The 138,055-nt window shown below is 42.2% G+C and overlaps 1 protein-coding gene across 2 annotated transcripts; it reads right to left on the bottom strand.

Moving 5' to 3' along the window:
- Positions 1-326: 326 nt before the first annotated feature.
- On the bottom strand, positions 327-94,954 carry PLOD2 (procollagen-lysine,2-oxoglutarate 5-dioxygenase 2). Of its 2 annotated transcripts, XM_006267195.4 has the most exons (20): positions 94,673-94,954; positions 70,553-70,644; positions 67,834-67,970; positions 57,238-57,401; positions 53,653-53,765; positions 50,249-50,312; positions 49,330-49,427; positions 46,713-46,814; positions 38,024-38,149; positions 35,036-35,157; positions 16,816-16,920; positions 14,842-14,967; positions 13,408-13,549; positions 11,666-11,728; positions 9,269-9,382; positions 8,740-8,805; positions 6,234-6,338; positions 5,633-5,779; positions 5,041-5,166; positions 327-1,601 (listed from the first exon to the last, which is right to left on the bottom strand). In XM_006267195.4, exons 1-20 carry the CDS (start codon positions 94,794-94,796, stop codon positions 1,446-1,448), a joined length of 2,292 nt encoding a protein of 763 aa, XP_006267257.1. In that variant the 5' UTR covers positions 94,797-94,954; the 3' UTR covers positions 327-1,445. The 2 variants fall into 2 exon arrangements, with proteins under 2 accessions (XP_006267257.1, XP_019347286.1); XM_019491741.2 differs by lacking the exon at positions 11,666-11,728.
- Positions 94,955-138,055: the final 43,101 nt, after the last annotated feature.

Raw genomic sequence — 138,055 nt, forward strand, 5'->3', positions numbered from 1 at the left:
AGGAGAAAGAATTGTTACTTACATCACTAAGTAACCTGCTTAGAAGTGTTACTGTAGTATATGGCATCCAAGTATATTACTGCTACAGCTCTCAAATATTGCCTATCTTGATCAAGACTTAAGCATTAACTAATGAGAGAAATAATTTAAATAGTAACAGAGGTGAACATACAGGGTATTAAAAGAAAACTTTGTGATCATGCACATCATGATGAACAATAATTCCTTTAAATGTATAAGTCATTAAATACAACACACTTTCTAGAAGTAGGCACTGAAAATAGCAACGTGCTAATTTTACTAAAATACACAAGAAAACTCTAGTATTAATTTAAAATTACCATTTATTTTTCACAAGGTCACATAGTTTTTAAAAACACTATTTTGGCACCTTAGACTTCATGGTTTAATGGTTGTTTCAAGTTTGTTTTTTTTTAAATTACAAACAGTAGATACAGTAGGAATATTTAAAACTGATTCCTTTATACATGGCAAGTCAAACCACTTAGGTTCATAAGAAGAGTCTTTTGCAACTTCATTTTCCTGATATAAAATTCAAGTAACTTTAAATAAGAATAGAAAATTGTGTTTACAAAACATCCTGATATTTCCTTACCAATGGTTTGAAAACAAGATTCTGCTTTCTAGTGTTGATCTGGTACATCTACAAAAATACCTCATTTCAATCGAAGGACACTTGGCGAAGAGAAGTAACATTTTAACTGGATGAGTTCTTTAAAAATTTTTTGCAATATTACATAGAAGTGCACACTTTTTATCTAAGTTATTCAGTCTGTTTCTTCATTTCTACAATGAATCCTTTTCAGCAATGCACATATTTATTTTCAGAGGAGATGCATTTTAGTACATTATATGAACAAACATTTTTAAAAGGTTTAACTGGGGGGTTTCATGAAGTAGCCACCAACATGAATAATTTTTAATTAAATGAAAAATTTTATTCACTTTTGCTGGGGACTGGGATTCACTTGATACTACTGCTACATGCTCTTCTACTGGTATCTTTAAAATATAAATACCAAACAAATTCAGCTGTTTCACTTTACTGAAGGAAAACCAGAAAAAATTTAGATATATAAAATCATCCAGTAATTTTTGCTGTAACCGAAAAATTGATTCATTTAAAAAAGTAGTTCCATTTTCCCTTCCTACCATGCTCCACAAGACAGCAAAAATGGAGAAATAAGCAGGATATTCTTACTTTGTGACTTAAGGCTCAGAAAAGACTTTTGGAAAATCTCCCAACAATTTTAAAGCTGTTTTTATTGTTCAATCTTCTAGTCCAATGTAAAGATGCTGTCTATAGGAAGCAATTTACATTTTCTTTTATCACGATTGCTATCTTCTTGGAGGAAAACTATAAATAAGTATTTGTGCCAAAGAATCAAACACTGGCTTTGAAATAGCAGAAAAAAATTTAAAAGTTAAGGATCAATGAAAGATACTGCAATGTATCTCGTTCCATTTAAAATGGGAAGTCCTTCATGTAAATGAGTAAGTCTTCCTGGATGCATGAAACTCCATCCTTTTCTGGGCGACTCAATGGAACAGTTGTACCTAAGGAATTTGCATCCACCTCCCTGTCACAAAAGTAAGAGATAAAAAGAGCTTAGTTCGGTTTATAACTGCATTTACAAACAGGGATTGTTATTTAAATATAAAGTGTTTATTAATAGATTATTAACAAAGGAAGTTCATTAGCTATTACTGATAAGGCTACTTAAGTGATGTTGTCTTTGGTGCTGTACCTGTGGCAGAAATGGTGAAGTCTAGTCCATTTTGCATTGACAACCAGCAGCTCCTTTAACTAGATGCAGTGGTGTATTTTTAAGTACACCACCTTTCAGAAACACTATTGCAAGTGTTATCACATTAGACTAGGGCAGTGGTGCTCAGTCTTTAGGCCTTGTGTTAACTCCTCTCGTTCCCATGCTCCCAGGATGCTGCCTCTATCCAGCCTGCGTGTGCCTGAATTGGCTCTACACTACCTCTTCCTGACCCTGTGCATCCCTATCGAGCCCCACATGCAGGGCAATGCTATCTGGCCCAAGGGGCTCCCATGGGTGTAGAAATTTGGCAGCTGAGGAGTGGCCATCACTCAACCACTGTCAAATTTCTGGAGCTGCATATCCTTGCAGGCCAGATGACAACTCCATGGGCAAGATCTGGCCCACAGACTGGGACTTGAGAACCCCTGCCCTAGGGGAACGGACAAACATTCATTGAGAACAATTTCAAAAGTGGGTATACGTGGAGGGAGAGGGGAAGGGGTGGGCAAACTGTTGCTCAGGAGCACAGGCCTGTAGGAAACCTATACCAACTTTAACTTTGCTTCACCCAAGGTTAGAGCTGAAGCAATATAGTTCAGGTAGTACTGAATCACATTTTAATTGCTTTCTCAAATCAGAGTTCTCAAACAGGAATAGCATTTTCTAAGTGAAGCAGGTTTCATAATCGTTTAACCATAAGCCTAGAGAAAGTATTGCATGCCTTAGTGCAGCGGTTCTCAACCTTGATAGACTTGAGTCCCCCTTCAGAAAACACCAGGTCTCAAGTTCTCTCTCTCATTTTTTCACTACAGAAAAAATAAGAGAGAGATTGTTCTCTTGCAAACAACTCAGAAAGACCTCAACAGATCAGAATGATCTCTGGGCATACCCAGACAATTGTAGATGTGCAGTGTGTGGCACCACAGACCTGTCTATGGCATGATACTTGGCACAAGAAGGTATTCCCCACACTGCTACTTTGCAGCATGGGGGCATTTTTTGACCCCAGGAGATCCCGGGACCCTTGAAAGGACCTCAAAGCACCCCAGAGCATCACAGCACAACAGTACCTATGAAGCAGCTGTTCCTATGAATCACTGCATTAGTGGGTAAAAATTAAACAAGCTGCTCTAACTAGAGTAAGTAATCCAAGGCCAGATTCTACTCCTAATTACCATATTCTCTTGCTTACAACATGTACCTTTCCTCAAAATTTGGAGGGGGAGGGGAGTGCTGTAATAGAAGAAATACAGTAACAGCAGTTGCTGTCACTTCAGCTTCTGCAGGGAAAAATGAAAGTATCGCTTTCAATATCAGTTTTGAATATTTGAAAAAGTTTATCTAAATGTAGAGATAAAATAAAATTTTTCATTTTGGATGGATACAAATATTTAATTCTGTCCAAAACAAAATGTTTAGTTTCATATTCAAGTTACTTATCCCTTTTTAAACCATCTTCCCACCATCCCTCTACCCTAGCACAGCCCCCCAAGGAAGGAGTACTGTCTGCTTACTAGGGTTGTGCAAAACAGCACCGTTTTGCTTCAACTTCTGTTTCAACAGAACAGTGTTTCATTTGGGTTCAAAAGCACTGTTCTGTTTCATTTCGTCAAAACTGTTTCAATGCTGTTTCAACATTTCGCCCGTAGGCTACAATGGGAAAGCATGAAACTGCCTATAACTTTGTCATTTCTAGCCTGATTCAGATGAAACTTGCAGGAAGGATAGCCCCTTCTGAGGGCCTAAAGCCTACCAAGTTTCAAGGAGATAGGTACAGAGGGTTCTGGAAAACTGTACCTCAAGGTGCTGACAAGCAAAACTGTCACTTGCCAGCAGCAGCAGCCTCCTGTGATTTGGCAGACAGATCCGGGGCCACACCCCCAGGAGGGCTGCATCAGACTCCTCCCAGGGGTGCAGCCCCCAATCTGCCTGCCGGATGACAGGAGGCTGCTGCTGCCTAGGACCGGTGCTGGGCGCAGCCTGCACCCAGCACCAGGAAGCTTGGTGCTGCTGCAGGTCCCAGGTGGCAGAAGCAGCCTCCTGTCATCTAACAGGCAGACTGGGGGCCTGCACTCCCAGGAGGAATCTGGCACAGGCCCCCTGGGCTGCCGGACTCCTCCCGGGGGTGTGGGCAGGCCCCCGATCTGCCTGCTGGATCACAGGAGACTGCTGCTCCTGACTGCAGCCAGCAGCATCACCAAGCTTTCCAGTGCTGGGTGTGGGCTGCACCCAGCGCCAGTCCCAGGCAGCAGGAGCAGCCTCCTGTGATCTGGCAGGCAGATCGAGGGCCCCCTGCACTCCTGGGAGGTGTCCGGCAGAGCCCTGCAGCCCTCCCCAGGGTGCGGGCCCCCAGTCTGCCTGCCAGATCACAGGAGGCTGCTCCTGCCACCTGGGACCAGCACAGAAACCAAGTAAGCCCAGCTTTGAAACTCAAAACCTTTTGAAATTTTTTAAATGTTTCGAGTGCCCTTGTTTCAAAGCCGTTTTGAAGGCATTTGTTTCATTTCGATTTCGCTGTTTTGAGCTCAAAACACATCAAAACAGCTTTGAAACAAAACACACAGGGAAATTTCACACAGCCTTACTGCTTACCTGCGAGGTGAGCAGTGTTACAGACTCATGGAGTGCAACAGTAACAGCACATAGTTGGAGGTGGGAAGGGAGGTACAGAGACTCCTGTGAGCCACAAAGTCCTGACAAGCGCTCCTTCAGGGTGCTGTGCTTCTGATCAGATACCGAAAACATTTCCCAGAGCTCTCCCAATTATACAATTGGACTAATAAAAAAAATAACTAAAAAAATCCTTGCCCCTCAGACATTTCCTGGAGAATCATAGCTACAACATTCCCATTATACTAAATTCAAAATGTCATTTTGAAATAAAGACCTAAAAAGAACTGTTTTGGAAAGGTCCAAATTGCTATTTCTGAAATCAATTATCTTACTTAAAATGCACTGAAATAAAACATCTCAGTATTTAATTTTCCCCTGCATTTTTTCAATCTAAATTTGCCAATGTCAACCCAATTTCAAATAGTTTCAGACCTTCCAATACATTATTTTTCAGCAAATTTACTAGTTACCCCTCCCCACCCCAAAAGCCCAGAAACTTCGCGTTTCAATCTGTGCTATCTTTTCTTCATTCACATGGTTCAAACTACATCTATTTGGACCCAACCATGGAAATGATTAAGGGAAAGATAAATCAAAATTAGCAATTTTTAGTTGAATGAATAAGTGCCAGACTTACTTGAAAATCTTCTCCCACTTTGTTTAGAGCAATGTTGATGGTAAATGTAGAGGAGTCATGATGAGGTCTAAGGGAACGTTGTCTGTCAGTAGTGTATTTTACAACAAAATTCAGCAGTGCACGTCCCTGAAACAAATGCATAGTAATCCAAAGGAATGTTAATTAGTGGGAGAATTTGTATTTTACATTCAAAAGCTTGACATTCAAAAGCTTTCATTAAGTCTATTAAGTCTAACCCAACCAGTTAATCTAATAAAAGACATCACACCCACAAAAAATCTTTGCCTTTTACATAATTCCCTGGATGATCATGGCTACAACATCACTTGGACACTACCCGTCATTAATATTCTCAAATAGAAACAGAAGCAATTACAACAATATTGCATTTCTCTGACTAATAAAAATGAGGCAATATAGCTCAAGTTTTGATAATTTTCAGTCAAGGTACAGATTTGATAGTCATCTTATATTATTTACATACAATTTTCTCTAGGTTTGAGAGAGAAAACATTAGGATTAATTAAAAATATATATTAATTGCAAATTATTTACTTGGAACCATTAATTAACATAATAATGACATGTTTACCTTGGTGTAATAGCCAGCAAAGACTTTTAGAGTTACTGGTGCAATAAACTCTCGAATGAAATGCAGCCATTCATTATCCAATCCTATTTGCCTCATGTGAATATCATCAGTTGGGACATTTTCATAACCTCCAGATATACGGCTATCCTGATGTAAAACCAACACAGTCCTTGAAATAGGAGAAGCAGTTTTCTGCTACATATATAATTCAAGTTATAATCTGTTTGAAAAAACTAGAGAACTATGGACGTAAAGATATGGGACTACTGTTCCTGAAGGTATAACTGAGATCACTTTAAACTAGCTAGCTCAGATACTGCTAGCAGTGTAGTATTAGCAGCACAGACCTTGGAGCAGACTGCAAGACCCACATGAGAAGTTTAGCACATACCCAAGCAGGTAACCCACACTGAGTTCTTCTAAGTTTAAAACTAGCTTGGCTACATCAATAAACAAATAATCGCAAAGTCAAAATATGCTCAGTGCTCAGTAGTGGCAGAGCAGGTATACTGTACATTCCAATCAAGGAGTTTTATTGAGAATACTAAAATTCACAAGGAACTGCTATTTGCCAGGTTTGCTCACAAAAGGCGAGGCTTACCTTATGTTTTCCTCCTGACCACTGTCCATAATGTTCCATTTCTTCTACCAGTTCATCACAGGCAGTTTCAGAAAATATGGGAAACCAAAAGACATCTGGGCATGGCTATAAAAAACACCCACCTCCTCATCAGTGAGAAGTCATTTGTTACTGTGATCATTTTTACTATTTTTAACTGTTAAACACAATAATGTGCTATACAGGTCACTAACGGAATGTCACTATTTACATACCAAGTCAGAATTCAGGCCTACTGAAGTAATGAAATAATTTTTTGACCCATAACTGCATTTTCATTGGAAGTAAAAACTAACTACTATGGAAAAACACAGTACCTCTTCAACTTACAAAATGTTAATTATTTTAGGTTTTGTAACATTCACAATTTTTCAACAGGTAACTGATCCCAACGTATCCCCTTGTAAAATATTTGTAGATTTTTTGTTACCATTACATTTGGCTTCTGCTAGGTTCCCTTTAAACTAAAATTTGAGAAAAGAAAAGAAATACTGAAAGTGAAAGTCAAAGTTTAAATAAATGCTGACAGATCAGAGATGGGACAGAATTCTATTATCCTTTGAGCTCCTAAATAGCACTTGCCCTGCACATAAATATGTCTTGCACAGCTTGTGCAGTGTAGATGTATAAATGTACATATCTTATTACATGCTTATTAAGCAACACACTGGCCAGGGAACTACCCAGAGGAAATGTGAGCCTCTCTAACTTCCCAGCACAGTGCTCCAACCACCCCACCACAGGTTACACATCCTATAAATCCCTTCTCCAGTGCTCCATTTGAAGCTGAGAACCTTCCCTTTATATTCAATAGTTATTGGATAGTGTGGATAGAGTACACAGGGGAAAGTTTGTCCCAGTGGGGTCAAGGATTGAGGTGAGAACCCAAGGGCTTCCAGAACAGCAACCATGACTCCCTCTTAAAAAAAACAAACAAACAGACAGACATACAATAAACCCCTAACAGCAGGAAACGCCCCACCACAATATGTGCAAGAATAAAATCTTACATTTTATGCTCACCATCCCTCAATTTAATGTTATCAGGAAGAGAGTACTAAATCTGACAAGCATGTGTTGTGCCATCTTTCAAAAATACATTTTAAAATGTATCTCCATTCTATACAATGATGTATTAGTTCTACAAATAAGCATTTCAACACTATTATATTCTCAGCAGCTCCTACAGAGTTCTTATCAATTTGAAACTACTGTCAACATCACTTGAAGACAAATAAGTTATGGTGAAAGTCTGTATAATAATATTCAAGGGTCAATAAACCTTATCTTCCTATGCTTATTTAAGACTTCCCATATCATTAGGATTGATTTTATTAGGGTCTCATAAATGTTTTAATTAGATCAATTCTGAAGTCTCCCAACTGGACCAAATATATTCCAATATGGTTTGGCAATCACAACCCTAGACTTCTCCTGCCAACCTATTTAAACATCTCATTTCTTCTTATAAATTGACCTCTTTATAAGTTCTCCTGCAGTTGGCAGGTAATGATTTTAGTAGGAATATATTTAGGTCAATGATTAGCAATTTTGAAAAACCTTCTCCACCCAAGTGGCACTGGCATATAAGGCGAAACTCTGAAAAAAGTCATTAAATAGAACTCCAGCTATCAGGTATATGCGGAGGCCTAATAAGGCCAGGTTCTACTCCACTTATTAGGTATGTAAACAGACTTATCACCCATGTGCGATTCTATTCCACACAACAAAAGGTGGGTTGGTCTTCTCCCCACTTTTTTCTTGCATCTCACTCAAGGGTCAGATGATCGTCTACAAAAGTAGATGAATTTATGGATTTTCAGCGGCTTGAACAAGGTGGAATAGAATTGTACTGAGGCACTTCAGTCAATTTAGATGCTCTATAGGTAAAAGGAAGAGAATCCATATAATGACCACCTCAACCTGTGGGATGAAAGGGGCTTTGTTGATATTAATGGAAGCTTTGCTGTAACATCAACAGGAAAAGGACTTCAGCCCTAGCATGAACTGAGTGATTAGTGTCAACTTGTCAGGCAATAGACTATTTAAGTTGCTGTAATGTGTGGTTATTCTGATCTCAAGTGCTGTGCACATCAGTTTTAATATTTATTTGGAAAACAGTACTTCCATCCATACTACGTCCCATAGCAATATTCTGGGGTATTGGCTCAGCAACAATTCAGGAGGGAGGAGAGCCTCCTTCCCAATGAGTCATAAGCACCGCGTTCTCTTGTATCTGGGTTTTCCTTTGACATTTCCCATCTAACTACTGAAAACCACAAGTCTTGCTAAGCTCAACTGTAAGGAATTTCACAATGCAATATCCAGTTTTGTATCCAGACCTCTAAATCTCCACAGCTCTATGATCATAGCTCTGTGGTATGGCTGTTAAAACAATTATTCTATGCCAATTTACTGTAACATCAAAGATGTTATATAAAACATCTGGGTTTTTGTGCATCTCATGCTAGTATTATTAGCAACCAACCTGTTCCACTATTTGGTCAGTGAAGATCTTTGAGTAATTTGGGTTTATATAGGTTTCCTTCCAGTCCTGAAAAGAATTATTTAAATAAATTAGAAGCTTGTTTTGGGGGTTTAGGTATTAGAAGCTTGTTTTGTACTTTTAAAAAAATTCAAACACAGCTGCATAGAAGCTGAAAAGTATGCTAATACATTATTTCCTTTAAATGTATTTTTGTATTCAGACCATAAATAAAATTACAGGTTTTCATGTATATCTTCAAATTAACTCTAGATCCTCCTTTTTAGGAAGCAAGGCTTTTCACAGCCACATTACCTATACACATACATTTCTTCTTTCAGATTTTCAGTTATATGCTTTGCATAATATATGGCATCACTGACCTGATGTTAAGGGTGGACACCAACAGATTTGTAGCACTTTGATATTATTCAATTATATGTTAAAAAAGTATATCTATATATACATAGTATATCGGTACATAGTGGTTTGTAAAAACCAATAATAGCTTCATATACAATGAAATGCATACCACAGGATTTTCAAAAATTTGCCAGAGATCATTGTTGTAGTGGGAGGTATTATAATTGGCTGTTGAAATAAGTCTTCCAAATTCATGTCTATTGGTAATGTACATAAAGATGCCCTATATCAAACAAAGAAAGTAATGTTAGCAATGTTTATGGTCCTACTATAGGTAAGAATAACATTTAGCTTCTAATTTTTTCTATTAAAAACACAATCTTTAGGTTCAAAATCTATTGTACACACCTGTTTATACATGTACATTTTGACCGTTTCTGATTTTAATACATTTAACCCTCAAAGGACTGATGTTGATCTCAGCCAGTATTATTAGTTCCTAGACATGTTTTATTGTAATCCACAATGACATGTTTAGAAATTTTTAAAATTTTCCACAAATATTTTCTAAATTTGCTAAAGAAAAATTAAATGACATTTATTTTCTAACCAATTAAACCAATACATTTATAATTGTGCAAAAACATGCAATTAGAAAAGGAAAACAAAAGGTAATAGTTTTTTTCTTCAGTAACCTAAGAGGACAATGTTAAGTAAGTGCACAGAACACTGGAAATACCTGTTTGTATACAAATAAAATGAAAGGATCTTTCTCGGGAAAATAGTGATGACAAAATCTGGGATTCTGATTTAAACAGTGAAATAAGTGAACTTTGAGAGAACAGATGAGGCAGTGCCAGGACACCTAATATTACAGTTCTGCATTGTTTCAGAGTATTAATTAATTCTTTGATGAACTGACCTGAAATAAAATACTTCTATCTGAACATAAAATGTGTGTTATGGATTGAGATAAGGACAGGCGACATCTGAGCACTTCAATAGGATAAGGGGGAAAAATTAAAATGTGCTGCTAAATTGCTTCATAAATAAAAGCTAAAAATATTAACGGAGCTTCCTGGAGTAAAATTAGCAGAAAATTTATTTTTTTACTATAAAGAAATTGGACTTTTCTATATTTTTTTTCCTGCTAAAGCATTCATTTTGTAAGCTTTTCTATATATTAGGTCTGCATAACAGCAAGTCCTTCTCACTTGTTTTCTCACATTTAGTATCTTAATATTCAGGTCTGAAAAAACTGTTAAACTGCCAGCAAGCTAACAAATGAGTTCAACATGTGCTCATTTCTTGACCCTTATCAAGTAGCTGCAAAGGAGTGGGGGGGATGTGGGGGTTTCCGAAACAACTTGTTTCAATAATTCTCTATATAATAAAAATGCACCAGGCCCAAGTCACTATTATCTTCCACCATTTTTATTTTAGTACTACATCAGCATAGTCTAGAGAAACACAACAAATCAAGCTGTATGAAGGGGAGGGACACTTAAAAGTATTTTCAGGTTTCAGAGCTTTCTGTCTTACTTAAAATGGGAAAATGCATTTAAAACAGGTAGCGTGCATGGAGGACAATAAAGTTCTTTTAAAGGATGTTCACTGGTCACAGTGTCATACCACACCATGGTATTTCACTTCCTGAAACTTTGTTTGCCATTTCATTGCGACAGCCATTATTTGAAATACACTAGCTTAGACTCTTCAAAAGTGATTGCTGATTTTGGTTGAGTCAATTTTGGGTGTAGAATATGAGCCATTTATAAAGCAACCTGATTTTAAGAAGCACTAAAAACAGGAACAGATGTCACCTGACATGTCACTTGTGCTGCCATAAAAGGTTTTCATGGAAGTACAAATAGCAGGCTAATACACATCACTACCCTTTGTTGTGCCACACCCAAGGAAAATTAATGGTGAAAATGGTGCAATAGACTCTGCCTCCTTATTGAATCAGACACCTATTAGCTCTGTGGCAGTTATTAGCTCTGCCTGAGTTGCTCCTACTCTCCAGCCACCTTGGGTGGCTGTTCTGGTGGCTCTCTGACCCCCAGAGCACCTTCCCACTTTCCCCAATTACAGAAAGGCAAATCTCCCAGGGAATCTCAGCGTGCCTCTCTAAGTGGCGATCGTGAGGTTCTCCTCTCAGCCGGACCCACTCCCCTGCCACCTCATGGGACAGGTCTGGTTGAACAGGGAAAGTAGGTAGATCACATCACTCCTTGTTCTGCACCATCAAGGACAGGACAAATTGTGATGTGTGTTTCAATCAGTGAAGTGGATCAGGTGGATCAGGCATGTTGTGACATACCACTGCACAGCTCATCTGCTTCCTTTGGTGATATCTATTTCTAGCCCTAAGAGAACTCACTCTGGAAAGCTATCTTGAGTTAGACACCCAAAGTCATCAGCCATTTTTGAAAATTTGAACTTTAATATTGAAGAGAATGATAAAGCAATGTGATAGTAAGATAAGTGGACAGAGGAGAAAGATGTTCCTCTGGTAGAATAGTACTGTATGTAAGAACAATTAATAAAATAAATAAAGCAACACCTTTGGGGGTCTGAGCATATGGAATGTTTCCGAAGAAGGGGAGTCTTTTTCCCTTTGTAAAGTCTAAAATGAAGGAGAAGTATCACATCAGTTGACCATTGTATGGTCTCTTTCTCTTGGTCAGATTATGTATTAGGTTTCCTATTTAAATTAAATAAATAGCAGCCTTTTTTGATCTAAAGCTGATATTCTGAAAAAGCCTTTGTGGACAACATGCAACACCAAGCAAAGCTCATCATATATATGTTAAAGCTGTATTCACCAGCCTCTTCATTTAGCTGCTGCAATACAAAAACAAGCACATACCACACCATCCTATAGCACAGGCTGAGAAAGAGAAAGAGAGAAGGCAATTCTGCAACAAGCCACGGAGTCAGATTAGTTCAAAACACAAGCATGTCAGAAGCATAGTTTACAATAATGGGCACTGAAAGGGCTGAAAACAAAAGAACGTTGATTGGCCCATTCTAAAGACCCAAGACAAACAAAATCATGCCTTACTGTAGAGGGAATAAAAAATGAATACTTGCCAACTTTTCTTGTTCAATTCAGCAAATTATTTTTCAATGCTATAATGTCTGGAAATAGCTCTGGTTTAGCTCTTACTTGTTTCTGCTCTGAAACTAGTGTAAATATCAGTACAAATATGGATTTTACATATTTATACCCTTGTAATGCATATAAATCTTCTTATATCACCGAAAACATAGCACGGAAAACAGCACATAGCATAAATCTTAGTAAAATTTAATTTGTCTAGAGCAGTGATGCTCAAGGTTTTGGCCTCATGAGCTAGAGGATTGATGTGAGGCTGGTCCATGGTCCTGTTCAAGCCCTGCAAGCCAGGATCAGGCCCCAGAAGGCCTGATCCCCTTCCATCCCTGCTTGCCCAAGTTGGGCCCTGGAACCCAGCACCACCACCTCCCCCTACTCCCATGAGTACACCACTCTCCTACTCCTGGGATTGAGCCCTGGTGCTGCCCCCACCTAGCCCTACACACTGGGATTGAGCACCCAGATCCAGCGTTCAGGGCCCAGGGCCCAGGGCCCTCCACAGGTCCAAAAAATTTGGCCAAAGAAGGGGAGTAGTGGCACTGCTGCCACCAAATTTCCAGACCTGAGGAGAGCTCACAGGCCAGATGACATGGCACCAGAAGCCGGATCTGGCCTGCAGGCTGAGGGTTGATCACCCTGGTCTAGGGAGAATACACACATCATTTGTGTACTTCAATAAAACTACTGACATTCTGAAAATGACTTACAATTTTTGTATCTACAGCTTCAGTTGTCAAATTTAAAGTGTTTTTATTTAAATATGCAAACACAGTGTTTCCCCTAACTTTGTCAGATGTTCTAAATTGTGTGTATAAATGGTTATGTAGTTATATTAATCATATATTTATATGATATATATTAGTGTTGTATATAAATATATAAATTATAAATATAACAGGAGGGCTGATGAGTTATCTTTCATAATATACAACTGTGCCAACAAACATGATGATTTAATGTTTATATAACTATTAAGTATACTTAAATAAATATCATCGTGTGGCCCAGTGCACTATTCAATAATATGAAGGAATACACAATAAATCTGTTAACTCCACACAAAAATTGGCTAGTACTTTTAATAAGAAATATAACAATTAAAGCTTTAGTAAATCAAGTATTGCATGATGCACAAAAAAGCCTTCAAGAAATCCTTTTAAAAGCAAGCCATTACACACAGACCTTACCATTTCCCTGACATTCCTGCAGAGTGCCATATCAGGATCCAGCTTATCACGAACAAAATAATTTCTCTCTCTCATCTCTGACCTGAGAGTTTGTCCTTTAATTAAGTATATATTAGCCACATATGGAATATTCCATATCCCTCTGTAAAATAAGAAATCAAAGAAGATAATTTAAAGACAAGGAAAGCTGCAATTTTTATTTTATTTTTTTAAGGAAAAAAAAATAAAAATCAGTATTTTGTTTTTTATTGGCCAATCCAAACAAAATTCAAGGCAAGCACAGTGAAAAAGTTCCCAAGATATCTGAAGAACTACAGCTGGACTTGAAGGAACCACACCCTATATGAAGTCAGTAATTCAATTGTGATGAAGTATCATCATGAAGAAAACAAGGCCAAATTCTCTAACATGGGTTTTAGCTGTATAAACACTGTCTATTTTCAGAGCAGGTCAAGGCTATCAATCAAATTCCTTTATATTGTAATATTAGGCCAGAAGCATAAAACAGTGAAATATTTCATATTAGTTAAATTATCCTATTCTAGCTTCCTACAGCTGAATTAACCTCTTTACACTGATACCCATTGACTGCAGCTGGCATTTATGTAAACCAGGGCAACAGCAACAAATAGGTCTCTCTATAGTACAATATACTGCTTTGCAGATTTGCAGGTTTCCCAGATCCAGTTCTCTAAGAAGAAAAAAAGTTCACTCTATTCTCCTATCCATATAAAAATTCTTCAATTTGTACTTCATAGCAAATATTACAGAAGAAATAAACACCACTATACGTCTGATCTGGAAAAAAATAAATAGAACCAACAGAATAGACCACTTTTATCATAAAAGCCTTCTTGCACTGTCAGGTCAATATAAAAGGGTACTGGGACATATGGAGATTGGGTTCAAAATATTTTGAAGTATATAACTTTTGTGGTAAACTTAGTGTGTGTAAAATAAAAGTATTTCACAACTGCTCTGTCTTTAAGCCAAGATATGCATGTAAAAGGCACAATATATACTGAATAATGTAACAAAAAATGATTATTGTTCAAATCACCCATGAAACAAAATAATCCTCAGAAGAGATCCAAATGAAAATGACACTGAAATTGCTCTTTGTAGAAACTGACAATAACAAACAAACTACAAATCCTTCAGTTTCTGCTAATAGTATATTTTCCTACTCTGACCAGAAATAATCATATAAACAAACAGTACTAAGTCCCTCATATAAAATCCACTGTATGCCTTTCCATTTCAGACACCATTAAAAAAGTAGAAGAAAGTTATTTCATGTTACTGGAGAAACTCAATATAGCCAATTGTAACAGTTCAGTAATTATGTATTCACAGGGAAAATATAAATATTTATGGAGCAAGGAAAGTATATTAGGTATATCTGACTTTTGTGATTGACTTAAGATAACTCACACTCTATTTCCATGGACAATATCCACGTAATCTTCTGATCGAGCATAATAACCATCAGGGCTTAGTGCACCCCAAAAGTTGGACCATAACTTCCCATGACGAGTTACAAGTGGAGCAATGATCTTCCTGCAAAAAAGGAAAAAAGGGACACTTTGGCATTAAAACAGATGGAAGATGACATCTGAATTAAGTTGGCTGCATCCATATTGTTGGCTGTTGTCACTTTTCCTTTGTGAGACAATAACACTCTAAGGACCATCAAACTTCAAAGCAGCAGTTTTACAGTTGAGATGCAGGAGAAAAATCCCCTTAACTGTCAGTTTTGAAATCTTCGTCACCCAAGACCAAAACCAAAATAGAGGAATTAAACCACTTAGTCAATGTTCCCTATAAATCATCACGTTTTCAGTTTTTAGACAGAGGGAAAATAATGTCTACAGAAAGCACAAATGACTGTTCTCTAAATATGCCTACCTAAGATTTTTGTGAGGGGCTAGAAAAATGGTGAATTATGGGAATAATTTTAGATGGAAAAAACAACAGAATGGAAGTTTAGAAGAAAGTCAAGAAGGGAACTAAGGCTATATAGGAGAACAAATCACAGATTTTCTATTTAAATTCTGTCAACTAGTAACTCTGTTTTACAAAGGCTGGGTTTTTTTGCACTGCATAATCTATCACTCCTTTCATACAAGAACATTTTTGTACAACATTTGCAACTTTTAATAATTTGTTTATTTCAAATCTTAGTTCAATTAAAAGAAAGCAATTTTGCCACTTAAGTCATCTTTAGAATAGTTTGAGATTCATATTTGAAATCTGTCAATTGTACAAAGAAAATTGCGTATGTTCTTCTATGTAGGCTGTACTATATAATCTTAGCTCTTAAACTTTTTATAGATGATCCTTTTTAGAGTATTACCAAGCAGATATAGTTATGCCAAATGATATATAAACTTTATTATTCTCTGGCATTTTATATCAACAAGTATCTGCAGAAAAATTTTTAAATTATTATTGTTTTAATTTTTGAATCATACACTCAAGGGGGCTCCTACAAAAGGCTCTAGTAACCAATATTTAGATTGGATTTTCTTTCCTACAGATCTCAATGGGAAAAGGGATTTCTGTAAAGAGGATCCAGCAGAGGGCAACAAAAAGGGTGAGGGGGCTGGGAGGACATGATTTATGAGAAAAGACCGAGGGAACTCGGATTATATAGTCTTGAGAACCAGAGACTGAGAAGAGATTTAATAGCAGCCTTCAACTACGTGAAGGGAGGTTTGAAAGAGGATGGAGCTAAACTGTTCTTAGTGGTGGCAGATGACAGAACAAGGAGCAATGGTCTCAGGTTGTAGCAAGGGAAGTTTAGGTTAGATATGAGGAAGAATTTTCTCACTGGAGGGGTAGTAAAACACTGGAACAGGTTACCCAGAGAGGTGGTGCAAGCTCCATCCTTGGAGGTTTTTAAGACCCAGATAGACAAAGTTTTGGCTGGGATGATCTAGTTGGGAGTGGTCCTGCCTTGAGAAGGGGGTTGGACTAGATGCCCTCCTGAGGTCCCTTCTGACCCTCATTTTCTATGATTCTATTAGTCTAAAAGCAGAAGTCAAGATTAGTTTCACAGTTGAAAGTTATACCGTTGGCTTAGTGGTCTCCAGATAACATACTTTCACATGGGCTGAAGTGGGTACCAGAGCTCCATCCTATGTGAACAGCTACTCAGTTGGGAAGGTAAAGGCAGTAGACAGTTCACAAACATATTATCCACACCCTCCCTTCCTTGCCCACCCTGCCAAGCAGAGGAAAGTGCTGAGAACCTGTTGATGATATTCTGTTGAACAATTTTTTTTTTCCACCAATAACAATGCCAAAAAAAGGGGGGGGGAAGTATAAATAGAATTCTGGAGGGTCTTTTCTACTTAGGAAAATAATGAAAAGCTTTAATCTGGAACATAAGGAGATAAACTGTACCTGTTTTGCTCTACCAGTATTTTTAAAGTCTTCGGGTTCGTTAGCACAACATCTGCATCTATGCTGAAATAGTAGTCACATACTTTATCCTGGCGACAGAGGTCCCTAAAAAAGAGAAAGAGTAGCTGTTAATCTTTTGTAAATTCATCACAAGAAGAGTTTATTTGGGGACAGTAAGGGAGAGAAAACCAATCCACCCATATATATTTTTGCTTAATATTTCCAAAAGCTACTAAAATGAGCACAATAAAAATACCAGACCTGTTTAGTTTAAAGAAGTTTGAAGCACTAGAAAATAAGTAACTTTTTAATCTTTTGTTATAAATTAAATTTCTTAATGTGGCCAGTTCTAAAAACAAATATTTCCTCCACTAGGAAGTACAAAAGTTAATAATACCCAATTCAAGTAGACATAATTTGCCAATTTGAGTTCCTGAAATCATTACTTTTGGTTAAAATGTCAAGCAACTGCCAACTCTAACTTCACTATAAATTGAAAGTGCCCAACATCTGTGAAAAATTCAGGCTACTTTCATTTAGATATCAAAATGTGGGTTCTTAAGGTTAGGCATCCACTCTTCAAAATATTGGCTTCTCTGTTAATTAACATAAATTATTGTGGGTGAGTCTGCATGTACATGAGAATACATTTCACCCATGAACTTTGGCCATACAGAATTGGAATGGTAAATACCCTTACAGAAAGATGTTATTTGAAATAATGAATAGTACAAAAAAGGAAAAAAAATGGAACTTTAAATACAGATCCATTTAAACCAGCTAGTCATTTAAAGCAGGGGTGTCAAACTGATCTGGCCCTGCAGGCAGATGAACACCATGGGATGAGTCCACAGACTAGATGAATGGTGCAGGGTCAGTCCAGGGGGCTGGATTGGACCCATGGATCCCCATGCCCCCAAATCCAGCACCTGTGGTGTTTGCTCTGGTCAGCCTGGGATGGAAGGCACAAGTGGTGCCTGCTTTGACTGACCAGACCAGCTAAAGCAAGCACTGAATCAGGGGGTGGGGAGGGGGGGGGGGGGGGGGGGACGTGGGACACCTGTGGACCCTCCCTTCCCTGCCCTGCCCTGCCCAGCGCCTGGATCCAGTGCCTGCTCTGGCTGGTCTGGGACAGCACTCTCAGCAGTGCCTGTTCTGGAAACCATGCAACCTGTGGTACCCTACTAGGACAGGCCAGAGCAGACGCTATGTATGGCTCACATCCTGGACCAGCCACAGAAGGCAATGCAAGCACTGGATCAATCATATGGGGTACCCATGGAGCCCTGCCATCACATATCAGGTGCCTGCTTGGGCTGGTCCAAAATGGGTGCCACATGTAGTTCAGCCAGAGTAGCCGCTAGATTTAGCAGCAGGGGTAGAGGGAGGGGCATACCAATGCATCTTCCCTCTGTTGCCCACATGCCAGATCCAGTGTCTGTTCCAACTGGTCTGGGACAGTAACACATGCAGTACCTGTTCTGGGACCTGCATTGCATGCTGCAGCCCCTCTTCCCCAGAGCGGGTGCCACATGGCTTGCATTCTAGGCTGGCCAAGGAGCAGTCTTAAACTGGCCCTGCATGAGTGCTAGCTTGGGTCCTGGAGTAGGCACTGTGTGGGGATGGTCAGGCAACTGGTGTATATAGCAGCAAGTCAGGTCAACTCAAGACCCAGAGCCAGCATAGGGGGCCGTATCTTTGAGCCTGTGAGCTAAAAATATCAAAACAATCTTTAAAGTACATAGTAAAGTCTGAACTGGTGTGAATATAGAACAGTAGTCAAGGGAAAGTTAGTCACACAAGGTATAGCCAGTTGTAACAACTGTATTGCCATCAAATGATTCTGATACAAGATGCTATGAGGCAACTGTTACATATGCCTGATTCTGTAGCATGTGTGGGTAAAATATGGCCCACAAGCCAGAGCCAGCCCACCAAGGGATTTTGTCGGGTTTGCAGTGGGTCCTTTGGCCCTACCAGGCCCAAGGGACAGTCTGGGCAGTGGCATGTGTGGCCAGTCCTGCCACCCCTGGGTATGCAGTGGGGCTGTGAGCCAGACTCACTGCCCAGCAACCCTCACTGCAGTGGCTCCTTCCAGCTGCCACTGTGTCTCCACCACTACTGGACTTGCCCCCACTGGCCCATCTGCCACTGCCAGTCTCCACCACCACTGGACCTGGGCACCCTGACCCATCTGCCTCGCACCCACCACCAGGGCCTCCATGGGCCAGCCCAGGACCAACACAGGCAGGGCATGCAGCCAGGAGGATGGGATGGGGCCACAGGTGGGCAGGCAACAGTGGCTGGGAGTGGGATGCTGCTCCCCACCCATCCATGGCCCCATCCCATCCACCTGACTGCACACCCTGCCCATACAAGTCCTGGCTGGTCTCCATGGACACCCCAGGATCATGGGACCAGGACAGCATGGGGCCAGGGCCCAGGGCTAAGCCATGATCTGCTCCCTGCACACTCCTGCCTATGGAACCAGCATCCATTGCAGGGGTATGGGGAATGGATCACAGGTCTGCCCTGTGCTTTCATGGCCCCACAATCCAACCTGTGATCTCAGCCCTGGCCCCAGCTGCCCTGCTCTCAGATTCTGCTCCCTACCCGCCCACAGCTCAGTCCCATCCCATCCACTTAAGGAGTTTTAGTGAGTTGTTGCAGGGAGGTGGGGGGAGGGGTGCTGACATGTATGCTTCCTAGCAGCAGTTCCCTCTTCCCTTTTACAGATGCTACAAATGTAATTTGTGAGTTTGGACAACATACATCCCATCAGTTATGCTTCTGATTCCAGTAGGAAATTGTACTTTGTGCATTGTGGAAAAGTCAACTTGAATTTAAAAAACACATTACACATTATAGTACAATATATTTATAAGATGATAAATGCCACACAATTTTTATTTTTACTTAGAACTCACAGAACTAAATACATGAACACAGCTGAATAAAAAAAAACCCAGTAGAACAGTGGCAAATTAAACAAACACAGAAATTTGGTTCTCTTAGAGAAAGTAGGATATGTCATTCACCAAGGATGGATTGCTATATTAAGGCAATAACTGGCTAGGCTGAAGTACTGAAGAAAAGGACCTGAGGGGTTACATAAGCTGAACAGTGTGCTTTTATTGCAAAGCAGCCAGCAGCATACTGGGTTGTAGTAACAGGAGTGTTGCTTACAAAACAAAGGGAAATAATTCTTCCACTCTATTCATCACTGGTGCAGTCTTCCCTGATGTACTGTGGCCACTTTTGGGCCCTGCACTTCAAGAAGGATATGGATGTTTTCAAAAGAGTCCAGCACAGACCAGCAAAAATGATTAGGTGCCTCAGAGGCAAGATTTATAATGACAAGCTAAAAGAGTCAGGGTTATTTAGTCTGGAGAAGACTGAAGGGGATTTGTAAACATTTTCAAATCCAGAACAACAATTTTGAAGGGACAAGAAAGAACAGAAGCAGCAGCTGCTCAACTCTGGGAAATGGCCAGGGACAGGACAGCAAGTGCTGCAAAGAGGAAGCATGCAAATCAAAACACAAAGTGTTTCCAGTGTATGTATACAAAGATAACAAGATGAGCTAGAAGCCACAGCCTGTGAAAAGAACTATGACCCAACTGGCATTACAGAAACTTCATGGGACAGCTTATGACTGGAATGTCAAGATCAAGGGTTAAACTTGGGAGAAACAGTGGTGCATGCATTTGGGGTTTGGTTCAGGAGGAAGAGAGCAGAGCAGAATGCATTTGGGTGAAGATGAAAGGTGAAAGATACAGTACTGATCTAATGGTGGGGATTTATTATAGGCTACTAAGAGCAGGTGGATGAAGCATTCTTCAAGGTGACAAATATATCCAAAAGTCATGGGATGGTGTGCCTGATGGGAGACTTCAATTTTCTGGACATCAGCTGGAAGAATAATATAGCCAAACATATAATGTAGAGTCAATTCCTAACTTGTGTGGAAGACAACTTTCTGTTCCAGAAGGCTGATGAAACAACCAGGGGATCAATTATCTTGGATCCTGTCCTGTCCAATAGGGAAAAACTGGTGGAGGATGTGGAGGTGATGGGCAACTTGAAAGGAAGCAATCACAATATGACAATTCCAGATCCTGAGACAGAAAGAGCATGAGGTCCACAACACTAAGACACTAGAGCTAAATTTCCAGAAGGTGGATTTCACTTGAGACAAGGAGTTAATAGGCATATTGCCATGGGAAGACAGATTAAAGGAAGATGACACCCAGGATGGCTGTGAGCTTCTAAGAGGTACAGCATTGGAAGCCAAACAAGAAACTACTGAAATGATGAAAGTATAAGAAAAGCAAGAGACCAATGTAGCTGCACAAGAAGTTTCTAGGATGCCTTAAATGCAAAAAAAGAAACACACAGGCAATGAGAAAATGGCCCCACTAAGGAAGCTTAACAAAAAATAGCAAGAACCTGCAGGGACAAAATCAGAAAGGCAAGGAAAAAGAAAGAGCTGCACTTGGCACAGAAGGTTAAAGACAATAAGGCCAGGTCTACATGACTAGGGGCATGACTTTCCAGCAGCACAAATAGTAGTGGCACAATTTGTGCCACGGCGCATGGCCCTGGCCTGTGCGCTTTGCAGCAGGACACGTCCCGCTGCTCCATGTGCTGCGTGGTGGGGGAGTGGGGAGGAGAAGAGAGGTGCTGGCTGCAGTATAAGGTGCCACAGCAGGGACTAGCCACCTCCTGCATTGAGACACCTTGTGCCCCAGCCAGCCAGGGAACAGCACATGGAGATGGGGGGGGCAGGCAACCCTGGGCTGCCTGCCCCTCATCTCCATGCACCGTGGAGCCCCCACACTGAGTCACCCTGAGCCCAAGTTAGCCACTCCTTGGCTGGCTGAGGCACAGGGTACCCCAAGACAGGGTACCAGGCAGCCCTGGGCTGAATTACTTCCCTGTCTCCATGTGTCTCAGCATAGGAGCTCCACTGTGGAGAGCCCCCGCACAGAGACACATGGATCCCCTGCACTGAGATGCGCTGTGCCCTAGCCAGGCAGGGAGCAGCTGGCTGGGGTGCAGCGTGCCTCAGTTCAGAGGCTTCTCAGCACACAGAGGGGGCTGTCTGCTCCCCCGTCTCTGAGTATGTCCTGGTGCCTACCACTTTTGCATAGTTTGCACTGCTTTTTTCCAGGTTTTTTCTTTGCTACCAGGAAATTCTGGTAGTAAATTTTGCCCTGATGTTGCAAATTTTGCCCTGATGTTGCAAATTGCACATGGACATTCAATGTGCAACTCATGTGGTTCATGGCAATACAAAGAGGTTTGCAGTGCCAAAACCACATGTGCCTGCATGTCTGGATCCAACCTAAGACAGGATATTAATATGTTGGCCAGGAAAGAAAGACCAAGGAGGCTGTGGGTCCACTGTTAAGTTTTGGGAGAAGTCATGGGAGACGAGCAAGGTACCAAAGAAAGGGAAAAGGCCCAACATGGTGCCCCTCTTTAAAAAAGCCAAAAAAAAGGGGACCCTGGAAACTACAGACCACTTAGCCTCAACTCACTACCTAGGAAGTTACCCAGCAATCCATTTGAAAGCATTTGGAGGAGGAAAGGCTGAATGTAAAGTAACTAGCATGGATTTACTAAGAACAAAATAACATCAAAAAAGTTGATCCCCTTCTTTGACAAAGTAACTACTCGGGTGGATGAAGGGAATGCTGTGGATATAGTGTATCTGGACTTCAGTAACACTTCAGAAAGGCCCCAGCATAACCTTCTCAAACTGTTCAGGAAGGACAGGCAGGGGAGAAAAGGAGTTGCTTTTTATGTATGATTGCTCAGAGTTCCAGCCTGAAACTGGAGACAGGCCTGTTGAGAGTCTATGGGTTAGGGTCAGAGGGGAAAGCAACAACAGTGATGTAATGGTGGGTGTTTGATATAGATCACCAGACCAGGAAGATGAGGTGAATGAGGCTCTCTTTCTCCAAACAGCTAGCAGAAGCTTCTTGATCACAGGCCCTGGTTCTCATGGGGTACTTCAGTCACCCTAACATCTGCTGGGAGGGCAATACAGTGGTGTGCAGGCAATCCAGGAAGTTTTTGGAGAATGTTGGAGATAACTTCTTTACCCAAGTATGGGAGAGTACAACTAGAAGCCATGCTGCTCTTCATCTGCTGTTTACAAATAGGGAAGAAAAAGTGGGCAATGTAATAGTGGATGGCAACTTGGGCAGCAGTGACCACAAGACGATAGAGTTCAGGATCCTGGCAAAAGTAAGAAAGGAGAGCATCTGAGTATAGACCCTAGGACTTCAAAAAAGCAGACTCTGACTCCCTCAAGGAACTGACAGGCAGGATCCCCTGGGAGGCCAGTCTGAAGGGGAAAGGAGTCCAGGAGAGCTAGCTGTATTTTAAAAAAAGCCTTACGAAGGGTGCAGAAATGAACCATCCCAATGCATAAGACTAGCAAGTATGGCAGAAGACTAGCTCTTGGCTTAGCAAACCAGTGAGCTAAAACACAAAAAAGAAGCTTACAAGAAGTGGAAACTTGGACAAATGACTAGAGAGAAGCATAAGAGTATTGCTTGGGTATGGAAGGATGAAATCAGGAAGGCCAAAGTGCAACTGGAGTTGCAGCAAGCAAGGTACACGAAGGGTAACAAGAACAGTTTCTACAAGTATGTCAGCAACAAGAGAAAGATTAGGGAAAGCATGGGTCCTTTACTAAATAGGTGGGGCAACCTAGTGACAGGGGAAGGCTGAAATACTCAATGTCTTTTTTATCTCAGTATTCACAGGCAACGTCAGCTCCCAGACTATTGCACCTGGCAACACAGTTTGGAGAAAAGGCAAGCAGCCAAGAGCAGTGAAAGAACAGGTTAGGAACCATTTAGAAAAGCTGGATGTGAAGAAGTCCATGGGCCAGATGTAATACATCCTAGGGTACTAAAGGAGTTGGCTGATGGCAACCGGGGGAGGTTCTAGATGATTGGAAAAGAGCAAATATAGTGCCCATCTTCAAGAAAGAGAAGAAACAGGATCTGGTCAGACCAGTCAGCCTCACCTCAGTCCCCAGAAAAATCATGGAGCAGGTTCTCAAGTGCTCAGAAATAGATTCCTTGGAGAAGAAAAAGGTGATTAGGAACAGTCAACATGGATTCACCAGGGGCAAGTCATGGCTAACCAACCTGATTGCCCTCTACGACAAGATGACTTGCTCTGTGGATGCAGGGAGAACAGCGAATGCAATATACTTCGACTTTAGCAAGGCTTCTGGTACAGCCACCCACAATATTCCTGCAAGCATGCTAAGGTAGTTTAGGTTGGATGAATGGACTTTAAGGTGGACAGAAACCTGGCTGGACTGTCAGGCTCAAAGGGTAGTAATCAATGGCTTGATGTCTGGCTGGCAGCTGGTATCAAGTGGAGTGCCCCAGAAACTTGTCCTGGGACTAATTTTGTTCAATATCTTCATTAGTGAGAACAAAGACACAATAGGGTGCACTCTCAGCAAGTTTGTGAATGACACTAAGCTGAGGAGAATAGTAGATATGTTTAAGAGTAGGTCTAGGATTCAGAGAGATCTAAATAAATTGGAGGACTGGATGAAAAGAAAGCCTCAGGAGGTTCAACAAAGACAAGTGCAAAATCTTGCACTTAAGACAGAACAACCCCATGTACCACTACAGGCTGGGGACGTACTGGCTAAGCAGCAGCTCTGCAGAAAAGGACCTGGAGGTACAGTGGACCTGGAGTACTGTGTCCAGTTTTGGGCCCCTTACTGCAGGAAGCATGTGGACAAAATGGAGAGTCCAATACACTGAATACGAGTCAACAGTGTCCCCTTGTTACCAAGAAGGCAAACAGCATACTGGGCTACATTAGTAGGAGTACTGTCAGCAGAGTGAAGGAAGTGATTCTTTCACTCTGTTCAGCACTGTAGAGGCCACATCTGGAGTACTGTGTCCAGTTTCAGGCCCCTCACTACAGGAAGGATATGGACAAAATGGAGAGTCCAGCAGAGGGCAACAAAAGTGGTTAGGGGGCTAGGGCACATGAGTTATGAGAAGCTGAGGGAACTGATCTTATTTAATCTGGAAAAGAGATGGGGGAGAGGAGATTTTGTAATAGTCTTTATCTGAAGGATATTTTCAAAGACACTGGAACTAGACTGTCCTCAGTGGTAGCAGATAACAGGAAGGAGTAGTGGTCTCAAGTTACAACAAGGGAAGTTTAGCTTTGATATTAGGAAAAAGCTCTCATAGGAAAGTAGTAAAGCACTATAATAGGTTACCCAGTGGGTTGTAGAATCTCCATCCTTGGAGTTTTTTAAAAACCTAGCTAGACAAAGGCTTGGCTGGAATGATATAGTTGAGGTAGGTCCCGCTTTGACATGACCTCTTGAAGTCCCTTCCAACCCTAACTTTCTATGATTCTACAAACAAATTAGAAAAACTTGGGCTGAACAAAACTATTATAAGGTGGATAGGCAACTAAGTCAATAGCCACAAGCAAAGGGCAACTATAATATCCAGGTCAGAATGGCAGAAGGTTTCAAGTGAAGTCCCACAGGGGTCTGTCTTGGGCCCAGTGCTATTCAACATGTATATTAATGAACTGGATGCTAGCATAGAAAGCTTCCTAAGCAAGTTTGCAGGCAACATGAAACTGGGAAGGACCACAAACACTGGGGAACTGGAGTGCAATTCAGACAGATCTTGACAGATTAGAAAGCTAGATTGGAACTAGGAGGATGAAGTTCAAAATTGACATATACAAAGTGCTACACTTAGGAAGAATAATCAAGAACAGAGCTACAAGATGGGTGGAAGCACTTAAGAGAAGGATCTGAGTCTTGGTAGATCGCAGACTCCATTCGAGTCCGCAGTGTGATACAGCTGCATAAAAGGTGAATGTGATTTTGGGACTGATCAACAGAAGCATTAGATGCAAGACACAGAAGGTGATAGTGCCTCTTTACTCAGCACTGGTCAGGCCTCATCCACCATACACTCTGCAGTCTTGGGCTTCATATTTTAAAAAGGATTTGGAGAATTAAGAGAAGTTCCAGAAGCAGGCAACAAAAATGATAAAGAGGCCTGGTAGGCAAGTCACACAAGAAAAAGTTGAAGGAGCTAGGCATGTTCAGTTTATGGAAAAGGAGCTAGAGAAATTATGGAATCTCCATCCTTGGAAATTTTCAAGAGAAGACACTTGGCTGGGATCAATTAATCAGTGATGATCTTGGCCTGAGCAAGGGACTAGATTATATAACCTGGAGAGGTCCCTTCCAGCCCTACTGTCCTATGATCCTAAGCAGAAAAGTAATATTGTTGGTTGCAGCCATGCTGTTCTGTAGACATACGCAGGCAAGGTTCTTCGGACAGATGTGGTATCTTTTATTAGGCCAACTAAATAGTTGAAAACATTTTTTTTTTGCAAGCTTTTGGACTCAAACACCTTTCTTCAGGTATTGGTAGACTCTGCTACTGTTGTGTTCTCCAAGGTAGAAAAGAAGCTAAAGTATAACAAGTAGTCTGTGAAAATGCAAATGAATTGAAATTTGAAAGACAACGGGTAGAGACTGGAGGGCATTGGGGGGTGGTGGGGAGGGAGGGAAATGTGTGAAGGAATTGCAAGTGGTCAGCTTGAGGCAGGTAACCTGGTGTGTCAGATGTCAGGCAGAATGTAATGTGTCATAAATCCCATGTCTATATTAAGTCCATGATTTTTTATTTTGTATACTTGCCAGCATAGCTTATATTTATCATGCCAACTTTTTTGTTCCGGGAATAGATTCCATTTTAAATTACTCAATCTTTTCTTTCTATAAAAGGCCTTTGAACACTACATTTATCAACACTGAATTGATTTTGATTGATATCTGAGGATATTAGCAATAGATTTTTCAAAAAAGGCAACGCATCTCTGTCATATCAAAAGAGAATGGAATATGAATGTAACAGACTATACAGGTCAAAAGTGGAGATGACTGCTGATATTTCTTCCAATACAGAGTCACAAGGGGACCCATCAAATTTGCATTCAGTCTACTCAATTTAACACTCAAGTCAGCCAGTGATATATCTCATAAGATAAACAAAAAGGTACAAAAACCTTGATAAATTATCTTCTTGTGTTCAAATTAGTATCTCAAAATGCTTTGGTACACTGTAAGGGAATGTAGATTATACAGTCCTTTCCTTGGTACTGACTTATCCTAGTCCTTCAATGTCATCCAATTGTAATTTGAGCTGAACTGTTAAAGTACTGACTTAATATAAAAGATAATGCCACTGCAATGAGGAATTAATTAAAGAACATATTTAAGAACAAGATCATGCTTGACAACCCCAGGTCAAAACACAGGCTATTACTTAACTAGCACCTCTTTTGTTGCCAATTTTCCTTCATATGATCGTCCTGTGTTTATATCAGTACGTGAATGATGATTCTGTATTTCCAATAATTCCTTCCATACAAGTCCCTTAGCTGACACTAACAGACTTTATCTTGGTCCTTTGTTGCAACACAGCCAACAAAATAACTCTTTTTAGGATTCCTTTTCTATTAAACTGATCTGTCCAAAGCTTCATAACTCACATAAAAATTCATCTTGGATTTTATCATTATGATAGCACCACCCCCTAGATATTATATAGTGCTGATCATCAGCAAATCCCAAAGAACTTTTTTAAAAAGGGGACTGATATAATTCCACCCCCACACACGCATTTTACAGATAACAAAACTGAAGTAGGAAGGACTTGACCATATAGTCACCATGCAGGGCTGTGGCAGAGCTGAACATGGAATCTAGAGCTTCTAAGCCCTCACAATGAGTCGTATCCACTACACAAGCAACTCTACCGATTCTAAAAAGCTCTGCAAAATAGCACAATATTTTTAAAATAAAAAATTGAAAGAGAAATCAAATATAGACTGCTTTTAACAATATACTTTTGGAAAAAATCTAAAAATAAATCTAAAGCTATTCGTTTTGGAGAGAGAAAACTGGAAAATTACTGAACTCATTTAAAATTAAATGTTGCACTTAAACTTTTTCCATTGTTAGAAAATAAAGAGCATTCTTTAAGATCAGCTGAATGTGTTTAAGTATTAAGCCATTCTGGTTTTTTTTATTCACATGTTAATCGAGCCCCAAAGAAAAGTTTCCAACTTAACAGACACTCAGTGTTTTAATGATCTGTTTAAGAATATTATAACTTCAAACTTAGGAATTAAATTGTAATAAATTATTATAATATATTAAATGCTCTAACATTAACAAATAAAAGAAACACAGCAAATTCAGGATCATTCCCCCCCCTTCCTTTTTCTTCACATAATAGAATCAAAGACTGGATCACTGGGTTAGAGCTTTATTTTTAATTGTGATTTTTTCAGTTTCTGTGCATGTCATACCTTTTGGATGTGATTTTATATGGAGTATCGATTTCGTCTATGCATACACAAATACCACTAAATAGAATTCTCCAGAAAATACCCTAGTTTTGTATTATATATAACAGAGTTATAAAAATTCTCAATAGTAGTAAAGTGAACCTGGTTGCAATAATGAAATTAATGTTTCCTTTCTTGAGGCTTTCAATGTGGCCAAGTCTCTTTCCCTAGGAAATATAAAGAATCCTTAATAGGCTCCTGCTTTGGAATATTATACGAAGACATAATATCCTAGTTTACAGGAACATGAATATTCTAGGATGACATGACCAGGTCAGATATTCTTACAGCTACTCAAGTACAAACAAAGAATAAAAGTGACAAGTGCACTGCTTAACAGAGGTGTGAGGCACTTCTAACAATAAGTGCCTGTGCATTTTAGCTTAAGATTTCCCCTGCCTTGGCACATTCACAAATATATATTTTAGTAGCCTAGACATTTTAAAGAAAATTCTATTTTTAGTACATAAATTAAAAAAAAAATGTTTTAAAGCAATAATGGAAAGAGTGCTCAGTATGAAAAGACTAAATTGGCAGTGAAAAGTGTAAAATAAAATCTCCTGGTGGGATTGGGGTTAGATCACTTGACAGATACCCAGTTCATTGCTCTCCCTGTATAGCATCCACTTTTGCCACTATCGGAGACGAGATACTGGACTGAATGAGACCATTGGTCTGACTCAGTATGGCATTTTTATGTTCTTAAATACCTTTTTACAATAAATTTAGGGTTAAAGTATTATTTAACTCTGCTTATGAAAATACTGGCATAACTAAGAAAGGAAAAAAAAAAGGAATAGGGAAAATGTCACTACTTCTTATGTCTGAAACCTTCTGATGAGAAAGCTGAAGCTTGAAATACGCTGTCAGTGAGAACTAGCCTACCTTGTTGGAAAGAGACATATAATCTAGTCAGTTTCATCTAACAATAAACCGTTTTAAATGTCATGTCATTTTAAATTACATGATTGCCTCCAGTTTTGGGGGATGACTCATCACCTAGGTGGTCACTTCAAGTTTTATGTTCTTATGGCAGTAGGCATGATTCATATTTTAAATTGATCCAATCTTTCATTTTCTCTTTTTCATATTTTGGAAACAGAACTCAAGCCTGGAATCCATAACATTATACCCAGAGCAGAACACCCAATCTCCTCGGAATAAATATTGCGGTTCAACAAATACCTCAAAGAAAGGGTATCTACAGGCCTACCATAGTATTTACCTTTCTCCTGTTTGACACATCAAGGATGAAGAATCAGTACTAATAACTAGTTAATGCCAGTTAAACATATATCACACAGTTTAAAAAACTCCCACTCAGTTGGACCTGAAAGGAGCTCCTTCTTAAATTACTAGCATACATTTCCAACTATGGATGGTTGTTATCTAGAACTGTATTTTACAATTTCTGAATATCCCTAGAAATATATTTGAGTCACTCAGAATGGCCATACAAGCATTTATCCCCCCACCCCCTTCCCTGTAGAGCGAGGTATATCTAACCACACGACAGGATAAAGGGCTAATATTTATACATTGAAGCCTGGGATACAAAGCTATTGTAGCTGCTTTACTACTACATTCCAAAGCTTCTAATTATAGCTGAGTTAGGAAACCGAGTTCCTAACCACTGGAAAACAGTATCAGTCTCTCTGACACTAGCCCGATAAACATCTCATTGTAAAACAGCTTCAAAAGGAAAGATTGGAATACTCCCCAATTCATGTTCATTAAAACATGCATATTACTCCTAAAAATTTTGAGAATTCATTATTTTTAATGAACACTCATTCTTAAAAAGAATTGCAACAAGCTCCATTATTAAAGCATATGCAAATAATTAGAAAAAAGAGGGAAAATATCAGAAGACAAGCTGTGAGAGGAAATAATCCTACAATTAAGTAAAACATCTAAGATTATCTCCTGAATTTTTCATTTTGTCTCTAGTTTTTAATTTTAACAAAATCCATAATAGTTGGTAAATTTCTTATCATTAACATACAAGAGGGAATTCAGTCCAGTTCCCACTTAAATTATGGAAGAGGAAAATATAACTAAGAAATATCATGTTCCTTTGCAGATAAAGGGGGGGGGGGAGATATTTTGGAGGGGGGGCTGTTTGCTTGCTTGTTTTGGTTTTTGGGGGGTATTTTTGTATTGCTGTATTTTGATTTAAAATGAAAAACATAATTGAAGTTAAAAAATGTTCATGCATAGAAAAAAAATGCTCTGATATTAATACTATACAATCTTTCCTTCTTTTTGGTTTTTTTATTAATTCATCCCCCACCCCACCCCGTCTCTGCCTTTGAGACCCAAGCACCTTTTACCACAATATTTTTCATGCACTTTAAAGACAGGCAGAAGTTAAATTTACTACATAATGTTTTGGTGTAGACTTCGGGTAGTATTTTTTTTAAAAAGGGTTTATTTCTGAAAAAAGTATTTTGATATAGAAGTTAGCATGATCCATTGATATGGAATCCTGACGTGTACCTAACTAATATTTACATACCTAAAAATGAAATGGATTTTAATAGAAAGCAGGTTAACTAAAATATGTTCAAAACTAAGACACTGGGAACTGAAAATGTACATTAAATGGTCAGCATTTTTGAAACACTGATTGGCAGAATTTCTAAATTGGCTTGTAGTTCCAAAGACTGAAAGAATGCTGCACAACACTGACATAAACATGCCTACTGCATGTTTTGTTTCTGCTATTTTTAATTAGCTGGTGAATGCCTGATTTATAGTCAGATATAGCCGCCTAACACCCACTTAAATTCTTTACAATCACTAGCCTGGAAAGATAGTCCTAGAGGCTTTTGTGTGGTGCTCCATTTGCTGTTATGCTATGCTACTGTAAGCTTCATGAGACAGGGCAGATAGTTCTAAGCTTTTCAAATGAGATCTACTTAGAATTCAAATAGACTATTATAATTCAAGTAAACTATAATACAATAATAGCTTACTCCTGAAAACAGGACTTCCTTTTTACACTTGTATAATAAAAAAACAGGACTAGAAAGAACTAGCAGCAAAAGATCTTTTAGGTTTGCACATAAAGTAAAGCAGTACACAAATTTTCAATTATGGTATGTAACTATGGAGGAGAAAAGTACCTATTATGCATGTGTATGCGAACATTTTAACACATGCAAACATCAGAAAAGCCACACTCAACAACTGCATGGCATTCTGTTTACTTAATGAAGGAAAAATTCATGCCTTTTGTTGGAAGAAGGAATATATGAACTGGGAATCAAGTCTCAGCTTCTGAGGGTTACAGATATTTCCAAAAGAATTTTAGACTCAATCAAAAGACCTAAACTGAGGAGTAGGGATGATAGTATCTACTGGAAATCTTAAAAAAACATTTCAACACACACTATCAAACCTCATATCCTCACAAAGTGTGGCACTGTATCAACTTTTACTTTAAAATAAATTATTTACCTCTTCTGTAATTGCTGTTCTTCAAGATGTATTATACACACATATATCCCACTTGTAGCTGTGTGTGCACCCACATGCACCTGAGCAGTGCACTTTTAGAAACAGTCCCTGTAGGGGTGGGCATATGTGCCCTGCCTGTCTTCATGCCTCTAATATTCCCTTCACTCCCCTGTCCCTTCACTCCAGAATGCTTGCAGCATTGGTTTCTGGCAGAGAGAGAGAAAGAGGAGGAGGATAGGTTATGGAATTCATGTGTGCACAACAAATCTTACAAAAAAGTCATAGCAGAACTACGTAACTAGATAGAAATAACTATTTTATCTTATTTGCAAGATTATACACATACATATATTCCACTTGGGAGTGATCTGTGCATAGCACTGCTCTTGACACTGGAATTTCAAAGTTTACTTGAAAAGTGACTACAGCACATATTTTCTGAGTTCACAACAGATCTAGAGACCATTATCATAATATAAACACTAGGTAAAAACATGCGTGGATAATCTTGTTACTAATCTGAAAATATCTGTAGCTTGAATGTTTCCACAAAAATTTATAGACATTTGGTCATTAATGGACTTAGCTGTCAATTTGTCTGGAAGCAGCTGTATCACAACAGGACTTTATGCAAAAGGTAATCTGTATAAAAATCCAGTGCAATGAGACTAGCTAATCTTTCATTCTGCCAGCCAGCATAGGCCATGAACAACCTAAAAAATCCTCTGACGACCTTTGCTTTGTACATGTAATAGGCTCTATATATAGCCAACATACTTAATTTCTCTTCACCTTTCCTGTGCAAGATTGATATAGCTTAAGCCAGTGTTCAGATTCAGGTGAGGTCTTAGTGAAACACCTATCTTATCTTTGTGAAATATAGGTCTATCATTGGAGCTTGAAGCACTCTCCTCTTATTCTGGCAGAAGCTATAGTAATGAGGAATGCCGCTTGGCAAATCAGTTTTGCAAAGAACAGGTAACTATTGGTTCAAAAGCAGGTTCCATAAGCATCATGAGTACTTTGGTCCTATGAAGAAGCTGAATCTGGATTAAGAGAGAAATGGATGGTGACCCCTTTCAAAATAACCTTTCAACCATAGAATACAAGAAAACTGAGCAACCTGTGGATGAAAATTAAGATTTCTTCTGGTGAAGTGAAGTGAAGAGTCTGATTCCAAAATGCACAGAAGATCCAAGGCTCCTATACACAATGTATGTGTTGCCAGTAACGATAGCATTGAGGTGGTTGTTGCACCACAATTAGGAGGATTAACATATTAACAAAGGCAATTTCAGCCAATCCAGCTGATGCCACTCTCAGTGGTGTCAATGAGAGAGGATGGATTGTGCCAAATGGAATGGATGCTAATAGGAAGGTTTGATAAATTCAGAAGGTACAAGGGACTGTCAGCTGGAAGTCTACACTCATTTCAAGGCTGAAGAAATGTTAAGAATTTTTTTCAGGCACATGGTGACAGCTAGATGCCAAAGGATAACTTTGTGGACCTGAAAGTTAAGTGTCAAAAAGACTTAAAAGTGAAAGAGAATGATAACTCTTCTCAGAATAGTCTTTTTCCTGCCTGAGGTGAACAAAGGCCTTTGAGTAAGGTAGTGAAAGACCAGACTTTGCCTGTGTCCCAGGTGAAAGATAACACAGACTTTTCTGCAAGCAATTTCCTGTGTTTCTACAAGCATAATTCTACAAAGTCAACTGGAAACACTGAAAATAAATAAAAAAAATTCAATGTGTACACTTTGTACCAAAGCTACCTCTCAGACAAGCTCTGTACCTTTATGACTACTATATCTACTTGATTCTAAAATAAGTGGGGTTCCACCCACACCCCACCCACTGAACATGGGGGGGAAAAAAGCCCCTTATCTTAGGATCACACATGAGACAGCAGAGGGGCAAGCAACTATTGCAGCTCTGGCCCTGACCCAGGATTGGGGCCAGGGCTGTCTGATGCTGCCTGCCCCCTACACTGCCTCTGCCCTGTTACCTCTCACCCCAACAGCTTTGGGCCCTCATCTCCTTCCCCTGTCTCACCCCAACCCTGCTACTACGCAGCCTCTGGGTAGCCACTCTGCCTGCCTGCCTACTTCCCCTGCCTCACATTCTGCTTACTCTTGCTCCTGTGCCACAGGCTTTGTTTCCCATTGCTACTGGGCCAGGCTGGGGCTGGGACTGGAGCAAGCACATGCTCCATACCCCAGGCTGGAGTAAAGATGGAGTCTGTGGTGCTGAAGCAAGGGTAAATGAAGAGGAGTGGTGGCGAGACACAAATTTAAGATGCGCCCCCCCCCCCCAATAATTAGATTCTATGCATGGAAATGTAAATTTAGATTTTTTTCATGTTCAGAATCTATTTGGGGCAGTCATCTTGGATTTGGGTAAATACGGTAATTACAGAACAGACTTAATGTACAAGAGACAGATCAAAACTCAGCTTCCAAATTACAGCCACATATAAAATGTGGATGTTCACAATAAAACTGAACTGATTTGTAGAGGTCTGTTGTGCATGTCCACCTCAAGTTCTATTCTGAATTTGTTTATATTTCGATAAAAATAAAGAGCACAATTCAGGTTTAATGCATCTTTGAAAACAAGCTTGATAAATCCTTTTGTGCCAATTAAAATATATGACAAAATATTTTAATAATGAAATATTGTATATTGTATACACAATATTTTATATTGTATACATATTATAGTGTATAATTTATATTTTAATACATCTTGAGCTCGTGTGGCAACAGGGACATATTACTTTGTCAGATAAAGATTCAAATTTCTACATTTCTGATCCATTTGTATGTCTACTTTCAATCATATATTGTAGAAGAAAGTTTAACATGAATTTTATGTTGTACTAGTGTCTTTTTAAAAACCCACTTAAATTTATATTTTGGATAGATTTTTACTAATCACAGATGCTTTAGCAATATCTTCATGTTCCTGCCAGATATACCATATAAATAATTTACAACATCTGTTCTACTCCTACGTTATTATCCATTACTCTCTGTACTTTTTAAAATCCTTCCTCTGAAGTCCAAATGACACACCATTTAAGTTAAACAGAACCCAAAAACAAATGCTTTCACAAATGCACAACAGCTTATGCTACAAAAAAATTACTACATGCAAAGAATATCTATCATTAAAAAGTTCAAGATTTTATGTTTTGTGACATAACCCTCTCCATACACCCTCTCAGTGTCTAGCTGTATTCTAACGGAGATGTTCAGATTGAAATGACATTAGTATTTAACTTTTAAAAAGAGATATGGACATTAAAACTTACATCCCCATGTTCCTGGCTTCTGCTTCACTCAGATTTTCTTCAGGTCCAACAATTTTTATATTTCTGATAAGTTTCTTGGCTTTCTCCCAAAATTTCTTGATGTGCTTTTCATGATATACCTCCTATAATCATGTTAACATAACTGAAAATTAATGTAAAATACAAATTGTACTAACCCACATGTACTATAAAAACAAACAAACAAACAAACAATCTTAGACCTCCTTCTGCCCATTCTGCTTAGCCCATTCCACCCAGGCATATAGCTGGCCCGCTCTTGCAATCGACAGCCTTATGAGCCTCCAGAGGCAGCTCCTATTTATTTGGGGATGTACATCGTACCCCACTCTCTCAAAAGCCTTTCCCAGCTCCATTACATTAGGATTCATCTCAATCCTGACAGCTAAGAGGAAAGAGACACTATTGTGATCCAGCTGCTCTAAGGGGAGATGTCTACTGGGACCAATATAATTCAATGATAGCAGTATTGATCTCAGTATAAAGTAAACTGGGTCTTTTTTTGTTTGGGAAAGGTATGTGGTTGTTTCACCCCTTTTGCCCATTAGCTTAGCAGTCAAAAGATATTTGCTCAAGAAGAAGATCTGGCTTCTAGACCCACTTCACCATGAGTCTGATGAAACCACATCTTCTATGTCCATATGGCTAGGCTGACAAGGCTGAGCACATCTTACCTATTGATGCCAGGCCACTGACCTATCAAGACTGAAAGACTCATGGGCCAGAAAGAGAACATGGAGAGCTGCAATTTAATGTCCAAATGCAAACTATTCTGACAAGGAGTAATTAGAATACTGGCAAGTATCTGCAGCATATTTTCAATTATCAAAGTAAGCTCTTCTACTGAAATATTTAGAGAAACAAATCAACGTGGGGCAAAAATAGAATCCATATTATTCCCACAGTTCTGGCATTTTAGGATTCATAAACTTTCCACAATAAATGTGATGGATGCATATTTTGCAACCTGTGGTTTCCAGTCCTGTAATTTGATTAGCACAGATGAACCCTTATAGAGTCTCAATGAGAGCAGGGGGCTTCACATGGAAGCAGGGGTTTTTCCCAGACATTTCTGATTGCAGGATGAGAACTTAGAACTGTATCAATTGCACAGAAGAGTCAATATTTTGATCTTATGCTCAGACACTCATTCTTGGCCCAGAACTCTCTCCCTTTGGTCTTTAGCAATGCTTGTGTCCCAGCTGGAGAACGTGACTCTCTGACTACAGATGAAATCTCACCCAGCTTACATAGTAGTTAGGAAGTCTGAGCTGACCCAAGCCTCAGAGGCAGAGACATCTCCTGCGTACCCTGGCTGACAAGAAAGGGTGATTGTGGAAAGCACAGGATGGATATGCAGATGTTCACACATACACAAAAAATTACTCCACGTTGGTAAAACAGATTTCAGATATCTAGAAGTGTGCCAAATATTTGTAAATTCAACATTTGCTCCCACAAAAATGAAATTATATTAATTTCTCTTGATGTCTAGTTTCCTTAGCCTTAGCTCTCTTCAGAATGTACTTTTTGCTTTTTTTCATAAAAAAGAATGGATGACAAGTTTCCTGTGAGCATTTTAAAAGCTTTACTACTTTATAACCTATATATTTTTTATAATTCCCTCCCAAAAGTATGCTTTAACTTTGAGGGCCAAATTCTGCTTTCTTAGTCCCTCTGAGATCAACAGGATCCTAACACCCAATTAAGAGCAACAGAACTTTTATGTTTTTCCAGCAAGCCCTTTAACTCCCAATATTTTAAGCTTTGTGTACATCAATACATTATATTCATGTTTGATGCTACTGAAGTCAATAGTGCAGAAGTCTTTTCAGAATCAAGGTCTCTGATGCTAGAAAACAGCACTCTAAAAGTAAAAACCTACTTGGCTGCATTTCTCTCTCTCTTTCTGAAATATAGATGCAAGTTAAAGACTCTTTCACTCTGAGCACAGGCACCTCATGCAACAGACATGTTATGGTATTACAGCATGAGCTCCAACACTAATAAAATACCATTTAAAGTTCAGCATGCAGCTGGGGATCAACTATTATTTTACATCACCTTCTGCATTTCCAAGACGCATTCACTTTAACGTGCAATTTGTTTTGGGGAGAGAGAGAGAGAGAATTTCTAGGCACTTGAATTAAGGTTCCAGAAAGTACCTTTTGAATTTCACAACCTATTTTAGAATTTAAAAATTAAATTAAAAAATAAATTAAATAATTTAATTAAAACTGTTGCCCATTCAATTAAATTGGACTATTTTATATTTCCCCATTGCTCTTTACCATATAATAAAGTGTCTTGATTGTTTTTCCTCTGAAGAATATTTATATAAAGACATGAATATATCTTTTATTCACCTGCAATTTCTTAAAATTAAAAACTTCTCACAAAACTTTCTTAGTCCCTCTCAGATCAACAGGATCCTTTTCTTGCTATTTTCCAGTAGGTCTAATAAAAGGTACCATTTTGGAACCAAGAGTTCTAGTTTTTTGTATGTTTTTTTGTCTCAGACCAACATGGCTACCAAGTACACCCCTGAAACATGGAAGATGCCGAATTTCAGCCTATTTTGGATTTTAAACTTAATTGCAGAAAACAAGGAAGTTTTTTTTTTGCCTCCCTACCTACCATCTGATACCTTCAGGGAAGGAATTCTACCTGATCAACACATCAAAGAGCTACTCAACACAGCTCACAAAGACACTCTCATGGACCCAGAGGGACAGAATTCCATCTTCAGCTCCCTCTGTGCAAAAATGGAGTTTATTTCCGACCTATGGGGACTTTTTACTATCTTGTACCATCTACACTTTTCCCAGAGCCTGACGAAGGGACTTTAATTCCTGAAAGCTTGCAGAAAAGGACAATTTTCTTGCCATTTTCCAGTTGGTCTAATAAAAGGTATCATTTTGGAATCAAGAGTTCTAGTTTTTTGTATCACAAAACTTAGACACTACTTACGTTATTATGAATGAAGATGCTAAGCGGCTCCTTTGGATAATCCAGAGTCAACAGTCTGTCTAAAAATTTAGGTAGGAAAGGAGTTGGTTGTTCAATGAAAATGCCAATTGTTACCTTTGGATATTCCTAAAAGGAACAACATGTTGACACTAAATAATTCTAGTAATATTTGCTTTCTCTGAGATTATTACAGTACAAGCTCAGACATGCTTTAAATACACCTGAACTAGGCTATATATTAAAAAGAAGAACCCCAAACAGTTTACACATTATCTGATATTACTATACATACTATGATAGGCTCCTAATGAACCAAAAGCAGCTTTAAAATATACTTATTTTCTCTCCTACTTGCTCACATTTAAAAGTGTCACAGTAAGCTTTAAATTATTTATATTAAAGAAGTATCAGAGAAACAGTAATATCTAGAAAATATTTATAGTATTGAAAATTCACTGCATTAGGTAATCGTGCAAACATGTACAGGACATATTTAAGTGACTGCAGAAAAATATTGATTTAAAGATAAATACATATATGCTACAAAATATTTTGTCCAGCTATAACAAGTATTTGTTAATGGATAGAAAGCAGCCAAGGACTGCAGGGTAACAAAGAATTACTCCTCTACTTTCCTATTAATAGGCACATACACAGAAAACCATTGATAATTCAGGTGAAGTTGGCAAAAAGTGTTTACACTTCTTTGATAAAAGAAATGTATACTTGGACTTCTCACAAGCATCCAGCATGGCAGAGCTATTTTTGATCTGAAATATACACTAACAAAACTAAGCAAATTATTTATACACAATTTAACAATGGTCCTTTATTAGTGTAAAAATAATAATTTATTAATGAAAATGGAAGTAAGGAGAAGCATTAAAAACTGGTTTATTCTAGTCATATAACAAGTACATTTTTAATTTTTTCTTCTTTTGAAGTCATATGTTTTATAAAAATAATATCATTCCAGGTCTTTGTATACTTATGCAAACAGATCACCACCACTAAAATAAAACTAAATCACTCTTTTGTCCATAACAGGTTTTTTAGCTGAGATACAGAAATGCAAAGAAATTTACCAGTATCAAAAAATAATAATCAAGCAATGTCTTTTACCTCCAAACCAGACAGTAAAAATAAACAAAGTCTTAAAACTCACTGTAATGGACTTTAGACAGAAACCAAATATGAACATAAAAGGCTCTGACTTAGTTCTCTTCAAGCAGGTTACACCCACTTGTAGCATGTCTGGATAAGAGATCAGGACAAGTTGAAATTTCACAATGTCACTCTTTGTACAGGAACTCCAGAAACATACTGGCATGTTTTCCAGATAGGAAACATTAAGTATGTTCTTCATGCCCATGTTTACACAACCTGCCTACCATTCATGGCTTCATTTACCAATCTATTCAGTTTCATTTCAGTTTTAGTTTACATTCAAACATGGATCCTAAATATAAACAGTCAAAGAATGACAGTCATAACTTTTTAAAAAATGGAATCTCCTAACAGGAAATGTTCTATTGAGAAGTGTGTTCTGGTAACGCATAGTGTTGGTTACAAGTAATGAAGATTTCCTGGGAAAATAGTGTATGCTGCAAAAAAAGGCATTATTAATCCAAGCATTTATAAAAAGCACAGGCAAGCATATGAACTCTGCATATTTTGCAAATTCCAATGAATTCTCCCAGGGGGACTGAACCTTAAAGCAGCTTCCAATATGCTCCAAGAAGGAAGCAACAATTTCAAAACAAATCTACCCTTCATTGTAGGTAATATTTACCCAACAAACAATCAAGTGTTTGTGCAAATCAGAGGCAAAAATAAACACATCAAAAGATGTTATCACACCAACAGAACAGCAGAGATATACATACCAGTACAGTACAACTGGTTTGAGCCCAAATTGTGAGCTTTTATTTTCCCTTTATTTATTTTCCCTTTCCCTGTTTTTTACCCTGGTTTGAATGCCTACAGTAGTGGTCATGTCACAGTCAATCTCAACTGACTGGTCAATTGGGGAGGCTCTGAGAGCTATCTCGGTCTATCAGAGGCTCCATGATCGGGAATGGCAGGACACATGTGGCTGGGCTGAGCCATGCCCCCTGCCACCCAGGCAGCTTGTCTGTGGAGAGAGGGGGGTGGGGACAGGGGTGGTAGATCCTGGGGTGCCGTTTACTTACAAGAAGTGATATTCACCATAAAAAGGTTGGAGACCACTGGCCTACAGTCTGAAGAGTGTCTCAAACTCAGATCTCCAAACAAGTGCTCAAACAAGCTGTCATGAAAAACGTGGATGACACCACTTATCTCTACTGTCATGTTCTTGAGTGACAGTGATCATGAGTACCATGCTGAACTAGTATGAGCTAGGCATATGCTGAGGCCTCCAAACAGAACAAGCCCCTCCAGAGACTTAGGGTACATAAAAGCATTACATTTAGATCAACCCAACCAGGATTGGATCAGTTAAAATGCCCACTTGTGCAGGTGTTTGAAAGACTTAAATCCACCCAAAAAATGGTGCACCCAATTTAAGTTAGTTCACCTCAGAAGGTAAATTAACTTTGGAGTGATACAGGGTTAACCCAATCTACAAAGGGCTAACTGCATTTTGTAAATGGCTGTATCTGTTCATAGCAGTCCCAGGGCCAGGGAAGCACTGCCACTTGCCTCACCACAGCAATGGCTGTTCTTACCTCCTCCTACCACAAACCTGACCAGGTTTTGTTTTTTTTTTCCACCCTCCAACCATTCCAAGATGGGCAGGATCCTCACCCATGGATCCACTGACCCCCTCCATGGAATGACTGACCCTCTCCCAATCCCACCAGCCCCTCCCCCCATCCTGAGTTACTTACCTTGGACTCCCCATGAAACTCCTGGCAGTGGCAAACACCTGTCTGTGATACAGGTTGATGCTGGGTCAGTACCTGGTGCCACTTGAGGGTACGTGGAACCATTCAGGGCCCCTGGTCTAGGTTTAAAACCTGGACATGGGGCCCTGAATGCTTCCATGTACCCTCAAGTGGCACCAGGTACTGACCCAGCATCAACCTGTATCACAACAGAGCATAAACAGAAGTGTAATATCTGAGTGATCAAATTTGACTAACCACAATCATTAAAAGGAAGCATAGGCACCCAGATAACAGACTTCAGGCCAAAATGGATGCATCAATACATATAAGCCGGTCCATAGGTGATCACAGAAGTGGAGTTTAAAATCACATTTAGGTACCTACAGGACTAATTTGGATATAGCCCTCAGTTGCACTTTAAACAGAGGTTTCCAAGCCTAAATTTCAAGGTGGGCGAGTGGGGTTGATTCATCTTTGATACATCTTTAACACCTTGATACTCTGGGTTTTTTAGATCTGAAATTGATTCTTTTCTGTAAATCCATTAGCTAAAACCTTAGAAAAACATTAAGGCAAGCTTAGAATGATAAATTCTAGTTGGTAGAAACACTTAAGTCTCTTCTACTGACCTCATTTGTTTGCCTTTCCATTAGAAGTAAGTATGTTAAAATCTTCTCGTAGAGAAAAATACAAGGCAATGTCTCCACTGGATTTGCCAATAAAATAAGATGATGAAGCCAATGATTTCTTTCCACTCTAAAGGAAATGTCAGGACAAACTATGGTCATGCACTAGAACTACTTAAACTTGGTTGCCTTATTTAATTCAGAGTTTAAAAGATGACAGAGTGCCAAATTCACAGTAAAATACATGGACCTAAGTCAACCACAACACAAAGGTTTTTTATTTTATCGTTACCATTTTTGACAAGAGTGTTGACTTAAATTCTGGGTACTACAGGCTGTTTCTATGAGGGGGAAGATTTGGTGGTGGAGTCGTACATTTCTTTGATTCAATCTTGGTTATTTAAAGTACGTAGGGTAGAATGCACTTTACAGACTATGATGCATATAGAGCAAAAGTTTCTGTGAACTTTCTCTTTACATATGCACCTTATAAACTAACTAAATAATATATTTACCTTTCCTTCTGCCCAGCTTCAGACTGACATGGATAGCAACATCTTTTTATTCAGGGTGCAAACAAGTGTTCATCATACTCATTCTAAGTTTAGGCAGCTTACATTAAGACACCTAAACCTAGACGAGGAACAGCATGCAGAACTGTTTTCCACTGCTCAGAGCAGCATGTGCAGCCATACACTGTTGCCAGGAGCAGCATGGAGAGCACAAGGTAAGTAACTTGAGGTGGGGGGAAAAAGGCTGGGGGAATAAAAATAGCCCAATCAGGATCAGGGTGGGTGGGAACAGAACAGCCCTGGGGCTGGGACAAATGGCATGCAACTCAGCCTCAGGAGATCAAGTTAATCCCTTCCTAGATTAAGTTAACCCTTTTTTGATCTATGTTAGTGCACCTCCTCAAGTGCATCATTTTTTGGTTGAATTAAACTTTGCAAATGTCTACCTAAGTGGGCATTTAGATCGACCTAACTCTGCTTAGGTCAATCTAAATGTAACACTTGTACATACCCTCAAAAATACCAAGGGGCCTGTTTCCTTGAATACAGCAATAATCAAATAGAGATGGGTCTTAGCTTACAGTTCCAAGTCACTTTCCACTCACCCCAAAAGCCTTGTCTCTTAACTTTCCTCACTGTCATATTCCCAGGGCTCATTTACACTGTATCCTTGGCTATTCTCTGCCCCTGCTCCTCTGGTGTTTTTTACCTCTTCAACAAGCTCATATCTTCACAAAAATATTTATCAAAACCCCTCTGCCTGGATGTGCCTATTCCATAAGCTAACCATCTTCACTGGAGTTCAACAGTTTCATCCAGTCCATAGCATTGTTTTTTAAACAAAACATGCCTACTTGTCCAAATCTATGTCCAAATAAACCACTTGGGTTGGAATCAAAATCAGCTAAAATCCTGTCATCAACCTTCACTTGCTGAAGAGAAATATGAAAAAGCAGAATCCAGAGAGAAAGTCAATAAAAACACATGACTGAAAGTGACCTCATGGGCCACTGAGTTTGGTCCCCTGCATTCACAATCAGTGTCCAAACAGTGAAAAAAGAACTCTGATAGAGGCTGAGAATTTTTAAAGGTCTTGCTCTTCTCACTAAAGATTGCATGCTGAGTTTGGAACCATCCAGGTGAGAATAAAAAGCTTATTCAAAAGAATGAAATATGACTTCATTCTTAAGAGAAGGCACAAGTAAAACACTTCTATAAAGCTCCAAGCTTTCTTGCTACTCCTGCCAGCTGCAAAAGAAAGGTATAAAGTCCAAAATATTCATTAAGTATGGCATGCTCAGAACATACTCACTTCAGTGGTAGGCAGCTACCCAGTAGCAGAATCAGAACAGGTTATTTCTAATTACTGATTGTATTTGTTTAAACATCTAACTAGTCACCAACATGTTGATGAGAAATATATCCGTAACTTGCAAAGATATTAACTAAAAGTGTTATACTTTAAACAAAAACCACCCAACATGTAGAAGATTTAAAATTCCCCACAAAAATAGCTTTTACCCTGTATTCATGTTCATATTCTATACTAACTGGTCAACATAACCCTGCTGCTCTACACCTGTGCATCTACATTATGGGACACAGACCATGATTATACCTCCTTCCTCCCCTGACCCACTGCATAAGTCACCTACCATACACAGGTCAGAAATTCAAGTTCACCCCCACTCCACCATTACAAACTAGGAATTAAAACTATAGCAACTAATGATAACTAGATGACAAGAAATCAGATGGTTAAAATAACAGGCTGCATCTCTGTGCTATTAATCTCTGTCTAAAATGTATTCAGTATAGGTTGGAAAGCTGCATGTGGGTTATGTCATCCTGTGACCAAAAAACTCCTGAAAACTGTGACTCTCCCATAAGTAATATTTTCATCTCACAAATTTTCTGTTCTCATCCCACTGCCAGCAGAACCTTCACTGTAGAAAAAACACATGAAATATTTGAAATTTAGAAACCGTATGTCTTGCTGACATGTAGTACTGAAAGAGTCACAGTTTGGTAATGTTTGGCTTGTATAGAGATGCAGGTTGGCATTATCAGATTATTTTCTTTGGATTTAAATAAAATAACTGTTTCCAGACTGCAACATATCAGAAGGGACTATTTTCATATTAGTTCACAATGTGGATCCTCATAAAAGGATCCATCATGCACATTAAAGCTGCATCCACACGAGCGTGCATGTGTGTTGCACCGTCTCAAAAGAGTTGCCTTGAGAGACGCCACAGAAGGCACATGCACATGAGAGTGTTCCCTGCACTGCATATTTGCAGTATGGACTCTAAATTCTATACCAGGAAATCCCGATATCAAATCCACCCCCCAACCAGAAAAAAAACCATGCCAGAAAAATATGGTGTGGGGCACGCTTTTGGAGCATGACCAGAAACAGTTAGAGTCCAGGTCCTCCAAGATGACACTCTGGCAGCTAGCCAGAGCTTCTTTATGAAAGCTGCATCCCCCTGCTGCTCCAGCATGCTGTCTCAGTGTGCTACAGAAAAAAGTGGGGCATGGCTTCCAGCTGCAGCAGCGAGAGGGCCCTCAGGGCACTCACGGCCCTCAGCAGGCAAAGCCCCCGCAGCAGCACAGAGCACCAGCTGAGTCCCAAGAGTTTCACGTGTGTGGGGTTTGTGTGAGGGTTTGAGTGTGTGGGGGGGGCCTGTGGGGAGGTCTGTAGGAGCGGGTGTGTGGCTTGCTGTCACACGTCCCTCTCCCCCATGATGTACAGCCCCTGCTGCCAGCAGCAGCAGCACGTCCTCAGGGCGCTCATAGCCCACAGCAGGCAGAGTGCCCCCCCAGTGATACATGGCTCTGGGTCAAGTCCCCAGGGGCTTCATGTGGCAGCACAGAACTGGCCTGGCCCACTGGCACATGCTGGCATGGAGCCAGCTCAGTCTGGCTCAGAGGCACATGGGGCTCCTGATGCTGCAGGCAGGAGCTGCATGCCATCAGGCCAAGCCAACTCCATGCCTCCATGTGGGGCTTTCAGCACTCCACTCCATGGAGCCCACCTGGGCCAATGGCATGTGGAAAGGGAGTCATGCACCATCAAGCTAGGCAGGCTCTGTGCTGCCATGCGTGGCTTCCCACTGCAGTGCTGGAAGTCTCACATGGAAAGACAGCCAGCACGGCCTGATGGCATGTGGCTCCTGTCTGCAGTGCCAGAAGCCCCACGTGCTGGCATAGAGCCAGCTCAGTCTGGCCTGAAGGCACATGTCAGTGGGCTAGGCCAGCTCCATGCCACCATGTGCAGCCCTGGGACTCAGCTGAAGCCACGTGTCACTGGGGGCTCTGCCTGCCACAGGTCATGAGTGTCTTGAGGGCCTTCCACCTGCTGCTGCCTGACAGCGATGGCTGTGCACCATGGGGAAGGCGCATGTGGTAGGGGCCTGCCCTCCTGCTCCCCACACCCTCACAGGGAGGAAGGGGATGGGGGGAGGGGGAGGTGTGGGGGTGCTATAGGTAGAAGTAGCCTCCAGAACCAGGCTTAGAGCACCCCTGCCCCCTTAGAGTAGCCTGTGCAGGAAGAGGCCGCCCTGGAAGGGCAGTTACTTGCCCAGCCCAGTCCCTAAGCCCCAGTTGTGGGCTTCCCAGGAAGAGCGTGGGAATCGCTGGGGCCTGGGCACAGGTTCAGGGAACAGAACAGCAAGGTCTGGCACTGCTCAGAGCCACAAAGCTGCATGTAAGAAGTATTTCTGGTCCACTTCCGTGTTCACTGCTGAGCATGTGGAGGGCCCCTCTCACTCCTGTGGGACACTCCATGCGCCCCGGCATTATAACATTCAGAAGCAATGCTGGTACCTCAAGGTATGTAGAAAAAACATTTAAAAGCTGTGTCTGTCCGAATCGCCGATTCTCCAAATCAGCATTGAATCTTCATATTCGGATTCGACCGAATTGAATCAGGGACAGTGATCCAAATCAACGAATCAAATCACTGTACCTGATCCAGGCAGAATCTGAAGCCAAATCAAATAGGGCCCGCTCTGCACACCCCTATTATCTATTTGTTTCAGCAAACTGTTTTTGTTTGAGCCTCAGGTTTACTTTAAATTGTACAGACCAATAATGGTTCTTTTCAGGACCATGACAGCTGCAGAAAGTACCCCAAAATAAAGGCCTGCCAGTTTCTACATTACATTTTCTATATAGGGGGCCAATTTAGGATGGCACAGCAAACATTTGCTAGTGCTACCGGAAGTCAAGACTTCTCCCGTAGTGGAACTCCCCAGGTAACAAATTACATTTCATTTTCCAGCAAAGCCCGCTGCCTCCCCCTCTCACAAGTGTAACTGCTCAACTGCAGTTGCATTCTCTGGATATATATCTTTTTCTTCCAAATGCTATCTACAGATGCAAACCATGTAGGTCTAAACTCCATTAACTGATTAATATTTTGGGGTTTGTTTTTTTTTTTAATTTGGCTGTATGGTTCTTATAGCACTGGGAAGTATATGACAAATTTTAACAAATAGTAAAATATTAATATTTAGATTTTAGATTACTGATACAGGGAGGAAATCACAAATCTGTTTTCATAATTTCATGAAAATATCAACCAACACACTGGTTGGTCAATACATAACATTACATGGACATCAAAAAAAATAACGTATTATAAAGTGTTTGGATATACTTTCAAGATACTTACTTTTACAGTTGATAGGTCTAGTAAATTTAAGTCACAAACACTGCATCCAGTTTCACGTGTCCAAGCATTAGGGATATAATTCCCCAAGTAATTTAGGTAAATCTAGTAAACAAATGAACAATTCAAAGTAATTTAGATTAATTCCATATGAATGTAAAATCTGTGTCTGCATCTTTTAACAGCTTTAGAATTATTCCCCATATAATTTTCATGAATTGTATATATTTTTATTTATTTTCTTTCTCTTTTCTTTAACTTAAAACACAAAGACAGCTAGTAAAAGTATGTTTTGCTCTCATGCACATGATACAGAGAAAATCCCTTTAGCATCTCTCGTTCAGGACGCAAAATAGTACTGATAGATGTTATAAATGCACTGAGAAACTCCTATGATTGATCCCTCCCCCTCCTATCCTTTAACTGGATGCTTATCTTGCTGGGATCCTATGACCCCAGCTGACTTCATGCCCTTTGGGCAGGGGGCTGGACTCAATGATCTTCTGAGGTCCCTTCCAGCCCTAATGTCTATGAAATCTATGAAATCCCCCACTTCCCTTCCCCACACCCCCCAAAAAAAATCAGAACCAAATGAATATCCCTTCTGAATCCGAAAACCATGGCATTTGGGGGAAAACAAATATAGAGATATAGCTAAACTACATAGGAAAAAGAGTGAGAGGGACAAAGCTGAGAAGATGCAGATGTGCAATTTGAAAAATGGGCTAGACTGAAGCTTTCACATTTTGGACAGCTATCCTAGGACCCATAAGACAAACAGTGAAATATACTTCACAGCAGTATCTGGCTCCTTGACAGATTCTTGAGGCAGCTTTGGAACTGGCCCTGAACTAATTATGGAGTTGTTCTGCTGAAGGTCTGCCTGGGCTGCCATGTCCTGCTGGATGCCAAATGTGTACTTCTACAATATTGCATAGGATCTCATCCAAATTATCTTGGTGCCACTCTAATCAAAGTCAGGAAATACAGCATGTAATTCCTCAAGTAAAAAATAATTCCATTACAACTGCAATACACTAGCTTGCTGTCAATTTGTCCTAGTATGATCACCTTCTCTCTTCACCTTACATGGTAAAAAAAAAAAAATATTATATACTAAAATAAAATGCCTTAGTTGACTTTCAGATGCATAAAAAAAATCTACAGAAATGCATAAACAAACAAAACTTGTGCAGAGAGAACGTAATTAGTATAAGGAAAAAAAAATGTATATGGTTTACAGTATCACTATTATTTTGCTACCAACTTTTTGATAAAAATAATCTACCAGTGCTTAAACTGTTTGAATGCAGAAAAGTACACACACAAGAGAAGTTTCTTTCCAATTGGACATTTTTGGTGCTAGAACGTTGTCCAACTGGTGAATATTTAAAAGTCCTAAACTCCCCACAACAATGCACGTCTTTGTATAGTCCATTACAACAGAAAATGTACTGGCATAGCTTATAACAAATGATCTCTAAGATTTTTTGTATTTTATTTTCTTCAGTTGGCTTTTAGACAAAACCCAGGTGCTTTTGTTCTGTCACAGAAACAGGGTAAACTGATATATGACTATAAATAGGAATCATGTTTTGTTTAATATAAAAAACTATGTAGTTTAACCTAAGATATCTCTAAAAAAATCCCAACCATAAAATATGAAATATGAGGGAAAACAAAATCAATAGTGGTTGAGATTTTCAAAGGGATTTCATTTTATGTTGGGAACTACTCTCTTTAAGCTTGCATCATATAAAAATTCTAGCCATTTCCTTTGCACAAAGAGATATACGCTTGCTTTAGGATAGCAAATGAGAGCAAGAGAAAGGCCCTCTGGAGAAAGGCCCAAGCATCAGTGATTATGAGGGTGCAATAGCACTAAGTATCCCTGTAAAAACTATTTCGCAGAGTGATTTTGATGAAGCACATGGGTTCTATGCCCTCGTATGGAACTGGGGGATTAATTTTTCTGCTCAAAGTCTCCATTTAACATGATTATGATGAAATAATAAAATGGATATTTCTACTTAATGTTCAAGAATGATACTAATGTCCAATAAAAGTGTTAGCTTTCAGAATCCTGAGCTGCAATGAGTTTGCAGTAAGTGAGTAGTTGATCTAACTTGTTATCAATACAGGGTTCCTATACATGTGCAAGGAGGCTGCTCTGACTCTAGGCTGCTCGATTAATCGAGTTTGCTGGAGCGTGGTAATTACTGTACTCCATCAGACTCCAACATCATGTGCATCAATCAGCATCCCAGCTCTGAAAAATGGCAGCGGGGCACTTTAAACTGAAGCTCGTTCAATGGGCTTTAGTTCAAAGCGCCCTACTGCCATTTTGCAGCATGGGGATGGTGATACGTGTGACGCTCCAGACTAATTAAAGAATGCTCCCCCCTCCCGGAGCACATGTATAAATGCCCAGAGCGACATCAGAATAGTATGTTGAAGACTCAACAATACATGAGGAGTTTGCCATTTGACTTATTCCTTTTAATAGAGATGAGAACACCATTTCCTCGAAGACTAACTTCAAGCTTTCCCCCTCCACATCCACATTTGCCCTCTGACTTTATTTAAATTGGTCTTGACAGAAGAAGTGACTATTACTTACTTTAGATTGGCCATTTCCATGAATAGTGACTGGTAGTGTTTCATACATGGAATTTCTGGCTCTTACTCTTCCTTCCTCAAATTTCAGATGAACCTCGTCTAAAAAAAAAATCCAGTAGCAATTGGAATGAAAACAGTTATCTGTATGATGCCCAAGTTATAAAGCAATATGTCACAATTAAATATTTGAATTCCTTCCAGTACCTTGGTCCTACTGTTAATGTTATTTTAGCTTCCTAACGTTTTTTTTTTTTTTTTTTTAATAACCTTGGCTTCCATGCACTACATAGGTCAAGTAGATGAGTAAATAAGGCCCTTGACTTCAGAGTTTATGCTCTTCCTTCTTCACAGGTTAAAGAACATTTAGCTTAGAACATATGCTATTTCTTAACTTGAATTTTCCATTTACAGAGGAATGCAACTCAGTTGTTCCACAGTTGAAGGTCAAGGGTGGAGGTTGTAAGGAAGTTCACATGTACAAACAAAAAGGAAGACTTTCAATTAAAATTATGACTTGAAAATGAAAATTAATTAAAAATTACAGCTAGCACACTTCATTACACCTGGCTGTTAGCATGATTTCAAATGAACACATGATTCAAGTTACATAAGCACTTCTGTAACTAAGTTTATTGGTACATGTGAAAGAAGGATACAACTTCACATTCATCATTACATTTGAATTTAAATAATTTATTCTGGCAATAAAAGAAAAATCCACTGACATACATGTCAGACCTGCGAAGTACAGTAATCTTATTTAACCTATTATTCATGGAGCAGCCCCTTGAACACATATGCAAATTAGTTCTTTAAAGTAATGGGTGGACTACAACATTTACTAGAAAGCAGACAAAAAGAAACTTATGAAAGATCCATGCATAACATATTCCAATCAACATACATTATAATATACATACCAACAGCTCCATTTAAGGTCTGAAAAATTGTGCACTTGTGATCCAAAGTAATATTCATATGTTCCTAAAATTAAAAATACCAAAAGACACTATAATATTAAAGTTAGTGCAGTATGTGTTTCACTGTAATGTCCAACATTAACTGATTAGAGGCTACATGTTTTTATATTTAATCTACTTTTAGACAGAAAGTCCAAAATTATGTTTATTTCTCAGTGACTCATTTAAACTATAAGTTTCTTGGATATATTTTCTCTCCAAAGTATCCGAAAGATTCATCAGAAAATTATTCAGATTAATCTAGTATAACACCAATGGACTTGCCTTGTATTATGTAAACTCAGCAAATGGAGGTCATGACTTTCCAAAGGAATTGCAATTTGGCATTATAAATCAAAGAAATGTCTGGCAGTATTCTCTTGATAGAAAAAATAAAAAGTCCTAGTCAGACAACAACGTTTTAGTTTAAGAACATATGCACACTAATAGAGAGCCTGGGGCTTCCTGTTCCTTTAAGGCAGAAGCAGCCCAGCAAAGAGCACTGCAGGATAGGCAGGGTGCAGCAGCTGCTGCTTGCTGGGGCAACAGGGCAAATGAGGAAATTAGCAGGCATCTGACAGTAGCCTGCTGACTGGAAGTAGGCAGAGCCCTGGAAGGCTCTAAGCCTGGGGCTTGGGGCTGGCAAGCCAATCTAGCCCTGCCAGCTGCATAGTTAGGAGCTCCTGCCCAGGAGAGCTACCTAGGGATACCAGACTGTCTATTTGCTGCCTGCGGGAACACTGAGGCTCAGGGCACTCACAAGGAACCCAGGCTGGGAGATATTCCAGCACAAGGGGTGAGGGAAGGTTTGCCCTCTTAAAAGGGGCAGAGAGCTGCTTCCACTGTTGTTGTTTATGTTATAGCCCAGGGCTTATATTATGTTACATTTACACCAGTGATTTGGGTTGGGACAGTAAGGGGTGGTATATAGAGGTCCCACTGGTGCCTACAGGGCACACAATCACTCTGAGCCCTGCCAGGGGCAGACTCAATGCTTGAGCAACTGTTGCACCCAGAACAGGAAGACAGTGCAAGGCCAAAGAGCCAGGCACGGGCTAAGGGCCTGTCACCTGAGGAGGGGTGCAGCCAGGCAGAGCCCAGGGGCCTGGCAGACAGGGGCCAGGGCCCCAGTGACTGGAAGGGATGAAGTAGAGCTAGTGTCTCAAAGCCAGGTCTGATATAGTAGGCCCAGGCTAGAAAGCCTAGCTACATTAAAGGGGTGGAGGCAGAAGAGGCCAAAGCCCCAACAGAGGGAATAACATTATGGTAACACCTGCAAGGCTTGGGGTGTGCTGTAGGGGAGGTTTGGAGCTACACAATTAGCCCCTAAAGCTTTGAGTGCCCTGCTAGGGCACAGTCAGCCTGAGCAGCCCGGGACAAGAGCAGGCCCAGCAAGTGGCCAGTTAAACTGGGGCTCACTCAAAGGCTTGTGAGCAGCCTCCCTATTATATTATTACTAGTATTCCATGAAGATGTGGCAGGTGAGAAGGGGAGGAATGCAGCGGGGCACAGAGCAGAGTGGGGGGACTAGGGGAGGAGCAGGGCATGGTCGCAGAACCACCAGGGGGCATCACGGCTACCCCTGGGGCCCCAACGTGCTATGCACATGCACGATGAAATATTATTTCAATGCTTCTAAAATGTACAAACTAAAATTAAGTATCATGATATAATATAAAACAGTGGCTTTAATGCATGTTACAAGTGTAGTCTACTTTTTTTAAACATCAAAAAGTGGTGCTCAATCTCTATGGCCCTGTGGGCTGGATGACTGGTGCAACAACGGTCCACAGGCTGGATCCAGCATAGTGCTAGCATATCAGGTTGATCCAGAGACATGATGCAGCATACCAGCACCTTTTGCACCAGATCTGGGCATGGCACAACCTTGTGCCAACACATCTGGTATGCACAGCCATATCATCTAGACCACAAAACTCCTCTTAGGGTTGAAAATTTGGTGACAGGGAAGTGGTGGTAGTGTTAATTACTATGGTCATTTAACACTATCATTCCCCAGCTGACAAATTTCAGACTACATAGGGAGCCCTACAGGCTGGATGACATCTCTGTGGGCTGGATCCAGCTTGCAGGCAGGAGGCTGAGCACCTAATTAAAGCTGGCATATTCAGTAAGCAGTCCAAATTCTTCTTAAACTTTACTGGTGTTTCAAATCGGGAGGGGGGGAAGGAGGGCACCAATACTAGACGAATAAGATTACCGCTAAATTAAATTACCTTTAAATTATGTCATTGTAGTGCAATAATCACTTACTGGGGTATCAAATTAGATTTCTAAACTACAACTTCAATTCACTTCTGAAACCTGGAGAATGGCTTGACATTTAGGGTGAAAGAGTAGAAAGAAAACAGAACCCAGCTTCCCCCTGCCCCCCATTAATTAATTTTTTTTTTTTAAATTTGGGGTATAACAAAACTATTTTTGTAACTTTTAGCAGTCCTAAATGTTGAAAGAGAGCCTTCAAATAAAACAAATAATTTCTATCAAACGTAAAGAAAATATTTCAGGTGCAAGTCTTTTTTCTATTAATACTGAAGGAAAACAGTTTAAAGAAAAAGTGAATCCATTCATTTAGACGTTTAACTGAAATATATCAACCTTTTCTTTAAAAAAAAGTTTGTAATCTGGTGAAACAGACAAAGTTGTTAAATATTTGGCATTAACAACAACTCATTTTTAGGTGAAATCTTTAGGCCAAAACTTTTTTTCAGCAAACTACTGTTTTGGTAGCGTAGAGGTGATGTTGTTGTCATAATGGTCCAGGAAATATGCAAGAGGCAAGAATTCTTGTGGGTGACATCTTTTATTGGAGCAGCTGCATGGTTGAGATAGACATGGCCAACTTTCAGATATGACAGGCTTGAGGAGGGGTACTGTGATACCTGAACACTTGCCTACATCCATCCCTACCATGCAGTTGGTTCAATAAATGGTATCACCCACAAAACTTCTTGCCTCACCCAACTCTACTTGCATTTAATTATGGATTTAGGTATCTTGCTATAAGAATTTACGTTTCAAAATATTAGTTTAAGTAGGGTTACCATATTTCCAGTTTCAAAAAACCAGGCACCTGTCACACAGGGTAGGGGTGGGGGCAAGGATATGACTTGGGGGGGGGGGGGCAGTGATATGGCGGTGCCATGCCCCTGTCCATTCTGTTGTCCTTCACTCCCAAGCCACAGCTCCCAGCAGTGGAGCAGAACAAAAAAACAGAATGTTGTTTAAATTTAAAAAAAAACTGCCCAGACTGAGATTGGAGGGCTCAAAAAGAGGACATGTATGGGAAAACCCAGTAACCCTATTTTAAGTCCATTATAAAGAAAAAGCAAATCTCTACATACCCTTTGCTGTGGGTCAATATAGATTTTGGTATAAAAAAGCTGGTCATCATCATTATCCTGCAGATTCCATTTCTGTACAATGTGGTTCATATATGAGGCATAACCAATAAATCCTGCAGTATCACACAAGATAATTTGTTAAGTTGATAAAAAAACATAACTGCCAACTCCAACACGTTCATTTGGAACTGCACATGACAATTCTCTGCCAGTCAAGGAAAACAGAAGAAAGTCATCGTCATCTACCCAGAATTTTTTATGAAAATAAAATACTACATATATTCAAAATAGCTATTATCTGAAAGTTAATTTTCTTTATTATGACATTTAAAGGAAAATAAAGGACTGTGGGATTGGTGCAAGATGGCTAGAAGAATCCAGATAGTTCCAAGGTGGGAGATTACAACTGTTACAGAATCTAAGAAAGAAGACCATCTTCAAGGAAAAAACTTTTGGCAGATTCTCTTTACAAGCTAAATTGCTGAATTCTAACTCTGCATAACAGTACAAGGAATTCAACTGAATTCTAGTATATAGTAAGTTTACTCTAAAGACAAAAAAAGGCTGTGGGAAAGGAAATTAGCAGCAGCCCTGGCTCTGCACACAACGAAGCTCCACCCACTGACATCTCCAGGAGGAAACTTAACTGTATTGCAGGGTTGCTGCCACTATAGATTTTCTGGCAAAAATATTGTGGAAGAGGCTTCACCCTTACTGAGATGCAGCACATGGCACTGAAGGGTTTTTTTCCTGCCACTATCGCTTACGCTATCTCCCCTCTATTGCTACAATTGTAGTGTGAAGGAGTTTTGCCAGCAAAACTACATAGGTTAGGCAGGAAAAAGCTTTTCACAGTCCCAGCCAACAAATATTTGGAACGTAAAACAAGCCAAGAATGAGATACCGCAGAATTCATTCTGTAGTTTTCTATAACAACCCATATTTTCTCTCAAGTGCTTTAAATCAGCAGTGACATTAGAATGACCATTGTGTCATTGACTTCACTGAAACTTAACTCACATTTTTTCTAGAGCTATTTCCTCAGGCTGTTTGTAGACTCAGTGGACATTATGGCTAGGTACAGACATCAAAAAAGGCTGAGGTGGAATCGATCTAAGTTATGCGGTTTTCTGTAAGGGGCATAGTTAAGATAGGTAGTGAACAGGACACAAATTCACCCTTTGGTGGTGGCAGAAGGAGAAGAGGTGGAAATCTTTGACTGGGTTCCACCGTTTTTAAACCAGTCTGTGCGTGCCAAACTTTTGTTCAGTTAGGGGTAGAGACTGGTCTTGTGTGCCAAACTTCTATTCTGTTACAGGTATAGACCAGTTTCCGATCACTTGTACTGGTAAAAGTGTAGTGTCTGTACCTGGCCTATCTTCTTAGTTATACCTGGTTTACTTGTGTTAGATCATCTTCACAAACATAAGATCTAGAGACTGTCATTGTGTTTAAATGAAATCAGATGCTGGAACATAAAATAGTAGCCATTATGGAAAAGCTAGCAGGAAAGAATCAGATCCAGTCTGCATGTTTTTGAAAGCAAAGCTTTGGCTAAGCAAACATTTTAGTTTGCCAACACTGCTTTCCTAAACCAATTTAAACACACTATTTCTTCATATGTATTCATTAAAAAGAGAGCATACAGGGAGTGTTATTACAAAAAATGGTTGTGAACAAGTTTCCTCTAATGAAGATCTAGGCCCCAAAACATGAATTTAGGCTAGTAATACATCAAGTTAGTTGCCCAATTAATAATTATATCATGTGTACATGAGGTGCTGGGCTGCATATAGATAAACAACAAGAAATGGAACTCTTGCTTCCAACAATGATACCTATTATTAGACCAACTGAGAAATTGCAAAAATATATCTTTTTCTGCAAGCTCTTGGGCTCTTACACCCTTCGCCAGGCTCAGGGAAAAGTTCAAGACAGTAAAAATCCCCCATATATGTAGGAAATAAACTTCATTTTTGCACAGAGAAAACAGAAACTGGAAAACTGTTCCTCTGGGTCCATGAGAGTTTCTGTTATGAGGTATCATTTTGGAACCAAGAGTTCTAGACTTTTGCATTTCTTTTTGTCTCAGACCAACACAGCTACCACATACATCCCTGAAACATGGAAGATGCTGAATTTTAGCCAATTTTGAATTATAAATGTCATTAATGAACAACAAGAAAGATTTCTACACCTCCCTGCCTGCCATCTGACACCACCAGGGAAGAAATCCTGCTTGATCTACACAACAAAGAGCAAGCTCACAAAGAGACTCTCATGGACCCAGAGGGACAGTATTCCAGCTTCTGCTTGCTCTGTGCAAAAATGAAGTTTATTTCCTACACATGGAGACTTTTTTCTAGGGCAGTGTGAAGCTTCGGGTACCGATTCGATTCAGAGAAGATTCAGCCCAATTCAGTGGCCAAATCTCCAAATCCGATCTGAATTAGGAGACCAATTAAAAGGTCTGAATTGATTTGAAGCTCTCCAAATCTTCGATGATTTGGGCAGTTCCTGGTGGCTAAAGAAGGGAGCTGCAGCTGGACTCAGAGCTGGTAAGTAGAAGACAGAGAAGGAGGGGGCTGAAGGAGGGGGAAGGGGACCATGGGGGGACCCCTGCCAGTCCCCATCCCCCATCTGCTCCCCCAGCCCCCACGGCTGCCCTGCCCGCCCCAGCTCCTGGTGCTTTAAAAAAAAGCCCCACTCACCGGGTGCTGCAGGGCAGGGGGGCCATCCCCACTGCCCCACATGGGGAGCTCTGCCATGAGTCCTCTGACCCCCCTCCCCCCTTGCTCCCCCAGCCCCTTAAGGAAAAAAAGAATGAGAAAATCCCCGGGACTCACCACTCCTGCAGCCCCCTTGGGGCTTCTGGGGACTCGTGCAGAGCCTCCCACACAGCACGGTGAAGTCAGGATCGCCCCCTGCCCAGCAGGACAATGAGGGATTTGCAGGGGTTTGGTTTGGTTTGGGTTTTCTTAAAGGGCTGGATAGGGCAGCTGGGGGGGGGGGGGGGGGGGGGGGGGGGGCTAGGGGAAGCAGGAGTGGTCAGGGGGCTGGTGCAGAGCCTCCCCATGCAGCGTGGGGCAGTGGGGGGCAGCAGGGATCACCCCCCACACACATGCACACAGCAGCACTTAGTGAATCAGGACTCCCCCCCCCCCCCCCAAGCGCCGAGAGCTGGGTCTGTGTCATTCGGAGATTCAGCAGCAGCTGAATCTCTGAATCAGATTCGACCGGATCGATTCAGGACAGTGATTCGAAATCACCAAATCGAATCACTGTCCCCTGAATTGGCCAAATCCGAAGCAAATCCTAGCCACTTCGCACAGGCCTAATTTTTACTATCCTGGACCTTGCTTGAGCCTGATGAATGGCACATGAGCCCGAAAGTTGCAGAAAAAGATTTTTTTTTCAATTTCTCAGTTAGTCTAATAAAAGATACAATTTTAGAACCAAGAGTTCTAGGTTTTTACATTTCTTTTAGTCTCAGACAAACATGGCTACCACATACAGCCATATATGAATATATGAACAACAGTTACTTTGGTTAACCAGCAGTATTATCCAGCAGCCACCACTTACCTCCTGAATTAAGGAAACGTTTTCCACTCCGGACAAAGGGATACTTGTCTGCTAACCTTTTATCTGGCCAAATTAGTCCATCTGCAGCAAATACTACTTTATGGTTAGCTTGCTGGAATTTCTTGAGCAATTCTTCAGGGCCACCCGCAAATATAACATTATAGCTAAAAATAATGGAAAAGTACCCATTAGGTAGATCTATTTTTAAATGATTAAACCTTTTGCTTATTCTAAAGTCCTACACAGTCAAAGAAACCAGAGTGTTCTTAGTTCTGCCACAAATCTTTTTATTAAAGCACATTACTCCACAATTTAAAGCCATTTATAAAGCCTATATAGTATTTATTATCAATATTAGATAATCAGCACTTCATGTAAATACATACCTACCCTATTTGTTTACACACAATTTTCTGAATTTTTCATTTTTTCCTGCTATAAATTTTTCAGACTCCGTCCCTATCTAAAAAATTTTTTTAATTCCAAATATTTTAAACACAAGCAAAATTAAACAAACAAACACACACCCACTTTTCCCATTATGAAAAAAAAAAAAATCTCAATATACTTTTAAAAAAGGGTAACAATAGCTAAAACAGACTGAGGTCAAAAGTTGAATTTTGGCCTGAAATAACCAGAGTGGTAAATTCATTTCACTTCAAAGAGCAATTGGATTGGATTGATAATACAAACTGCATATGAAAAGTCACACAACCAATATGTTTCTTATCAAGAATATGAGTGCTTGTATACCCTACATTTCACATATTTTAACACTAACACAATGATGTGTTGTCTATAGCTAATGACTAGCATCCTTTGTGTGCACATAAAGTTCCCCTCTTATAAGTTGGTGAGCTTGAGTTCCTTAGTGAAAATTACAGAGGTTTGGGTTTGAAGTAATTGCATATAGAATTCACTATGAATAACGCTAAATAGTACAGTGTTATGACCTGTGGTAAGCCTGATCTTCTGAAGCCCTGTCATTTGGTATACAGCTATAGAAAATGACTGTGAATTCCATGCAACTGTGGATGTTCTCACTGCCCAAGCAAATGTCAAATCCTGGTCAGAACCACACAAAGCTGTAACTTGCTATCTTTTAACAGTGAATTTCACAGGATTTTTGGTTAAAAAATATATTAAACTTCTCGTTGTTAAGATTATATTTCAATTAAGGGATGTAAAAGGTTAAATGGCAATTATATTTATAACATTTACCGTTTACCTCTTGTCTTAGTGCTGTCTACTCTCAGGGAAGCAACTCCAGCAGGGGCTGCCTGGGAAGTGGTATGGATCTGAGTTGCAGCATCATACTGCTGTTGCAGCAAGGAGGTAACTAGTGGTTACCTGGGGAGCAGAGCTAGGCAAAGTTGCACAGCAGAGCTGGCAAGGCTTAAATAGGAGTGAGCACAGCAGCAGGGCTACTACTGGGTGCTGCAGAGGCAGGCTGCATGGAGCCAAGTGCCCCCCTTCCTTCCCCATAGCGTTTACAGGGATTCCTGCCCACTGGGACAGCCACACCATGGCCAGGCAGTACCCTCCAGCCCATGGGTGCCTAGAGCCCTGGGCAGCACCTCCCTCCTGCCCACCTATCCCCTGAGCTTTGGCAGCTGTCACTCAGCAAGGACCCAGGGCAGCTCTCCCAGCTCAGGGGAGCGTGGTGGATGGACAGGCTGCACAGGATCGTGCCTGAAGCATCCACCTGTGGGCAGAGCGCCCTCTGGTAGAAGCCACAGCACTGGGGCAATCCCTATCAGAAAAAAAATTAGATTCTTGCATCATAAATTACTCTAAGGATAAATTACTTACTATCACTAAAGGAATATGTATTTCCTCTAAAAGTAATATCCCGGATATACCCCTTTCTCCTGACATAGGTGTAGCTCCTTACTGCACTTACTTCTAACTGGAATAAGAATGCACATTAGGGCACAGAAGACAGGAAGTGAGGCATGACAGAGAATGGTGTATTTAAATTTACTCTCTATTTCCTAGGGCCCAGAGGGGAACCAAGTATGGGGGTGAGGCTTGAAGCAGGGAGTGGAAGAACTGGTTTCAGGACCATCAAGGAGAGGGACTCATGCAATCTATTTCAAAGCAAATGGGTTCGTGAAAACAAACTCTCTGTAAATTTGGCAGAAAGGTTTATGAAAAGGAAAAATCAGTCTTGGAGCCTCCCCTGCAAAAACTGTTTGCCTTTGGCCAGATAGCTTGAATCACAGCCAGCAACAAGATGGGCTGAAGGGGTAATGAGAAAAATTGAGACTGCTCAAAATGCTTTAAAGTTGGGCCATCGGTATTTTTCCACTTTGCTCAAGGGCTGAAACACCTGCTCCCTATAGCACTACTTCCCAAAACAAATTTACTGCCACAGCAACAACTTGATCAAACAGCACCTTTGGTCAGAACAGTAATATTGTACCAGCCATAGACTCTCCTTGCAGAGCAGATATATTCACTAGAACACAGAAGTTAAAAGAAGACACTGCACAAGTCTTTATGGCTTACAATGGTGCAGGCCAATATCTATCACATGTAACAAACAGTATAATATGCCTAACACTACCACCATCCCATCCAGGAGCTCCAGGGACTGATGCAACTTTTTCATGTTATGAAGGATTTTACCTGCAGCTTCACACTTGACCTAAGCTGGGACTATCCAGCTTTCAAGTGGCCAGGGGTCACACACCCCACAGACCACAAGAGGGCAAGCAACACTCTCTACCCCAAACTGCACACTCCAGATACCCACCCCTCACTGCTGCAATGCATGCCCATGGTCCCCCCACCATGTACTGGTGACCCTGCCCCAGTGCACTGCATGCTCACAACCACGGCCCCCCTGCCCTAAGCAACCATGCACCATGCCCTTCCTGCTCAACCACGGGCCTGTGACCCCCATCCCCATTACACTGTTCACTGTAGTGTATACCTGGGACCCCACCCCGCTACACATGGGGACCCCTCCTACACCATATGGCTGTAACCCCCCACCCCTGCTGTATCATATAACTGCCTAGGTTCATCCTCAGCTTCCAGCACTGCCCTACCCACTGTTGAGAGTCAGACAGCAGAAGCCAGAGGAGGAAGGGAGAGCACAGCAACTTCAGCAGGGAGGGGCAGGGGAGGAAGGGGCACAGAGCCCAGTATCCACAATTTAATTCCTAGCAGGCTGCCTGTAGGACAGCCCCAACCCAGATGAATGCAGAGATGAGGGATTAAGCAACCCACTGCCCTTCACACTCCCTCAAAGACAGAAGCATCATAGGTACTAGGCCTGCGTGAAGCAGCAAGTATTTGCTTCAGATTCGGCCGATTCAGAGGGACGGTGATTCAAATCACTGTCCCAGTTCAATTCAACCAATTTGGATCTGGAGATTCGGCCATAGACTATACGGGCCGCAGTCCTCCACAATGCTGGACACACCTAGTAAATCTGTTGCAGTGGGTGGAGGGAGGAGAAAAGGGGCATGTGGGTGGAGGGACAGATCAATGCCCCAAAAGTGACAGAGGGACTGAGGCTGGGACAAAATTGCCCAGCCAGGGCAGGGGAGCACGGGAATTGGGGAGGGCAGCTCCCACCACTGCGTGCCACCGCACGCCACCATTCCAGGAATTGCTCTTCTGGTGGCTCCTCCAGGAGAGCATGAGAGTGGGAATGTGCCCCCGGATCTGCACAGGGAGGACTGGGACAGGCTGCGCTCCAGATGGGCAGCAGAAGGCACTGGGAGTGGGGGCTATGCCCTCCCGCCACAAGCCCAGCCAGGGCAGGGAGGCACAGGATGGCGCTGTGTTGCCTCAAGCAAGTGCTGCATGGCAGCAGAAGCTGCGTCAGCCTACCCATGCTGCAGCTTGGCCCTGCCCCACCCCAGCTGGGTGAGCAGCAGCAGGGCATGGGGATGGGTGCATGCACCCAGATCAGGGTGGAGCCGACAGCAGGGCCTATGGGGAATTTTAGGGTGGCAGCTGCCCCCCCATAGCTTCCGCTCCACTACCCTCTGTGGGGCAGGTGGAGCCAGGGCTGCACTCTGGGCGGCAGCTGAGGCTAGCCAATCAGAGTGCAGCCCTGGATCGACCCACCTCATGAGCACAGTCTGGTGGCTGGTGGCTGAGGCTAGCCTCCTGGAGTGAAGCCCAGCCCAGCCCGCCCTGCACAGATCTGGTAGCATATGCCTGTTTCCATGCCCTCCTGGACCAGTGGCAAAAGCCCCTAGAGGAGCCACCAGAAAAGCAGCTCCTGGACTGATGGGTCGCAGCAGCATGCAGTGGTGGGAATGCCCCTCCCCAAGTCCTGCACCCACCCACCCCCTGCCCCGACCGGGCAGCTTATCCCAGCCCCAGCCCCAATCCCTCCCTCATTGTGGGGAGCATTGGTTTTTCCTCCCCTACAACCCTTCCATCCCTCCTCCACCTGCCACAACAGTTACCAGCTGGAAGCAGCTGCGTCCAGCGTCACTGAGGACTACTGCCTGTATAGTCTATGGCCGAATCTCCAAATCGATTTGAACCTTTTAAAAGGTCTCCTGATTCAATTCAGATTTGGAGATTCGGCTGCTGAATCAGGCCAAATCTCCTCTGAATTGAATCGGCTACAGAAGCTTCGCACAGCCCTAATTAGGTACCACAGCGCATGCTTCAAACTGAACATACCATATCCCAATATCCATATCCTCACTGCCAATGCCAGTCTTACTTGCTTCTGGACCACTGCTCCATGTTAGAATAAACAAAAGAGCTTTCAAAATCTCCCTTTCCATTGAACTCCAGCCTTTTCAGTTCAAACATATGGGCATTAATCAATTATTGCAGGCAACCTCAAGTTTATTTTTCACCACAGGCCATGCTTCCCTCCTATTCTGGAGAAGGCAAACCAGCCCAGTAATTCCACATTAAGGGAAAATTCCTTCCTGATTCCATGTAGGTGGTTAGCCATAGTTCAGATCAGCACAACACAGGAGCCAGGACAACCCTACAGGACTGAAATTTTCCTACAGGGTATACCATGGCTTTTGCTGAATTCTGGGTCCGAATCAGACTTCCAATTGGAAAGGCCAGAGGAAAGAAGGATGAATATAGCCAAAGACAAGACTCTTTTGCAAAGCTGGGGATGTTCCAAGATCTACACTTATTCTTTTCATAATCCCTTCTACCAAACAAAGACAAAACAGGCTCTGTTTCCCTAGGGTTCCTAAACAGAGAAGCTTCCTTCCTTTTGCACTTGTAAACCAGCAACAACTGTGGGTTCAGCTCTCCTGAGTTAACTGCATTGTTTCTAAAGGTTCCTCTACACGTGCAGATAAAGGGATCTAATGAGCAATGGGATCCAATGCACGATCCACCTAATCATGCCTCCTGCCATGCCATACAGGGGGAGCCCAGAATCATCATCTGGGGCACCCCCTCAACCAGTTCCCACAGCTGCAAGCCTTGCAACAGACCGGGCCTGCAGGGCTCATAGCAGGGGCAATCCAGGGAATGCTGCTGCCTCTACAAGCCTTAGCAGTTGTGGGGCTTACCATGGGGGCTGCGGGGCTCAGAGTGGGCAATGAGGAGAACAGTGTCACCACTGTGAGCATTGTGAGGTGGAGGGCTCGCAGCAGTGACAGTGTTCTCAAACCTCACAATTGCAAGCCCTGCAGCTGATGGGGTTCACAACAGCAGCTGCATTCCTGGCACTGCACCTGCTGTGAGCCCTGCAGCTGATGATGAGCCTCACAGAGCAAGGGGAGCATTTACCCCAATGTAACCCCTGCAGCTGACAAGGCTCACAGTGTGGGGCTGTGCCAGGAACACAGCCACCCCTGCAAGACTTGTCAGCCGCTGGGCTGGCAGCAAGTAGTGCAGCCCTGTGACTTTGAGGCCCTCAGCTGATGGGGCTCCCAGCCACAAGGAAGCACTTGGCCACATGATGAATTAATGCCATGATTAGAACAAGCTACAAAGTTATTACACATTTTTTGTCAAATAACTTTGTAGTTTTTGCTCATTTTGTCATGCCAGTTATTGGTTGAATGTGTAAGTGGGTAACAACTTAAAGCATGATGAAACAATCGTGCTTTACATACAACATGTAGAAAGGGCCTAAGCAAGACCAGAAACAGACATTACATTTGTGCCAGAAGAAAAGTTGTCAGGGAACTCGGTGGCGACCCCACAAAGGAAAGTTCCTTTCCCCTTCCTGCCAATCAGCCGATTGCTGAGGAGGGAGATGAGATGGGCAGCATTCTCCTCCAACAAGAACCATCCCAGAACAATCAGCTGATTGGCTCGGTTGTGGGGAGGGGGGGGTACATTCTCCTGCAAGAGCCTGAGGAGAGTTGTGACCAGGAAGGATAACACTCAGCCACTCTTCAGATGTCCCAGAGGAGTTGGAGCAGGTATTGGGCAGCTGCACCATTGGCAGCTACCCTCCCAAGGCTTCAGGAGATCTGCCAAATGTGTGGGAAAGCACTCCAGTCGTGCTCCTCTGAGTCCACCTAGATGAGTGTAGGAAGGAGGAAGGTGGCTGGGCTTTGATAGCAAGGCTTCCAGGGCTCAGGGAGCCTTGATACCATGGGAGAATGGTCCCCCACCACCTCACACTCCTGCCTCCACTTCCACCTGGAAGGCTGTATGGAGTGGGGACTATCATCCTGCAGAGGGAACCAGGAGGGTTCCCACTAGGGGAATATGGCCCTTCATCCTGCCAGACAGCTGATGGCATGGCCCCTCATCCTGCCAGGAGATGAAGCTCCCCCCCCGGGTTGTCTGTGGCAGCCATTGCTTTTCAGCAGCTACCAACTGCCAATTGATAGCACAGGCAGGTAAAGGAGAAGAAAGGACAAGGTGTCAACTAACAGCCTCCCCTAGAGGGTGGCCCAGGGAGCAGCCCTCTAGTGCCCCCTGGCTAGAAAGCTTGATAGTGTAGTTCTCCAGCCAAAGACCGCAACACACGTTGCTCCAGCTGACTGACCATTTTTCTAGTGGTAATAATATCACAGTTATTTTTACTGGTAGAAGAGAACCCCTGCCTTTGGCATAAGTTGCGACTACACCAGTGCTTTGGACACCTACACTTGTCCTACCTAGACAGTGGGTTTGTCTACACAAGACACTTTACAGTGAAGCAGACTACCCACTGCACAGTAAAATGTCACCATGTACATGTGTGCACGTTTACTACACACTAAATTAGTCTACTGTGCAGTAATACTCGTGTAAATTTTGACCAGGAGCAAATCCTGGTCAACCTAGGCAGCAGGGGGCTACAAGGGACAGAGAGCTCTCTGTCCCCAGTCCTGGTGTTGCTCAGCTCCCCACAGAAGCTGGGAGCCAATTACTGTTGGGACTGGGGAGCAATCTGCCCTGGGTCCCAGCATGGAGCTGCCAGCCCCTACATGTCCCCTGGGCCAGCTCCAGGGAACAGGCAAGGGGCTAGGAATTTAGCCATTGCCTGTCCCCCAGAGCAACTCCACACAGTGCAAAATTGGCTATTCCAGGGAGCAGGCAGGGGCTAAGAATCCAGCCAACACTCACTGCCTAGAGCAGCTAGCTCTATCCAAGCAGGGCAGCTGCCAGTGAGCCGCATACCTCCCTGGCCCAGCAGAAGGCTTGCCAGCAGCTACCTTACACCTGGGACAGTTCTCAGCAACCCCCTTGGCAGGCAGCTTGCTGGCAGCTGTGTGTCCTAATGGACACAGGGCCAGGAGAGCTCTGCCTGCTGCAAAGGCACCTCTCTCCTCGCCTCTGAACATCAGGTCCCCTCCTTATGTGTACAGGGCCAGAAGACAGCTGCCCCTGGCAGACTTCTCCTGGCCCCGTGCCCATTGGAACCTGCCTCGTGTTCTTTGTCACATCCTGGGCTAGAACCAAGGGGAGCCTGGAGTATTTGCAGTGACTATAATTGCTTATGTTGTTATTTTTCTTTTTATATAATAAAATATTTAACCATTAAGATAAAGTTAATTTTGTTATGATTTATTTTTATAATAATTTGATCAGTCATTATTAGTGTTTTGGAATTAACCATCTATTTTAAATTTCTTATTGCTTAGCATAAATATATTGGACATATTGGTCTCATGATTTTAGATATATTTGACCTATTGGTCTTGTGATTTTAGAACCTAAATTTAATATACAGAAAATGCTTATGCAAGGTTTATAGCATGCCTGGCGTACGTGGAAAGAGGTAATGAAAGAGTGAATGAAGTATGTATGTGACAACGTGAAGGAAGACTGTCCTCTTGCAGCAAGTGAAAATAGCCTTCTGTGGTTTAATGGTTAATGGCTGCAGTGACGTTGAGTCAGCAGTTAAGGATTACCAAATATTAAACCATGCTTCATCCTGATGGCTGAAGACTGCAAACAATTACCCCCTGAAGATTGCACACCACAAAGCCAGAAGATCGTGTCCTACCGATCCCAACCTGCCAACAGGACAAGAGGATGACCTTCATGTCTGACAGCTGAATCCATAGGCCTGTATGGACAGCTATCACTATAAAGAATGAATACAAAGACAAGGCTTTGGGTCTCTTCCACCTGCAAGAAGGAGTTTTGGGTGCGTCCAACAAGACCTGACTCCATAACTCTGGTCAGTTTGACCAGCTATCTGAGCAACTTTAGAACTTGGTAACACCTTAACCTTTGCAGGACTGTCTAGCTATCTGTGTGTGTGCTTGTCTCTTCTGAATCAATCAATCAATCAATCAATATGCATGGGAATGAGTGAAGCAAATAACCTTACTGTTCTTTATTCTTTTAATGTTGCATGTTTTATGTTCCAATAAATGCGGTGTTGTGCTTTATCTCCTGATAAAATTCCGGCTTGTTTTTAATTCACACTGTACGCCCTGTGCACACAACAAGAGGGACCTCTGGGGACTGCAGCAGCAGCAATTCTGTTGCTCGAAGCCTGGCCAGCAGCTGCAACGTGGCTCCAGGTGGCCTGGCTCTGCTTTTGAGTGGCATGCACAACCTGTGCGTGTGCTGCTCCGCTTTCTTTTTCCGCGGATTTTTTTGACCCCCTGGATAGAGGGGTCAAAAAAAAAAAAAAAACTCAGAAAAAGAAGCCAGAGCAGCACATGCAAGGGCAGCACTCCTTTTCAGCATGGAGAACATCTAAATGTGTGGTATGTGGCACCGCAGATGTGTTCACAGTGATACATACTGCATGACCACACTCGTGGAGCCCACGTAGACATGCTCCCAGGAAGACTTACTGCACAGTATTTTACTGCGCAGTACACCTATTGCAAATTAATAGCACAAGTACACTCTCCCAGTAGTATTTAAACCTGAACCTTGCAGAATTACCACCATAAGCCTTAACTATTTGAACTAAAGAACTAAGACACCTAGCTGGAAGCCACAGTTGCAGAACACAAAAATTTGCAATTCCTCAGTAGGGGCTCCATGTCCACACAAACCACTTTTTGAACCATTTCAGCTCATCTCTGCAGCCACATAAGGACTTGGCCTAGGTGGTTTCAATTGCATTCTATTCCATTGTGTTTTAGTAACAAATTCTATACACAGTGTTTTAGTAACAAAAAATACTGGGAGATTTCAGAAATCTGCCACCATAGGCTGGGACCGTGCTGAGAACACTTTGAAGGATGGGTTATCAACGGATGTGAGGAGGGATCTGTATTATTTGTCATTTCGGTCAGAAGCTTCAAGTAAGCCAGCACTTAGCCCTGCTGAAAGCTACCCTAATCCAGACAGAATTTAACATGTATGCAAATTGTGTTTGTATACATAATGATAAAAAAATATTCATTTGAAAAATAAATTATTTCAAAGAATTTCCAAAAATCTGAACTTGTTTGAAAAATACTGCACAGAAAGTTACAAGAGGAATAACTCAAACTAAAACGAGGCTGGCCAATTATTTTCCCAGCTTCAGTAAGTAAACCAGATCTCACTTTTTTTCAAGCTAATTGTCAGGAAAGTTAAGAATTATTTTTACTGAGATTATAAAAAATATACATTTGAAAAATTATACTGAGTATATCTGGCATTTCCAACCCAATGCAATACTCGTCAGTGTTAAAAAAATATCAAGGTATTTGCAACCTTGAGAGACTGGTATAGTCAATCTATTTAAGGAAACTAGATCATTCCCCTGAAGCAGTTATGCCAATCTTAAATCATTTATTTTGAAAACTCACTTGAGTTCTTGGCAATGATGGGAGGGGGAGAGTAAAAGAGTATGGCTTATGCACTTCCGCACACATATTTCTGGCTACGTGTGCCCTTTGAGTCACACTAATCTCTTACAAGGGCAACTCCTAGTACACAAGGCTCAAGGTTAGTAAAGAAGTTTAGAAGTCTGGCAGTGCTCAATAACATTGTTTTCATAGCATAGTAGAGCTATGGCCCACAGACAATTTTTACATCTGTAAATCTATTAAAAACGCATGTCTGCTCCAGAGACAGGCTAGTATTTTTATGAATGGAAAAAACAAGAAAGCAAACTTTCTCAAATAAAAACACAGAAGGGGAAAATATCAATCAGCATGTAACTATCAACATGTTACAATAACTATGTTTTATTAGCTACCTCTACAGAGTAAAGCATGAAAGCAACAAGCAGAACTTGCTTACCTTTCAACAAACATTATAACCATGTCTTCTTGATCAGCATAGCTTTCTATTCCTTCTTTCAGCAATCTTACTTTCTGGCCTCCTCCAATTGAGTAAGCTAACTCTCCCCCTTTCCACTCTTCACCTTTACCAAGTACCTAGAAATAGGAAGAGAGAACATTTTTACCTAAACATAAAAGTCAACAGGTATTTTTAATAGATTAGAAACATGTGTCAAGGCAAAGGCAAGAAACAGAAGTACAAGGCAAGGAACCAAGGCAAGAAACAAAGTAAAAGCCAACATTTCAAGCACCAAATCTACCATGTCTTAAACGATATTAAGCTCAATGACATCATTTCATAAATATGAAAAAAAATTTTGTAACCTCAAAGGAACCCAGCAATTACTTTTTACCATAGTTGGTTATTCACCTCTCTCACTTAAAAGAAAAAAGACAAGGAAGAAAAAATGTTGTTTATCAAATTCTTCTAATTAAAAAAATAACAATGTAACTTTTAAACACTACAGCACTTCGGAAAGAGGGACAAAAGTGCACAGGGAAGCTAGTGTTGAATTCTTTTTGATGTCTCAAACTACTTCCCCAAGTTAGAGAGAATAGACTCAGAAATCTGTGACTAGCTATGAAATTGGCTAAATAAAACCCCACCATTATCAAGTACTGTGGAAAATCACAACCACAACAAAACATCCAAATCTTTGTAATGCATAAAGTTTATTACAAAGCCATTATTTTCCATTAACTTCTCAGTTTCAGATGGATAATAAACTGTATAGTGACAATACCACCATCAACTAAAATGTATTGTCAGTAGAGGTCAGTTTCCAAGGATATTATTTTTTCTGTTGGGACAGGCTCACAAGGTGAGCATATCAAAACCTGATGACATTCAACATGGACCAATGCAGGGTGCTCCACTTCGGGAGAAAAAACATCATACTTAAAGGCTCGGCAATTCTACACTCACCAGCACCACGACCGAAAGAGACTTTGGGGGTCATGACTGACCACAAGATGAACATGAGCAACCAATACGATGCTGCAGCCGGCAAAGCAAATAAAACTCTGGCTTGCATTTACCAATGTGTCTGAAGCAAGACGCAAGAGGTTATCCTCCTGCTTTACTCAGCCTTGGTGAGGCTGCAACTGGAGTACTGCATCCAATTCTGGGCTCCACGTTTTAGAAAAGATGTGGAGAAGCTTCAGAGTCCAAAGAAGAGGTACATGCATGATTAGAGGTCAAGAGAAGTCAAGAGAACAGGCCTTATGAGGAGAGGCTGAGAGGCACAGGACTCTTTAGCCTGGAGAAGCAAAGGCTCAGGGGTGACTTGGTAGCAGCCTGTAAGTATATAAGGGGCGTGCATCAGAATCTGGAGAACATCTGTTCACCAGGGCACTCCAAGGGAAGATGAGGTCTAACAGTCAAAAACTGCTAGAAGACTGTTTTAGGCTGGACATAAGGAAAAACTTCTTTACTATCCAAATCTCCAGACTATGGACTAGACTTCCACCAGAAGTGGTGCAAGCACCTACTCTGGATATCATTAAGAAATACTTGGATGCTTATCTTGCTGGGGTGATCTGACCCCAGCTGACTTCCTGCCCCTTGGGCAGGGGGCTGGACCCAATGATCTCACCAGGTCTCTTCCAGCCCTAATATCTATGAAATCTATGAAAGATGATTCCCTCTCCACCTACTATTTCAAAATGAGATGGTATAAGGAAACAAGCTGTGCTGTTTAAACTTTCATATAAAGAAGAAACCTTCAGGCCAACAGTAACTGGTTAGGTTTTTTTTCCTTACAGTTTCAACTGTGTAATAAGTTAAGCATATGCAAAGCTTTACAGCAGCTTATAAGCTTTGAATCCCTTGGTTTTGCCCTGAAAAGACTGATTTATAAGAAAAATGATCAAAAGTGGTAGAATCTTATTTTGCCTGAGGTTTGCATGAAGAGGAAAACCTCTGTCATATGTGAAAAAAATAAAAATAAAGTGGACCAGCGAGAATGCTAGGAACATGAAAAGGATGGGGCAGAAGGTATTTATTGTCCACTCACCAGCCCTGCAACAATTCCCTGTGTAGCTAGATGCTTTATTGTGCTTTATGACTCCACATTAAGAATCTTCTTCCCCCCCTCCTTATCTTCACCCCTCCCAGCAGCTTAAGCTACAAGAGACCTGCCAGCATAACTCCATTAAGTAATGCTGAGGGAAGGATAAGAGGCTCAAACATCACTTTGCTAAGCAGCAACTAAGGTATAACATAACCTGCGTATGTCTGAAAAGTATAAATGCCAAGGGAGAATTGACAATGTTTACAATAAAAGGGTGAAACAAAAGATCCAAGATAAATAATAAATCTAGAACTAATGGAACTGAAATTGAGCTAGAAAAAATTTACAAACATCAAGGGGAAAAAAAAGGTCTTCCCAACAGTGAAATCTATGAACCTGTAGAATAATTTCAAAGGGCAGAGGAAGAAGTTTCATCATCTGGCACATCCAGAAGCAGACTAAATATAATGCTAGCAAATATACAATGGGAACAATTCCATACTGGCAAGGTTATGCACCAGATGACTGAATGGGTCTTTTCCACTGCTGAGAACTATAATTGTTTTACCTTATTGCAAATTAGTCATCACACATGGTTTTGATGTTAAAGCTTATATAGTACAACTATTTCCAATAGTCAGTACTAACAATAGAATATACCCTTACCTTCACAGTATAGTTGAAGTGCTGTGCAGTCTGCATGAACCGGTGAAATCCATCGGTTTCTTTAGTTGCTACAGTAAAAACTAACAGTTTATCTGAGGGGAGAAAGAGAGATTTTTTAATCCATAGCTTGACAAAAACATATACTTTATAACTTTCATAAATTACAATGAATGGAATCATTAACAGGTCTTGGGTGCTGCATGTGCCTGATTTAGAAAGAAAAACAGTAATGTCCTACTTCAGGATTATGGCTTCAAATGAAGAACTAAGGGAATCCAATGACAGAATAGAGATTCTGTGTTCCTCCAAAAATCCCAACCAAATAATAGGAAAACAAATAAAATATCTGATGGAAAGCAAATAGTCTCTGATAAAAGAAACAACCTAAGAGAATCCTGAGACAGGAAGGGATTCTTAAATAGAACAATACTTTACATTTTTGGTCTGAACTAATCCTATACCCATTACCACATGACGGCATGGCATCATATAATTTTGTCCCTATGTTAACAGTCCCTTAAGTGTTGTTTCAGTCCCTAAAAAAGTTAGTGGAAAATGTGGGTGTGTTGTCACCCTCCTTGTTTCAGCTTTCCTTGGAAAGTTAATTTTATGGTTAAGATAACATTTTACAAAAAATTGATCCATTAATGGATTTCCAGGGACATAAACAGGATGAATATAATAATATGGAACAGGATCTGGCACTTAAGAGCTTTTAGGTTAACATACTTTCAGGTTTAGAAATAAACTGCAGGAACTAAAGCCCAGTTGTTTGCTGTTGTGCTTGATTATCTTTGATAAAAAGCAATCGGCAAAACCGTCCACTCAGTGACAAGCAATTGCATAGTTTGCATGTTTATAGCATACCAACATATGCAACCAATTCTTTCGCCATACACTTCCTTTTGGCTGAGAAGTCATTACTTTGGTTGTGAACCCTGAGAAGCAAGCAAAGAAGCTTAAAATTGACCTGACAGCTCTTAACCACTAATATTTTCTACCTTCTGTTAAATAAGGTCTACATTCTGATGCTTTAAGAGTAGCTACTCATCAGGGATCTGGTTTTCTGTCTAAAACTCACAAATTCTCTGATAAAAATGCAAATTTACCTCAAAAAAACCCAAATCCACATTCCACAATTAAAATGAAACACTATTATATATAAACTGAACACAAACTTTTACGGACATATTTATAATTTTAAAGCAATTTGGAAGCCAACCAGTGCCTCGATCATCATAATTAAATAAAATCTAAATACCTATCTATTTTGGTATTTGATTTTGGGTGTGTTTTTTTGTTTTTTTTTTTAAATAATAGAAAATCAGAGCTCCCCCTGTTCCCTTGACTCATGAGGATACAGGTCAGGCTGCGGTTATCATTCCCTCCCCCTGGCCCCCAGCTGCTTTGTGGTGGTGAGCATTCCTGATACATCAATGCCCTGCCCCTGCCCCTCACTCCAAAGCCACAGCACCCCATATCCTATTGGTGCCCCTCACTCCCAAACCACAGCCCTCCATCCCCACCCCGCACTCCCAACCTGCAAGCCCCTAGCCCTGCTAGTGCCAGTCACCCCCAACCCATAGCTCACCCAGCCCTCAGCCCCCCACCCTGCCAGAGGGGAACCCCAGCTGCCAGGGCTATCTGACCAGGGCCAGGGCCCATAGCCCCCTCCCTACCCTAGCAGCACCAGAGCCCTGGCAACTGCACGTATCAGACAGCAGCTTCTGAAGCTGGAGCAGAGCTGAGCCCTCCCCAGAGCCAGAGCACAGCCCCCAGGGGCAGGGAAGGATTTAAGCTGTCCACTGTGAGGCTCCCTACCCTGCTGTCCTCCTCCCAGGGGGTCTGTGACATAGCAGGCAGGATCCCCATAGGAGGACAGAGAGGCTCAGTGCTGCCACTGCTGCCAGGAGCCCCATACCAGCTGCACCACCATGGTGAGGCACCCCCTGTCTGCCCAGCAGCAGCAACAGAGGCATGGAGTTCTGCCCCCCACCTCACCACTGCAGCTGGCACAGGGCTCTTGGCGGCAGTGGTGGCAGCACCAAGTCTCTCCTTCCTATCATGCCAGGTCCTGCCCACTGGGCCACAGAGGCTCTGGGATGAGGGTGGCAAGGCAGGGAACCCTGAACCCAAAACAGCCAGCCTGCATCAACCCCCACCCCACAAATATTTTTTAGGGGGGGGTCACATGCCCCCCATATCCCTCTCCCTGGAAATAAGTACAGTGGCAGGGAGCCAGCCCCCACTCCTCCCCCCCAGGCAAGCTGCCCAGGGCCCCCTCCTGCTCCCCAACCAGGTCCCATGGCTGTGCATTCCCACCCCAGCCCAGGGCCCCACCATAGCTGGGCAGTGCCCCCAGCCCCCAACTCTGCCCCCCCATCCTGCCTCCAACATCCCATATCCCCCACCCCAGACTTACCTGGAGGCAGCTGGGGGAGCTACTCTCTATGCTGGCTGGCTACATTGCTAGCCACAGAATCATAGAAGTAGGGTCGGAAGGGACCTTGTAGATCTTCAGGTCCAACCCCCTGCCTGGGCAGAAAGAAAACTGGGCTCAAATGACCCCAGCCAGGTAGGCATCGAGCCGCCTCTTAAAGACCCCCAGGGTAGGAGCCAGCACCACTTCCCTTGGAAGTTGGTTCCAGATCCTAGCCGCCCTGTGAAGTAGTTCCTACGGATGTCTAATCTAAACCCACTCTCCAACAACTTGTGGATGTTATTCCTTGTTATCCCGGGGGGCACTAGGGGAAACAAGGTCTCCCCCAAACCCTTCTGGTCCCCCCTAGTGAGTTTGTAGATGGTCACTCTCATGACCCAAGGGTCTGATTTTTTTTGTGTGAGCTTCGGCACCAAGAATTATCCCCGTGGGTTTACACCTTCATTGCACGGAGGAGTTCTGCTGAGCAGAGAACCCGCATGCAAAGGAGTGTTCCCGCCACTTTGCAGCTATCTTTGCAGGGTGCATTTCCCTTTGCAACACAGAAATGCACGGTGCAAAGATTTCCCGCTCGTTGTATGCAAATTCGTGCCCCGCAATTGGCTAGTGCTAAATTATTCACACGTGGCGGCTAGCGATTGGCCTGCTAGCCATATAAGAGGCTTGAGCAGTTTCCGCCCAAGCCGAAGAGGACTCCGCATCCATCTCGTGGGGACTCTGGGTGTGCACGGCAGGGTAATAGAAACCCTGTGTGTCGCTCAGAGGAGTTTGGCAGCCTGATCCACCACCCACCTCTTCCCATCTTCGAACGGAGCCTACTATAAGACGTAACGACGAGTTTAATGCACGCTTGTCCTGGACATCCGGAGTTTGTCTGCGTGGAGCCTAGCAAGCTCCACGTGATTGTTCGTGTTCTGTCTGCATGGAGCCTTGCAACCTCCACGTGTGTTCGTGTTTTCTGTTGTAACCGCAACTCAAGCAAGTTCTCAGTCTACACCACGACCATCTCGGTGTAAGTAAACAATCTTAAAATCAACCGTTACGTGTCTGTGCCTAATTCTAGCTCGGCGACTTCCCTCTCCCACCCGACCTGCCCGGGCTGCTGGCCACAGCCCGCGTGCAGAGCAACGAAAAGGGCCCGGGGTCCGACTCGGTCCGCACAGTCACCAGGTTCCCCCTCAGCCTTCTCTTGTGAAGGCTGAACAGGTTCAGGTCCCGCAGCGTCTCATTGTAGGGTCGGCCCTGCTGTCCCCAGATCCTGCGGGTGGCCCTCCTCTGGACCCTCTCAATGTTGTCCACATCCCTCTTGAAGTGGGGTGCCCAGAACTGGACACAGTACTCCAGCTGTGGCCTGACCAGTGTTGCGTAGAGGGGGGGTGTGCACCCCCCACATCCTGCTCTCCCAGGTCCCAAGCAGTCCCTTGCAGGCTGCAACTCTGTTCTCTGCATAATCAGTTCTCTGAATTGATCTGCCAGCCTGCAAGGGGAAACCCACCATTTCCCACGTTTTTCTCCTTTAAAAGAAAAAAATCCGCATTTTTCCACAGTGAATAGAGAACTCCAGATCCTGGCTAATCATGCAGGATTCTCACTGCACATTAACCTTCCATCCAGACTAATCTGACTTCCAGGGCATGTCTCAGTTCTCCAACCTGGTCTGTATTCAAGCATAGCCACTTTCTAAAACAAAGCCCTTGAGAGAAATGAAATTAAAATTAATTATTTTTAACGGACACTCTAGACTGTTGCACATGTTGCTTCACTTTCTCAAGAAATGGAACATATTCTTGTTCCACTTATTCTTGTCCCTTTACGCTTATTTACATCTATTTTAAACTATGGAGATTCATCTCAAAGTGTAATAAGTTTGTTTTTTAAATGAGAAATGGGTGGTAGGTCCAACATTAGTCAAGATTTCTGCTACTGCTACTGCACAATGTATTTGCTCTGGTTGCTTACCTAGCTAGTCCCTTCTACCCCACACATAGGTACATGTCAGTGATGGGAATAAATCAATGTCTTAAAACTCAAACATTTGGGAATTGCTTTGGCTAAAAGAATTCATAGAAATCTACTATACTCCAAATGGTAACATTTCATTGAGATTAGTAAACAAACAATAACTGACTAAACCAAAACTTCTGGAGGTCAGAAAAGACAGTTATTCCTCCCTCCCATGGGCCTTGTGTATCAGTATTTTCTGGCTCTGATCCATAACAATATCAAAATAGTACAAGAAAGGTAGCTGATACATTCCCAGCCAAATGGGAAGCACTTGAAGTAACAAGAAAGAATTTCAAGGTTTTTATCCCAATTGTTCATACTCATAAGGTATGTAAAAACACATATCCAAGCTTTAGAATGGAATTCTCTCATAGTTTTGTTCCTAGCATGTGTGAGTAGCCTTAGGTGGAACTTCCAGGAATTTAATAAAACTAGGCAATTGCCCGCCAACAAGGATGGGGGGGGGGGGGGGGGGGGGGGGGGGGAGCAGGCAGGGACAGAGCCCTGGGGCCAGGTCTCCCCTTCCCTCCTGCTGCTTGGGGTCCAGGCCCACTCCCCGCCGTAGTGGCAGGGGGAATGGAGGAGCAGACCCAGGCCTGATGCAAGGGGGGACCAGACCCAAGGGTGGGGAGAAGCCAGGCCGCAGCGGCAGGGGAAGGCAGGGGGAGCAGCGGGCCCGGGCCGACCCAGTGGGGGCAGGGCAACAGGAGGACAGGCTCAGGGCTGATGTGGGGGGGCGGGATGGGTGGAGGAGGAGTGGACCGAAGCCCTATGAAAAGAGAAGACTTGCTCCTCCCTTCCCCCTGAAGCTGCTGTGTTGGGCCAGGCCCGCTCCCCCTCCACTGCCTTGGCAGGATGGCTTTTCCCCCTGGCTCACGGGATGGGCCGGGCCCACTTCCCACCCCCACTGTGGCAGCAGACTGGCTTTCCCCCCCGCAGTGTTGGGCCTGGGCCCACTCCCCTCCCCCAGTGTTACCTGCAGGGAGCAGGGCGGGGAGGGGCAAAGCCAGCCCTGCTGGCCTCTCCCCCTGCCCTTTCATACCCTCTGTTGCCACCACGTGCAGTGTGCTGGCCTTGCCCCCCTGCTCCATCCCTTCTGTCCCCACCATCATGGCAGTGGGCTGCTTTCTGTTAGAATGCTTCTTTGCACTCTGATTGGCTATTTGTCAGCCAATCAGAGTTCAAATAAAGGCAGCCAGCCAGCCAGCCAGACATAGGCTTTTATAATATTAGAATAATGCACATGGCTTCCAAATGTATCGGTTAATCCCACAGTAGGATTCCTGTATGATGCATTCCCAGAAGCAATGACTTGCAATCAGACGCTAACTGTGTAGTAAGTGTTCAGGGTGACTAAAAATAGCTTGCCTTAAAGGTCATCCAGTCTAGAATATTTCTACAGGATTCACCAAGGAATGAAGAACACACACTCAGTTTATCCTGGACAATGGCTAAACAGAATGGAAGACAAAAAAGAAATATTTTCTTTGTGGAACAAGAATAAGTTATGCACTACTTTCTTTTTAACTGCTGCATTTTCAAGTTAGAGCACACTGGAAAGTGTGATCATACTTGACTGTATTATGAAGCCAACTTAAACCCTTATTGAAAATTTCCGATGTGAACTGTAAAGAATTGGCTATAATTGCAGAATTTGGTTTGGGGTAGACATATTTCATACCTACCCTTTCCTGTGAAACATCAGCCACAAGTATTTCCTAATCAGCACTAGACAAGTTGATGCAAGTGCCAAACCTTGGATGGATCAAATTAACTTTTACTCTTCCCCCTCCTATTTATATTTATATTTGACCTAGTGGCTCAGGAAAAAAAGTTCAAATGTATGTTTTGACAAGCAAAAGTTGCTAGAAGTGCTGGTTAGGGTTATTACTTCTTGTTTAGGAATGCTTAGAGATGATCCATAAGTATTTTGTGGCACAAGCAGTCTGCACAGTTTACCTCATCCAAAAAGTTTATACAGTTCTATAATATTCCAATATGTATACTAGTCTACACTCCCTTCCCATTCCCCAACCCCACACTTTCCTAAACTCATGAAGAATGGAAGAAAGCAAATGTGCCAAAAAGAATAATTTCAACTAGGGCTATGTAAAACGGAGACATGCAAGTAGCTATACAACACAGTTGATGCTGACCCTGGTCTACAAATGAACCTATAAAATGCATTTATAAGATGCTTAGTTTCACACCAAGCAGAGGCTATATTGATAAAGGTACTATTTACAATTAATATATATTTATATTTTAGTACATTTGCCCTTGTTGAGCACTTCTAAAAATAGTATAGTCAAGCAATTGTTAAATACTGCATATAACCAGTCATAGTAGGTTATAAATGGTTAGGTACATGAATATAAATGAATGCTTTACCAGAGCAGTAGTAATTATAGCTACCATACTTAGAATTTAAATCTCTTTATAGAATAGTTATTCCTTGTTTCATTTGTTTTGTGTTACTTAGGCATCTGTTTTAAAAGAGCAGACAGAATATGACATCATACTGTCTACAAGGCATCTGGAAAAGCATTGGAAAAATTATGCAGTTACATTAGCCGATACTCACAGGATATTAAGTACCTAAAGCAGCTCCCTTTTTATCCAGATCAAAAAAACTATTAGACAAAAATACTGATGTATTACATCTAACTTCATATGCCTTGTTCTGATCTCACTTGTGTTATTTTCCTTGATGTCAGTAAAGTGATTTTTTTTGCAAGTAAGAAGCATTGTCTAAAAATATTACTATATACATGCAGCATTCCCTACCAACTTGTCGTTAACATTTTTCACTTTGAAAGTTAGTTACATTTCTGAGCAATTTTAAAAATACTTTACTCCTTTGGGTTTAAAATATCATAACGGGTTTAAAATGTATATTAATCCTGCTACACAGCTAGCTTCCAACATCTTATCTGTATCTTAGATCAAAACATTCTATAAAGATATAGATAAGATAAATTTACCATTTAAAAGAAACTTGAATGAACTACAACCTAAGAATTTAGGAGGCAGCAAGTCCTTAAAAGGAATGGTTCCAATTTTTGTTATGTGGATATATGTAAGGAGCAATTTTGCTGAAGTTGAGAGAGTATAAAGTGAGATCAGAGCAAAGTCCAGTAAGTTTAATAAAGTTGCCTTTCAATTTCAGGATGTAAGAAGCGTGTGCGTTTGGGGGGGGGGGGCAAAAAGCATAGTGAAAGGGCCACAAGACAATGATCTCTGCCTAATTCCTAGCAGACCGCTTCAGATCAGCTACATCTCACTATTCTAAGCCAACAAATCAAGGGCTAAGTGCTCCGTTTAGCCTCTGATACCTAGTGATAATCCATGCAAATTCAGGGGTAGACTGGCAAAACCATACAAGGAATGCTTCTGCAGCCAACATAGCAACATGGGTCCAATACACATCCTCCTTTTGGAGCTGAGCACAGTTGCAAGGAAGCTGGGCTGTGCAGTCTTCTACAGAGGAACAGGGTTGGCCCTGCCACTCTGCTCCCTAGCTGGAGCACTATCAGTGCAGTGGCTGGCTGAGAAAGAGGGGAGAAGGGGAAACCTGCTCAGGACTGCAGCCAGGGTCTGCCTGGCAGGAGTGCAGCAGCCCCTGCCAGGCACCCCCCCCCCCCCCAACTCCTCGCTTGAGTGGCAGGGGTGTGGCCAGATGCTGGCCCCAGGTTAGCAAGCTGTGGCAATATGGGGGGAGGGAGAGATTAAACCCTCTCCCTCCCTGCCTTCACCTCAGGTTGTCAATCAGCTGGGGTCCCATACCTGTGGGAGAAGGGAAGGAGGGGGTTGAAACCCCTCTCCCTCCCTGGCCTTCACCTCAGTGTGCCAGCCAGGTGCCAGGGTCTGGCCATGCCCCCCTCCCCCACCACTCCAGCAAGTGGGGAAAAGCCCAGCAGAGGCTGCTTTCCCCTCTCCCCCTCCGGGGACACCTCAGCTGGGGACTGTGCAGGACAGGATTGGGGGTTTAAACCCCTCCCCAATCATACTCAGCAGCCTGCCAGGGCCTGGCCACACCCCCCACCCCCACCCCAGCTAAAGCAGGCAGGGGGAAAAGCTTGGAGGGCTTCTCTTCCAGCTTCCCTGCAGCCACTACCAAAGGGAAAAGAGGGCTTGCTTTAGTGCCCCCCAGCTTCCAGCCTGAGCCACTGCAGGCATGTGGCTGTATTTCCAGAATCAAAAGAGAAAATCTATGCACTTGCTTCTCAGTTCAATTTCCAGTTTAGTTTAGACTAACCTGCAAAGATTTAATCTATTCAGCCTTGGATTTTTTGAATGTCATACTTAGCTTCAGGGGGCAAGGGACCTGCATACTAGCACTGGGCAATCCTGTACTTTGGGAACATGCCTTTGTCAACACACACTACACTGACACTACCTTCACTTGTCAGACTGACAAGGATCAGGCCCAGTATTTACTCAGATTTAAGTACCATCTGAATTTATGTGAACAGAAAATATCCAATTTTATATTCCCTTGTGATATGGAGGCTGTGAAAAATAAAACTTCAACCCAAACTTTAATAAGTTACAATCAAGGGGTCATTCTGACAGTTACACTCACAAAGCAGACTTACTTTCAATAAAATAATTTACTCCTGAGACAATAAAATAATTTACTAAGGAAACATCTGAGAGTGTGTCAGCATTTGGCTGACAACCTCTCCAGTGACAAAAATATTTATTTTTAAAAAAATATTATCTTACTTTTTTTTTTGCAAATATGGAAGCACTTTGAAAATACTAGGCTGTGAAAGCTTTACCTTAGATATCTGTAATATATAAGATGTTAAATGAGTGTTTAGTAAATAAATAAATTCCCCTCCATCATTGCCCTTCATGCTGTTATAGTTAAGGGTCTAACACCATACCAGAATATTTACTTTCAAGGGTGAGAACTATAATTCAGACCATTCGTCTTCAATAATATGACCAACAAGTTCTAAGCCAGGAAATAAAACAATTCCTTCATGTTTCAGCAACAATGTCCTCCACCTCAGTGTTTTGGCAAACAAATATGACAACAAATGTCTTGAGCGATGTACTCTCTCAAACTCACATTTTTTTTTATTTATCCTGAATGAAAACACACATACTACTAGTCAATTGGTGCTACCGGGCACTTATATAATAGTTTTAGAGTGGTCAAACTTATAGTGGTCAAAATATTATTCACTTCCATGTGGGAGCCAAGGTTCAGTTCTTAAATCCAGATCTTGCAGACATTGGCACAGACACCCTAGAGTGATAGCATACTCTGCATGAAAAGAAAAGTATGTGATCCATATACCCTTCAAACAGTAAGAAACACAAAACATGTTCAATTATGGGAATACATACCTCCCAAAGAGTTCTGGTGACTGCATAAAACAATTTTAGGTTTCTGTTTGTGGATTACATCATTACCAGAACCTCTCAAAGGAATTACAGTACTATTGGTCTGTATCACCAGCCAGAGGGAACAAAAGTATGTAGGAAAGTATTCATTAAGAACGTCCAGTAAACATGTAAACTAGTACAGTGGAGGAGAGTGAATGGTTTAGAAATGTGCTTGATCAGGAAGAAGGGGCACAATCCTGAATATAAGCACTTGTTCACCCACCAACGTAGCAAAACTTGGCTGAATCCATCCTTCAGTCTTAAGGTTCTGAAGACAGGCCGAGACCAGGGAGATGGCTTTGGCTGCATGGCACCATTGTAAGAAAACAAAATATGTGAATACCAAGCCAGTAATGCACACTATCTAGTATAGTGGTTCTCAAACTTCTTAGACTCAGGGCACTACTCGTTAGACACAAAGGCACCCCTATGAAAATACCAGTTTTTAGCCATCTCTGTTGTGGTTTTTTGGACTATGGATAAATAATACAACAATTAGTCTATTGCAAAGAACTGAGAAAGAACACAACAGACAAAAAATGTTTTTGATATGATGGGTTCCTATTTGAAATTTCCTGGCTTATCTTGTGAATTACATGAAAGTGTTTGCACACCTACCACTGATAACGTTGTGCAGCACCCTGAGCCACTTTTAAAAGGATCTCATGGCACCAAAGCTAAGAATCACTCATTGGTGACGTGTAAAGGGTGCACCCCCGGTACATGTGCACCCCCTAAGATGGGTGGTGCAGCCTCTGAGATTGGCCACTGCTGCCGGCAGTCGTCACTCACCACCCCCATTCCCCTTCGCCACTGGTGGCGTCTGCAGATGGTTGCCAACTGGCGCTCACCCCCCCCCCCCCCCCCGCCTTGCCACCAACACTGCCGGCAGCATCTGCATGTGGTCAATGATTGCCAATCGGTGACCGCCACCCTCCCCACCTCACTGCCATGGCTGCTCGTGGGAGCTCCCTGCTTGGCCTGCCTCCATCACCCACATTGCTGCAGCTGCCTGCAGAAAGCTCCCTGCTCACCGCCACCTGTGAGTGGTTGCTGTCCCCCCAGCCTCAGGAGGCACACAACATTCTTGCATCCTAAATTAGTGATTCCATGAAAGAGGACCCAAGTGAAAATTTAAATTCTTGCGATGGGGAAGCAAGGTTTATCTAGCCATCAGCATTGTGTATTAGGCACAGTAACTGCTTGTGCTTCTCCTGCATTGGGGGAATGTGCAGACATAAAAATGTTTTTAATGTGAGTTTCCCTTTCTTTAGTTCTTAATTACTGTGGTTTTGAAAATTTGGATTGAATAAATCTCACTGACACCAGCAACTCATAATGACCTTTACTATTCCTGACAAACTTTTCCAAACCAAACTGCATAAAAATGAAGACAGCTGTTAACAGTTGTTTCTCAAAACAGACAATTGTTCCTCTTGTTCACTTCCCAAATGGATGTGCATTTCTATGGATAGAAATCAGCTATTATTTGAATTTAATAAGAATCTTGACTCCACTATTATCCTTTCTACTTCCAGTCTCCTAAATCCATAAAGGATGGAACAGAATAAGCCAGTAGCCAGCAATGAAAAGAAGAAAAGAATCACTCAAGCAATTTTTAATGCTGATCATCAGTATCAAGTGGCAATAAAGTAACTTGCAGAATTAAGAGCCTGCACTCACAATCTAATCTACTATGAACCTGAAAAGGAGGGGGCATAATAGTAGGCAGTTTTCCCAAATTTCTTCCACTGAACAGAGGCAATGCTTTTTGTACATAGAAAATTAGCTTATAAGACCTGAACAGTGCTCTCACTTCAGATATCCACACATCCAGCATCTTCTATTGACAGATGCCTTCCAGCATAACACCAGCTTTACATGTACAGAATACGCAGTTTTATTGTTGTTGCTTTTGTAAGTATGCCATCTCGGGCATATTGCAATAAGTATGAATGATAATAGCAAGTTCTGTTCATACCCTTAAATCCAATTCATCTGGCACAGAGAGGAAGAGTGATTTTTAGACTTTGAAACAACTCAGTGGAATTCAAAACTCAGATTTCCCAAAGCTTTATGATATGAATAATAAAGATTTGAGGAGAAGAACAATTAATAGCCTTTGGTGATCCTTTATGTACATATGACTAACCCTATGTAATGTGGATAACAGATGAATAATCTTTCTGGAACATACATTTTCCAGGATAAGATGCTCTACAGCATTTTCTGTACCAGGCAAAGTAATTAAAACCTACTGAATAGTACCTTTTGGAGGGAGAAGGGGTTTCCTCCTCATAAAACTACACACAGAAGAGCACTACTTACTCATTTGGGTATAGCTTCCAACTAATTAAAACATTTACAGACGATCTTTTAAGGAGCACCTAACAAGTAATATTTCCATCATAGTATAAAGGCATTTAAGAAAACCAATATCCCCCAAGGCCCATAACAATATTGTATGTTGCCATGGTTTCAAGAAAAGAAAGCTCAGCATGAGAAAGGGCACATGCCTGAATTAGCTTATTTTGGCTCTGCTAATGACAATTCTATTCTCTCTCCTTATATTGCACCACCAGACCACTGCAGTGTCATAAGGGGAGGTCAGAGCGGCTCTTCTGCTTTCTTTCTATTCCATCCTTATCCAGACATTATATTCCTATCTGTCTGGGAACTTACAACTCCTAAGAACAATCTGAAAGCCAGATTTCTAGTATAACATCACCTTACACTGCTTATCAATCATGCACTTAGCTTTGGCCTTTTGAAAGGAAAACCAAATCTGTTAATGCAAGAGCTGGAATGCTTTCATTTTAATTTTGCCAATATACTGACAAGTGAGTAACTTGTAACAGTTGTTAATCTGAATCTCAAAACTTAATTCAAACAAAGTTTAAAACAAGAACCAGATTCCCTGAAAAGATGTTAAGCATCTGGAAAAGGGCACAGTTTACCACATTTATAAACATAGCTATAAATTAGATCGGTGCAGATCAATTTATTCAATGTTATCCAGTGACAGACACAGATCACAAGCACACTCTATAATAAACCGAATCCTGAATATATATTTCTACCCCTCTCAGTTAATGAGGTATTCTATGAACCAATTTTATAAAGTAAAAAATAATGGCAAAGAAAATTTCTACTTAAATGAAGAGCTTGGCATACCTCATATTTCAGGTAGAAGAACAGAAGCATCTTCAAGTTTTTCCCAGGATTCTTGATAAACATAACTTGCCAAAACAGTATGCATTTATATGTTTATATATGTTTTTATATTTATATTCTTTTGCCTTAATGAAGCATTAAAGCTTTATATTATATATACACTGTATATAATGTTTTGGGACATAAAGCTTTATATTATATACACTGTATCAAAATGTTATACTTTCAAGACCTTGTTGTTCCAAAGCCTTCCCTAGCCCCATTATGTCCCAAGTGTATCATAACATTTTGAAGAATATAATATAAAGCTTTATATGTCCCAAAATGTTTAACCTGAAAGGCACAAGTTTGTATGCACACAGACTATCACTGCTTACACAAATTAGAATATGTTTAAAGCATTAAAGCTTTCTCTGTTATACTTTCAAGACCTTGTTGTTCCAAAGCCTTCCCTAGCCCCATTATGTCCCAAGTGTATCCAGGAGACACAGATAGTTTATAAATCACACTAATTTCAGCGAACAGTCTCTTGCAAGATTGGGCCCTAAGCTATTTAATCAGAACTGAGTGGGATATTTTAAAAATAAGTAAAAATAAATAAAAAAACAAACACTGAGAATGAAGAGGCAGAAGAACAAAAAGACTTCAAGCAGAATCATTAAAATAATAGAAGATCTAAAATTAAGTTATAGATTAAATTATATTCTTAAATAGTTAATAGGTAATTCTAAAATCCCAGGCTGTGTTAATACTAGAATAGAATAGTATTTCATAAGCAAATACGTACCTTTGTACCAGAAATACAGCCAGAGTCAACGCTCAGTTTAGTTTAAGGGCTAAATTTTCAGAAGAGAACACCACCACGTGTTGACTTCTTCTGAAAGTCTGGCCCATGTGTCTTTGTTTTTAATCTACGTAACTATCTTCATATTAATTACTCCTGTTTTACTTCATAATTGTGAGTAAACAAATTGTACTTCATCACTGTCAATAAACAAATTAATATGTTAAACAACACAGTATAGACTAGCATCTATATTGTTTTAAAACATTATAATTTAAAAAGTTGTTAATGCAACTCTGGACTATTACTTATTTATTTAAAATATTTGTATCCTGCTTTTCTGCTTGCATTAAGAACCCAAAGTGTTTTAGGCTTAACAATATATATTTTTTTAATTGCATACTAGATAAATAGTTAACTATTTCAATCCAGCAGAGTGAGCTTTGTCCTCTGGCCAATGGCAGAGGCCAGACTATACTTCCCTTTGGCTCTGAGGCCCCAAGGCTCCCTTTTGTTGCAGGAACTTGGTAGCTCAAGTGAAATAGCAGATTTGCAAAAAATGGAAAATTAAAATGTTGAGCTGCCAGATCTGGGGGAAAGAAGCAGCAGGATCCTTGCTTTCAAGGTCACTGTCACTAGATATGCGATCCACCATGAGTAGTTGTTGAAGGCAGGCAAGCTTTTTATCAAGCTTTGTAGACAAAATGTGAAAAAAAGATCAAGAAAAAGCAGATGAGACATTAGCTCGAGCTATATTTGCAAGTGGTACACCTCTTTCCATAACTGAAAATGAATACTGGAAGGAACATTACACACTAATTCACTATCATATAAGTTACCTTCACATTATCGCTTATTACATTCTCTTAAATAGAGACTATGACAGTTCAAACAATCATTATTCAAAGGATTGGTCAAGCAGAATCACCGACTCTGATGTCACATGGATCGACTGATATACAGTAAAAACTGTTATCCGGCATATCCCAGGAATGGGGGATGCCGGATAACAAAATATGCCGGTTAATTAAGAGGCCCAAACAGGCATCCTTGCCTGTTCAAGCAGCCACTTCCCGTGCTGTGTCCAGGGCGTTGCCACCCCTCCCGCAGGCCGCACGGGACATCGAGGTAGGCCCCATGCAGTCTGTTACGCCCCCAGGTCATGGGGGCTTGGCAGCACAGGCTGCTTTGCCCCGGGCCGTGGGGGCTCAGAGAAACCGGAAGTGCCACTGTGGGCACTTCCAGTTTCACTTTACCTTACAAGCCCGCATGCCAGTTAACAGAACATGCCGGCTTGTAAGGTGCCAGTTAACAGAACTTTTACTGTACAAGGAAATCCTTTATTGAACATTATGTTAGTAACACCTGAACAATATTCCTGAAAGCAATTGCTACCAAATCTTCTCATCATACAGGTGAATACATAGCCAAATTACTGAGTAAAGAGATTGAAAGTGCAGGCCTCTCCAGGGTACAAGCCCTTGTAACCAATAGCGCAAGTAACATGAAAGCTACATGGCAAATATTAAAGGAAAAGTATCCTCATTTAATAGTATCTGCCTGTCTTGCTCATAGGTTCAATCTTCTGGCAAAGGACATAGTAAGTGTGAATACAAAGAAGACAATATTGGCAAAATGCAAAATGATTGCAAAGGTACTCAACAATCATCTTGTTGGTAATCAGATTTTGAAGACATTACAGAAAGAGAAGCAGGGGAAGGAAAGTGCACTTTTATTGCCAGGAGAAACTAGTTGGGGCTCGGCTACAAAGTGTTTACATAGTTTGCTGCGCACAAAAAACTGTTTGCAGTGTCCTTCAATAGATGACACAGTATCCCAGATTATTCTCGTGAACATTCGGAAGCAGATTCTCGACAACAATGCATTCTGGATTCGAGTTCAAGGAACATTCAATTTGCTACTACCAGTTTCAGTGACTATCAAAAAACCTGAAGGAGATACACCAAGCCTTTCAAATATTCCAGAGATATTCAGACAACTAATTGAAAATCTAACTGAGCTTTTGCCTTCTTCACCTCTATCCAAAAAAAGTAGTAAAACAAATGTTTATTAAGAGATCTTAGTTTTGCTCTCATCCAGTTCATCTGGCAGCAAACCTTCTGGATCCTCAACACAGACGACAACATTTATCAGAAGATGAATTGTGTACTGCTCTCGATACAATTATGAAAGTAGCTAAGAATGTTGATGAAATAACCACGATGACAGACATTACTGAGTAGCATGCAAAAGAAAAACTTTGGAGCAAAGATATCATTTGGCAGGCAGAAGAGAATGCATCTCCTCTCACATGGCGGCAGGGATACCGTAACACCCGACTGCTGTCCAGGATTGCTCTAAGGACCCTAAGCAGTCCGCCAACAGCAGCTTCTTGTAAACAGAACTGGAAGGCTTTCAGCTCAATCAAGACAAAAATGAAGAATAGACCAACAAATGAATGCACTGCTAAGCTTGTTTCTATTTCTCAAAATCTCTTGCTTTTGGAGAATCAGTCAGAAGCACAATTAGTGAAGAAGATGCAGTGCAATGATAAGTTGCCCTTGCCCACAGACTCATTGGTAAAAACATCCCTTAGCAAAAGAGACTGTGGTGGTTCATGTAGTTCTGAATCAGATTTGCCTCAATCTGATTCTGAAATGGAACTAACAATTATTGCAAGTGATTCTACAGATAGTGACAGACAAACTGGAGGTGCCGCAATGGCCTCAGTGGAAAAGACTTAAACTCTGTTGAAGTAGATGAGTGGACAACCACAGCATATCATGCATAGTTCTTCAGGGGTGCTAAAATTAGTGTGTCTACAATTTTCAATGCCTTCATTTTTTTTCTTAAATTTAAACAAACAATGTAAGGGAAGTATATGCTATTGTACTAGCAGTCTCCCCATTTAATATATAATAATATATTTTGTTTCATTAGGTAAAGAAAAACCTGATTAGCCTTTGTGTTAATTTAGAGCTCTTATTACAACAAAAGTTTTAAATCTGTGTTACTGCAAGGGGTATCCACTAGCAGCTGGTGGACCAAGAAGTGAAATAAATCAGTTTTGCTCATGGTAACTATATGAATTCCAATATAAGAGTACTAATGAAAGCAGGGTTGCATTTTATTGTCTTAGTTTAGGAAATTGGTCAAAAACTGCTTAGTACTTCAGCATAAACATGTCCAGAGGTATACAATAAATTGCACAGAAATGCCTTATGGTTTAGGTGGACAAGGGGTAGAATAACCAATTATTTTCAATGCATCTTTTTTTTCCAACATTTGTTAGATTTAAACAACTAGTAGATGCAGCCAAAAGTGGATTCAGGATTCTACAAAGAAAGCTGCAGGAGCAGCGTCCAACACTGCAGAGGTGGCTGTATTGCTCACTCCCAAACTCCTCTCCCCTCTTACTGAGGATGGCAGGTGACAATACAGGAGCAGCAGTCAGGGATTTTAAGGTAAGGATTACCTGCCACCCTTCCCCTCACTGCTCAGAAGCACATTCCTACCCTTCCCCTTTCCTACCTGCCACCGCCAGTGTCCTAAGGAGAAGCTCTTGCCCTGCTCTAGCTGGGCTGCACAGGGGCTTGATTCAGCCCAGGACAAGCAACATTAAGGTTCCCCCTCCCTACCAGTCCACTCAGGTGTTCCATGCCAACCTGGAAGCAAGCACAAAGGGAGGGAACCTGCCTTCCTGCCACCATGTTGGGCTGAGCCCAGCCCTGGTACAGCCCAGCTGGAGCAGGGCAAGTGCTCGCCCTGCCCCAGGGACAGCGGAGAGAGGAGCAGGTAGGGGAGAAAGGAAGGAGAGGAAGAGGGAGGTTGTGCTTCAGAGCACAGAGAAAGCAGGGGGATACTTACCTTCTTCAGGGACAAAGTCCCCAGCTGCTGCTCCTGCCACGTGGTCAGAAAGTGGGGTACAGCACTTCACCCCCTCTGGATCTGCCCTTGGGAGTATTTAGGGTAATGCAAAACATTACTGAATTAGAACCGACACAGCCATGATATGAAGGGAATACAGAGATATTCATAGCACACTATCATTATTGGAATATAAACAAGGCAGATTATTTTGTGACGATTCAAATGTACAAGACTTGTTCTTTCTATAATATGGTTATCACTAACATGGTTTGGATGTTCAAATACTAGAGACCATAAAAGTTGAAGGTGAGAGAAAAAAAAAAAATCACATTTTGGGATAAATAACTTGTTTTAGGGGCGTTTGTCATATCAGTTCACCAAATTATAGAGTGAATACAGGTTTCATATAATATCCAAACTCCAGACAATCCTCTAAAAGTCACCATCTGTGACTATCACATCTGTACTTTTAAAATTACATTCCAATATTGAATAAAACTATGCTAATATCTAAAAATACTCCTATGCAGATAGTTTCAAGACATTCCTGCTACAGAAACGTGATTAAACAAGACAATTTTGTGCTGGAGAGAATTAAAGTCACTGGTTAAACAGAAACAGAAAACTGCTCTTTTTTAATCTGTTAAATTCCTTATCTCTTTGAAACATAATACTGGTTCATTTTTTATACACATGTAAAAAAATTCAAATAAAGTGTAAATTGTCTTTGAAATGCCCTTACTTATTCTTCATGTAAAATAATCAATTTGAGCACAAGTAAGGTAGACTTTTCAAAAAAATAACTAGAAGGGTTATTTTTTTTTGTGTGACATATAATCTAATGTAGTACCACCTATGATTACATATATTTTATAGCACTAGTCACGGCACAAATTGGTTTCTCAGTTTCAGGAATCTGGCTACTTTTTGTTTTTAAGCAAGCAATTAAATTTAGGAGTGGAAAAAACGAATTAAGACAATCCATTTCCAAATACATTAATGCAAAAAAATACCAGATATAAGAAATAATCATTTCAAACCCTGATCCTGAACTGTCTCAGAGAAGCCCCATCAGCTTCACATTAGCAGCATGTAAACTAAAGCACATGGGCATAGCAGTTTACTGAATCAAGACCTTGGTGCTAAATACCACAATTCTGGCACTTTCACATTCACGGAGTAGAACATTATTTCGTGACTAGTTCAGTTAACGTGCTTTACATTAATGTCTCTGGACCAAATTTTTGGCATTGTCCGATTCTGAACATGGCCTTAGATTGCAAATAACTATATTGATTATAATGACACTAGTTTTACCCTAAAATTGTGTGATGCAATGAAGTGACAAGGGGTCTAATCTGTTATATAGTTTATAATTTTCAGCTAACTGCATAAGCCACCCTCCACCCTCACTTTGCTATGCAAACTGTATGCTGTGAACACTTTGCAAGTGTCAAAAACATTGCGTAAAGCCTTTCAGTGGTAATTCAATGTTTACAGGGAAAGAGAGTAACAAGAAATACAAAAAAAGCAAAACCAATTTAGTTGCTCATGAAGCACAGCCTGAAAAAAAGTTCATTTATTTGCTGTTAATTTCCCTACCACCCTCACACACACTTCGCCACTGAAAATCCACTATAATCAGTTATTCTGCAGGTGTATATCTTGTTTAAAGGCCAAAGCCTGCAAACACTTGGGTAAATAAATCATTATAACATAGGAGAGGTGTCTGTATTGATTTTATTTACACTACGTATGTAAATAAATACTTGCTGGGCAGCCCTGTGCTTGAGATGTCAGAATGGCAAATTCAATTTCATGCTCTGCCAAATTGCCAGCACAACCTTGGGAATATTATTTAGCGGGTTTTTTTTCCCCCCTCAGTTTCTTGTCTGTGTAATGTGAATGATAGCACCTCTATACCTTGTGTGGGTGTTGGGAGAATAAATACACTCAAGATATTGAAGTGCTCAAATACTATAATAAATAGGCCCATATAAGCACCTAAGACAGATTTAATGCTGAATTTACTCATTGCCAGGCACAGAATTTCCTAGTGGGAATAGTCTCATAAAAGTCAATAGAAGAACTTGGGGTAGCACATATGTCTGGAAGTAAGCATCTGCAGGAACAAGTGCTAAACTTGTCAGTTTGTCCTTGCATTGGTGGGTTTGTCCCAGTTTTGGTGCAAGGAAAAGCAGATGCAACTTATGATTTCCCTGTGTCAGTTCAGACCACAGTGTATGCCAATGACTATCCTACTTTTAGCTGTTGCAATGACTCTTACAGGGCATTTCATACTTCAGAAATCACTGGGGTAGAACAACACTGTAGCAATGATCCCTCCCACCTTACTCTTCTGGTTTACTCACAATTTGCCTCCTATAATGATACCAGCAAGGAGGAAAGAGAAATTACACTCAATGGCATCTTTGCAACAATGTAGGAAAAGCATCCCTAGGGCAATACTAAATTAGGCCCCTTGTTTGCCTGTAAAGTATGCCATATGCCCCATATGGTATGAGAATAACAGTAAGAGTGGAATATGATTTAATAAAAGGTATGAGCTAATCTAAACTCTGTGAACAGTCTGTTCAATGATGAAATGAGCAAAGCACATTTAAAATTAAATTTTAATAATTAGCAGAGAAACCCTTACAGCCATTCACCTCATACGGGAAGGCTAAGACAGTAAACTGCATTCCACCCTCTAAATGCCAATCTGTGAAGACATTTGAGAAGGTCAAATCTTGCACAAAAAAAATATAAGGCCAGCCTTATATGTTAGTTCCCCTGAGGAGGTGCACTAACTTAGGCTGAGAACAGGTTAGCTCAATCTAGTGAATGTTTGCATACATTCAGAGCATGGCCCAAGAGCCTGGAAACCCCAGCCCTGAGGCTGTGCTCCACCTACCCCTACAACCCTGATCAGGCTCTTTGTAGCTCTCTAACCACCCTCAGCATTTACTCCCCGCCCCCACCACAGACCCACTAATTCTCCCTGCCTCCACCTCATCCCACAAACCTGCCTGTCCACCCTTAGTTACTTACACTAGGTCCCCATGCAGCTCCCAGCACCAACAGTTATCTGCACACATGGCTCCTGATCTACAATCACAGATCAAGTCTGTGTGATAGACTGGGTACAGCCAACATCTGCACATACCCTAAGAAATTCCAACCACAGTTCTAGAAAAACAACTAAAATTGATACTCCAGTCCAATTCTACTACTTTTTAAATCACATAAAATAGTACTTTTACCCTCTATCACTTTTAATATAATGGGATTAAGTCACAGAGGGCCAGATAATAAAGCCTTTACTCATTCTGGAGAGCAATTAAGTGATACCAGGAACTACTTGTGTGAGCAGCTGCCATGGTGCCTTAAGTTGAAAGGCAATTGGTGTCTCTTCCTAAGGAAATAGTTTACAAAGATTAGAGCCAACCTAGCTTTATTTTACCCCTTACATTCTCAGTTTAGTCAGCAAAACATGTATCGTTTACCAAATATGGTGAAACTAGAAAAATTACAATTTCTTCAACAACCACAAAGCTGGACAAGTTAGATACAAGTTTGAATCATATGAAATATTCTTAATTTCTCCAATTTGAACAATTAAGTAGTATTTTTCTATTATTTTAGTTTTAGGAGGTTAGGGAAGGGCAAATCTACTATAGTCAACCCTAGTGAGTGTTGCAATTTCAGTGGTAATTACTGTGCAGTTTCATCAGGAACCAGTCTTCCTTTTTGTAACCCATCACAAGCTTTTAGAATTCTATATTTAAGCGCCATTAACCTTTTCCAGTAAAACTATGTAGGCAGATTCAAAAATAAAGTATAGAATATTTTAGGAGCCATTCTTCCACATCCCTGCAACAAGTAATATTTAACATTAGCGACCTATGGTTTGAATATTTAATATGTTAATTGTATCCGTTATATATTATAAAAACACACATTCTACAAAGTACCAACAGTCTGGAAATTAAACCCAAGACTGATAAAGTGGAGGCAAAGCAAGGTCTACTCCATAAGCAGTACTACATCCTTAAAAGAGCTCAATGAAATGATCCAATCAAACTCAGGGATATCACTTAAATGGTTAAAGCTAGAGGCTCCTGCTAACACAGCCAGCAGTGTCTAGTGCCAAGAAACAGAAAGCAGTTTCCAAGTTGGCATAAGCAGCTATGATTCAATACATTATTAAATGCAAAATGCATTTAATGTATTTAAATATGTTTTTAATTTTTTTTCATATTAAGGATTAGTTAACATAAAGGGTGGGGAAAAGTCTAATGTAATACTAGATTATTTATTAAATTATAGTACTACTGGCTAATCTTGATAGCCTACTATAAAACCCAGCCCAAAACTCTTATTCAAAACACTCCGTTAAAATAATTAAGGTATTTGTAACTGTTTGAAAAGGAGTCTTTACACAACTAGTCTTTAGAACAGAATTAAATCCAAGGGTTTGCTATAAAAACCTCATTGACACTGTTCTGGCTACAACATAAATAGAAGCTCAAGAATTAAAAAAAACTATTGCAATTTTCCAGGTTTCTGTACAGAACAGTTAAAATGGTAACAAATGCACACACCTCTGCCACACTTCAAAACCCAGGCAGTAGTCTACTGCTTAAAGAAAGGGCAAGAACCAACTATGTGCAAAGAAGCTAAAGATGAGCAAGTTTCACCAGTCTAGAGAATCTGCTATACATCAGGGCAGATTTTATATTGTTAGCCAGGGTCCCAAAGGTACAACCTTGTCAAAGGAGGTGAGATTTACTAGCTCTATTCCTCAAAGAGAAGTTCCCTTTGGCAGGATCAGAGACACCTAAACCAGATATTAAAAATAAATGTATTACCTTGCTTGAGTGAGCCAAGACTTTAATCTAGCAGGGTAGGAGACTTTTCCCAAACACAATTCACTTAGAGATACAGATTAGTTCAAAAGCTAAAGCAAGTTGCATGTCACAACATTAAATCTCAAAATATATGGCCAGTTTGAAATACACAGACACATTTTGACACATGTTTGGGCACCTCTCTGTGAACTGGATTGATGCAGACATTCTTTTACTGTTGTTTAACACACTAAGGATTGAATTTCTTGCTGCCGTCCAGCTCCTTGGACTAACATATTACAGGATGCAAGAAGCAGAAAGCGAACAAGCCTGGGAGGGAAAAGGAGGGGTAGTCATGTCTCCAGTTCATTGCGCTATGAGAAAACTGCTAACAAGAAAATATTGGAATTAAGTTTAGGGAAGCAGAGAGTGCTTTTCTAGGGACTTGGGGGGGCGGGGGGGGGAGGGGGCAGAAAAGCTCATCAACACCTTGCATGGCTCTCAAGATATTCTTTTCTTAATTTAATTTCATTTATTTTTAAGGAAAATTTTTCATGTCTGAGGTCAGCCAAATCAGTTCCAAATCCTTTGAATAGTTCAAAACCCTTACATGGCCCTACAACTGGCAAGTATCCTCCACCCTAAACTTTTCAGCCTGGGGTTTCAGATGCCTGCCAAAAGGTTTGGAGGTAACTTATGTGCAGGCCCAAGCCCAGAGACTTGGGGTTCAGATGCCCCTGAGGTTTGCTTGCCCTCAGCTGTATGGCCGCAGGAGCAAGCTAGGGAGAAATCTCTCGTTTCCATAAAGTTGGCGTGTAGCCAAGATCCTCCCACTGGAAGGTGGCCAGTGGGAACCTAACTATGAGGCTCTCCTAGGGAGTCCTGTCAGCAAGCAGGCAAGGGTGCATGCGCCACTACAGTGCCATTTTTAACTGCACTGCTTTGGTCAGGGTATTTACCCTGCCAGGTAAGATATTCATGACTGAAAGAAAGAAAGATCACTTAATAGAAAAAGAGCAACTGGGGGGGGGGGGAGGTGAGGCAAGTTACTTTAGTCAGGGCATGTGTAGATTTCTGCAAGGCTGACGTTGCTGTTCACTAAATACATGGTGACCCGCCATCTACCCTAGCCCAACTTCATCTGTGAATGGTTCAAGTACGAATGTCAGGAGCTGCACCATGGGCTATTCTGTTGCCTCCCCGCCTTAAAGAAGCCTCCTTTGGGAGACTGAAGGACATCTGAATGGGGGGGGGGAGAGAGAGATAAGAAAGGAAGGGGGGAAGTTTCCCAGCACAGACGGGTGAGGAAGGGCAAGAGGGAGCCAAAGGGGAGGGCGCTAAGCGGGAGCTGGCGATGCCGCAGGGAACAGGCTCCTGCGCGCCCGGGCAGCGGGGCTCCCTGGCCCCAGCGGGGGCAGGAGGAGGAGAACAACCGGCTTCTTTCCCAGCGTCCTCGAAGCCCGCGCAGACCGGGGGGTGCCGGCACAAGGGGCTTTGCAGCCCGGCCCCGAGTGCATGCTCCCCGGCGGGTCCTTCTGCCCTTCCCGGAGGCCCGGCGCCGCGGGGGAAGAAGATCAGGGCGGGGAGTCGCGCCTCACCTGTGGGGATGGGCGGCGGCCCCGCCTCGGCCGAGAGCGGGCCCCAGCGCTGTGAGGCGCACGCCAGCACCAGCACCAGCAGCGGCAGCGCGGGGGGCCTCGCCTCGCTCCCCGGCCCCGCCATGCCCCGGGCTCCGCCGCGGGCCCCGGGCCAGCTCCTGTGTCCGCCCGGCGCCGCGCTCCCCGCGATGCCCAAAGAAGGGAGGAAAAGCAAAGGCGCTGCCGGGCGCTGCCAAGGGCAAGAGGCAAAGGGCAGCGCCGGGCTGCGCCGGGGCTTTATGCGCTCGGGCAGGGGCGGCGCAGCCCCCGGGAGGGGACGCGGCAGCCGCTCGCGCCGCCGCACCCCGGCTATTGGCTGCGGGGTGGAGGCGGGCGCCGGCCTCCGCCTCCCCGCGCCTCCCGCCACCGCCCGCCTGGGGCAACAGCGGGGGCGGCGAGCCGGCTGCGGGAAGGGGCGACGCACCCCGAGCCGGCTCTGGCGCATGGCGGGGCCGGGCCGGGCCGGGCCGGGCCGGGCCGGGCCGGGCTGGCAGGGTGGCGAGTGCCCATGCGGGCACCTGGGGGCCGCGGCTGGTGCAGCTGCCTTGGAAATGGGGGGCTGCTCCCGCCCTCGCTGCAGGGGCGTCCTGCCACGGCTTAGTGCTTCGACACGTCCAAGAACACAATGACACCAAATGGCTGCGTTGGCGTCCCTTGGCCCCACTGTCTTCCCCGAAACATAAGCACTGGTGTAAGCACCCACCCATCGCTTCTCCCGCTTCTTTCATTGAGGGAAGACAAAAGGGAGCCCCTGGGATGGCTTTCATTTTTGCAGCCTCAGCCCAGCTAAGGATGTCATCAAGAAGCACCAGCGATGTCAGCACTGTGTTGAGTTTGCCTCAGGTACCGATTTTGGCCCCGGCAAAGTAGTGCACAGCTGTCCTTGGTTCAAGGAAGAAAAACTGTGGTTTGCTCAGTCTGACACTTCCCTATGCAGTCAGATGAATTGCAGGACTACATTTTGTAATTTTAGGAAGGCCTGAGGAAATTCTGAACATTAATTCTCGCTCTCATTAAGTTTAAAGCACTTAAATGATAAATGCACTTTCATTTAAATAATGTTCGGCAAGTTAAGTCACATTTTTAACACAATTGGTGCAGAGAGGTAGAGGTGAAAATAAGAGAAGTTTATACACCTCTTTAGAAATGTTTTACAGTACATTTTTATCAATAGTTGGGGTGGAGGGGATTAAAAAAATACTGCCAAGGTAGTATTTGCTGTACATAAAGGTGTTAATAACCAGATGGCATGCTACTGAAAGTGTCTTATGCTTTGGCCTCTTAATAGTCTAGAAACAAGATCTAATGGCCAGATCCCCAAAAGTACTTAGTGTGGAATTTAGGTATCTAGGTCTAAAACTGAGACCCTGAATACCTTCTGCTGGTATTCAGGCATCTCCTAGTAGCAAAGGCACCTAACCTTTACAGAAGATTTACTTTTGGCCTTAAAGTTCCCTAGTCACCCATAGGTTCTGCTCATCTCTATTCCCAGAAAAAGCTCAGTCTTGATAGGGCTGAGCAGTGTGGCCCTTATCACAACCTAATTTGGATCCAGAAGCCAGGCTTCCTTTGTGTAAGTCCCCTGAGGAGCTCTATCTAGTAGGCATTCTGTGACTATATTTTGCAGACGCCAACAGGATTGATCTCTACCCAAAACCCGGTGGAAGCCACCAATTTCTTTTAAAATATAGCCAGAACAGGTGCTGGCTCCAGGAGGCTAGCTGTAACAGCACTTGCCTAGGAAATGGGAGACCTCAGGGGATTCAAATGGGCCTCTTGGGGGAGTTCTCTAAGCTTCCTCTCCACCTCTCCTACTGATGCTGTGCCATTGCCCAGGAAAGAATTCAAGAGTGGGCAAAAGTAAGCATGACTTTGTAGGCTACTTGCTTAGAGGGAGGAGGAGATCTGGGTTCCACTCGCTGATCTGAAGACGTTATGCATTTTACATTTAATAGTCATTGAATGAAATATGTAAACATGCCTTGGGGTAGGAATTAGATACAGTTTTTCAAAAGGGGTAAGTCAAGATGGAAAAATGCTTAGAATTGAAATAGGAAAACAATGGAGTATTTCAAAGAAGTCTTCAATCAACTGAACCCAACCTCAACCCTAGATTTCATTGAAACATGAACCAGAACAACCTGGCATTAACCGTGGTCCAACAGAGATGTCACAGGTACGGAAGCTGAAGAGAGGCAAGAAAACAGCAAGAGACAATCAAATCATGGCAGAAAAGAAAAAAAAGCACTTGATGCCACCATCCTAACAAAATGGGCAGGGCTGTTCAGTGAAGTTGGGAGGGAAAAATCCCTCTTGACCCATAGAAATATGGACAAAGATGTAGAGGCTCTCACCGACCAGACAACAGTGCTTCTCCATGGGTGCTACTGTGATTAGGCTGCACTCTCTACTGTTCCTTGGCATCGTCATAGACTGCATGATAATAAGAAAGCAGTCAAGTAACACAAGTACCAGCATATCTTGGGCATGTGACAGACCCTTGGAAAGTTACAAATGACCTGGCAAAAAAACAAAAGTCAGGGGTGCTCAGAATCCAATACCCTTGAAAACAAGACATCAAGCAGCAACTTCAAACTACAGGGGAAACATTTAAGAAAACTGAACAATATACCAACTTGAGCAAGTCCCTACTAGTCAATGGAGATCTCAAGAAGGAAATGACATCATAGCATACTAAACTCACCAGCATATGAAAATCAAAAAAAAAGTGCAGCACCCGAGTAAAACAGAATTTTGAACTAAAACATACCGTCAGTACTAACATACAGCTATGAAAGCTGGAGATCTCCTGAAAAAGGAAACAGGAATCCATTTAAATCAGAAGAAACCATGTGCTGTGGACATCTGCATGCGTGTACGCTGATTGGAGCATGAACTCTGGCTGCCAACATACAGACACTCATATGTAGGGGTCTGCCCAACTCAAGGAGGTGGCCAGCCAATTTCATGGGAAGGTTGCAGGGTCCGCCACTATTTTCAGGGGCTGATCACAGCAGGAACACGCCCCCCCCCCCCCCCGCCTTCCTCTTATTGGCCAAGAGGCCCTATTGGCCTTGTTCTTCACCACTGATTGGTGATGGATAGCCCTCACAACATGGCCCCACTCCCACTGCCGATTGGTGGAGAGGGGCAGGGCTGCATGACAGGCAGCTCTCTCATTCAATCAGCAGCAAGTGGCAGGGACAGCAGCTGTCTTGGGCTCCCCTTTGTGCCAGTAGCCCCCCTCCCTGCTGCCTCCCAGTGGGCTGCACAGCTGGGCTGTAGCACCATGAGGGCTGCTGGCTTCCTCTAGGGAGCCAGCATTTTATTTTCAGCAATTCCCCCTCCACTCCAAATTTCAGTGGCATTGCCCGATTTTGCAATTTCTGCAAATTCCGCAAGGTTGCAATTTCAGTAGGTCCCTACTCATATGCAGTCCTTGGGTAGTAATCAACTGACATGAAGAAGAGAGGGCACTCCTGGGAAATATTAAGAACTGCTAGTAGGCAGAGCAGCCTGTCTTCACACTAACGAGCAGATAAATGTAAATGCGAGCAAATGATACAGGAAGTAAAAAGTTTGTGTAGGAAGGTGTTACTACTAATGGCTAATGGATATGAGCCTCTGACATGCTATAGGGTTAACAGGTTGAGAAAGAAATATCTAAGCCCCGTGGTGTAAGTAAATACTAGCTTATATCTATAATAAAAATCATTATTAGGCACAGTCAGGCCAGATACAATCCTACATTATTTTTATTTATTTATTTTTTACTTAATATAATTTTTTCTCAGTTCTTTATCTAAGCTAATTTGATTTTAGGCTGTCCTTTGACAATTCACTATCAGGGTAGATTCCTGAGGGAGTTCAGTGGTGCAGCTTGCACCCTCCTTTTGGTTTGCAGCATACTTCAGAAGCCTCCAGGAACTTTTTAAAGTCCTTCAAACAGTTGAAAAATCCTTCCTTCCTTCCACTTGGTGCTCAGAGGCACAACCCCTCTCCCTCATTCTGCTTCTCTCATGCTTGCTGCTGCTTTTCCTACTCTACCAGGGCGAGGGAAGCTCCAGAACTGCTTCTTTCCACCCCAGCCAGGTTGCACAGGACCTGGGCTCAACTGGAGACAGGGACAGTGGCAACAGTATGGTGGTAGAGTACTTTCCCTCTCCCTACCCATTTCCTGGGAACAGACATGGGGATGGAGACCCCTGCCCATCCCTGATGATGCTGTTTGGGCCCATCTCCATGCAGCTAGAGTGAGTACAAGTGGCTCTAGCACTTCCTGCACCTGGTAGAGAGGGGAAAGCAGCAAAGGCAGATGAGGTGGTGTGGGGAAAAGGGGAGGGGAGGAAAGGGTATGAAGCCTGAGCATGAAGGAGAAGGGAGGGAGCATTTTAACTTGCTTTAGGGACTTTAAAAAGTTCCCAAATTTTCCCAGAGCACCTGCCTTGGAAGGGAGAGGGAAACAGGTAGAGGGAAAGAAGCTAGACTAGGGGCAAGGGGAAGCAGCAATCCTTGCAATATGGGTTGCTGCATCTCCACCCATTCTGGGAAATCTTAGATCTGCCCCTGTTCATCATTTACCAAAGGAAGTGAACTTCTAGTGAGAGGCAAAGAGAAACAAAACTTGAATTTACCTGTTACACTTGGTAAAGGAAATAAGCCAAATATTGACATCCTGAGATGCTTAGCTAAGACATAGAGGTAAGGAAAAATTTGGATGAGTGGTAGGAGGGGAAAACCTTGAATCTCCATTTCAAAGTTCCTGACTTCTACACAGACCACTCCAGGGTCAGGAGCAATATTTTATGCAGAGAGATAGGGCTTAGTACTGACAACTACAAAGTACTGAGACCCCAAAAAACTTCCTGACAGCATTGCTGATTGCTTCAAAGGTAAGGTCTCTCTGCCAAATTCATTACAGTCACTCCTCGACGTACAACATTTTGAGTTACAACATTTTGCACTTACAACGTTTATACATTAACACCCTGTTTCAACTTTATGACATCAATTTTGGCTTTACAGTGCTTGATCTGATGTGACACCACGCCAGCAAACAAGTTCGCTGCATTGCCCATTTCCCTGGAGAACATTTGTCCAAACTTCCTTGGACACTTTCTTTAAGAAAGCAGACAAGACTCCAGAAAAACATGCAGAGAAGACTCCAACCAAGAATCCTTCAAAAAGTCCAACCAAGAGCCTTTCAAAAAGTCCAGCAAAGTCACCTCAAAGTAGTCCTACCAAATCAATATGATTGCTATTCACAATATACATACATTCATGTAGCTATATTACTCATCTATAATTGATTGAGTACAAAATTCTGGGGTATTTTTGGTGAAAATAGGGTATCAGGCTTTGGTTCAGGAATCAACCCTCCATTTATAATATTTTTTCTTATGAGAAAATTGGTTCTGAGTTACAAAGTTTTGACTTAAGACATGGTTTTCAGGAACCAATAGTGTCATAAGACCAAGGACTGCCTGTATTCACTGGGAAATGGATACAGCACATCTGCTTCCATTACCACTGCTTTTAAGGACTAAGGGATACTTACTCATCAGTCCTCTGCTCAAGGACTAATGCTCGCTGAAATCCATGGGAATTGGACATTAATTTACCTCTGAGAATCAGGATGTAAAGGCCCTACAAATGAGACTTCTGAGCAGAGGATATAGTATCTTGAGGATATAGAGCAGAGCCAGGCAAAACATGGCCCATGGGCTGGATCTGGCCCACCAGGCCATTTCATTCAGTCCGCAGGTGGCTGCCCACCAACTGGTGGTTGGGCACCAGTGCTGGTCTAGCCCTTTTGGGCACCGGGCCCTTGGCCCCTGTATGGCCTCACACTCCTTGTTCCAGGCTCAACCTCCACTCCAGGCACAATCCTCACTTGGACCTTGAGCCTGCCCCTGGCAGGGCTTTAGGTAATTGCATGCCTCTTGGGCACTAATGGGACCTCTGTATACTGCCCCTACAGTCCCAACCCAAACCACAGGTATAACTTCAACATAATAAGCCCCTGGGCTATTACATAAACATAAAGAGTAAGCAGTCCTCTGCCCCTTTAAGAGGGAAAACCTTCCCTCACCCCTTGCGTTGGCATACCTCCCTGCAGGGCTTCTTGTGAACTCCCTGATCCTCACTTCCCAAAGGTGGCATAGCAGTCAGTCTAGCATCCCCAGGTAGCTCTCCTGGGCAGGATCTCCTTCCCCTGCAGTTTGCAGGGTTAGACTAGCTTGCCCACTCCCGGCCCTCCCCACTTCCAGTCAGCAAACTGCCTGGGCTGCCTGCAAGTGCCTGCTGATTGCCTAAATGCCCAATTGCCGTGATGACCTGCAGCTGCCTGCCCTACAGTACCCCATTGCTGGGCAGGCTCTCTGTTACAAGCTCCTGGAAGTGGCCAGAACCATGTGACACTGAGGGGCTCTGCCTGCATGGTCCATGAGTGCCTTGAGGGCCTGCTGTTTGCTACTGCTACTGCCCCTGGCAGCAGGGGCTGTGCATCATGGGGATGGCATGGGGAGCCCTTGATGGCTCACCAAACTCATTCAGTGGCCTCCCAGCTGAAATAATTGCCCACCCCTGATATAGAGGGTGTGGACAGAAGTAACTTTTGAAATGTTTCCAAGTGAAAACACATTTGGAAACATTTCAAAAGGAATCGTTCCATCTGGGAATCACAGTTTGGCCCCTGAAGCACTCCTTAGCTGGAACATTCCCAAATTATGAAGGCTGCATGCAGCCATAGCTTTGCAGCCCTGGGCATTAAAAGGAGTGGACGAGGCCTCTGAGATGTGGTTCTAACTATCCAGCCTCAATCTCCTCTACTTTTCCTCTCTTCCAGAAGGCAGAGGCAGAGGTAGAGAGGACTAGGGCTGAAGTGTCCAGCACTGGTAGCAGTGTGCCCCCAAGTGCTGGAGCAGCTGGGACCAGGGAGTTGGTTCTTCACTCAGCCGGCAGACTGTTCACCATGCTCCACCTCCCTCCTCTATGACAGAAGAAGAGAAAAGAGCAGAGCCCTCTGGGATTCCTGTCCCCATAAACACACATAACAAGAACTGAAAAGCTTCAAAATAATACTTAAATTTTAAGAGGTACTATTTTGGAGAACTCTGATGGCTTTAGGAACATTCCAAAGGGCATGTATTTTTGTACAGCTGGTTATTTGAAAAGTTTCAAAGCCATGTGATGTATTTCAATTGTTACTTTTGTCCACAGTAAACTGGGAGGAACAGGTTAAAAATAACTGCCTGGGTCAGTCCCAGAGGGATTTGACCTGTAGTTCCAGGGCAGAGGCGGGCCAAGTCCAGCCCATGGGCCAAATCAGATCCATGGTGGACTCCATTTCCAAGCACCCTCAGCCCACATCACTGCAGTGAGTTTCTGTAGAGACCCCAGGAGCAGCAGGGCCATGAACACACGGGCCAGGTTTTCCTTGGAGACTGGCCCCAGCAGTGCTGGCAGGGCACATACCTGGGTGGGGAGCTGCTCTGGGGCTGGGATCTTGCAGCAGGGACAGCATGGTCTGGAACTGGGAAAGAGTTGTGACGCATTGCCGCAGGGGCGTGCAGGCAGTGGATCATGGCTCAGCCCTGCCTCTAGACCATGCTGTTACCACTGCAAGATCCCAGCCCCAGAGCAGCTCCCCACCCAGCTGTGCACCCTGCCAGCACTGCTGGGGCTGATTTCCGTGGAAACCCTGGCCCTGCACTGTCATGGTGCCGCTACTACTGGGGACTCCATGGAAACTGGCCGCAGCAATGTGGGCAGGGGCTGCTGGGAAATAGAGTCCAGCCACCAGCTGCATCTACCATTTTGCCCACCCCTGTTCTAGGGAGTATAAGTACAGGTTTCCCTCGATTTGTGCTATACATGCGTTCCTGAAGAACGGCGCATAAATCAACTTTGCACAAAGCGAACCTACTTTACAGTGAAACAAATAGGGACAGATTCCCATGGCGGTGAGGGAGGCAGGGGGGAGTAAGGCTGGGACTAGGGAAGGGGCAGGGGAACAGGTGCCACTCCCGGGGCTGCACAAGGCAGCAAAGCAGAGGGAACAAAGCGGCATTCACCCCAGCTCCAGCTGCAGTGGTCCCAGGAGTGGCCAGTGCCAACTGCCTGCAGCCTCTGGGATGCATCTTGCTCTGCCTGTCCCCACTTATCTGTGCTCCTGGGCTGCACTGTGCCCTGATGAAGGCAGCTGGTGTTGGCTGCTCCTGGTTGGCTGCTCCTGGGGCTGCTTCAGCCAGGGCTGGGGTGAGTGCTGCACCCCACGCCATCCAGGACTCCACTTGTCTGAATTCACACCAGTCCATGCTGGTGGAGCCCTGAGAGCAGCCTACACCAGCTGCCTGCACCTTGGCACAGCACAGCCCAGGAGCCGGGGCTAGCCCAGGCATGGGGGGACAGGCAGGGAATGATGCAGTGGCTGCAGGCAGCTGGCACCGGCCGCTCCCGGCACCAGTGGGGCCACAGCCCTTTCCCTTCCCCCTGCAGACTTACCTGCTTGGGCAGGGGGGCATCTATGCTGATTGCATAAGAGCGACTTTACCTCACATATAATGAATTATGGGTCTAAATATGCTCATTGCATAAGAGCAAATTTGCATATAAAGAACGGGCATAAATTGAGGGAAACCTGTATAAGGATTCCATGACTAGCACTCATACCATTGAAGAAATGCACAGAAACTTACTATCAATTTTAATTAATCCTGTAACTGCACTGTATAATCCAAAAGTATTAGCACCAGGAATATTTCAAGAAAGGCTCTAAGAAAGACATCTACCAAGCCCTTCTCTATGCTGACTTCATGCTTGTAGCTCTGACACTTTGTTGACTCTTATCAGGCATTCATAGCTTTTAGTGAAAGCATCCCTCTTCTCAGTCACCCTCTCTCTTTTCTCTGTACTGTTGAGGGTCCTTTATACATCAGAATCACTACAGCACTGCTTCACAGGGGGTCAGAATGGGAAGGGGCAATGTACAGATGAAAGGGAGCAAAACGATGTGCATAATTGTCAATAGTAGTATTTGAAACTTTTGTCAGACATGCAAACAAAACACTGTTCCCATCCTTTTAATGCAGAATCACTGCAGGAGACAGAAGCTCTGTACTGGTAAATGTCTCCATTCTTCCTATTATGATTTTTCCACAGCTTTTGCTTACTATCCCAATGACTCTTATCCATCCATTCTTCATTTCCCTTCTTATGTGGCATATGTTTTTTAAAATAAAGTTGGAAGCTTCAATATTCCTAAAACTATCAGTGTGTTTTGTAGTTTAAAATATGCATAACAAGTGCACAGTGGAATGGAAACATGGATACATCACATTATAAACAAATATGTCTCTGTGAGCTGGAAGAGATAGATCACAGGCCTGTCATCACAACCAAGCAGAGGGTGGAGTAGGCCTTGGCATGAGGAGGAGGCCTCTTAAACTACAAAGTGTTCAGTCATGCTTTATAAGCAGTGGCCTGTGTTGGAAGCAGTAGGGAGTTCCAGAAAGAAACTGCTTTGCCATGTAAATCTGCAAGTGGCTGAGTTTAATTTGTTGCTTTTGATAAATTTATGAAACATCATCTGGGTGTTAAAGTCAAAGAGAAAATGTGAAGGACTATAAGTAAGATGACAAAGGTACTGATTTTTTGGACCGTAAATAAAGGAACAGCAACTCATTTTACTATCCTTCTTGTTATCCATATTTTACTTAAAAGAAAAAAAAAGTAGCCATATGCTACAGAACAAGCCAAAGGGAAAAATATATATTTTAAAAAGCTTTAAAATATTCTCTCTCAATCTCTTCTTTTTCCCGGTGTTTCTGGGATGAGCAAAGCTCTTCTTCTCAGCAATTAGTATACCTCTTCCCCTGAAGTCACCCTCACAATCCTTTCCTACAAAGAAGTTGAAAAGACTCGTTTATGAAAAAAACAGATAGTTTATTGCTGGTGCTGCTTCCCTCTCTTGTAGGAGAGGCTTCCTGTTCCCTGCAGCCATTGCTACACCACTCAGTCTTTGGGAGAGGAGATGAACTTTTATAAAGTTCTGTCTCAACATGTCTTGCCTAACCTGGGAGTACAACTGGCTGCCAGGGAGATACTTTTCTTACCCATCTTGCTAAAGGAATCCCATCTTGCTAAAGGAACTCTTCCTACTTTTTCAACTCTGATCAGTTCTGTTTCACTCTTAAACAGAATCAGAAGCCTGGGCTCCCTACTCAAATTAAATGACTACCTCAAAACTTCTTCTTTCAGCAAATTGCATCCCACGTGTTCATGTTTTCCCAAAGATCTTGGAATGGGATAGCACTGTCGCCAGCAGATTCCCTTGCTAACCTTGAAGGTCTAGAACAGTCCATTAAACAGTAGCAGACTGCAGAAGAGGAGGAAAATAATAGGATGAGTCTGTAGAAAGCACAAAGACAAAGTGGTGTTAACACTTCACCAACAGCAGAGCGCAAAGAACAGAAAAATAGCTCAGTGGCAAGCTACTTTAAGGCCAATACATCACAATGCACTATGAAGATTTGTCTAGCAGATGGCAAATTTGACATGTACAAAGGAAGTCAATAGGTCTGTTTAGTCTGGGAAAGGGTGAGTCATTCCTCATGCATCATCAGGCAGTAGCAATCATTAGAGTCTTTAAAGATAATAAACTCATTTTTCTCCTGTTCCATTCCCCTTATGCCCCTTACATTTTTTCTCCAGTTACGTCCAAAATGTTTTTCTTCCCTTTATATCATAAAAAGTAAAGGACACCAGTTTATGATATTACAGGCTGTCTCCAGTGCATTCAAAGCTTAAAATTACATTTGAATGTAGTTACTTCATAGATCTCACTTATTCTAAAAACGTTAACATTCAATACAGGTAAACCTTGCCATTCGCGAGGGATATGTTCTTGTATCCCTCGTGAATGGCAAAATCTGAGAATAAGGCACTGCGTTCATGAACGCAGTGCCCCTGGCGGCTGGGGTGGGGGGCATGGCTGCTCTGGTAGTGGCAGGAGCCTGGCATCGGCAAGCACAGAGCTCCTGAGGAGCTCTTTTAAGTGTATTTAAGAAGTGGGTTTGGCATTCGTAAATATTTGAAACCACAAATGCCGAGCCCACGAGTAACAAGGGTTTCCTGTATATATTTATTGTTGGATAGATGATTAAAACTACTTCTTTCCAGTTAACAAATCATTTCCCTTCTATGATTGTTCATAATAAAACATACACTATTTTTAAATTATAAATTGAATTATTGTACGTTAAGATTTACCTGGGGCAGGAGAATTTCAGTGGGCTCATCCACATGTGCACTGGACTACACAGTTGCAGACAGGATGCTTAAACAAGTACTAAATGACTGTGCAGTAACTGCCGTTACTCTGCAGTCCTGATGCCGTATGGGTTGTTTCCAACAGTACGGCTCAGGAACAATGAGCTACTGTGCAGTAGTGCTGGCATCACAGTTCGTGCCCACCAATGCTACATCGCTGTAGCTTGTTGCTATGGTGACTTAGTGTCTTGTGTAGACACAGCTATTAAGGCCTAAAATTTCTATCTTAGCCATTAGACTAAGCAAACAAAGTGGATAATTTGAAATAACAGGAAGTTAAAACATTGTGTTTCAGTCACAGGGAAAAGTAAATATTCTTCAAAAATATTTCATTCAGGCAGTTATTTTTAACCTGTTCCTCCACAAGCCCATGAAATGTATTATATGATCAGTGCTAAAAAAGAGAAAAATATATTTTGTGCAATAAAACTAGAAGTAGTGTAATGTGATTTTAAAAACGTATTTGACAGAAAACTGGCATTAGAAAGCAGAGTAAGATAGCAGGGATGTATAAATTGTTGAGCTTCTAACAAACACTTCTTAAATAACTAGTATTTCAGCCCTAATAGTAAAACATCTGCTAGACATCTCTTTTTAAAGCAGTCTCTTTAACAGTTCCTTTAATTGTACCCTTCCCCCTTGAAAACAGTTTTCCGTTAGTTGCCTCCCTTTAATTTGATCTTACCCTCAATCAGAAATTCTCCCTCAATTGCTGTCCTAGTATTGTTATTATAGACATGATCCTGCCAGGTGCCAAGCATCTTGGAGATCTGTCATAGAAATCAAGTTATACTGGCACCAAGAGAATTTGACTGTGCTTCATATCTGACAATATTTGGGTCTTAGTGTACCACATTTACAGTATCTGTCCAAACCACCTTATAATCATACTTTGTTTTTCAACTTTATTTATATTTTTATTTATAACTGGTAGTTATAACCAGTCTTTAGGAACTAAAAGATTAACAGTGTGAACAAGCAGTTCCAAGGTATAATCAGATATAGTCCCATAATTATTCAGGAGTAAATGAATGGCTTTGACATGACAAAGGGAAGTATTTTCCTTGACACCATTCTGGAGCCTGCATAATAAGTTATTGGTGGCTGTGAAAGGTAACATTCGGTTTTTCTGCTGCTTCTTTCCTTGATATCTATCACATAGCTTCTCCTGTCTCTAGACCTAGTCCTGCACCAGAGAAATCAAAGGGAGCTTTTCTGTTCACTTTAATGAGTGAAAAATTAAGCCCTAATGAGACAAAATCCCATTCACTACAGTGCTGAATTGGCCCCAGACCAGAAGCCACTAATCTTTTCTTAAATCAAATCTGGGTTGGTATAAGGCTTCCAGACCCACTGCTTTGCATTGTTTTATGCCATATGCCGCTTGCATGGTAACAAGATGGACAGAGATACAAAGAGCTCATAATTAAATAACCCTAGAGGGCCTGGTCCTGTGATTTCCCACTGAACTGTAAAATGCTTTGAGATGTTCAGATCAGAGACGTTAAAATAATTAATAATTATTATTGATTTAAAGGCTTTTCTTTGTAATAGCTTAGGGATAGCAGAATATGTACTGGCAGTCTGAGAAAACTGACTGAAGGGAAATAAGCATCCAAATCTCCTTGGCTTTTGCTGCAGGATTAATGGGAGTTTGTGAGCAAAGTTGTTTACCAAGCTGTCTGAGACCAGGAGTCTGTGTTAGGATTGTGTGTCTGTCAATAAACCATTGCAATGTAAAAAATGTTCTGAAATTAACTTGAGTCTCTAAGCAGACTGAGTGATGCCATCCATGTTTGATCAATGGAGGGTGGTGGGTCTGGATTCATTTTGCAGCTACTTACCCTTGAGAAAGAGATAATACGCATTTCAGAAAGTTGACAATGATCCTGTTGATGACAGAATTGGGGAAAATTTCTGGGACCAGGAAAGTTTCCTTCTACAAGCCCTCCACTGGCACAAGGCATCAGATTTCACCTCCTCTATTCCTGGAATGTCTTGGGCTACATTTCTTCTCCTGACCCAACTCTGATTTTTTTATGGCTAGACTGGTCATCCACACTCCCTCCCCCTTGCTTACGTAAGACACATGTGGGCTGCTGTCTGACAGCTACAGAATGTGACAGCTTCCCAGGAGCTCTAGCTTGTTCAAAGATGTCAGGCCAGTCTCATTTCCTAATTCTCTCCATTAACAGCCTAAATCTGAACCATCCACTTCTACAATTACCAGAGTGAGAAGAGCTAGGAAAAAAGAAAACGGAGGGAATGATAGAGGTTTCTTCTTTACTACATGAAGCCCAACAAGGCAATACATTTTTTCTCCAAGCCTTCGGAAGGTATATTGGGTATACCTGAATGGTGAAAATGTAATTTTTTATATGTAATGCTTTTATATTAGATGTTATGTTTTTATATTAAAATACTGTATACGTCATTAGGACTGCCTAGCCTACATAGTTGTATTTTAGCAGCTAAAACTGAGCAGCTAGACCAAGACTTAAGCCCTCTGCTTAAGTAGAGTTCAGAGCGATGGGAGTTTACTAGGAATTTTTCTTGGCAATTATCTCACATCCTTAAGCTTGCTGAGAAGAAGTTGCAGAGAAAAGGAAACCCTTCAGATCAAGGAACAGCAAACAGGCCCACTACAGAGGAGTTTACTAGGGAAGGTCTGCTTGGAAGGAGAGGCAAGAAGTGAGAGGCAGCAGATTAGAAGACCCAGAAATATGGCTGGAAGATGTTGCAATCCCAGAGCCACTGCCACATCCAGATCTTCCTCTGCTTCTGCCTGTGAGGTGCCTGTCCAGGCAGGACCACACACTATTGAGGCTTCCACCAAGGTCCCGGTTTGGTCCTGTGCAAACTGCAGCTTGCAGATTCTTTCCAGTGTCATCCAGGTGGAGGAGTGCCTGCAACGTGTGCAATGCCTTTTGGTGGTATCCCTTAGGGAGAAGGCGAGAGAGCTACAGAAGGAGGTAGCTAGGGTCCAAAGCATCCTCCTCCATAAGGACTTCATCAATTCCATGCTGGAGGAAACCTCTAGGACTGTGGAAGTAAGACTGCCAGAGATGGTGCTAGAAAAGGGAAGGGCATGGACTCTCAAGAAGGTGGAAGTTTGTATCTTCTGGCAGCAAGAAGAAGTCCCCGTGTGCAGCGGTTTGGCTAGAGAACAGATATGGAGCACTAGCAACAGAGGAGGAGGAGCACATTCCATTGGTAGAAGAGGCCAGGCCGGGAACCTCCAAGGCGGGAGGATTGAGACCGCTGCCACAAAGAAGGAGGGATGGGAGTTGGTGGTTGGAATGTCCCTTCTGCGGGGAATGGAGGGATCCATCTGCTAGCCTGACCTGTTGTCCCGGGAGGTCTGCTGCTTTCCTGGAGCCCTGATCCGAGATGTCATGGAAGGATTATTGAGACTTGTCTAACCCTCTGACTACTACCCCATGCTACTCATCCATGTGGGCACCAATGATACTGCTGGGGTGACCCTGAACAGATAAAGAGTGACTATAGGGCAGTGGGTGCAAGGGTGAAGGGGATGGGGGCACAGGTCACGTTCTACTCAATCCCTCCACTCAAAGAGAAGGGCTCTGGCAAGAATGGATGCATCCTGCAGATCAATGCATAGCTGTGCAGGTGGTGTCACCAGCAGGGATTCAGCTTCTTTCACCATGGGATGTTGTTCCAAGAAGGATTGCTAGGAAGAGATGGGATCCACCTGACGAAGAGAGGAAAGAGCATCTTTGCAGACAGGCTTGCTAACCTACTGAGAAGGATTTTAAACTAGGTTCGCTGAGGAATGGAGAACAAAACCATAAGGTAAGTGGGGAAGTGGGGGACCTGGAAGAAGCAGCAGAAGGGAGCAGTAGGGGAGGCCTCATTGTTTCTGAGAAAGTAGAGCAATCAGCTAGTCACCTCAGGTATTTGTACACAAACGCACAGATCCTGGGATACAAGTAGGTAGATTTGGAAGTCCTCACACAGTCAAGGAACTATGATGTGACTGGAATAACAGATAGCTTGGTGGGATGGCTTGCATGACTGGAGCATTGCTACAGATGGGTGCAAACTGTTCAGGAAGGACAGGTAGGGGAGACGAGGAGGAGGAATTGCTCTATATGTAAAAGAGCTGTATGATTGCTCAGAGCTCTAGTTGAAACTGAAGATATGCTTGTTTAAAGTCTGTGGGTTAAAGTTAGAGGGGAAAGCAACAAAGGTGATGTTGTGGTGGGTGTGTGTTGTAGACTACATGACCAGGAGGATGAAGTAGATGAGGATTTCTTCAGACAACTAGCAGAAGTTTTCAGATCACAGGCCCTGGTTTTCATGAGGGACTTCAATCACCCTGCCATATGCTGGGAGGGCAATACAGCAGTGCACAGGAAATCCAGGAAAATTTTGAAAAGTGTTGGAGACAACTTCCTGGTGCAAGTGTTGGAGAGACCACCTAGGGGCCATGCTCTTCTTGACCACAAACAAAGAAGAATTGGTGAGGGATGTAGAAGTGGGTAGCAAGTTGGGAAGCAGTGACCATGATATGATCAAGTTCAGGATCCTGAGGAAAGGAAGGAAGGAGAGCAGCAGAGTATGGACCCTGGACTTCAGAAAAGCAGACTTTGACTCCTCAGGGAACTGATGGGCAGGATCCTCTGGGAGGCCAGTATAAGGAGGAAAGAAGTCCAGGAGAGGTGGTTATAGTTTAAAGAAACCTTACTGAGAGTGCAGGAAGAAACCATTCTGACGTTCAGGAAGAATAACAAATATGGTAGGCAACCAGTTTGGTTTAGCAGAGAACTCTTTGGTGAACTTAAACCCCAAAAGGAAGTGTACAAAAAGTGGAAGATTGGCCAGATGACTAGGGAGGAGTATAAGGATATTGCTCAGCAGCACAGTTTGGGGAAAAGGTGAGCAGCCCTCAGTGGTGAATGAGCAGGTTAGGGACTATTTGAAAAAGCTGGATATGTACAAGTCTGTGGGGCCAGCGAGGGTGCTGAGGGAGTTGGCAGATGTGATTGCAGATCTGCTGGCCATTACCTTTGAAAACTCGTAACAATCAAAGGAGGTCCCAGACAATTGGAAAAGGGAAAATATAGTGCCCATATTTAAGAAAAAGGAGGAGCCAAGGAACTACAGACCAATCAGCCTCACCTCGGTCCCCAGAAAAATCATGGAGCAGGTTCTCAAAGAATCCATTTCTAAGCACTTGGAGGAGAAGAAGGTGATTAGGATCAGTCAGCATGAATTCACCAAGGCCAAGACATGCCTGACTAACTTGATTGCATTCTAGTACAAGATTACTGGCTCTGTGAATGTGGGGAGAACAGTGGATGTAACCTACCTTGACTTTAGCAATGCTTTTGATACAGTCTCCCATAGCATTCTGGCAAGCAAGCTGAGGAAGTGTGGATTGGATGAATGTACTGTAAGGTGGACAGAAAGCTGGCTGGATTGTCAGGCTCAACAAGTAGTAATCAATGGCTCAATGTCTAGTTGGCAGCTGGTATCAAGTGGACTGCCCCCGGGTTCGATCCTGAGGCCTGGTTTGTTCAGTGTCTTCATTAATGATCTGGAAGATGGGGTGAATTGCACCCTCAGCAAGTCTGCAGAAAACACCAAGCTGAGGAGTGTAGTAGATACGCTGGAGGGTAGGGCTAGGATTCAAAGGGTGTGTCTACATGTGTGTCTGACTGCGCACTTGTTACTGCGCAGTCATTTAGTACTTGCTTTAACAAATACTAAATGTCTGCACAGAAACTGCCGGTAGTGTACAGTCCCAATGCCACACAAGTAATTTCTCACCCTATTGAGCAGTAGCAATGACTTACTGCGCAGTAGCTCATTGCTACTATATAGTAGCAGTGACATCATGGTTCGTGCCCAACAATGCTATGTCGCCATAGCGACAAGCAATGTAGCATCTCATTTAGCTGTACCGAGTGTGACCTAGACAAATTGGAGGATTGGGCCAAAAAAAAATATCATGAGGTTCAGCAAGGACAAATGCAAAGTTCTGCACTTAGGATGGAAGAATCCTATGCACTGCTACAGCCTGGAGACTGATTGGCTAAGCAGCAGTTCTGCAGAAAAGGACCTAGGGGTTACAGTGGTCAGTAATCTGAATATAAGCCAACAGTGTGCTCCTGTTGCCAAGAGGGCTAGCACCATACTGGATTGCATTAGTAGGAATGTTGACAGCAGATTGAGGGAAGTAATTCCACTGAATTCTGCACTGGTGAGGCCACATCTGGAGTACTGTGTCCAGTTTTGGGCCCCACACTACAGAAACGATGTGGACAAGTTGGAGAGAGTCTAGCCAAAGGCAACGAAAATGATCTGTGGGTTGAGGCACATGATTTATGAGGAGAGGCTAAGGGAACTGGGTTTATTTAGTCTGCAGAAGAGAAGACTGAGCGGGGATTTGATAGCAGTCTTTAACTACCTGAAGAGGGGTTCCAAAGAGGATGGAGCTAGACTGTTCTCAGTGGCAACAGATGACAGAACAAAGAGCAAAGGTCTCAAGTTGCAGGAAGGGAGGTTTAAGTTGGATATTGGGGAAAAAATTCTCACTAGGAGGGTGGTAAAGCACTGGAACAGATTACCTAAAGAGGTGGTGTAATCTCCATCCTTGGAGGTTTTTAAGGCCTGGCTTGACAAAGCCCTGGCTAGAATGATCTAGTTGGGGATGGTCTTGCTTTGAGCAGGGGGTTGGACTAGATGACCTCCTGTGGTTCTTTCCAACCCTAATTTTCTATGATTCTATGAAAATGGGAAAAGAGAAAGGTAACAATAGCCACAAGAGTCTCCTTTAATGCCTCTCAGTAACATTGACACATACAGAATCTAGCTATTTTTCACTAGGTTTGAAAAGGAAATCTTTAGAATAAGGTGTGTTGCATCTAATGAGAATCAAACAAAACCTGAACTGAGGAGACAAAGGTTGTTAAAATGGATTCTTACCAATATTTACTAATTACCATATCTTACTAATAAAGACTACTAGGATGAATCCAGTTGAGTGCAGATGTGCTGTATTTGGCATCACAGACCTTTCTGCAGTGCCACACACCACACGTGCAGGTGTTCCTCATGCTGCTAACTTGCAGCATTGGGGGGGGGGGGGGGACAGGGGGATTGACCCCAGGAGATCCCAGGGTCAAAAACCCCCCACTGAAAAAAGTGTGTCAGTACACATGGTGGCAGTGTGCACTGGCAAAAAGTGGAGCCTGGCTAGCTAGAGCTACTCTCTGGCTGCCAGTCAGGCTTTCTGCCATGGCTGTAGCCCTGGGAGGCTCTCAGGAACCCAGATAAGGCTGCTGGAGCCAGCACAGTTGCTGGCCCCAGCCTCCTCTCCCCTACCCAGGGTAATCTTCTGTGCACCAGCGTGTGCATGGCATGGGCATTCCTCGGGTACAAGTAGCAGTGGCACAAGATGTGCTGCTGCTATTTGTCCCCAGGGAAACAAAAGTCCACGTTCATGTGGACGCGGTCCTCATACTTTGATCAAAGTGGAATAAGATTGATATATACATACAGTCAGAAGGGATTTTCTGGCTGAATCAGTAAGAAAGCATTTTCCACTCTTAAGTATGTTAGGAGTTAAACTGCTAGTTTCACTGCCACAGTTAAAAGTACACTTAGAAAATCCCACTAAAATGGTTTCATTGGTAGAGAACACATTTACAGGAAAACATAAGGGTATCAGTTTTCATCAGTGTATATATAATACAATAGCTGAGAAGAGCTATACTCTGATCCATTTCAATAGGAAGTTTCCTTTGCAAACCATGGGTTCAAATTCTAAGCACATCTATGATATTGTAAGTCAACAGTACAGGAGCAACTAAAATAGTGGAGATAAATCAGTTGGAAAGTGGTGCAAGATCAGAATCAAGTTTTAGGACTTTTAGATTTTTGATAACAACCATATAATATAGCTGAGGAGGAACAGTTCTAAACAAATGAATTAGTTTTACATTTCAGTCAGGGCTGTAGGTCAGTGCATCTAGGGACTATGAAAATGAAGTTTATTCAAACATTCTGAATGTTTCTGTTCAGTCGCACTTCTAAGCTCAGTGAATGAAAGTATGCATGTAGTTCCTTCTCTTGGACCCAGGAGGAATGATCTCACCTTATTTGTGAGGGGCTACAAATGATATACGGTTTGAACAGACTACAGTTCTTCTGATATCCACTACATACTTTAAAATGATATTAAGTTTCCTCTCTGAAAGTGACTGAACATGCCTGCTGCTGCAAATAGTGGCTGAGGCAGGAATAGCTCTCTGCCAATTGGCCTTCTGAAGGGCTATTCTCAGAGTCCTCAGAGAATTTGATTTTTTTCTTTCTGTTCCCCCATCCCTAAGCATATAACAAAGAACTGCAGTATATTTTATCTTTGCCAGCACACTGGGACAGAGAGGTGGTCCTACTGGAGATGGACAAAATCTGGCCCATAGACCAGACCTGCTCCACATCTTGATTGTACTGGCCTGTGGGCAAATGGCCATGAGCTCATGGGATTTGGCAGCTCCAGCAACTGCGTGGTGCAGGCAGGCAGGACTGCTTCTGCTCAGCGCTGATGCAGCAGTGTCAACTGTGGAATTGGATGGACGCCCTGGGTGTGTCTACGTGTTCATTAATGCACTTTAGGTAATGCACATTAAATCTAGTACCTCCATTGTAAAATACTAAAAAAATGCACATTAGCCTATTTTAATGTGCTTTAGTGAAAGAGCATGGTTTTCTTGTGATATTTTAATGCACCTTAAAATAGACTAATGTGCATTAAAGAGCACGTAGACGCGCCCCCTGATCCCCACCCAGAACCTGCTGACTGCGTCCACAACTGATGCCGGCACACACCTGGGTCTGCTTCTGCCACACTGAGCAGGTACTGGTGTAAGCTACAGATGGAGCCAGCAGGTTCTGGGTGGGGTGGGGTGGGGTGGGGTGGGGAGGGGATCAGGGGGTGCTGCATCTCTGGGTGGGATGCCACCCAAAACCTGCTGGCCATGTCTACAGTTAATATCAGAGCCTGCTCAGGACTGCTTCCACCATGTCAGGTGGGTGCTGGCATAAGCTGTGGATGTGGCTGGCAGGTTCTGTGTGGGGCAAGGCAAATTTTATATAATTTTATTTCTGATTTTGTCACAATTCTTGGAAAACTTAGAAGTCTGGTTCTTAAAATGCTTGTAATGATCTACTAAAGTGTTTCTAACTTAGACATATCTGAGAAAGCCAAATAACAAAGAAAAAATATCACATCTTTCTGATCCTAATTTTACTATTTTCTTCCCCACTCTATTCGGCTTCAAGTTGATCTTGACAGGATTTCTTTGAAGGACTACTAGAATTAGGTTTGCTTTATGAAGTCCAATCCTACAAAGTTATATTTAACTTGAGAAATATAACTATTACCATATGAGACAACTGGACTAGTCACATGCTTAATGATAAACATATGCTTAAATGCTTGTTGGATCAGAGTTCCAGAGATTAATGTCTATTGAAAGAGTCCAAGACTTGACATAATATATAAAAGCCGTAGTTTCCAATTCTGGAAACAATGGCTACTAAAATCATTTTAGAATGATATCATGCAGGAATGACTAGGAACTACCACAAATCTTACAACTTTTTGGTCCAAAAGTGAAACACAATTCTTTGACCTTCCCTTCTAAAATAGCATGTAGCATAGCAATAATGGATATGCATTGAAAGAAAAAAAAAGATGAAAGCCAGACTAACTAGTCTGTTTTAACCTCTAGAAGGTCCTCAGATAGATTGCAGACATCATTGTGCTGTAACAAGTGAAAGAACCCTTCCTAGAAAGTAGTAAACTGATCATCTGAATGATCAAATTTTCATGTCTAATATCATTAGCAGAATCAGGCATCTCAGAATGCAAAGATACAATGCTTTCCTGGTATATACAAGCTTAAGTCTACCAAAGATCATTGAAAAAAAAAATCTTTTAAATATATTGTCCAACGGGGGTCACATCATATCTACCCATATTTCAAAGTTCTGTAGTCTGGACTGGAGCACGCTGAACTACAAGTATTCTAATCGTCTCTTCTGGGAAGACATGCAACTTCAAACCTGTGCCCACTACAATTAGTCCCCTACTAGTGATGTCAGATTCTCTACTCTATCTTCTTTATTTTCCCAGTCTAAACCTGAAGTTGGACTAAGCCATGCAAAACACAGATGGACAAAATTGGAACATCACAAATTGTACCCCCTTGTTTTTCCTGCATCGCAGGGAGCTGTGTTACCTCCCTCTCTTGTGACCATCCAAACCAAACACTCCAAAAACACAAAACAATTTTGGAAACAATGGCTACTAAAATCATTTTAGAATTATATCATATAGAAATGACTAGGAACTACCAGGAATCTTACCACTTTGCAGTCATGACACAATTAGCAAACCCCAACATGATCTTCCTGATTAAAGTGATCAAAAGGAAACCATTACATGTTTTTTGTCTTTCACTACCATTCACTTATCATCCACCATATTCTTTAGATTAGATTGTCTTTTAATCATGCAAAGGAAGACCAACTTTGCCATGTATCAAACCAAGTTCTGTTCTGCTGAACTAGAGGAGGTGTTCCTCTAGTTTTTTGGCACAAAGGATGAAAGATGTAGTAACTCATATCCTTCCTTGGGAAACACAGAGCAGAGATTATTTTTTGGCAAATTGGTATATACGTATGTGTGTTAGGAGCGGGTAGGGGAAAGGCAATGAGAAAGTTACTTAAAAATGTAATGAGTACAATTTCAATGTTATGTTACTCCTGTTCTGTAGAGATGTAATTTAGACATTTGTCTATGGAGCTGACTATAAACTCCCATAAACAAATGCCATGCATGTGTACTGAACTGCACGTAGGCCAGCCACACACTTTTTCCACTTCAGCTGCTTTTCTCTGCAGCCAGTTCGGGTTGTCATTATGAACCTGATTCAACTTTAGATTATTTAATTTTTCAGTCTGATCAGTGAGGAAAAAACTGCTGGTTAGAAGCCCGTGTTTTTCAGCCAGCACTCTAATGACCTCAGATGGAGCTTATTCACTTTTCTTTTTTAAAGGAATCAGTAGTTGCAGCTCTCTCTTCTAAGGAGGACTTCTGTTAATAAGAACATGCATTCTTTTTCTCTATTGAAGATAGTGAACTACTTGTTGTCCTAGTAATTTGACTGGTTCTATCTGGCTGATTGCTCATGGTGTATAACAGGCAGAGGATCAGCAGGGATTTGTCTTACATTCGTCCTTTATATCAGTTACTCTTTCTTTTCAGAATTTCTTACGGGAATTTCTTTAGAGATAAATCATAAAAATCTGCTGCTGGCCAGGGGTGTACTTGGTAGCCGTATTGGTCTGAGACAAAAAGACATACAAAAAACTAGAACGCTTGGTTCCAGAATGATACCTTTTATTAAACCAACTGGAAAATGGCAAGAAAATTGTCCTTTTCTTGCCATTTTCCAGTTGGTCTAATAAAAGGTATCATTTTGGAACCAAGAGTTCTAGCTTTTTGTATGCTATTGGCCAGTCTAAGACAAATCAGGAAAGACAGATTCTATTTTACATATCTTACTAGCAAAACTCTTCTTATCATACCATATAGCTGGAGAATAAAACCAGAATTGTAGAATCTTCTGAGAATGAGAGGCTTAGAAGGGACCCTCCAGGGTCATCTACTTCAACCCCCTTGACATATGCAGTACCTAACTCCTCTCAGACATATTGTTACCCAGCTTTCTCTTGTTGTCTGTAGCCATTTTATCTAATTTATCATGATACTTTTAAATTTTAATCCTGTAGTCTTCAGTGTTTGCAGCCCCTCCTAGTTTTACATCATCTACAAATTTGTTCAATAGCCTCTCCGTTCCTGCATACAAATCATTACTAGAAATGTAACAGTCTCCGCTGAGGACAGACCTCCATGAATTCTCTCTCCTGGAACCTCTAGCCATTCTGACATCATTCCATTTATAGTTATTCTTTGTGTACAGTTATTCATTGCTTACAATGTATCTACCAGATAGTAATTCTATCTAGGCTATATTTCTCCAATTTACTAATGAGAATGTCCAATAGGACTATGTGGTAGTGTTCAAGCCATGTTGTAGCTGTGCTGGTCCAGGAAATATGCAAGAGGCAAAGATTTTTGTGGGTGATATCTTTTATTGGATGAACTACATGGTTGGGATAGATTTAGACAAGATTTTGAATTCAGAGCATTCTTCAAGTCAGAGGAAAATGCAGGCATAGCTAGAGATAAAAACAGTCAATTACTCCACTCTGATGGGGAAAACGTGTGACTCATCAGTATGTTGTTAATGAAGGGAGACTGAGTTTAGGTCAGTCTCTTTCCCTTTGTCTCTACAACATGCACAGCCTAGATTTGGGACTCTGTATAGGTGCAATATAACTGTGCAGAATATATGTCTAATAAATATATATGGCTTTGATTGCAGGTGATAAGCATAAGCATCATCTTTTGAAACAAATAAATTAGATCATGGATAGCAGGGAGACAGTAAGCCTAGTTTTGATACTTTCTATAACATCATCCCTTCCTAACTCATAGGAAAATCCTTTTGAAGGGTCAGCACTGATTTCTAATGTTAATTTGTATTAGTTGCTTGTCCATATACATGCTGACTGAGGTGATTGTTAATGATTAGGCATGTTGGTCATGGTCTTTTCATGCTGTCATGGAAAAAGAGGACTCAGGAAGTGTGAAAGCAACAGTTTCTGCACCATCATCCTTACACATGATTGATGGTGGGACTTCCATAGAGCAGAACAGCTTCCTCTTCAAGGGTGACAAGGAAATCAAATACTTCTGATGATTCCAGCGAAGCATTTGAGTTACTTCGTTCTTCCACTGGCTTTGCTAATGTAAGGCATTAAGATCCTCTTTTCCTATACCAAATATGTAGGAAGCAATACCACATTCTAGGTAATAAAGAGATTATACATCTTTGGTAACTTGCACTTGTCATCTTGTTCATTCTCAGCTTATGGTCAAAGCTACACCTTTATGTGTGTGCGGGCCGGGGCGAGCCGGGCCCGTCTTTGCACACGCGGACTGTGGCCAGCAGCCCAGGCACGCGGGGCCGGAGAAAACCTCACGGCGGCAAGGCACGCGCGGGCTAGAATTAGTCACAGAGGCGTACTGGTTGATTGAAAAGATTATTTACTTACACCCAAGATGGTCGCAGTGTAGGCTGGACAGTTTTCCAGGTGCAGCTCCGCTAAAATCCTCATTGGAGGACTCCGACAAATTCGGTTCTTTGGCCCCGGAGTTGTTTAGGCTCCGCGGGTTCGGCAATTCTTTCCTCACGGAGTTGTCTAAGCTCCGTGGGTTCTGTTTGGTTCCCAGGCCCCCGGAGCTGTTAAGACTCCGTGGGTTTGAAAATTGGGTATATAGGATAGGGATACGTCTAGGATTGCGCTCGGTGACGGGGAGAGGCTAGAGGCTGATCAGACCTCTGTTGCCTGCTTGAAATGCGTTGGGTCCATAAGGATCCGCAGTGCTTAGAGATCTTCACACAGGGTGAAGTCTCCTCCTCCTGATGTTTGTGGAGTCCTCCAACTTGGGCGGAAACCACTCAAGCTTTTTATACGGCTAGCAAGCCAATCACTAGCCGCCACGTGTGCATATTTTAGAACTAACCAATAATGGGGCACAAATTTGAATATGAATGGTGGGAACTCCTTGCAACGAGCATTTCTGTGCTGCAAAGAAGAAATGCACACTGCAAAGAAAGCTACAAATTTGGTGGGAATTCTCCATTGCACTGGGGTTCTCTTCTGCAGCAGAGAACTCCACCATGCAAGAAAGCTGCAATTTTAGCGGGAACATAATTTAGCGTTGCCGAAGCGCATACAAACAACAAATCACAATTTTGGGTTGTGACAATGTGCACAGGATTCTTCAATAAAGAATCACATGTCTATATGAACTTAATAAAATATTTAATTCAGGTAGAATTTTGTTTAGAAAACTGCATGATAAATAAAGACATACAAGAAGTCTTTGTGCAGATGTTGCTAGCTTGATAGAAATGTAGTCTTCACAATTCTATTTTTTTTAATTCTTTCCTTTGTTTTGGCAAAACTCAGTGTCAGAATTTAAGGCCAGATGAGCCTTTAGATAGTATATTCTAAACATTTATATATCATACGTCTACACCCACGAACCTCTATATTAAGACCAACAGCTTGAGTTAAACTAAAAGTATTTCAGTCCTTAGGAGTCCAAACTGTTGATGTCAGACTGTCAGCAGTTTAACAGCAAGTAGCTAAAAATGGAATTTCTGTGCAAGTGTGGCAGTTCTTTATAGGTGATGCTTCACCTCAGTCACAAGGAAGGAGAAAGGCATCATCTCATGTGATTTTTACCTTATGTCCAATGTTTTGCTTTTTACCTACAAAGGGAAGACACTGCATGAAGTGCAAATTAGTAACTGCTACAGATGTTCTTGGCTATGAAGAAAAAAAGTGATGTTCTTGTGAAATACCAGAAATATGTAAGATTCCCTGGATCCAGCTAATAACACAGCAGATCCCACCCAAGAAGACAAGAGTCAAAGGGAGACATGGGGAAAAGAAAAGATAAAAAAATTTCACTACCACCACTGGAAGTACAAAACCTCAGTGGATATCTTTGCAGCTGGAAGTACCAAATCACTACTACAAGAGTAAGACACCTGATGAGAATAACTGCAAGAACCAACTGGAGGGAAGCAACTACAGAGAAAAGAACTAATTATCAGAGCTAATTAACCTAGTCCAATTCATACAATGCTAAGAAACAGAGTTAATTAAGTGGTCTAGATGAGACAATGTGTGAAAATGAAACTATTACTTATAGTTCAGGAGGTAGCCTATGGCCTACAGCACCGAGAAGACATGGCAGGATGCTCCTTGGCACTAATTTAGGACCAATTTTTTAAAAATCAGAATGAAACCCTGTTTTAAGGGATCTTGGAAGATGCCATCATGCACCTAAACCTCAGGACTGTTCTAGAAAATCTGAAAGAACTGTCTGTGCTATGCTTGAGCGCTGCCTCCACCCTACCTCAGCTGGTAGGGGAGAAATAAATAGTATACAAAAGCCCTTAGACAATCCTTGCTACTAACTCTCAACTGGGAATTGAAAGACTTTTTTTCCTTTTCTTTAGCAACTCTGTTCAAACTCCTTGTCCAACTGCTTCAGAGTGTAGTAGAGTTAGGGGACCCCTTGCACCATATGCAGATACTTTTGAAGGGGACGCCACAGCAAACAACTGAAGAGGTTATCTTTACTGTAGCAACCCACTGCAAGTGAAGCAGTTTGTGAGCCACTTGGATACAAACTATCCACATTTTATTTTAGGTAGATTTACAGTATTAAAACTTATTTTCCATTATTTTTCTCTGATATTTGCTTTCTGTGGAAGCATCCCTATTAGTAAACTTACTGGTTAGAATATCTTTGGAAACTGCATGCTAAAGATGTACTTACATAGGTCAAACAAGATTAGTGGCTTTATTCAGAAGAGCATTCTCCCTTCTCCCACAAAAATGTTCATCTACTTGTTCTACTTTTTGCATGATAAAATATGAACAGAAAGTTAGAGGTGTATTCCTGTATATTTCAACAGTTAGTTTCCAGTCCTTCATGAATTTTTATGTTAGCTCATAGCTACTCTTGGTTTTTCCAAAGTTTGTTCCGTGGAATAAAAGAGGAATAGGACACAGTGAGCCCTTGTCTGAGTTCAACAATTTTGCTATTACCTAAGTCTGGCAACCAGCAAAATATGAACAAAAATGCAGAGCCTGTGGACTGAGTCTCTGTCTACTGTACAGACTGCATTTCCAAGCATCCACTAATTCTGGTTACTGAAGAGGATTAAATTACTTTTTTGCTGAAGTGCAAAAATATTGCATCTAGCTCATATTGTCCAGAGGTAATGTGCTTACTTGGCAAAGAAAAAGGCAATGAACCAAAATTTTTCTCCTGTATAACCCCATTTCTATCAGTTTTTGGAACTGATGGTGGTTACATGAGTAATAGGGGAATAAAATGTAACAGCTTGCAGGCTTAGTGTGAACTTCCATGACATTTACACTATATAGAATTCACTTTCTTTGAGCTTTGTAATCCAACTGCTGGTTTCAGTTACATTGATTTCAATAGGGGGTGCTCTGTCTCAACACCAATAGCTATTCCAGGTTCACACTAATGTCAACAATACCAGAAACTGGCCTCAAATGAAGTGAAGGCCCAGCACAGATTCTTAGCCGAAATCTTGTCTGTTGAAGTCAATAAATATCAGATCTAAGGTTTGTCATATAGGGCCAAAAATCATTGCAGCAGCGATGCCTATAATGTGTTAATTACATATTTGAGTATAGGAGGGCAGAAAATAGACCAGATTTGTAAGCAGTGATGTATACATAGCACAAGAAAATGTGCCATTCAACCAGCATAAATAAGTACTGAGGCAAGGCTTTTTGTGGGTGATATCTTTCATTGACCTGGCTGCATTCAGAAGCTTGTCTAACATCTATTGTGACCATGCAGTTTGTCCAATAAAAGATATCACTCACAAAACTTCTTGTCTTTTGCATATTTTGTGGACCATCATAGGTACACCATCACTTCAACATACCTTAAATAGGCAGTGACATTCAAAAAGTTTAAACCTCTACAAGAGATGTACTTCTGTGAAGCAGTACATACATGGAGGGTAGAACTGCAATCTGCCATGTAACTGCAGCTTGACCCTCATGATGCCAGCTAAATATTAATGTAAGGCCCCATGCTGATAGCAACACTAACCCCAAAGCAGCTATGGCTGCCAATAGCACTGTATGTTTAAAAGACATTAGGTCATTTAAATCAGTAAACTGTGAACGCGCCTCTATTTATCCATCTATTGATGTAAACATGCATGTGTACACACACACACACACACACACACACACACACACACACACACACACAGTACTTCCTGTGAATAATTTTAGTTGCAGCTTTCACTGCGAACCTCAGCTGCTCTGATTTGCTATGTGCAGCTTTGGATGTTCAGCTTCTACGGTTTGCTGTATATGGCATTTGTCAGTCTCTGCTTGCCCTAGCACAGTAACAAACATGTACATGGACCTTATACTTCATGCTTAACACTCTCTCTGACACCATTCTCACAATGCAATTGCAGCTCAGAAGCATTTGCCCATTTACTTTGGTCTATGTCTTCGTTGTTGCTTCTTGCAGTATGCCCCATCTCTCATGGACCCAGGAGGCACACAGCAATGCTGTGTACCTTTACACTTATCTTCTTAGTAGATGATGTAGCAGGAAAAGTGTGTCTCCAATGGAAGAGGGGCAAAGCCAAGATGTTCCTCTACCAATGGACTTGCATCTTTGGTTTTCTCCTGCTTTTGGCATTATGTACAGCAGATGCCAGGCAGCAGAGCACTACACACGTACCAGAGTGCAGGCAAAAAAAGGCAATCTCTAAACTAGCTTTGAGTTTACTGCTCTGGCTTGTGCTCTTCACATTTTGTTTGGACTTGAGAGTATGTCAGGGTTTTGGAGACTTTTTTAGTTTTTCTAATTACTAACATCCACTAGAGCTGCAGCTGAGTTATTCAGCTGTCACAAGCTGGCCCAGTTTGATAGCTAGGTCAGCTAAAGGTTAAACTGACTGGGACATGAGTCAGTGAATAATGCTTGGGGGGAAATGGGGGATGGAATCCAGGCTTCCTGTCAGTAGCTTGTTTTGCTGCATCACCCTCTTCTGGCCAAGTGGCTCATTGTTTCACACCCAATATACCATATTATACATACATGCCAGTATGGACACTGTTTTATTGCCTCTGTCCAAGCAGCTAAATTTATATCATAACAACTTTGTTGGCATTACAACTGGGGTGAAACTGCTCTATGCTGTTACTGTAATGAATTAGCAATGTTTCCATTAAGAATAGAACCTATTTCAAAGTTCCTTAACCAGCTGCAGCCTAACCATTGCAGACCGTAGTGTGCAGAATCTTGTGCATGTAATGTCTGAAAGGCAGTTATTTGGCTGCTGTTTGATTATTTATGCAGCCTGGCACATCTTTTCTTACATTTCCTAATTACATCTTCACTTTGAAACTTAAAAATCAGCTTCTTTGGTGGAAGAGTCTTTCACATTTCTACACTCAGTCAGGGAATACATAGTTGGGTGCTAGCGTAATTTAAATTCTTCTAAAGAGGGAATTGGAATGACAATTACAGGAATACAGTGGCTCATGTGAATCATCAAGAACAGCTTTTTATACACGTAGAAAATTACTCATTTAGAAAATACATGTAGAAAATGTAGAAACTCTATGATAACACTGCCCCCTATTGTACACTGAGTACACAAACACTGATTTCAAAGGTAACAGAAATGCTGACCGAAGATACTGCATAAACATATATAAACAAATATAAAACTGTATTAGCCACCTAATTGCTTTTGTCTCCCTCTTCCCCTTATTTGGTTTTTGGTCTTATGCTTTATTCATATTTTTTCTTTGTTTTTGTTTTTCTGCTTCAATAAAAAGTACTGGCAAAGGGGAAAAATGGGGAATTGACCTGCAGCACAGAGTAAGGCTCTCAGAATGAGCTATGCCATGTTTGGGGACTTCACATGTTGAGGTGGCAGAGAACAGCTATGCTTTATTGTGGAACAAAAAAGGGGTTTTCCACAGGAGCCTCAAAAACCAGCAACAGGAAGAGTAGGTAAAAGGAAAAATATTATAAAGACTGAGACAGAAAGTTGCATAGTGCTGTACCAAAAAGAGGGCTTTTTTCTTAAACCCAGCAAGGGCAACATGAGGCCTGATTGGACTTGAAATTTTACATTAGCTGTTGCAAATACTGTTTTTACCTATGGAAATACTTTTCTAGGTCTTATTAGACTATTTGCTCCAATATTCTCAACCAGATCAATCAGCTTTAATATGACTTGCTATATTAAAATATATTTTAGGCAATTTAAATGTCATCAGGTGCTGTCTCTCATGACAACAACTCCATTACCACCATGTTAGTGCTGACAGGTCTAGCTGAAGATTGGAACTCTGTGCTCACAGGCATTGCCTTGATCTGGCAAGCGTATGTTCTCAGACCAAATCCTATAAATGTGTGGCCAGGTTACCTGTAAACTTGGGAAGTCTCACTGAGCTGAGCACCTAAATAAGTGCAGGGTTGTGGCCTAAAAGACACAGGAACAGATGGAAGCTTTAGGAAAGAGGAATGACATACAGATCAAGTGACATGACGATGGCTGGCACAATTTCACTAATTCCTCATGGAGTTGTGAGTTGTTGTTTAACTGAGAAAAGCAGCATTGAGAAAGTGGCTGTTTATATATTAAGGGAAAGGGTGAAGAGTTAGTCTTCTTTGCTGCAGCAGTCATTATTTTTGCTATTTGACATGTCATCCAATACTTTTTCCCTCAACACTAAATAGTGGAGGTAGGGTCCCCTGGGGATATGCAGGAGCAGGCAGGGATGGAGAGCACTGCCACCCCACGCTGCTGCCTCACAGGAGCAGGCTCAGGGAGTGGCAAGAGCAGGGCCACTCCCCACCCCTCCCCACCTCGGCATCCAGCTGCACGTGCAGACGCTCACCACCCCTGCCCAGGGTACACTTACTAAAAGGGGCTGCCAAGGGCACACTTACTTCAAAAGGTTGAAAACCCCTGCTATAGACTGAAGACCTGCAACTTCCATGTGAAAGTCAGGTTCTTGTTCTGGGCTAAACAAAACTTTGTCAAAATCCTGATCTCTGACATCACTCAAAAAAACTAAGAGCTCCAAAAAACACCATAAATAATTAAAAAAAAGTCATGCCCCAAATAACACTGCTGTCCTCTCAAAAAGTATGTGGAAATTATAAGAGCCTTTCTGAATCTCTAGGTTAGGCACTGGACACTAGGGCCTTCAGGTGGCGATTTGATTTGGAGGAGATTTGGCCCGATTCAGTGGCTGAATCGCCAAATCTGAACTGAATCAGGCAATCAATAAAAGGTCTGAATTGATTCAAAGCTCTCTGAATCAATTCAGAAAAGATTTGGAGAACTTTGATGATTTGGGCAGTCCCCAGTTGCTGCAGCAGGGAGCTGGTAAGGTGGGGGGAGGGGACCATGGGGGGACCCCTGCCAGGCCCCATCCCCTGCCTGCTCTCTCAATCCCCCAACCCCCTCCTGCTCTCCCAGTCCCCACCTCGCCCGTGGCTGCCCCGTCCACCCCAGCTCCTGGCTCTTTAAAGAAAACCCCAACTCACCGGGTGCTGCCCCGTGGGAGGTGTTCCCCTCTGCCCTGCACTGCCCCATGCTGCACCAGCGGGTGGGGGTTGAGGGGCTCGTGCAGAGCCCCCCATGCAGTGTGGGGCAGTGGGGATTGTCCCCCCGCCAGGCAGCAGTCTGTGAGTCAGGGCTTTGTTTTTTTTCAAAGTGCCGGGAGCTGGGGTGGACGGGACAGTCATTGCCAGGCTGGGAGAGCAGGCAGGGGATGGGCCTGTGTGATTCAGAGATTTGGTAGCAACTGAATCCCTGAATCAGATTTGACCAAATCAATTTAGGACAGTGATTCAAATCACCGAATCGAATCATTGTCCCCTAAATCGACCAAATTTGAATCCAAAGCAAATACTAGCCGCTTCACACAGGCCTACTGGACACACTTTCAAGCATTTCTCCACACTTTTAAAATGAGATGCCAGGTCTTCATAGTTCTGAGATGCGAGGCTTTAAAAAATACAACAAATGTTACAACCATCACAATAAATTCTTAACAGCTAGTAACACTTCATATCCTAAAGATCCATGTTGCTGAGTATCTCATCATGGTATATAGCAACTACTTTCCCATGATAGCAACAACTACATTCCTCCCCAAACACCTTTCTTTCACTAGAAGCCCTTTTTCTTTAAAGCCTTCATGATTACCAAGGAGGTGCAGCTGCATTTAGTAATTCTGGCTTCCCCGAAACCTAGCTGCTCCCTTACCTCTTCCCTGAGCTGAAAGAGCAGCTCCCCGATGTTCTAGTTCTGGCTTTAGTGAAGTTTTTATCATTGGCAAAACAGAAATGAGGAGTATTCTAGCCTCTATTTTCCCATCTCAGGGCCAAGGTCCTCTCCAATACATTTCTTCAAAATTCTATCATAAGAATTAACATACTCACAGATGCTCTGCTGTAATGTCAAATACTAAAAAGTCCATCCTCCTGTAATCAATTAGCTATAAAGCTGATTTTTCACAATATTAAAGAGGGCTGACCTATTTTTGCATACTTTTCACAAACTCATTGGCTTTTGCCAAACTGAATTTTTTTTTCCTGGAATATACCACACCAGCACTGTCTCCCTATATACCTTACAGATTGCTATAGTTCCATTAACTGTATTTTGGCCTGGAGACAAAAAACCAATGATACAGCTGGAAGGTCATTAAACAATCTAGGGAAACCCATCTGTGAATCACACTCTATAAAGGTTTCATGTAATAGATTTATCTAAGCAAGATGGAATTTAATAACGCATTGCAAGCTGAAAGTCTTTTAATGCTTCCCAAAGCCTAGGTTTCTGAATAGGGAGATAAACTGGGTTGCCTTATGGTCTAGCTGATAAGAAAAAGTGGAGAGTTCTAGAATCTCTATTAATTTATTTCCTTAGGATGTGGGTAAGGTTTTTTTTCCCTAAAAACCAAGGCTATATGGCTTGTAAAGAATGATCACTAAAACTGACCCTGAGGATAGCACTTTCATGTTTAATGAAGTCAGTGAATTAGTGAGAGTGGTTGTTGCACATACTTCCAGAGTTCAGTTTCAACTGAATTTATCAAAGATGAAAAAGGTGAAGGTGAAGCAAGTCTTGTGGAGAAAGGTCCAAAAAAGAAATGTTATTTTTCATCTAACTCAAAAACTGTGTTTGGTCAATTTATTCTTGTCAGGAAATAAGTAGAGACAAAGAAGGCAAAGAAGGTAAAAACAAAGTATATGTCAGAGCAGCTTTGATAACAGATAGTAGTATATGGCTCTCCGCCCTTCAATGCAAATGTGACAGGTGGGTGGGACCAGAAGTCCCGCCCCCTTCGCTCCACCCCTTTCCCCTTTTATGGTGTGTGACATCATCAGCCACACCCCCTGACCCCGGTCACGTGGTGCATGACATCAGCAACTCTGCCCCTGACCCCGGTCACGTGGTGCATGACATCAGCAACTCCACCCCTGACCCCGGTCACGTGGTGCGTGACATCAGCAACTCAGCCCCTGCCCCCGGTCACATGGTGCGTGACATCAGCAACTCCGCCCCTGACCCCAATCACATGGTGCGTGACATCAGCAACTCCACCCCTGACCCCAAACACGTGGTGTGTGACACCAACACCACATGGTTCATGACATCAGAAGGACAACCCAGGCAGACCCTCAAAGCCCAACCCCTCATGCTGCAAGATCCGCCCTAGATCACATGGTGCTGTTATGGCCTATCAGGTCCCTGACCACTCTAACCCCCCCCCACGCCGGAGCACAGGCGTGGCCTATGGGGTGGTAGGGTGGTGATGTGACCCCTCTAACAACCCACCCCAACACCCCCAACCAATTGGCAGGGGTTTCAGAGGCCTCAGACCTCCCAAGAACAATCCTGAACCAATTGGAATGAGTACAGTGGGGGGGGGGGGTTTAGGCGGCAAACCCACTAGGTCTATCTGCTTTCCCAAACGACCCCTCTGTTTATCTGAGACCGTGCTAAGGCAAGCAAGGGCAGATATGGATTCTTTCATAACGCCTGTAGGCCCACTCACTACACCACCAAGACGGCCTTATAGAAAGCGTTACCGTAGAAATAGTTTCGAGGAGGAGACCCGACTCCTTGCCCAAAGACTCTTTGAGATGCCTGACCCTGTTGGGGAAGAGCCTGTGAACAGGCAATTGGAGGAGACCCAGGACCTCGAAGCAGACGTTGAGACTTTGGAAGATGGTATCTTTGTGCCTGAGCCTGCGTGCGAAGTAGAGGTCACTGCAGAGGAGAGACCGGTAAGAGACTTGGAGCATGAATGTAGGGGTCTTTGGGTTGTGACGGTAGTGGTGGGGTTCACTTCATGGCACGTGTGTGTTTAGAAGTAGCTAACTTAGTCCTTTATTTGAATTCCTTTGCAGCTAGATGAAGCCTTTTTAATGACACCAGAAAACCTCCTCACCAGTATACCAGAAGGAAGTGTATGCTTCTGCAGAGAACAAAGACCTGATGAGGCTGAAGAGTTAAGAAGTGAGCTCGGCATCAAATCTACGCAAGCTCTTACATCACGTGAACGTAAAGTTTTCATGAAGTCTCTTGTTCGCGTTTCCTTTTATGGCATAATGAAATACTGCTTGAGGCAGAGACTTTTTGACCTATGCTGGGGGTGCACATTTGACTTAGGGGGTCAAGAAGCCCACGAATGTATTACTTGGTTAGATGAAGACATAAATAAAATAATTCAGGATCTTTGCCAGGAAATATGTCTTGATAGCATTTTCAATGCTGTTATAATCATAGGGTTTGCCAGGAACAGTCTCAGAATTACTGAGAAACACTTAATTCAGGTTAGACAGCTTTTAAATACTGTGTATTCTGCAGAAGATCCTAAGGCTGCCCTTCATGATTTGATCACTGAGGAAGATGAAACACTCATACCCCATATTGAACGCTTAATTGGTGCTAGAGATTATAAAACCCTGCTTAAGAGAAGGGATTAGCAAAACGAGTTTGGGGCGTACCTCTGTTGCTGTTCTGGGTGGAAGACTGGGGAATGTGAGGCTGTAAAACACAACAACAGTTTTCTACATCTAATGTATTTTAGCATTTGCTTTAGTGTCTTGGATATCTAATCACATACATATAGGGTTTTTTTGTAAAGATAAAACAATGAGACTTAATGGTCATTAGAAATGATAAAAATCCTTCTTAGGAGAAGGGGTAACAAAATAAACTAGTAAAATATTGTAAAAGTTTTAATGGAAATAAAGACTGAATTTAAAAACATATATTCTCACAGCTTTTGTATGGTATGGTTGGGGTGGGGTGGGGTGGGGTGGGGGTCTTGTTATAAAGATAAAACAGACCTCAAAAAAAAAAAAAAGATGACCATAAGTTATCTCTTACCAAAAGGCCTGCTGTAAAGATAAGGCCGACAAGGCATAATGGTCACTGGATATGATAAGAAACACTTCTTAGAAGAAAGTTTAACAAAATAAACTAATAAAATATCATAAAAGTTTTTAAGGGAAATAAAGACTGAATTTAAAAATATATATTCTCACATATTGTGTATGGTATAGGGGTGGCGGGGTTGTGTATCATAAAGATAAAAAAACAAGCGGCCTGGTGTGTCCAGATCGCCACATGTTTTAAGACTAAAAGGGAGTGGAGGTGTCTTTTAGTGCTGACTATTTTAATACAGTTATATTTTACTTTATACATACACTATTTTCCGGTCGACAATGCATAATGGTCACTGGATATGATAAGAAACACTTCTTAGAAGAAAGATTAACAAAATAAACTAATAAAATATTATAAAAGTTTTTAAGGGAAATAAAGACTGAATTTAAAAAGATATATTCTCACAGATTGTGTTATGGTATAGGGGTGATGGGGTGTGTGTTATAAAGATAAAAAAGAGGCCTGGTGTGTCCAGATCACCACATTTTTAAGACTAAAGGGGGTGGGTTGTCTTTTAGTGCTGACTATTTTAATACAGTTATATTTTACTTTATACATGCACTATTTTCCTTAATCTATTATTTAATTTTTAATTCAGAGGACTTACTTATTGTATCATTTCATTTATATTACAGAGAGCTTATCAGGTGGGGAAGCCCCAGGCCATTTTACCACAATAAGGTAAAAATTATTTTAAAAGGATTGGGTTATTTGTGGCAGTGTTGCTATAATCACACTAAGTTATAACAACTGTTTGTTTTCAAACAGAACCTCTTCTTCTAAAATAGAAAAGCAGAACAAGCACATACAGTCATGTTTTTACCCAGTAGTAAAAGGTAATTTTTCTGAAACTGTGTGTTTCCTGTGGGAGGAGAATCTGTGTGTAGGGGTTAAGCAAATTTAAATTTACAGTGTGTGAGGAAGGTGAATTCTCAATGCTGAGATATAAATTTTATATTTCCTAAGTGATCACATGTACCACACCCAAAGAAGAGCAAGGACCTGGGCAGAGACCTCTAAAAGCACAGCCTGCAGATCATAACACCCAAGGATCAGAAGACGGATGGGACAGAACAGAAGGGTACGATTCCTCGGAGGAAAACAAGCCACATACCTCTGAGAAACTCACATGTAAAAAGACTAGGATTCACACCCCCAAAACAGGTGATCTGAACCCTGTGAATAAGAAACCCAGGACTGATTGCTTGCACAATTTACAAAAAGAGGAGAGTCTTTCTCCTTTTTTGAAAGATCATAATTATTGTGAAAAAAAAAAAAGAGGGTGGGTTTTTGAGGTGGGTATAAACACCCTGTCTTGAAAGATCATGATTCTTGTGAAAAAAAGAAGGGGGTTTGGAGTGGTACACACAGGCGTATACGTCTCAGAAAGAGTGTGCAGAGTGCTTTGAAAGATCATGATTACTACCAGCGCAAAAGGGTAAATTTTACTCAGAGAGGAGGTAGTCTGTGTAATTCGGACAGCAGGCGTAGTCTGTATCATAAGAGGGGGAGTCATGGTAAACGTGGGGGTAAAAATGGTTGGCCAACCAGCAAGTGGCTTGCGGGGAAAAAAGTAAGGGCCTGGTTAAAGAAGAGAGTGGGGAAGGCTAAACACCGTTTGAGGAAAAAAAAAAAGAGATCCCCTAGGGATCCCTCAAACACTTCTCCTCCTATCAGGCCTGACCCTTCACCAGAACCCCCGGAGCCAGAGAGAGGGGATGGAGAACATGGTTTAGGAACCCCTTTAGAGGGTCCCCCAAATGTACCCCAGACACCCAGATCGGACCTTTCATCAGAACCCACAGAACCAGAGAGGGGAGATGGTGACTGTGGTTTAGGAAGCCCCTTAGAGGGTCCCTCAAATGTTCCCAGACCTTCCCCATCACCAAGACCTGAGGGGTCAGAGGGTTGGAATAACGAATCTGTTGTAGAAGACAGTTTAGAGGACCCCTTAAGCGCCCCCCGGTCTCCTGAGTCATCAGAGGATGTTTTACCGGATGTACACATGGTGCGGGTGAGAAGGCAAGAGTGGTCTGTAGCCAGGTTTGGAGGCATGAGGTACACTGAGGAGTTCCGTTTTGTGAATCTGGAGCGTGTGCCGTTACACGTGGCATACGAAGCCATAACCCATGGGGTGGAAGAAATTGTAGCAGAACTCCGCCAGAGATTCACAGGCAACAATTATGCCCAGTTACGTATTCAGGCAGATAGTTTGTCAAACTGCTTATACTCTCGAGCTATTAATTTAAACAAGATGACCCCTGAGCTGTTTTTAGAGTGGCTCAGTAAGCTGTTACAAAGCCAGAGAGAAATATTGCTCGATTCAACATTTCGGCTGGTTGTGATTGTTGTGAAAGGCCGGGGAGGTGGGAGCCGTAGAGTTATAAGCTCTATCCCCTATTCTCAGATCATTACTAAAAAGAGGAAGTATTTAATAGACTTGAATACCTATGATACTAACCTGTGCTTTGCAGGCAGTCTATTGGCTGTTACAAAACATAGAGGGGCCAGAGATGTCGAACTGCTAGATGGTGCCAAAGAACTACATAGGAAATTAGGACTGTCTATATATCAAAAGGTTATGCTCCATCAAGTACCTTTGTTTGAAGACCTTGAGCAGGTTAACATTCACATAGTGATGCATAAGGAAAAAACTGGGTGGAGTTTATTTAAAACACAGGACACGCCCAGATACCCCGACACCTGTTTTCTTCTGCTGCATGGTGAACATTATTATGGTGTTTTAGATGTGAGAAATGTGTTTGGCATGAGAAATTATTGTGATCTTTGTCAGACGTTGTAAAGCCATAGCCACACGTGCAGGTTCCGATGTCGTCTTTGCCTGAGCCCAAACTGCTCTGAAAATGTGGGCAAGACACAGAGGTGCCCTAACTGTAAACTGTTCTGTCGTTCCAAAGAGTGCTTAGAAAAGCACGTGGCTCTGGCCTCTGAAGATAGGATTGAATGTCTGACTAAAACTCTGTGCGATGAGTGTAAATCTTATGTGGACAAAAAGCACGAGTGCAAAGGGTGACAGTGCAAACAGTGTTATGGGAAAATCACGGATGTAAACAAACACTGGTGCTTTATGCGCCAGATTAAAGAGCCTGAAGAAGGCGAGGGGTACATTTTTTATGATTTTGAATGTGTGCAGGAGACGGGTATGCATGTGCCCAACTATATTTTTGCAATGGAGCTAAAGACAGGGGAAAAAAAACCTCAGAAAGACACAGGCAAAAACCCCAAAAGGGTTTGTAAAGCTAAGCCCAAAAAGCCAGAAAGCACTTGGGAGTTTAAGGGTGAAGAGTGTCTGTCTGATTTTATTAAGGTTTTTATGGATAAAAAGTTCAAGAACTACACCTTCATAGCTCACAACGCCAAAGGCTACGACGGTTACTTCGTTGTCAGCCAGTTATTGAAGGAAAAAATGGGTGTGAAACTAATCACTCAGGGCGGTAAACTCATGTGCATTGAAGTGACCAGGCTAGGCATCCGTTTCATAGATTCTTTAAACTTTTTGCCTATGAAACTTAGCAGACTTCCACAGGCGATGGGATTTGAAGGATGCAAAGGTTATTTCCCACATTTTTTTAACAGGGCAGAAAACCAAAACTATGTGGGACCTCTCCCAAAGATGGAGTACTACGGCGTTGAAAATATGATGTCCAGTGAGAAAGGGCAGTTTTTAGAATGGTATCAGAATAACCGCGATAAGACCTTTGACATGCAGAAGGAGCTGGGCTATTATTGCCAGCAGGATGTAAAAATTTTGAAAGAGGCCTGTTGTCTCTACAGGGATGAGATTATGAAAATGACACGGCGGGTAGATCGAGTGGAAGTAGATGGTGAACTCCAAAATGTAGTACGCTGCATAGATCCTTTTCAATACATTACGCTGGCCTCCGTCTGTATGGCCATGTACAGGTTTATGTTTTTGGAACCACAGACCGTAGCGCTTCTCCCCCCGGACAACTATCACAGGCAGAAAAAGAGGTTTTCAACCCCATCTATTCAGTGGCTAATGTACATATCGGAGAAAGAAAATATTCAAATTCAACATGCCTTACAGGGTGGGGAATTTCATGTAGGTCCCTATTTTTTAGACGGCTATGCCAACATTGGTGGGGAACCTACGGCGTTTGAATTTAATGGATGCTTTTTCCACGGCTGTGTCACTTGCTACAATGAGAAAGACCAGAACCCTTTGACAGGGACGACCTTCGGGTTTCTGAATTATCAGGCACTGCACAAGACCGATTATCTCAAGAGAGAAGGGTTTACCATTAGGACCATTTGGGAGCACGAGTGGAGGGCTCTGTTAGAAACGGATGGGGATCTGGCAGATTTTTTAAGCAGAACCCCGCTGCCTTCTCCACTGGTGCCTAGGGATGCTCTTTTTGGGGGCAGAACTAATGCCATCTGTCTATATTACCAAACTAAACCTGGCGAACAAATACACTATTACGATTTTACCAGTCTTTACCCCTTTATAAACAAAACGAAGGAATACCCAATCGGACACCCTGAAATCATTCATGACAATTTCCAACCCCTGTCGAGCTATTTTGGAATAGCCAGGGTGAGACTGTACCCACCGCGAAGTCTTTTTTTCCCTGTGCTACCCACTAGGATGAACGGGAAACTTATGTTCACGCTGTGCCGCCTCTGCGCGGAAACAAGACAGCAAAAGTGTGACCACACAGATGAAGAGAGGGCCCTCCTGGGCACGTGGTGCACACCAGAATTGAATAAAGCTATCGCCAAGGGGTACAGAGTAGCTCAAATCTATGAAGTTTGGCATTTTGCTGAGAAGTCTAGCACCCTTTTTTCAGAGTACATAAAAATGCACCTCCGTCAGAAGCAGGAAGCCTCGGGCTACCCCGCCTGGTGTACTGACCTAGAAAAACAAGAGAGATACGTGGCCAATTTCTTGCAAAAAGAAGGCGTGACCTTACGCCCTGAGCACATCAAACCCAATCCTGCCAAGCGCCAAATAGCAAAATTGTTTCTAAATTCTTTGTGGGGTAAATTCGGTCAGAGAACCAACTTGCCCAACACCAGCATCGTTAGAGACCCCAAAGAACTCTTTGGCTACCTCTTTTCTCCCGCCTATGAAATTTCATCTTGCGACTTTATTGATGATGAGGCAGCCTGCGTGTCTTGGAAACACGCCAAAGAGCGTTACACAGTCTCTGGTAACACAAACATCTTTATAGCCTGTTTCACCACTGCTTATGCACGCTTAGAGTTGTACTTGTTGTTAGACAGCTTGCAAGAACGTTGTCTGTACCACGACACAGATTCTGTGATATTTGTGAGCCGCGAGGGAGATTGGAATCCCCCACTAGGTGATTATTTAGGCGAGCTCACCAGCGAAATCCCGCCAGATGAACACATCACAGACTTTGTGTCGGCCGGTCCAAAAACCTACGGGTACAAGCTGTCTGGGGGAAAGGTTTGCTTGAAGGTGAAAGGGATTACCCTGAATGTGGCCAACAGTGAAAAAGTCAACTTTGAAACCTTGAGAGATCTTGTTCTAGATTATGGGGCAAACCCCACTGGGGACACCCCTAAAACAATTGTGATACAACAGCGCTCTATCGTCAGGAACAAAAGCAAGTGGACGATAGAAACCAAAACCTTGAGAAAAACGCAGAAAGTCGTTTATGACAAAAGGGTCCTCACAGAAAACTTTAACAGCCTCCCCTATGGTTTTTAAAGATGGATATGCGTTGGAAGCATCCCTTTTCTGTGATTTTGGCAGGCCCTAGCAACTGTGGTAAAAGTTACTTTATAAAAAACCTTTTGGATCACGCTGATAAAATGGTGTCTGTTATGCCTGAGAATATCGTGCGGTGCTATAGCTGTTGGCAGCCTTTGTATGAAGAACTGCTTTGTAAATATCCTTTTATCAAGTTTGTGGAGGGTCTACCGGACAGTCTTAATGACAACTGTTTGTTTCCTCCTAATAAAATAAATATGGTTGTGGTAGATGATTTGATGGACTCTGCCTGTGACAGCGGCGAAATCGAGAAAGCCTTTACCAAGTACGTGCATCATCGGAATCTGAGCATTATGTATATAGTTCAAAATGTTTTCTGTCAAGGGAAAAGGAGCCGCACCATTGCTCTTAACACAAAATACATGGTTTTGTTTAAAAACCCCAGGGATAAGCTACAGATAGTGTCCCTGGCGCGGCAGATGTACCCGGGTAAGACCCAGTTCTTTCTAGAAGCTTTTGAGGATGCCACTAAAACACCATATGGGTATCTGGTGGTTGATCTAAATGCTTCTACACCGGATGCTTTTAGATTAAGAACCGGGCTTTTTCCTCCCGACCAGCCAGCTGCTTACACTTTAAAAAAATCAGCAGGTGGGAATAAAAAGAGATGATGTAGTGGCAGCCTCTTCTTAGCTCTCGGGACGGTGGAAGGGAAACATGTCTAACCGCGTAAAAAGAAATCTGGCTCTCTTAAAACTACTTCTTCAATCCTCCCCACAGCAGAGAAAAGCTATACTTTGCTCCGCCTCTGATGATTTAATAGCAGCCATTTCAGAAATTGCTCTGAACACCTTAAAAGGAAACATCCCTTTGACACCTCATCAAATTCGCGTGCTAAAAAAGAGACGCGGGATCATAAAAACCTAAGTAACAAAAGACTACCTCTTAAAAAAAAGAAACAGCTGGTGAAACAGTCTGGGGGATTTATCGGACCTCTGTTAAGTTTTGCTCTTCCTTTGGTTACGGGGCTTTTGGCTAGCCGGTGATGGAGCATGTAGAAAAAATGTACCTGGTGCCCAAACACGAACTGGAACAATTAAGGGCTACCCAACCACCTCAGGAAAATATCAGAACTGAGGCAACCCGCTTATTGGATGCTGAAATGAGGAATATTCTCCAAAGACCGGGATTAGAAGAATATGATAAGGCTAAACTGTATGCCACAGTGCTTCAGAAATACCTGACCTATGTAAAGCAGAGTGATCTGGACAGAGGGAAATTAACCCTGTTTCTGCCGGAACAGACACCCCTAGAAGCTGGATACCCCCTAGAAACCCCCACAAACCCTGATACAATCGTTCAGGAAGTACTGGATAACGTGCATACCCGATACAGGAAAAATGCTAAAGTACTGCTCACTAAGCTGAGCCAGCACAAGGATATTTCTTCTTGGGATGATCAAGGGGGTTTCGTCTACAAAGGGATGCTAGTCAAGGGTTCTAACATGCTCGACTTGGTCCGGAGAACCCTTCAGACTCACGCTGGGGCTACTAAACATCCGCCTAAAGGCTGGGACATCTTTATGCAAGCCATGGCCGAGCTGAACGTACCATCTTCTGTTATGGGCAACGTTGTGAATCGTGATCATCTGGAACGTCTGAAAGCATCTGCCTCAGACCAAGAAACACCAACAACGCCACCTATGAAGAAAAAATGGTCTCTAAAACCCCCTGGCTCTCCCTGTAAAGTTTTACACTTTGAAATAAACTATTCTCTACTGCTATAAATTTTTGTCTATAGAGGATTTTTTTGAATGAAAGCACACACACACACACACACACACACACACACATTTAAACAACAACAGCTTTATTTACACAGCATCAGCTGAGTGTCTTATTTAGATAAAGCATTCGTGAAAGTCATTGCAAGAAATACATGTCTGGGCATGCTGAAACATGTTTTGAGCAGGCCCAGCCACATGAAAATTTTCATATTTACTTTTTACAAAATGCATCACCACCCTATCATTTTGTGCTAAAT

This window comes from Alligator mississippiensis, chromosome 7, assembly GCF_030867095.1.
Source record: "Alligator mississippiensis isolate rAllMis1 chromosome 7, rAllMis1, whole genome shotgun sequence".
NCBI lineage: Eukaryota > Metazoa > Chordata > Crocodylia > Alligatoridae > Alligator > Alligator mississippiensis.

Bases quoted from the DNA above. Each gene is read 5' to 3' on its own strand.
- PLOD2 (XM_006267195.4), bottom strand. From the start codon at position 94,796: ATGGCGGGGCCGGGGAGCGAGGCGAGGCCCCCCGCGCTGCCGCTGCTG. The intron at 5,167-5,632 runs GTAAACATGTCA...CATTTGTTTCAG, and splicing joins TTGCTGGCTATTACACCAAG to GGACGTGCACTGCTGAATTT. The intron at 1,602-5,040 runs GTAAGTCTGGCA...CTTTTGTGACAG, and splicing joins AAGTGGGAGAAGATTTTCAA to GGAGGTGGATGCAAATTCCT.